The 108,756-nt window shown below is 42.1% G+C and overlaps 3 protein-coding genes across 12 annotated transcripts; 1 reads left to right on the top strand and 2 right to left on the bottom strand.

The window, feature by feature from the left end:
* Positions 1-7,369: 7,369 nt before the first annotated feature.
* Positions 7,370-10,806, bottom strand: SAT1 (spermidine/spermine N1-acetyltransferase 1). 2 transcript variants are annotated; one of them, XM_039520769.1, is made up of 6 exons: positions 10,548-10,806; positions 10,059-10,110; positions 9,885-9,968; positions 8,451-8,552; positions 8,323-8,363; positions 7,370-7,929 (listed from the first exon to the last, which is right to left on the bottom strand). In XM_039520769.1, the coding sequence occupies exons 1-6, from the start codon at positions 10,611-10,613 to the stop codon at positions 7,759-7,761; spliced, it is 516 nt and encodes a 171-aa protein (XP_039376703.1). In that variant the 5' UTR covers positions 10,614-10,806; the 3' UTR covers positions 7,370-7,758. The 2 variants fall into 2 exon arrangements, with proteins under 2 accessions (XP_039376703.1, XP_039376704.1); XM_039520770.1 differs by lacking the exon at positions 10,548-10,806 and adding an exon at positions 10,224-10,368.
* A 2,792-nt stretch (positions 10,807-13,598) lies between these two features.
* Positions 13,599-53,346, top strand: ACOT9 (acyl-CoA thioesterase 9). Of its 7 annotated transcripts, none has more exons than XM_039520471.1 (16): positions 15,971-16,081; positions 19,095-19,183; positions 24,449-24,475; positions 29,362-29,407; positions 32,386-32,556; positions 32,646-32,683; positions 38,768-38,851; positions 39,997-40,100; positions 42,551-42,624; positions 44,665-44,732; positions 46,525-46,636; positions 48,490-48,580; positions 50,010-50,095; positions 51,427-51,514; positions 51,691-51,841; positions 52,151-53,346. In XM_039520471.1, exons 1-16 carry the CDS (start codon positions 16,068-16,070, stop codon positions 52,237-52,239), a joined length of 1,332 nt encoding a protein of 443 aa, XP_039376405.1. In that variant the 5' UTR covers positions 15,971-16,067; the 3' UTR covers positions 52,240-53,346. The 7 variants fall into 7 exon arrangements, with proteins under 7 accessions (XP_039376409.1, XP_039376405.1, XP_039376403.1 ...); XM_039520469.1 differs by having other exon boundaries at positions 39,997-40,106; XM_039520475.1 differs by lacking the exons at positions 15,971-16,081; positions 24,449-24,475 and adding an exon at positions 13,599-13,629 and having other exon boundaries at positions 39,997-40,106.
* Positions 53,347-68,363: 15,017 nt separating this feature from the next.
* PRDX4 (peroxiredoxin 4) lies at positions 68,364-94,065 on the bottom strand. 3 transcript variants are annotated; one of them, XM_039519800.1, is made up of 8 exons: positions 87,047-87,286; positions 80,172-80,289; positions 78,916-79,032; positions 77,023-77,145; positions 72,847-72,977; positions 70,840-70,874; positions 68,815-68,861; positions 68,367-68,492 (listed from the first exon to the last, which is right to left on the bottom strand). In XM_039519800.1, the coding sequence occupies exons 1-8, from the start codon at positions 87,228-87,230 to the stop codon at positions 68,489-68,491; spliced, it is 759 nt and encodes a 252-aa protein (XP_039375734.1). In that variant the 5' UTR covers positions 87,231-87,286; the 3' UTR covers positions 68,367-68,488. The 3 variants fall into 3 exon arrangements, with proteins under 3 accessions (XP_039375735.1, XP_039375732.1, XP_039375734.1); XM_039519801.1 differs by lacking the exons at positions 68,815-68,861; positions 87,047-87,286 and adding an exon at positions 93,922-94,065 and having other exon boundaries at positions 68,364-68,492; XM_039519798.1 differs by lacking the exon at positions 68,815-68,861 and having other exon boundaries at positions 68,364-68,492; positions 87,047-87,284.
* Positions 94,066-108,756: the final 14,691 nt, after the last annotated feature.

Below are 108,756 nucleotides of genomic sequence, written 5' to 3'. Positions count from 1 at the left end.
AATGCAGGGATGGGGAATTGATTTAGTTGCTGCTGCATGTGAGAAGCAGGAGAAACACCACAGAAGCATACAAAGAAGGAAGCAAGAAATTTTGATGGACAGAGAAGCACTTTCAGCATGAAACTGAAAAAAAATCTAAGGAGGCAAGATTTTGGGTAGAGTACTGGATGGAAAAAGGCTTGGAATTGTGAGCAAAGACACTTACCTCCTGCTCTTTGATACCTGCTGTTTTCAGGGATACAGGACTTCATGTACAGTCCTTGTAAATAAACAGGATTGCATCATAGAGATACCTGACTCCATCATCTGTTACTCCTAACAGAAACAACTGGCCAGACCCTGAATATTGGCAGCTAGGGTCCAAAGGGGTAGCAATATTTAGACGGCAAAGGCTTCATGCTTTGCTTCTCCCTGTAGCTTAACTTCAACCCAACCAACTATTAATTTTACAAGATTTTTAATCCCTGTCAGTGGTGAGTCAGGAGCAGTGATAGCTAGAGCCTCTTATTTTGCAGTTGTCCTTACTTGGTGCCAATTCTTTGCCCCGATGATGTGGTTTTAGACCTTCCTAGTTGGTTGAGTATTGGACCTACACACCTAAAATCCATCTACTGAAGCTGTGCAAAGATCTGTAAGTACTGTTGGACATAATGCTCTTCTCTGTCCACTTTGAAATAGGACATACTAAATATATTATCTAGTGGAATTGGACAGTACTTGCACTCTGCGGTACATATGTGTACATAATTCTTTACAGGGAGTTGCAATGAGCTTTTATTTAAAGCTACAATAATAGGGTTACTTATTTAAACAGAAAAATATTGCGAATAAAATACTTAAATCCATGGCATCAACTGAAATGAATAGGGATTTCTGAGGAGCTGGTGGGGCATCCATGTATCTCAGTTGCCTCGCATGTGCCTGACTGTGAAACTGCAACACTTTTTGAAATCAGTAGGACTTTTGTTTGCCCAGCAACAGCAAAATCCTACCTCGTGCACACTTACCGGTTATGCATATATAACAAATTCAACATGCCATGGGGATATAAAAGTGATGGAAATGGGGAAGACCATAGATGCTGGGGTTCTGCCGCAGCCCCTGGCTTGAAGAGGTTTCCACCATACACAGGGTTTACAGTTTGTCAGGGACTCTCAGCACCCCCATTGTACAAATTGGTCCAGCATCTCTGGGGAAGACACAAACGAGCTAGGTATGTCAGCCCAAACACATGCCTTGACACCACATCATCCTAGGGTTGGTTGTTTTATGTCACATGTGTTATAGAAATTTTTTTTAGGAATCCTTTACAGAATGCTATTGAAACTGTTTTGATCTTTTTTATTCTTTTGTATTGTAGCCCTCCACTTGTAAAGTCATGTGTCTGGGTTACCAGGAATTCAACTGAAGCGGGAATCAATGGTCAAAAATAAAAATAAATAAATCTTCCAAACATGCTCCAAAATAACACTTGTATACATGATTTTTAAGTATGATGCCATGGGCCTTCCCTAGGCAAGAATCTGGGTCCCATTAGGAATCTGCCATCTCCAGTGGCATGAAGCTTCTGTTTCTAGCCCTTCAGCAATGGTTTGCAACCTTTCCCGGGACATCTTTTTCCATACAGGGGATTCCACCCCTTTATCATGACTCCCAACACTTGTTCATGAGCTCTTTGGGAGTTGAAACCCCCGAGACTGAGAATCAGTGTCAAATTCCACCCCTGGAAAGAAGCATTCAGAGAAAGCCAATGTTTCTCAGTGTGGTCAGTGCGTCTTACACCTGTGCTTGATCCAGTGACTCTATGACAGTCCCAGCTACAGACTCTGGCTGCAGAATCATGGACTACATGGGGTCCTGAAGACAATTACTGATAGCTAAGATCGCAAATCATCAGAATGATCCAACTTGAAAAAATGGGTTCTACTATTAAAATTAAATTATAATACTTACAAAAACTCAGTTGAAATGAATAGGAATTGGTGAAAGGGGAAATTTTACAAGGGTTACACTCTGTCCACATGCTAGGCTTGTGCTGATAATATTTGGATTTGGGAGGTCTCTTTTTCTGAACCTGGGCCTCACTTTGCTGTCACTTGGATCTACCCACTGTGTGACACTGTGGACTTCATTTCTATCAGCCTTGTTGATAGCCTGCCATCTTTCAAAGATATGCAGTTACATAAAAAGGGGGTTGTTTCTTGTAATGACAGAGGAGCAGCCTATGCTACAATCTTTCCTTACAGTTCATAGCTATTTTTGTTTAGAACTGGCTTACTGTCGATGTAATTTCTTTGAGTATGGAGCATATTGCTGCCTTTCTCTGCCAGTTCTTCCCATTAATTTTCAGCAACAAGTAACTTTTGTTCTTAAACAACTAAATCATTATCCGGTTTCATGCTGATCTACTAAGCTATAATTAAAGCAATCTCACAGAAGTAAAAATAATAAAATGAGGGCTAGCAAAGAATCTGGGATCTCTCTATTTTAGCTAAATTGTTCCTAATTTAATTTGCATTTTAAATGGACTGTTCTTCATACTAGTGCTTCTACATAGCTGGTCATGTGTGCCCAGCCAACCATTTCTCATTAGTAGCAGGAATTAGGGAATGTGCACGTGAAACTGAGGGCATATCTACAGTACAAACTTAAGTTGACTTAAGTCAACATCCAGCCACCGCAGTAATTACTGCAGGTTTTTGTGTCCACTGCCCTTCTTTTGTTGGTGGAGTGCATCCTCACTGGGAGTGCTAGGACTGACTTCAGAGGGGCAGTGTGAGGGCCAGCTGGGCTCAGAGCCGGGAGCCAGGAGCCCAGGCAGCAGCCAGGCTCCCTGCAGGGCGTGGGGAGCCTGGGTGGTAGCTAGGCTCAGAGCATGGAGCCAGCAGCCCAGGTGGCAGCAAGGCTCCCTGCAGGGAGCTGGACAGCAGCTGGGCTCCAGCTGGAGTCCCCCCAGCCCCAGGGTGACCAGAGCTGTGAAATTGACAAGAAGGGCAGCTAACAGCCAATGTAAGTAACTCAGTGTCTACATCACACTGCATCGCCCTAAATACACCAGCATAAGCCCTACGCCTCTTGTGAAGGTGGAATTATATGATGTCAGTGTCGTAGGGCACTTACATCGGCGGGAGCAAGGCTGTAGTGCAGACACTGACATAATTAGGTTGACATAAACTGCCTTACGTTGACCTAACTCTGGAGTGTAGATCAGGCCAGAGTCTTCCATTCCAGACTGAGGTCGTACATACTTTACCCACTCCAGTACTATAGTCTGTCAGTTCCTCTGTATCTGCTTCCCAGAGCTATAATAGAACTTGACGCTCCAGCCCAAGAGTAGCACTTAACATTTTGTAAATAGTTCAGACGGTTAACTAAAATAGATTCCATTCCTGCAGTGAGCTCTGCACGGCCAGTCCCTGAGCTCTCACAGAGACCAGCTGAGGGTATGGCTACACTTACAGCTGTACAGCACTGGGCGTTACAGCTGTCTTCATACAGCTGTGTAGGGAAAGCGCTGGTGTGTGGCCACACTCACAGCTACCAGCGCTGCAGTGTGGCCGCATTTGCAGCGCCGTTGAGACTGGTGCATTATGGGCAGCTATCCCAGCATTCAAGTGGCAGCAACCCGTGCTTTTCAAAAGAGGGGGGTGGGATGGAGTGTGACAGGGCACGGGGGAGAGAGAGAGAGAGAGAGTGGATTTTTGGAGCCGACGCTGTGTGTCAGATTTTTTCTTTTCATTTTAGCAGCAGATTTTGCAAGGCAGGGAGCTGAACATTTCCTCAACCCCTCATTCACTCTTAACTGCAAATAGCCTGCAGACCAGATAAGCAGCTGCTCCGACAGACTCCCTTTCTCCCCCCTCCCCCTGCTGTTTCTCTCCTCAAGCAAACACTAGGCTGTAGACAGTCATCCCCCTGCCTGCCTCATTCACAGCAAGGTAGTGGGTTATCTCAATTGATTGTTCACAGTCAGTTACAGATTGATCACAGCAAACAAGAGCTGTGTTTGTTTTTTAGATAAGCAGCTCCCGGAGCCCCGAGTTCACAACAAAACAAAGAGAGGCATCATAGCAAAACAAAGAGAGTAATTTAGTTAAAAGCATTCTGGGATATCTCCTAATACCCTGGAGGCCAATAACAGCGCTGGTGTGTGGCCACACCCGACGAGCAGCACTGCATCACCAGCGCTGCACTCGTTATACCCCAAGCAGACCAGGTGTTCGGCCAGCGCTGCAGCCAGGGAGTTGCATGCTGGATGTGCCTTGCCGGTGTGGACAGTTACTAAGTTGCAGCGCTGTAAAGCCTCCACCAGCGCTGCAACTCTCCAGTGGAGCTCTGTGTGGGTGCAGGGCTCCCCTGTGCAGAATTCACAGCAGCCTTAACTTTGGATCAGTATTTTTGTTAGTTTCCACTGCAGTACACTATACTACACACACAGCTGCTTTTGGAATCAGCTTTAGAAATAATATCAAGTTAGTGTGGAATTAAACTCTATAAGAAAATAAAGGAAATTGTATAGCAAAAGCAAGCTCTGGCTTTTTATTATAATAAAAATCATTGAGGTGAGATTTTCAAAGGCACTTAGAAAAGGCTGGGTTAGACACCTCCTAAGTTATTGCCTATGTATTTCCATAACACCTAGCACTGTCGTCTCTGACCTGTATAAAGGCTGAGTTATTTATGATGTATAAAGGTAGCATCAAGTTTTAAACAAAAGATTTTTTTCTGTTTTCCTCTTTGCTGGTGGCTCTTGGCGACATTTTTTTTGGAAGACCCAGATAACATCACATACAGCCTAAGTTCCTTCTAAGCTGTGCGGCCAGGCATCAGCCCAATGCCGCCCAGAGGGGGGGGGGGCAAGTGGGGCAATTTGACCCAGGCCTTGGGCCCCACAGGGGCCCCCATGAGAGTTTTTTGGGGCCCCTGGAGCGGGGTCCTTCACTCACTCCAGGGTCCCCAGAAAACTCTCGTGGGGCCCAGGTTTCTTCCGCTATGGGTCTTCGGCGGCAGGGGGGGTCCTTCTGCCACTGAATTATTGCCGAAGTGGGACCCACCGCCGAAGTGCCGGGTCTTCGGCGGCAGAGGGCCCCGCCGCAGGTCTTCGGGGCACTTCAGTGGCGGGTCCCAGAGTGGAAGAATCCCCGCCGCCGAATTGCCGCCGAAGCGGGGGACCCCCACTGTCGAAGACCCCAGGCCCCTGAATCCTCTGGGCAGCCCTGCATCAGCCTAGAAAACATTACGCAGGTGCCCAGGGCTGCAGTGGGGAGAGATGCCTCTTCTCCAGCCCCAGACCTGCCGTGGCCAGGGGGAGAGGTACCTCTCCCCTCCAGCCCCAGCCCAATACTACCCTTTGTTCCCTGGCTTTTAACCAGTTCTCAATCCATGAAAGGATCTTCCTTCTTATCCCATGACAACTTAATTTACATAAGAGCCTTTGGTGAGGGACCTTGTCAAAGGCTTTCTGGAAATCTAAGAACACTATGTCCACTGGAGTCCCCCTTGTCCACGTTTGTTGACCTCCTTCAAAGAACTCTAGTAAGACATGATTTTCCTTTACAGAAACCATGTTGACTTTTGCCCACCAAGTTATGTTCCTGTGTCTGACAATTTTATTCTTTTCTATTGTTTCAACTGACGTTAGACTTCTGTTATTGCCAGGATCACCTCTAGAGCCCTTTTTAAATATTGGCGTTACATTAGCTATCCTCCAGTCATTGGGTACCGAAGCTGATTTAAAGGACCGGTTACAAACTAGTTAATAGTTCTGCAATTTCACATTTGAGTTCTTTCAGAACTCTTGGGTAAATGCCACCTGGTCTTGGTGACTTAATACTGTTAAGTTTATCAATTAATTCAAAAACCTCTAGCAACACTTCAGTCTGTGACAATTCCTCAGATGTGTCACCTACAAAGGATGGCTCAGGTTTGGGAATCTCCCTAACATCCTCAGTCGTGAAGACTGAAGCAAAGAATTTAGTTTCTCCACGATGACTTTATCATCTTTAAGTATACAGATGCTTTTGTATCTTGATCATTCAGGGACCCCACTGGTTGTTTAGCAGACTTTCTGCTTCTGATATACTTAAACATTTTATTACCTTTTGAGTTTTTGGCTTGCTGGTCTTCAAACTCCTTTTTGGCATTTATTACATTTTTACACTTAATTTGGCAGTGTTTATGCTCCTATGTACCTAGCTGCAACTGAACAAGGTGGGTCTTTGTACTGCAGTAGAGTAAGATGATTCCCGTCCCAAAACCACTTACATAGAAAGTCTAATTCTATACTCAAAAGTTGTATTGGTAAAAATTTTGGTGAGTTTTTTTTTTTCTTCAAGTCAGTCTACCAGTGCAAACCTTAGTGGGGAGACAGTTCTACTGGTACAACATATTCCCATTCCTGTACAGGATTAAGCTGATCAGTATAACCATCTCTATATTTACTGTCTTAACTATGCTGGTACAACCCTTCTAAAGTAAATAAGGCTCCAGTAGTGAAGTTAGTAGTTTTTGTACTTCAGCCAGTCCAAGCATGATTCCGATATAATGAAAACAAGTGAAAGCGTTAACTGTAACCCTGGTGTGTTGCTTTCATTATCAACCTCACTTCCTTCTGCCTTCCTGTTCAGGTGTAGAGTCCAGCTAGTTTTATGAAAATGTCAAGTTCTCTCCCCACCTTAAAACTGTTTTACTACAGAACAGCTCCATTAGTAGGATAACCATCTTTAGGCATTTATAGCCCTGTGCACAGTGACAATTTTTTCATGTTTTGGTATCTTTCAGCTTCTTTAAAAAGGACAGCAGCTAGTTACAAGTAACCCCACCACCTGTTCTTGTGTTCAAATTGGTTTTAACAAAAATTTAGTTAGGGCTGGTGCAAAATGCTCACATAAATACTCTTCAATCAATTTAAACATGATTTATTGACTTAAGTTGGTATGAAATAAAAGTTAAAACAGTATAAATTAGATTTGAATTGATGTGTCCACAGAGGGGTTTTATACCATCTAATTACTTAAAAGCCAATTATAGTTAAACAAGTGAAATCTGTATTTTAGATAAGGCCTCTTTACCTACTGATATTAACAGCATTGCCTCTAATTACTTCCACTATCAGAGAAAAAGCTTCAGATTACATATTAGTTTTGTTTTTCATTTGGAGGGAGAAAAACTTTTTTTAAAAAGGAGCTACAAGATCCTAAATTGGAAGGGTGGACAGATACATAGTAACTGGTAGCTACATTAGTTTCAACAAAAGCACTGATTTCAAGTCCTTGTGATGCTGATTGGCAGTGGTGTTATTTATTGCTGTAGGAAATAGTGACCAAATGAAAGCTACTTTACTTGTAAGAATTCAACCACACTACACTAATGCCATTAAAGTGAAAATACTATACTTTATTTTATAAAAGGAAATTAAAACAAAAACCCTGCCAGTGTGTACATTGTACACATTTGAATGACACTCACAACAATGAAGTTTTATTCAATATACACTGAAAGATCACTAGCCCACACTGGTGAAGGATGATGTTTACAAGCAAATAAATTGGACTTCACAGATGTCATTTCCTGTAAAACTGATGTTTCAAGTCCAGATGACAGATGACAGCAACAATTATACTACAATAGCGCTGGTAATGGAGCTTTGGAATTAGTGTCCATGCTATTTATTCCACTACAAACTGTATAGAAAGCAAGGCAAGACTTTATTCAGAGTATGATTCAGGGATAAGATTTGTCATTTTCTAGAATAATTCCTCACTCTTCAGTTGCCATTTTCAACAGATGTTCTTTGTCAATTTTGAAGAGCCTCCATCCTTCCTCAGTGGACAGATCAGAAGCACCTCTTCTCTTGTAGAACCTGATCGAAGGTTCATTCCATTCTGCGACTACAAAGTGCATGCTGCTACAGCGGCATTTGAGAGCAACCTAGAAACAGATAACTAGTATATTAGGTATACAGCAATCTTATGTGTTATGTACACAAATCTATCCTTCCACTCACTATTGACAGACAATATGATTTATTTTGAAGTGGACACCACTACTAAAATGTTTGCAGTTTCCTCCTTTGTCCCTCATCTCTATTGTGCCTATCACAATTCTGCTTCTATGAAGAATCAGACAGATACTAAGCCACTAGACGTTTACAGAATCTGACAAGTCTGCCCTATATGTCCATTTATCCACTTTACTACAGCAACTAAATCGCTCACTTTCAAGTACTGTTAAAGGGTAATATTAATTCAGACAACTGACAGACTTGCTTCTCTGCTGTTGTCTTGTGCTAAAAATCTAATGGAGAAAGGAAAAACTACTTGCCTGACTCAGATTCTTCAGAATTTCTGAACCAATGCCAAGTCCTAAAAAGTCAAGAAATGTTAGTTGTAATTTTTTAAAAAAGCACATACAACAAACAAAGCTTTTAAAAGCTATTCCTTAAAACATACCTCTGAACTCAGGCATTACAAAGAAATCTTCAAGATACAGCAGTTTTCCAATCCATGGGTCATAAGTGAAGTAGTACATGGCAAAGCCCACAATAAGATGTCCTGTAACAAAGGATTTATATTACATCAGCAAAAAAAACCCTTATTTCTGAAAGGCAACAAGATTAGTACATTTCAGCTTACATGCATGTACAGAAAGAAAACCTAGGTATTTAAATTACATGCAACTATTAATTTATTAACTGTTATAAGCCTGATTTAAGAATGGAAGTTTGTAATAAGCATATTGAGGTGTAGGTAAAATAGGAATTCTGATAGCTTGAGTTCTGTGTTGTGGAATGAAGATTATCCTTCTGGTTCCTCAAAGGCAGTGTTTACAGTTATAGCGAACAATGAACAACTAAGGCTTTCTGCTACAGACACATTATTCATACCCTACTGGTTTATCAGTATGTCCACTTTGGATTATAAATTGGTTTACATTTTACACGGCAGTTCAGAATATGGTGGCAGTTAACTCAATTCTGCTTTCTTAAAAATCAGAACACAACAATAATAGTAGAATCTAAAAACACACCTTTAAAGTCTGTCTTCCAATTAATATTTCTCAAAAATTGCTCAGTGGGAAAACCAGGAGTGCTCACAGGCAGCCATTAGTTAACATAATGGCATCTCCAGCACTGCCTCAACTGTGTTCCCACTGATAAAGTAGTAGTCTGTCTCCTTTATCCTGGGCACCAGAAAGATATCTACTTTGGCCAACAGCTTTCCTTGTTTACTTGAAACAACTCTATGGCTCACCCTGTAAGAGGAGCCAACCAGTCAGTGCAAAACTGGTACCCTCTTCCAACATCATCCAACTCAGTCCTAAAACTTGAGAATTCAAATCATGTTAGCCATAATGCTTTGCACATACTCATACAAAGAGAGTGCATTCAGAATTTCTGATCTACCGTGTGTTTTTTGGTAAATGCTTGGGAATAGTACTTGTCCCTGTTAGACCTTACCTCATGTATCATGATCATCTACTTTATTGTGTAACGGATCTTTTAGTTACCTCCCCGCCCATCCATGTACACGGAAGGGCCATGTACATGGCGAAGCTAGAGACTGTAACCTGAAGATTGGGGACAAATTAAAGAAAAAATGTGATTCAACAGGATTACATTAAGGTAAATTAGGGTCAAACAAGAACAACCATTTAATGAAATGGAATTACAGTACATCATATATATTATACCTGGTCTCCAGTGTATTCAGGATGGCTGATCACTTTAGAAAAACATAATGGTTCTTCTATTTCAATAGTTGCATTTTAACTCTTTCGTCTTACCCAAATTCACAGCTTGAGCTTTATGTATAATCAGTAGCTTTAAATAAAGTTACATACATCCTGTGCATTTCTGATTTTTAAAAAGCAGCAGGATGTCTTACCTTCAGCTGTCCACTGTTCTTCTGGCACTTCTGCAACAAGACAGTGGTAGAAAGGATGTTCACCAAAGCCATCTTCAAGCAGATCTATAAGACGACAATAAACTGATATACATTCTATATTAACTGTAGTGGGACAAACAAAACAAAACAAACTCACAGCACCTAATTTGTTACCTTTTTCAGTTAGGACTACTTGGTCTTCCATATCCTCATATTTAGCTAGTTCCTGCAAAAAAAAAAAAAAAAGTATAGGTATACAAATATATTTCCCTGTGTAGAGAAGACATTTCTCACCCAAGTGCTGTTTACACAAAGCAGCACTGAGAGGAAGCCACTTGCCCGCGCAGAGAGTGAAGCGCAAGCAGCCCATTGCACACGAAGTGAACACAAACAACTTGCTTTTGCCACGTCAGGAGGGCAAAGGTGCCCGCCCCCCTCCAGCGGAGCAGGGCTGGGTGCTGGGCAGACAAAACCACGGGGGGGGGGGGGACGAGAATTTCTATCCCCTGTGGCACAACAGGTGCAAAGGTTCTGATGACAACAGCAGATTCTAACTCCGCCCCCCGCCTCCTCCCCTCCAGGCTCCCCCTCCTCCCCTCCTCCTTCCTCTCTCCCCCCCAGCCTTTCCCCTCCCCCCCCCCGCCGCCGCGCGCCGCCCGGTACCTTGATGAGGCGCAGCAGATCGGGGCAGTCCTCGGGCCGCGCGCTGCGGATGCGGAACGGGGCCATTTTCGGCGGCGCTTCCCCCTGCGGCCCCCCCGGCTGGCGAGTCCCCGGTACGTGAACAGGAGCAGCAGCAGCTTGTTCATTCGTGTCCCCGGCGCGGCGGCTCAGTCAGGCTCCGAGCATGGCGCGGCGGCGGCAGCAGCGACCCCAGCCCTCCTGCGCGCTCCCGGCTCTGCGCTGTCTGGAGGCGGCCGGCCGGGCGGCCCCTATTTATCGGCAACGGGCCCCGCCTCCTCCGGCCCCTCCGCCAATGGCCCCGCCCCGCTCAGGCCGTCAGCCAATCACAGCGCTCCTGACCCCAGCATTACCTCACTCTTCCGGAAACTGTGGGCGCGGCGCGTGCGTCTGCCCAGCGCGCGGCCGGAGCGCGCGGCCGGCAGCGCCCCCTGGCGGGCAGAGGCTGCGGCCTTGCTCCAGGGGCTGTGACTCCCTGACCTACAAAAACTTCAGCGCTGGGGTTGGGCCCCGTGGCCTTTGGGCTGCGAGCTCCGTGGGGCGGGGACGGCCACACTGGGCATGGGGACACTAACTGCTGCTCACCTGCGTGGCACACACCCTGCCAAGGGCTGGTGTAACCAGCAAACTAGGCGACTGCCTGGGGCGCCAAAAAGCGGTGTCCCCCCCATTTTTTTTTACACTATTGCTTCCGGCGGGGAGACGGGTTGCTCGCAGCCACATTAGCACCTATATCTGCGGGCTTCCTCTGCAACCAGGGGCTCCGCTGCCTTCCTCTGCTGCGCCCCAATCACTGCCCCTCTACGCCCCCCCTGCCAGCCCGGAGCTGCCTCCTCCCTGAGCCCCCAGGCTGCCGCATCGCTCTCTAGCCTGCTCCCTCTGGCTCTGGCAGTCCCCAACCCCCTGCCGCAGCAGCAGCTGCTGCCCAGGGGCTGCCAGCTGCAGATCAGAGCAGGTGACATCAGCCCACCTGCAGCTGGCCCTATTGACAGCAATGCAGTGGTGGGAGGCGGGGGTGGGGGAAAGGAAGAGGAGACCGTGGCCACCGGTCCACCTGCGGGGGTGGATCATAGCCCTACCAGAGGATACAGGGCTAAAGAGCTGCAAAAGTGTAACTGTCCTCAGCACCTGCCACCTTCCAAGGCTTCATCCCCATCCATCCTTGCAACCCTGTGGAGCAGGTAAATAGAGCCCCATTTTGGGGGAAACTGAGGCAGAGAACAGGGACGTGACTTGCTCAAGGTCGCCCGGGGAGTTATTGTCGGAGTCCTGTTTTGAACACAGGAGATCGAGGCTCCTAGTTCTGCACTGGCTTATCCATTAGACCAGAGGCCTTCAAGCCCTGAGCTCTGCACCTGCCCACACAAGGTATTAATCTGGGATTCAGAGGCAGCACACTGCAAGTTTTCAGTGAAGAAACATGGCTGTCTCAAGCCCTTAAGGCTACAAGGAAAATATTCCAAAGGTGATGGGCGTCTAGTTGACACAGTTCTGTCTGCCTGAGTCTGCAGCCAGCCTGGGACAACAGCTCTAGGAAATGCGGCAGTAACTGTTAAGTCTAATTACGACATTGTCAGAGCCAGATTTTCATGTAATATGGGTGGCCAGTTGCATGGTGCACAACCACTGCAAGTGTGTGAGCAACTTAGGTTAAGTGCAGCTGAACACTGGGCAGGCTGCAGCACCCTAGAGATTTTTGTATTCCCACTGAATGACAGCAGATGCACCAGTAACTTTACAGGTAGAAGTTTAGTGACCACATTAGGGCCATCTCCTCCCCACTCCCCACTCCCAGCACTGGGCCAACTGCCCCTCATCATTCTCCTGATTGCCTGTATGGTTATTGTTGGGAGAGCTGCTGTGGATTGAGGGGTGTATATGGAGCTGCCTTTGCAGGCTCAGTCCTGGCCCAGCATTCAAAATAAATTGCCCTGAGTTTCAGAAGTACTGAGAACCATGGAGTTCCCACAGGCATCAGGGGAACCTCAGGTGCTCAGCATCCGCCAGTCCCTCGGTTTCAGTGGCAATTTGGCGGCGGGTATGCCGAAGGTGCGGGACCGGCGGACCTCCCGCAGGCATGCCGCCGAAAGCCGCCTGACTGCTGTGCTTGGGGCTGCAAAATACATAGAGCTGCCCCTGCACATTTGAGCAGGTCTGACACCCCACCTCCCATCCAGCACAGAGCAGCACTACACAGACTATAGTGGCCAGTAAATTCTGCACAATGCTCTCAGTTTTATACAGCCTCATCCCACAGGACTACAAATCCCAGGACACAATCTATGGCCTGGGCCCTACTGACAGGGAGGGAAGGGACCCCAGGGCAGACTCATCTGTGCACAACACAACTTGTGAGGAGATTTTTATCTAAAAGCACCAGCCTCCAATGAAAGTGCCATGGAGGTCTGTAATGACAGCTATACAGCACATAGAGGACTTTGATTTGTAAAAGTCTCATTTAGAAGGTGTTCTTTAACATAAGTCTGTAAAACATCCATAAATATTCTGGCAGGGATCAGAAACATGACACAGACAATCCAATTTTATAAAAGACCTCTGGTGCTCATGAGACCTTTGTTGATTTTCCATTTGACACACACACAATTATATTATCAAGAAACCGGATGTTGGGTAATGTCGAAAAGTGTCTGTTTTTTTCTGGTCACAAGACAAAACAGTCACATGGCTTTACAAACGCTAAAGTTTCAACAATGTTTTACCATTTTTGGTTTCAATGCTTCCTGTTTTACCATTTTTGAGTGTTCAACTTTAATTCAACCCACTCCACTGAAATATGCTGACTGTGTGTTATTCCAGCTGTGATAAATGAGATGGGGGACACCCAGCCAGCCAGTTGTCTATGGAATCCCTCTTGGTGGTTGTTCTCTACTTGCTTTACCTGTAAAGAGTTAACAAGCCCACAGGTAAAAGGAAAGGAGTGGGCACCTGACCAAAAGAGCCAATGGAAGGGCTAGAACTTTTTAAACTTGCCTTTGTCTGTGTTGTTGTTCTCTGGGAAAGAGGGGAACAGAGAGCAGTTATGCTGTGAGAAGCTTTAAGCCAGGTATGAAAAACCATCAGATCATATTTAAAGATTGCTTATCTGAAACACCAGAAATGTAAGTAAATTAGGGAAGGTCTAGGAAGATGCAATTAGGGTTATTTCTTTTATTTTTTATTGGTTTGTGGACTCCTCTGTGCTAACCCCAGATGCTTTTGTTTGCTTGTAACCTTTAAAATGAACCCCTAAAAAAGCTAATTTGGTTGCTTACTTTTTGGAATTACTCTAGCAATAGCCTGAGTTTTCAGATGAATTTTTTTTTTTTTTTTTTTAAGAACAGGATTGGATTTTTGGTGTCCTAAGAGGTTTGTGCATATGCTGTTTGATTAGCTGGGGGCAACAGCTAATTTTCTTTGTTTTCTTTCTCAGCTCTTCCCTGGAGGGGTGGGGGGGTGAAAGGGCTTGAGGGTCCCCACAGGGGGGAATTCCCAAGTGCATCTGAGTTCAAAAAAGGTTTTTTTTGCATTTGGGTGGTGGCACCATCTACCCATCCAAGATCAGAGAGAAGCTGTAACCTTGGGAGTTTAACGCAAGCCTGGAGTGGCCAATATTAATTTTTAGAATCCTTGCAGGCCCCACCTTCTGCACTTGAAGTGCCAGAGTGGGAATCAGCCTTGAAACCAGCTAACATGGTTTGCTTTCAAATTTAAAAAGGTTAAAAAAACCTTTGAAATGGCAGAATAGTTTTATGAGCTAGTGTATGGTACAAAATATAGACAAGAGGAAACAAAAAGAAAATGATACACTACTGCTTACCACTCACAGCCTACATGCTACACTGATTAGTGGTATACAAACACATATGTAGCTGGCTTGCTAGATCAATCAATTACAGGTAAAAATTCATTTCAACAGAGGATCCAAGCAAGAAAATGTTGTCTAACTTAGCATGAAGGGCCTGTTTACTCTGGCCTTGCATAGGGGTGAGGGCAGTACTGACCCTGAATTTGGAGCTAGGAAGATGACCCAACAACAGCCATTATGGAATGGATGTTGAAGGAATGAAGGGGGAAAAGTGGGAAGGAAAAATGTCATTAGACCTCTGTAAATTGGGCCCTGGAAAGTTCAGATAGTGCCCTCAAAGACAGAATTCTTAATGGTTACTGCTGAAGGCAGAGGTCACATAATGGGAAATATAATAGCATGGAAAAACAATGGCTGTAATAGGGAGACAGGATTTCATTTTTAACAACTTATTAAAATAAACAGGCAAACCCAAAATTGAGAACTGGTGTAAGCAGGGAAGTGATACATCAGGTCTGAATGTTTTTGAAATATTTATCTGATTTTTACATTTATATCTTACACCTTACTATCTGAGCACCTTTGGTTGGTAAAAATACTTTTTTGAAGAGTTTTAGTTTTCTAAAAAGTTGTCATATTTTGGCATAATTTGGTTCTGCTGTAAGTCCTGAACCAAAGAGAGAGAGTGTGCATGTGTGCACTTCTGATCCAGTAATGCACTTATGCATATAATTAACTCTGAGCATGGAAGTAGTCCTGGTCAAATCTTAATCTTTGTAATCCTGTATCCTGGGGTACACGTGTAATTATAAAGAACACAGAGACTGCAATCACATTTTAAAATTATTTTGGAAAATGAATTTATTGTAAATTATCACATGACTAGAGTTGGCTGGATACCCATTCATGACTAAGATTTCTGTGATCCAGAGAGGTCATTTGAGAATCAAAGGAAAAGGTGTATCATTCTTGCAGTTAGAGTTTCTTATAAGCATTTCATAGCCCAAATGCTAATGAACAATTTCTTTTGCTGGATGGAAAAACTGATTCATCCAAACTCAACAGGTTTTACATGGAGTTGATTGCTACTTGATAACATAAGAACATGCATAAGTCTTTTGAAAAGGTCATTTCAATAACTGTTTATTTTAAGGCTGATAGGAACTTACCAAATTCACAGTCCATTTTATGATCCATGGGGCACCCATGGATGAAAGTTAACTTAAAGGATTTACCGATATGCCAGAGTCTTGAGCAGGGGGTGGAGCCTCAACCAGAAAGGGGTGGCCTTTAAATCCCCGGATCCCAGGGCAGCAGCTGCCTAGTTGGAGCCCCTCTGGTGGCGATTTAAAGGGTCTGGGGCTCCCAGCAGTGGCTGGACCCCTGAGCCTCCAGCCACCGCTACTGCAGCAAAGCCCCAGGCCCTTTAAATCACTGCTGGTGCCCCAGTGCCAGACCCCCCAGGGCAGTAATGGCAGCCCAGGGCTCCAGATGTTACAGAGAGATCCTGGCCCTTTAAATCAGCACTGGTGCCCTGGGCCCTTTTAAATCTTGATTTAAAGCCCCGCCCCTTCCGGTCAAGGCCCCGCCCCCTGTTCGGGGCGGAAGGAACCATAGATAGACGAAAGGATTGGGCGGCTCTCTGCGCTGCGGCGTCTCTATGGTGTTGGAGGACTAAGGTCCCGCCGCAGGGCAGGATGCTGGCGCTCAGGTGAGGGGCGGGGCCGGGCCGGGGCCGAGCTGCTCCAGGGCCGCGGGCCGCTCCCTCCGCCCCGGGGCGCGGCCGGGGCCCGAGCGCGGCCGGTGCCCCCGGGCTGCCATCTGCCGGGCGGGGCCGTTGTGCCGCCGCCGCCGCTCGCTGGCCCCGGGTTCCGCGCTCCTGTGCGGGCGGCGCCGGCGCCGGAGTCCCCCGAGGCGGGTAACGGGGCTGCGGCGGGAGCCGCCTTTGCCCGCGGAGGGGCGCGCTGCTGCGCCCGCCTGGCGGCGCCGTGTCCCGGCCCTGGGCGGGGGCGGCCCCTGGTCTCCGCTCCCCGGGGCGCCCCCGCCCCGAACTTGTAACTTCCAGACGCAGCGTTACCGTCGCTGACATGGGCTGCCGGGACAGGCTGTCAAATCCCGGCGGCGCGCTGAGGAGCGTTACTCCGTAGAGCCCGTGTAAACGGGCGCTGTCCGGGCGAAATGTAGAGACCTGAGTCTTGCATCGTGGTTCGGCAGCATTTGATAAATAACCACACAGTGTACAAGGAAGCGAAGAATCAGGCTACATAGATATTAAACTAGCCGCTTTACAAATAATTCATTAAATAATTCAACTTGAAAAATGCATTTTTTTGCCATTAATGCTAGTTGCCCTGTTTTTTCACTTATCTTAGATAATGAAAATTGAAGAGTTGTACTGTTGTTTTCAGTATTTAACTTAATTTTGCAATTACTTGAATTGAAAACACTGTAGAGGAATGTTTAAATCCAAGCAAGCTGTTTGAAATGAAATGCAAACAAATCAAACAGGCAGATTTTGAACCCTTTTCTACTAATGCTTGGGGCTAAATTCTGCCCTAATTTATACCCTGTGCAACTCTATTGATGCCAATGGGCTGAGCCTGTACAGTGTGTCAGTGAGGCCAGAATATGGTCTTAAATGTTAAAACATTGTTTTCCTCCTAAAGTACTTGCCATTGTATTTTAAAATCCTATAAGAATATGAACTGAGTTAGCAACAGATCACCCGGCGGCTCTGCTAATAAAAGTGAACCTTGGAGTCAAAGGCTGTGCCTGCAGTAGGGGATGTTAAAAGAAAGTTTCCACCATTACCACTGCAGCAATTCCTAGTGCAGATGAGATTTAGTGCAGTGGTCCCCAAACCTTTTACATCTTGCCCTCCCTTACCCATGTTCATGTCCCCCCATGGGAGCCTGGTTGGGAGCTGGGGCCACGGTTGTGGCCAGGGGCCGAGGCTAGGGTTGGAGCTGCAGCCTGGCTGAGAGCCAGGGGCTGAGGCTGGGGCATCAACTGGGGCCAGCAGCCAGGGCAGTGGCTGGATGCAGAGCTGCAGCCAGGATCTGGGGTCACAGCTGGAGGTTGGACCGGAAAAGAGCTGGGGACAGAGTGGAACTGGGTGGTGCTCCCTCCCTGCCCCCCATGGGGGCTGGCCCAGGCCCTGCTCCCTGAATGTTCATCTGTCCCCCACAGGAGGGCACGCCCCACAGTTTGGGGACCATTGTTCTAGTGTTTTTACTGTCATGTTAGTTAAATCAGCTAGAGAGGTGCAGGGTCCATAGTGGTGTAGCAATACATGATCTTTATGTAGATAGCCCTGCCCTGTTATACATGCTGAAGGCTTACCCAGTTTTGAGGTGAACCCTCTGACCATTTCTGCAGGAGGTTGAAGGACAGGCAAACCCTGTTCCTTGACACGACAATATAGGGGATTGCAGTGAGAATTTTACCAGACAGAATAAGGAGTAATGGTCTCAAGTGGCAGTGGGGGAGGTTTAGGCTGGATATTAGGAAAAACTGTTTCACTAGGAGGGTGGTGAAGCACTGGAATGGGTTACCTATGGAGGTGGTGGTATCTCCTTCCTTAGAGGTTTTTAAGGCCCATCTTGACAAAGTCGTGGCTGGGATGATTTAGTTGGGGATTAGTCCTGCTTTGAGCAGGGCATTGGACTTGATGACCTCCTGAGGTCCCTTCCAACCCTGATAGTCCCTAAAGAATCATAGAATATCTGGCCTATTGAGATTAATATGGGGAACATGCAAATACAAATCAATAACAATGTATCATGAGTTTATTAGAAAAAGCAATGTTGCTTTGTGATCAAAATATGAAACTTGAAGTTAAGACTCAAAAAATCTAGCAACTTTGGTGCTGACTGAGTATGTAACCTTAAGGAAGTCATTTAAACCCAGATCCTCAAAGGTATTTAGACTCCTAACTTCAGTTGATTTCAGTGCTAGGCATCCACCCTAATGTTAAGGAACTTGCACTCTGTGAGACAGTGACCTGAAATGACATAGCTTTTTCACTAATATCAATAAGCCTCCTTTGTTGTTTGTTTTACTTTTCCAAATTAAAACTAGCATCTTACTGCGATAAAACAAAACCTTTATTTCAGTAAATTTTACATTTTCCCAATTAATATTACCTTAAATGATTTAAACTCATGTTCACTTTAGTAAAAATATTAGGTATGTCCAAGAATCCCAAAATGATTTAGAAGTGTTGCTATACCTATTTTACAAATGGATAAATTGAGGCACAGAGACATTGAGGCACAGATCCACCAAGGTATGTAGGCTCCTAACTTCCAACCGCAGTCTCTGCTGACCAAGCCCCTTTTAAGGTGACTCAGATTGGGAACCTAAACTCATGAAGCACTTCTGAAAATCTTGGTCACTGTTTATATGCTTCATTGACAGCTTCTTCCAAATAATGTTATGAAAACATTGGGGAAACAACATATCTGATTTGGCTTTATTCTTCCTCTTCCCCCCCCCAAATATTTTTACCGTGCAAGTAATGCAAATTTGTCTCTTTTACTAATTCTCTCCATGTGTCAATTTGCAGTTTAGCCAACTCCGCCTATATGTCTAAACTATTGTGTTCCTTTTGAAAAAAACTTCTATGGAGATGATGAAATGAGTCTCTGAAGTAGTGTGTACCTTTCTCATTTGTTTTCACTGCAATAATTTTGAATGATGCTTAATTCCTTTCATATCTACAGATGTACTGTAAAGAAGGCTCCTTCTCTCCTGGCTAGGGCACTGACATCCATGACTAATGGCTTCCAGTCTCCTCCAGACATGTCTGAAGGTAATATAACTGATTGAATTTTGGAAGATCATGTCATTAAAGGGTTTTATTCTTTCCTTTATACTGTTGGGTGAAAAGCACTGTCCTTATCAGTTATTAAGCTTAACTAGTTTAATGCTTTAATAATAAAATGTTAGGACAATATATTACCACCTTAATCAAGCATAACGCATAAGTAAAGTAGATAGAGCAGGATAATGTAATGATAAGTTAGCCTACTAGGAGAATAGCTCCAGGACTAGGTATTTCTGGCATCTGGTCCAATCCGTGTAAGTCCTGCATTGCTCCACCTCCCCTTGTTAAACACGCATTTTTTATATTATGTCTTGTAATGTTGCATGGGCACAAATTATTTAAACTACCTAATCTGCAAACATTCCATTCTAAATATGTTTTCTAATAGAGTTTTAGCAGAATAAATAAAAAAGTAACAGGTACCTCCTTAGCTATCTTTTATTTAACCATTGCTTTCATATGTAACAGTACAACAACAGTTGAAAGAAATAATGAACACATCTGTTTGTTATGGCCTTGGAGTTGCTGACTAGTTCTGTCCAGTCAGTGTTTATCCTTCCTAATCTGTCTTGCTTGTATCTATCGAGAAAAATTACACATTGTCTGTTTCACTTTGCCCAGTTATCTACACAGACCAAGAATCCACTGTAAGTAGGATGCAAACCAGCTTTCTGATTTCTTTACAACCTTTGAAAGCTATGTCAACAACACACAGAGAAAGCATTTTTACATTTTCTTATAACAATATCTACTTCGCTAACATTAAATACAGTATATTGTACTTTTCGTTCTAATACTCACATGCTACTCCCATTAAGGAGTGACATGGATGTATTGTAAAGAGTATATCCCTTAGTGTAGTTCATATTATTTAAGATCTAGTTCCTGACAGTTTCTTTTATGTAAAATTCTTGCACGTGTTGAACTAATGGTAAATCTGGGTGAATGCAGCATACAAGTTCAGGGTATCAGCGTGGTCCTTTTTGCCTAGAAAAGCGGAAAGCTCATGTCTGTTTTTTGGGAAGGCACCTTTCCTTTTTCCCTGAGGATGTGTTCTGGATGGAGGGGAACTGTAGGATGGGGACATATGGATGGTGGGGGAGGATGGGCAAGAAGAGGACAGAGTGAGGAATAGAACTGAAATATCCTCCAGAAAAGCTGAGAGTTTTTATACATAAGAAATTATATATGAAAATCCTTTAATCTGATCAGAACCATGGATTATGAACACTTATATCAGTATTATTTTATATTAAAATACCGTTTTTAATCAGATTTATAATAATTAAATATGAAACATGAAGTGTTAATGTTTTAATTTTAAAATGAAAGTAAATGCAAATAATAATTACAGTTAGGCAGCCCAAAAAAGAATTTGAAAAGCAACTAGCAAAAAGACACACAAACTAACAGCAATTTTTTTTTTTAAGTACATCAGAAGCAGGAAGCCTGTCAAACAATCAGTGGGGTCACTGGATGATTGAGATGCTGAAGGAGCATTCAAGTAAGACAAGGCCATTGTGGAGAAGCTAAAGACTTCTTTGCATCTGCCTTCACTGCAAAGGATATGAGGGAGATTCCCACATCCCACCCATTCTTTTTAGATGATTTATCGGAGGAACTGTCCTAGATTGAAGTGTCAGTAGAGGTGGTTTAGGAACAAATTGATAAATTAAACTGTAATAAATTACCAGGACCAGATGGTATTCACCTAAGTTCTGAAGGAACTCTAATATGAAACTGCAGAGCTACTAACTGTGCAACGTAACCTATCTGTTAACAGCCTCTTTACCAAACAACTAGAGGATAGCTAACGTAATGCTCATAAAAAAAAAAAAAAGGCTCGAGGCAATCCTGGCAATTGCAGGCTAGTAGGCCTAACTTCAGTACCAGGAATACTGGTTGAAACAGTAGTAAATAACACAATTATCAGACACATAGATGAACACGATAAGTTGGCGAAGAGTCAACACAGTTTTTGTAAAGGGAAATCATGCCTCCCCAATCTATTAGAATTCTTTGAGGATGACAACAAGCATGTAGACAAAGGTGATCTGTGAATATAGTGTACTTGGACTTTTAGAAAGCCTTTGATAAGATCCCTCACCAAAGGCTCTTTAGCAAACTAGGCAGTCATGGGATAAGTGGGAAAGTCCTCTCATGGGTCAGTAACTGATTAAAAGGTAGGAAACAAAGGTTAGGAATAAATGGTCAGTTTTCATGGTGGAGGTCTGTAAACTATCTTTACTGAGACCAGTGCTGTTCAACATATTCCTAAATGATCTGGAAAAAGGAGTAAACAGTGAGGTGGAATCTCACAAAGCTGGGTGATTGGGCATGTGTGATTCAAAACCTTGTCTCTCTCACCAACAGAAGTTGTGCAATAAAAGATATTACCTTACCCACCTTGGGCAAAAAAAGGCAGATGAAATTCAATGTTGATAAATCCAAAGTAATTCACATTGGAAAACATAATTCCAACTATACATACAAAATCATAGAAGATTAAGGTTGGAAGGGACCTCAGGAAGTCATATAGTCCAACCCCCTGCTCAAAGCAGGACCAACCCCAACTACATCATTCAGGGCTTTGTCAAGCTGGGCCTTAAAAAACCTCTAAGGAAGGAGATTCCACCACCTCCCTAGGTAACCCATTCCAGTGCTTTACCACCCTCCTAGTGAAATAGTTTTTCCTAATATCCAACCTAGACTTCCCCCACTGCAACTTGAGACCACTGCTCCTTGTTCTGTCACCTGCCACCACTGGGAACAGCTGAGCTCCATCCTCTTTGGAACCCCCTTTCAGCTTGTTGAATGCTGCTATCAAATCCCCCCCTCACTCTTCTTTTCTGTAGACTAAATAAGCCCAGTTCCCTCAGCCTCTCCTCATAAGTCATGTGCCCCAGCCCTCTAATCATTTCCATTGCTCTCCTCTGGACTCTCTCCAATTTGTCCACATCCTTTTGGGGGGGTGGGGGGGAGGGAGGAGAGGGAACTGGATGCAATACTCCAGATGTGGCCTCACTAGTGCTGAATAGAGGGAAATAATCACTTACCTCGATCTGCTGGCAATGCTCCTACTAATGCAGCCAAATATGCCGTTAGCCTTCTTGGCAACAAGGGCACACTGTTAACTCATATCCAACTTCTCATCCACTGTAATCCCCAGGTCCTTTTCTGCAGAAGTGCCGCTTAGCCAGTCAGTCCCCAGCCTGTAGCGGTGAATGGGATTCTTCCTTCATAAGTGCAGGACTCTGCACTTGTCCTTGTTGAACCTGATTAGATTTCTTTTGGCTCAATCCTCCAATTAGTCTAGGAGTCTTCATTAACTGTTTGACTCCAAGATCTCTTGCTTGAGTGCTTGTGGCTAGTTCTCTGAAAGGATCTGCTCAATGTGCAGCGGCAGTGTGTATGTGTATATATATATATATATATATATAATTAGAAACCATTAGGAAAGAGAGAGGGGCATTAAAGATATTTTCTTATCACCTATATAAATCAATGGGATGCCCACACCTTGAACGCTGTGTGTAGTTCTGTTTGCTCCATCTAAAAAAGACATGTTGGAATTGGAAAAATACAGAGAAGGGCAACAAAAATGATTAAGGATTAAGCTTCCATATGAAGAGAGATTAAAAAGACTGGGACTGTTCAATTTAGAAAAGAGACAACTAAAGGGGGATATGATGGAGGTCTATAAAATCATAAACGATGTGGAGAAAGTGAATAAGGAAGTGTTATTACCCTTTCACATAACAAGAATCCAGGGTCACCCAATGAAATCAATAGCAGGTTTAAAACAAAAGGAAATACGTCTTTACGTAAAGCACAGTCAACTTGTGGGATTTGTTTCCAGTGGCTATGGTGAAGGCCAAAAGTATAACTGGATTAAAAAAAGAATTAGATATGCTCAAGGAGGATAGATCCATCAGTGGTTATTAGCCAAGATGGTTAGGGACACAACTCCATGCTTTGGTGTCCGTAAACTTCTGACTGCTAGAAGCTGAGAGTGGACAATGGGATGGATCACTTGATACATTGCCCAGTTCTCTTCATACCCTCTGAAGCATCTGGCACTGGCCATTGTTGGAAGACAGGATACTGGGCCAGATGGATCATTGGTCTGATCCAGTATGGCCATTCTTATTTTTTAACATGTACATTAAAATAGAACAAAGGGACTGAAATGGGACACAAATAATTCCTCTGAGATTCTGATACTGTCTAATCCCTCAGTCATTCTCTAAATAGAAACTCTCGTACTAATGACTGGGTTACTACTTGTGACTTACTGAATGTTGGAGATTTGTGTTAGTAAATGAGCAAACACATAACTGAAGGGTGGGGAGGAGGGGAAGAAAAGCAGGATACCACATGTTGTATTTAATGAAAATTGTACTTGGTTCATTTACTGTGATTGTAATTTTAGATTTAGCTATAACAGTACCAGCTAGTAATACAGTACAGTACATTTTTGTAAAAGCTTCTAGGGGCACTCTGTTATTGGTTATTTACTGAGAAATGGGGAGCAATTGATGGTTTGTATATTATAACACTTACTGCTTAGTGAGGTTCTACTCTAAACCGGTAACTTTATTTGCCTGTAAAAACACCATGCAGACTTCCATTGCTACATATAAATAACTTGTCCTTCTTTCATTCCCATTCATTGTATTAATCTATTTTTCCAAGCTGTCTCCTAAGTGCTGGATGCTCACCCCAACTTGTTTTTCCATATCACTGACCTCCATTCAAATCCCGTCTGTTTAAAAAAAACAAAAAAAGCTCACTTCTTCTGTATCCTCATAAGAGGTGAACCAAACAACACATTAAAGATCATCCTCCCCCCCCTGCAACTCTCCAAAAAAAATACTGTTATTCCTTCCTCTTACCTATTTATTGCATCTTTTCTTCCCCATTTACATCTGTTGAGGCCTTGATCCTTGAGGCTGCTCACATGTGTTAAGTTAAACATGTACATAAATGTTTGCAGGATCATGGTCATAGATTATAAGCTCTTCCGGGCAGGAAGGGACTATTGCCATTACTGGTACTTAACAAAAATTAATATTAAAATGAACCATGTAACTGAATGAAGACAAGTTGCCTACAATTAGATACTAATGTGCATGTGCAAAGTGGAATTTGAAGGGGAAAAATAACCAGACAACCCGTGACTAGAAGTGTACTCTTTTTCCTTGTTTTATGGTGGTATTGACTATCTAACTTGTTTTTTCCACTCCACAGGACACTTACCCATTCATGTGAATAATGGTGTGTGGTGGTAATCAGCATGCATTTTAATATTTACAGAACCGCTTCAAGCCTATCTTGCTACTATCTAACTTTACTTGAGGATTCATGAAAAACAAAAACTAATATTTTTCTCTGTCAGCTTTCACAAGTCATCCTTGTGGTCATTAAAACTGTTTACTGTGATATGTGAGTGGTTTCAATCTCACTGGTAGAAATATTGTCACAGGACATATATACAATGTGCTGATTGATATAAGGGCATGCTAGATCACTTGTGTTTTTAAAAAATCTGCAGGTAATAAAACCATTATATTTTAAGGCACAGATCCTGCAGTTCTTATACATGTAAATCTCCCATTGACATAAATAAGAATTTTACCTAAGTAGAGATTGCAGGATTTGACCCAAAAAGTATAAACAGAAATATACTCAGGAAAGCCCTGGAATAAGTTTTTCCAACTTAGGTGCCTGAATTCACGCTCCAATATCCATATTTAGGAATTTAAGCAGCCTGACTTTTGAAACGTTTTGAGTGCCTGTATCTTCCAATGAAATCAATAGGAATTGTAACCAATCAATACTCTTGAAAATTCAGGCTATTTATTTAGGGCCCTATATATGGATTTAGCAGCCTAACTTTAAGGACTCAAGTTTGAAAATCTTTGACTTGGTATTTGAAGCAATGTTGATAATTTAAAGAGATGCCACATACCAACTCTACTCTGCTTTTGTTGAAAGACCCAAGCCAACATTTTCCAAGTTGGCTGCCTAAAGTTAGACTCCTAAAGCCTCAGTTAGACATCTAAATAAAAACTTTGATTTTCAGATGTGCTGAGTACCTGCAACTCCCACTGAAATCAATAGCAAGGTCTGCTTAAAAAATGATGGCACAATATGGAGCTTTGTTTGGGGAATACTGCTGTGTAACTTACTTGAAACGAATGGCAAGCTTACTCTCACTCCTAATGGAAATTAGATTTCAGTGCATCCAATAAATACTTGTATCAGATGTGTAGCCGTGTTAGTCTGGATCTGTAAAAGCAGCAAAGAATCCTGTGGCACCTTATAGACTAACAGACGTTTTGGAGCATGAGCTTTTGTGGGTGAATACCCACTTCGTCGGATGCAACCGGATGTCTTGCATCTGACGAAGTGGGTATTCACCCACGAAAGCTCATGCTCCAAAACGTCTGTTAGTCTATAAGGTGCCACAGGATTCTTTGCCAGTAAATACTGTTAACAGTCTTAGCCTCTGATTACCTTCACATTCTCTAGGGCAGTGTTTCTTAACCTTTTTGATTCCAGGGATGGGCTTGCTGTCTTCATAAACTTTCTGACCTTGTCTACACTACAGGGTTACTTCAGTATAACTTGCGGTGTTCTGGGGTGTGACTAATCCACACACCTGAGCAGCGTAAGTTATACCGAACCAAGCACCGATGTAGACAGAACTATGTCGGCGGGAGAGTTCTCTGTGCTGATAGAAAACTATTTTCCGTACTCTGTTTTTCAAACAGCCTATTTCTTGTACATTGTGCAAAAGTCTCTACATGCACTGAAACATTAGGGTTTGTTTTCCTAGCTGCCAGCTGTCTCTGAGGCTACTTTAAATTTCCATCTGTTCAAATTAGAAGAAATCTGTATCTTGATACCATCCCTTGTAGAGCCAGCTCAGCTTTCACTTTCATTGCTGTTTACAATATTCTCTCTTGATCTGAGGAACTCATAGAATTTGTATTTATACTAAACAGCTTTAGTGTTGGGTTTTTTGTGGTTAGAAAACCTTTTCTGGTTTGAGTGAATACTGTTACAGTGGAGCTGCAACAAAGAGTTTGAAACTGATGCAGCATCACTTTATTAGTACACTATAGCAGGGATGCTCAAACTTTTGTATATTGTGGCCCACATGGTCATATGGATTGACTCATAGCAGTGGTTCCCAAACTTTAACAACCTGTGAACCCCTTTCACTAAAATGTTAGGTCTCACGAATCCCCTTCTAAAAATGAATATATCCAGGGATTTTCTCCTTTACCTGAGTATAAATTATAAAAAGCAGTGATCTTGGAAATATAAAATTTATTTTTATGATATGCTTATTACACACTATTTATTATTATTTATCATTACAGTATTTTTATTAAATTATGAAAACGGCAACACACTTCCAAGATCTCCCCTTCATAGCTTGCAAAGAGTTCTGTGGCACCTTATAGACTAAGGTGCCACAGAACTCTTTGCTGCTTTTACAGATCCAGACTAACACAGCTACCTCTCTCATCCTTCATAGTTTGTATCACTTTGAATAAGCCTGTTATAAGACAAGGCTCTTATGTTTCATCAAGGAGTATCAGGTGTGAAACAGCATAAAGGTATTTAAGAAGCCAACTCAAAGCACAAGCATTCAGATCTTGAGCAGTCCAGGCAAACAACTCATGTTACAACAAAGCTTAAACTTGTTCTTTGTAATAATTTTAAAAACCGTACTAGCTATTTATTTTAAAAACAGCAAAAAATATCCACCTCCTTTTCCATTTCTTATAAGGAGTTATGAAGTTTAAATCTCCTCAGTGTGGTAGATACGATTGCTTTGATCTGCTTAGCACTTGGAAGTCCAGGGGCTCCGGGCTGCCAGCCCCATGCTGCCCGGGGTCCCTATGGACAGTTCTGTCTGCCATTTGGGAATTTTTTCCCAAGAACCCACTGTAACATTTTGTGAGGCCCAGTTTGGGAACCACTGATTCATAGGAACCTCCCCTCCCATTCGTGATCTCATAACATTTCTGTCACAAATAAAGCAATTGATTTCATGGATGGCTTACTAATATTTTATACTGTTAAGCGATTAGAGTGTGTAATATAACAAAATAGTAAATCAGGTATGAAAGTTTAGGGAGCGTTATCTCTAATTGCTTGAAATCCTGTTAAATGAAGAAGGGAGTAGATGAATAATAGAATTTACTCACTAAACAAATTCTGAAAGTGTTTGTTTTTAAATCTGTAAATTGGATTTGGTTTTGGATTGTAAATTTGGATTTGGTTTGCTCACATTTTAATAATATTCATTATGCACATTTTCCTTTTACATTTTGCATAATCAAAATGAAAGTACTAAACCTTCTACCCTACAAACACTTGTGTGTTTTAAATCTGTGAATAGTTGCACAAAAGAGAATGGGACTACTTGCACATGTAAATCTGCAAAATTGGGGATTAAGTCATTAATAGTTTATTGCCTCGCTCTCTTTACAATTAGAAATGGCTACAACTTTCTCTTCAAATCAAGATACAGAAATTCTAGGCGAAAACATTTATTTTTCTTTCAGTTTGCACAGTAGTACAAAAATGGTTGTAGATGCTGTGATGTTGTTCATTCTAATGCTGCTTTACTCTAATGGATATTAGGGCAAGTTCACTGCTGGCTCCATGAGTGGAATTTAATTGAGTTCAGTGGAGTAGCTCTTATATAAAGAGGCCACTGATGAGGCTTAATTTAATTTAGTTAATTTTTAAGCATTTATTTTGGTTAAGGTTTATTGGTGTAAAATTAGTCATGGAATTTTCCTTAATCCGAAATATACTTTTGATAATTGTTAATACAAATAGCTTGAGTGTTCAGTCTGGAATGTGCAAAGCAAGACTATGTGTAATAATTTTAATTTGCCTTGTATAAAAAATGTGAAGGATCAGCTGCTGTGCTATCAGTGGCTGAATCTGTGTCTTGCTAGTGTTCTTTATGTAGCTGTTCCCTGATGTGTTCTTAATTCTGTCTTCATAATTTAAAATCCTCTCTCTCTTCCTTCTAATAATTTTGATAAGGAGGCAAGGTTGCCCTGCTTGTGTAAACTGCTTCATGTCATTGTCTGTCTGAAATTTATGAACTGTTGCTGGATGAGTTCAGGCACTGACCACATCGTGCATATACCAAACTAAAACTCACAGCGTAGAGTCTGTAGATTTGAGTAGACCTAGCATTAACTTGGCAGTCCCAAATGAGAAAAGAACAGAACCATTAATCTGCCTTTTCACCCAAAATTTAAAGAAATCTCACATCCTCACACAGATGCTAGAGCTGTTTCACTGGTGCAGGCAATGGTAGAAGTACTATTGGCTGACTGTGTGTAAGCCAGGAATAGGCAACCTTTGGCACTTTGGCTTGGCCGGTTTGTTTACCTGCCTCGTCCGCAGGTTCGGCCGATCGCGGCTCCCACTGGCGCGGTCCGCAGTCCCAGGCCAATGGAGGCTGCAGGAAGCGGCAGCCAGCACATCCCTCAGACGCACTGCGGCCCTGGTGTAAGCCCAGCTAAGAGCTGCATTTCTACATAAAGGGAGACGAGTCCCTGCTTGCGAAAGCCAGTATACTTGACCCTGCCTGTCCTTGTTTGGAAATTATTGATTAAAAAAGAGAAATTTTCCTTTTTTCCTCAGTTGCACTGTTCCCTTTTGGGTTTGTCTTACCTCTTGTCAGTCTGTGAATTAGCCAGGATTTATTTGTGTTTAGGCTGAAATGGCCCCATATTCTGATTCCTCAGGTTGATATTGATCTGCCACATTTTTTCAGTTATTCAGCATTCTAACAACTTTTGCATTTGCATTAGTAAATTTTCTGAAGGCATTTTCTCTTGGTTCTTGCTGTACACAACTGGTTACAAAATCATGTTACTAAGATAAAAAGTATCCAGGTTAATTACGTTATTAAACTGTGGAGAGTCTTGTTAACTCATCTCAAGATCATGATATACCTACTAAAACCAGCAGTGAATTTGGCCAACAATATCTAGTTTTCAAGCCACTGTTTGAATGACTTTGCTTGATCTTCCTGTTCTTGGGATGAAGATTGCACCTTTTAGCACCAGGCAACTTCACATTTGTCACTTAACTGATTTGCTTTGATTTTGTTTCAGTGCGAAGCAGATTGAGGGCTATAGTGGGAGCTTCTACCAACTGGAGGTACAGTGTACATGAATGTATTTGTCTTTCATTTCTGATACCCTTGAGAGAGCTCCCTTTCACAGCAATGGAGGTTAACAGCATTATACAGCTAACCTGTGGGAAAACACCTGGCTAAGGCTGGAGGAAACAATGAAAACTGACAGCTTTTGAATTCTGAATTAGTGGCTAAAGTTGCTGGCTTGCTGTGTAAATAATTACCCAGCGTTCTGGGCAGGCTTGTACAGCCCACTCTGAAGCACATGCCATCTCATCTTCACTGCTCTGGTACCATACTAGCCAGATTAAGCTAGCTAAAGTATGGTTACGTGAGCTGCAATTATACCCATTGATTGCAGTGTAGATATACCCTAAGTTTGTTGTAATTTAATGGTGATTCATGGTTCCTGAATCTCTTGTGGAAATCAATGCCATTTTACATTATGAGATCCGTCTATCTTGTTTGTACATGTAGGGTTTATAGTATTTTTGAGATTATGAACACACTCTTCTTACCCAATGAACTGCAAAAATTGATAGACCGTTTACATCAACTCTATTGTGCTGTTGTATGTGTATATATAACTAAATATATTTATATAATCCAGATTACAGATGTGATTCAACATGTGGAAGTCAATAGAAACACGTTGACTTCAATGGGAGTTGGATTGGGTTTTAAGATTCTTGTATGTCTAACCGTAGGGCTGCATGTACTGGACCACAGAACACATGCAAGATTCTTCTCTACTTAATGGCTGTTTGTATCAATTTTGCTGATGTGAAAAGTCTACACATGGCTTTTATAATGAGTGATACAGGGGTTGGACCATTTTGGAGGAAACTTGTTATAGTATTAGATGATTGTGCTTGATCCTATGTTTAGCTAATTCAGAAATACAAGATTTCCTTTCTGCGAATGTTTGTCACCTAGCAGTTGATACATGGATGGAGTATTTGTATAATATTTTAAGAATAGTACTGCAGCATTTAAAAATATTGATGGTTTTGAGGAATAGTATTTCCTTATCATATATTATAGACAGCATAACCCCTAATATTTTCATCTATGTAAATGAAAGTGAATTTTTCTAAAACTTTTAGGGGTGAAAGCCTGGCTTCCTTGAAGGCAATAGGAGTTTTGCCATTGACTTCAAAGGAGATTTTAATATGTCTATTAAAAGTTCAATGTAGGAGTAGGGTGGAGAACAGAATATAATTGGATCTCTTGTTCAATTCCTACAGGTTTATGGACTGTTGAATTTGCACCTGTAACTATCAATTTCATTTAGACCTCTCCTTTAAAACTTTGCCTCTTCCCTGGAACGTTTCACTAATAGTCCAACCTAGAGAGAAATCCACAGAAACTAAAGAATAGAGCATCTTCACTTAGCAATTTGGTGTATTCCATGTCTGTACAGCTGTGTAACTTAGAATGTAGACCCTTTGGGGTAGGAACTGTAACTTCTTCTCTGCTCTGTGAACTCTGATATGCACTAGAGCTGGTCGAAAAATAAATAACATTTCACAGTATTTTTAAAGCAGTGAAAGTTTTTATTTCCCTCAAAATATTCTGTGAAATTTTTGGTTGATTAATATGTTCTATCAAAGAAATCTTTTAATATTTTTTGAAAACATTTTAAAATGGGTTTTGGTGAGGGGGAAAAAGATCTCTTGTGCGCACGCTCTCTCTCTCCCCCCCCTCCCCCCACCGGAAAACAGGGGTTTTGCATTTGAAACGGCATTTTTCAGTCAAAAAAAACCCATCCCCAAACTTTTGTGAGATAACTTGGGACCAACTCCGCTATGCACAATGGTGCATAGTACTGTATTATAACATGCACAAAGGATCATGCTGCACATATGTGAGTGGTATAGATCCATTGTGATAATTAAAAAAAAAAAAAGTTTTGCTGTGCCTGGTCCAAGAAACAGGTTAGTGTTTTAGAGAATATCTTCAGCATTATATTTGAACTCTCTTAGGTTTAACGGATTTAATACCCATTTGTTATATAGATTTAGTATTGACTTTAGAAATCATATATATTATAACTCTTCTAAAGTTAGGTTACACTTTTAAGAGGAGGGAACGTCTGAGCTCATGTAAGGAGTGATGTTTAGAGCAAGAGTTTTACTTGCCATCTGCATCTCTGCAGGGAAGTAAGGTGGGATGAGGTGTCTCCTTATTCCCCTGTACAGGCTACTTGCCTCATGGATGACCACGTTGTGGAGAGAGCACCCTCTGCAGGAGCAGTGTGCCTTTTTCTGCATAGATGGCTTGGGGAATGGATAGATTTGGTTTTCACCTTCCATCAATGTGCTGGCCAGCACAGGTGAGCTGGTATGGCGGGAAAGTAAACTGCTGTTGGTGTAGAACACTGGCAGGTTACTTTTCTCCTGGAACAAAGTGCTGGTGGGGAGTAGGGAGAAGAACTGAGAAGGGAATAGCAACTGAGACATAGTTCCCTCTCTGGTCTACTTACTCCAAGGCAGATTGTAAAGTGATAATTGGAACCTAGTAAGTTTAATAGATTTTTTTTTTATGTTGGAAGAGTTGGGCTATAGTAAATGTGAGCCATAAGAATCTGTACAAAAATCATTAGGTTAAATTATGTTTCCTTAAAATAAAGTATTTGAAATCAAGTGTTCTTTAAAGCAGTGCAGGTTTTTTTTTTTAAACAGCTTTGCATCATTCAGGATTGGACATATATTTTTATTTAACTCTCTTGTACAAAGTATGCTATTTTATTTGATAAAACCATCGCATCCTGTTCCTTAAGAGTTTGCACATAGTTTACTCTTAACATTTCTGATTGCGATGTGTTGTACGTCTCTATTCCTCTCATGACATGTGATCCCTGGTATAATATATACTTTTTTCTGACTGCTGCTGTTTTGTTTGTTTTTGTATTTTTTAAACATTGATCTACAGCATGGCGTATTTTGGGGAGAGTTGCATCCTGTATTCTGCTGCTGATCTCAATTTCTTTTCTTCCCAGTGACCATGTGCAAGCAATGCATGAAAGAAAAGACCTACATAGTCTATTGGCCAAACAGCAGGAAGACTTGCCACCTAGGAAAATGAATGATAGCTACATAGAGGTTATTTTACCTCTAGGAAGTCAACCTGAATTAAGAGAAAAATATCTGAATGTACATAATAGTGTGAGGTAACAAGGCAATCATTTTATGGATATGGAAAAATAAAAATTGCTTATCTACTGTTAATGTAGTTGAATTCTCATTATTTATGTCCTAGGTTTGGAAGAATTCTTGAAGATCTTGACAGCTTAGGAGGTATGTAACTATATCTATGTTTAATGCAAATCTACTGTTACTGTGTTAGAACAAGAGATAACAAATGTCTGTCTGAAGATGTAGCTATTGTATTGTTTGGAATGAATTACTTCAGAACAATATACAGTAAAAGCTTTGTTATCCGGTATGTTGGGGGGGGGGTGCTGGTAATTAAAAAATTCTGGTTAAATAAGAGGGAGGCAGGCTCTCAGAGGGAGTTTGGGTGCGGGAGGGGACTCGGGGCAGGGGGTTGGGGCATGGGAGAGGTTGCGGAGTGCCGGATCCGGGCAGCGCTCACCTCAGGCGGCTCCCCACAAGCGGTGACATGTCCCTGCTGCTCCTAGGCGTAGGCATGGCTAGGCGGCTCTGCGCAGTGCCTCCGCCTGTTGGTGCTGCCCCTGCAGCTCCCATTGGCTGGCCCGTGTTCAGGGCGGGGTGAAAGCAGCGCAAAGAGCTGCCTAGCTGCGCCTTTGCCTAGGAGCAGCAGGGACATGTTACCCCCCTCCTCCCTCCTGTGCCCCTGCCCTGAGCCCCCTCCCTCATCCAAACTCCCTCTCAGAGCCCACGCCCCACACCCCCTCCCGCACTCCAAACCCCTTGTGGCCATTCCTCCACCTAGGAGCAGCAGGGACATAGCGCCACTTCTGGGGTTCCACCTGGAGCCAGGTAGGGAGCCTGCCGACCTTGTGCCAACCGGACTATAAACCGCACTTTCAATGAAGATCAGAAATGCCGGCTTATAGAGCTTTCTGGTTGGTAAAGTGCCGGATAACCCAGCTTTTACTGTAGTATACTGATGTGTTCTGTCTGTGAGGATGTGCTACAACCTCCAGAAGAACAAAGAAGGGAAATCTAATACAGTTGGAAGAGAGGAAAATGGGGTAAGGAGTAGCCAGAGGCAGAATGGCTCAGCTGCTTGCCTATGCCAAATTTTAAGGAGTAGCATGCAGGTAAATGTTCCTAAAAGAGGTTTGTTTTAGATGGAATAGGAAGCTATGAAGAAAAATGCTCTTGGGAAAGGGCTGTCTATGTTCCTCCTCCCCCCTCAGTGTCAGGAGTTGGTTGGAAGTCATCCCACGGGTTACACAGTTTAGCCTGGTGTGGTTGAAATAACAGGAGCCACTGATGGGAATACCAGAGGGGATGAGAATCAGGAAAACATGAAATCACAGACAAAGGGCTTGGCTACGCTTGCAGCTGTACAGCGCTTTAAGTTAAACCAGCCTTCGGAGAGCACACTAAGGAAAGCGCTTCAGTCTGTCCACACTGAGAGCTGAAAGCGCACTGGCATGGCCACATTTGCAGCACTTGCAGCTGCATTGGGAGCAGTACATTATGGGCAGCTATCCCAGCGTTCAAGTGGCTGCAACGTGCTTTTTAAATGGGGGTGGGGTGGAGTGTGACAGGGAGTGTGGGGAGAGAGAGAGTGGGTTTTTGGGGTGCTGAGAGTGTGTCAGCATGCTGTCTTGTAAGTTCAGACCCCCCCCCATCCTGCCTCTCCCTCTTCACTCAAAGTAAACATTAGCTGTTTGTTTTTTTTCTCAGACCAGATAAGCAGCCAGCGCTTCAAAACGGAGTTTTGAAAGGGCACTTCCGCATCCCGAGTTCACAACAAAGACAAGAGAGGCCACTTCAGTTAAGGGGATTATGAGACGTTTCTGGTGGTCAAATAGAGTGTTGTACTCTTACTTCTTGTTTACACTGGCAATGAAGTGTCTCACCCAATAGGCAACAGCTGTTAATCCTTTTGGGGATGTGGAGTACCAGGAGCGCTCCTGCCAGAGAGTAAGAGCACTCTACGTGTCTTGCCAGTGTGGACGGGGAATAAGGTAGAGAGCTCTGAGAGGCTTTATTGCAGTATAACGCACAAGTGTAGCCAAGGCCTAAGGAGTCATCAGCCATGTCAACTGGAACAGGGACTTCTTATTGGATTTGGAGCTTGCCAAGAGAATGTGCAGCAGCTTCATCAGCAAAGCACAGAGCCTTCAGACCACCATCAAATCTGGTCAGAGAGCAGTTGTCTGTGATTTGTGATGCTGTCTGTCTTTGGCTGTGACCCCAAGTTGGATCCTGTTGGCCCCCGGTGTGCAGGCTGGTTTCATATTGACCCTGGCCTATTCAAAATTGGTTGAAAAAGGCCCATGAGTGGTGTGGCAAATCAAAGCCAGGGACATGTGTAAGGTCAGTTACACGAGCCTGGGTTCTGATGTCCACTTTTCATGCCACTTCAACATCAGAGAAATCTAGGCAGGGCAAGTGGCCTCACAATGGGTTCCTTGACAGCAAACATGCTCTTGGGTGGTCGAAGCGGTGTGTGTATACTAGTCCCGGGTTTGTTCTGATCTTGTCAACCATTCTGTCTGTAGCAGCCTGATGATGTATGTGTGGAGGAGTCATGTTGCTTCATGTGGGGAGCTGGTGTTGTCGAATCTTCCAAGTTACGATGTGCATGGTTGAGTGTAGTTATGTGTCGGCTGACTTGATGTGAGACAAATGGAGCCAGAGTGGAGCACTATATTCTGCTGCAGAATAATAGAGGGCTAAACCGAATATCGGAGAGTTTGAGCATTTGCTCCTCAGGAAGTGCTGGGCTGCTCAGGCATTGTAAAGATGGGAGCAGCAGGGAGATCTGAGATGATGAGTATGATGGGGTCGGTCACAGAGACTCCCTTTGGACGGTCACCTGATGTGCTGAGATTACCTCTGAACCCGTTTTCCCTGCCATCTTGGGACTCCAGAACCCTGTCTTGTTGAGCCAGATATGCTAACTTGCTGCAACACAGACCCAGGGTCTGAACCATGCCTCCAAAGCTTCAGACTTAGCTGAAAACAGCTCAGCCAAGTACTCCTGTCTCCAGCACGCAGACGCCTGGCTCCCAATGGAATCCAAACCCCAGATAAATCCGTTTTACTCTGTATAAAGCTTATACAGGGTAAACTCATAAATTGTCTGCCTTCTCTAACACTGATAGAGAGGTATGCACAGTTGTTTGCTCCCCCAGGTATTAATCACTTACTCTGGGTTAATTAAACAAAAGTGATTTTATTAAGTATAAAAAATAGGATTTAAGTGGTTTCAAGTAATAACAGACAGAACAAAGTAAGTTACCAAGCAAAATAAAACAAAACGCATAAGTCTAAGCCCAATACATCAAGTACCTGTTTACAAGTAAAATCTCACCTTCAGGTTGTTCCAATAAGCTTTTTTCACAGACTGGACTCCTTCCTAGTCTGGGCCCATTCCTTTCCCCTGGTACAGCCCTTGTCAGTCCCAGCTCAGGTGGTAACCAGGGGATTTCTCATGACTGGCAGCCCCCTTTTTTCTGTTACACCCCCTTTTATAGCTTTCGCACAAGGCGGGAATCCTTTGTGTCTCCCTCTGGGTTCCCACCCTTCCTTCTAAATGGAAAAGCACCAGGTTTAAGATGGACTCCAGTTCAGGTGACATGATCACTGTAAGACCTCCTTCATTACCTAGTAGCTGGAAGACACATACATAGGAAGGCTTGCAGGTAAACAAACCCATTCACAGTCATTGATTCTGAAGCACCCTTAATGGCTTCCACTTAACATGTTTACATCAGTAATACAAGTTTATATCTTATTCTCCTAACTTCAGACATAGAAATAATACAGGCAAACAAATGGGATGAACACATTCAGTAGATTATAAGCTTTGTAATGATACCTTACAAGAGACCTTTTGCATGAAGTATATTCCAGTTACATTACATTCACACTCATTAGCATATTTCCTAAAATATATGGAGTGCAACATCACAATGAGAATTAAGTTTTTTACCTTTTCTGTTAATACAAGAACAAGAGAATACCCAATAAAACTGAATTGCAATACATTTAAAATTGGTAAAAGGAAATACTTCTTACACAATACATAACTAATCAGTGGAACTCTCTGCCACTAGATGTCATTGAATACAAGAGCTTAGTAGGATTAAATACATAAATAGACTTTTATAGGAAGAAAATCTACAGTTACATTGAGCAGGAAATAAAATCAGAAGAGAGAGTCCCTCACGTTTCAAGGCATAAACGAACCACCAACTGCCTGGAAGTAGGAAAAAAATTCTCCCAGGGGCAGGTAATGAAGGTCCCTTTATAGGTGTTTTACATTTTCCATTGAAGTATCCTGTCCTCAAGAATGGCCAGTACCAGGATTGGATGGCTCACTGGTCTGATTTGATATGGCAGTTCCTAGGTTTTGGAGAGATTAGTGAAAGAGAATAAGAGGCGTGTTTCTGAGTCGGATGCTTGAGTTATGGCGGACAGTGTGCAGGGTGGAAAAGGAAGGAGGCAGGGTATAGAAATTCGTATTAAACTGGATGTTTTTCTCTCGTAAAAACAGCAGGATGTGAGTGGAAAAGTGGGAAGAGGGGTGTCAGTAGAAATTGTCTAGTGCGGAGAAGCAAGAGTTGTTTAGTATGGGAGTGAGACCACATATATAGCAGTCCCTGAACTTTCTCTAGAGGCATTAGGTGGTGCTGAGATGCAGGAGAGGAAGTCTTTCAATCAGACTTTCCTTTTACAAATCAGCATTGAAGCAGTAGCAAGGGACCTGGCTCTGTAACTCAGGGGCTAGACCATTGGTCTTGTAAACAAGTGGCTGCAAGTTCAATTCTTGCTGGGGCCTGCATAGAAGTTTCTGCCTTGGATTGTCATCTCATTGCTTGTCAGCCAGAACTAACCACCACCCTGTGCTGAGGGTACTTGGGATGTAGCTCAGGGTTTAGAGCATTGCCACTGGAATAAATGGCCCAGGGATGCTGTGGAATCTCAGTCATTGGAAATTAAGAGCAGGTTAGACAAACACCTGTCAGGGATGGTCTAGGTAATACTTAGTCCTGCTATGAGTGCAGGGGACTGGACTAGATGATCTCCTGAGGTCCCTTCCAGTCCTTCGATTCTATGATTCTAAGGTTCTCTTACTGCTTTTTGTGCAGGATCATTCACATCCAGCCTTTAAAGACACTGAGATTCTAATCTTTTGTTTTGCTGCTAAAAGAGGTGGTTTGTTGCTGAGAGACGTGTGGGAACATATTTGGACTCAAAATGATACCAGACAACTGTGGGATTTGTATCTGTTCTGCCCACTGTGTAAAGGTTCTGGTTCATGAAGGTCATATACCCAATTATGAAATATTCATAGCTGTGGGACCCAATTTTCATGTGAAGGTGTAAAGTTTTGAAACCATGCCATTCGTCATCAGATGAATGAGCATCACTAATGTTTTGATGGCCTTGAGCAGTTCAGAAGAGAAAGCTGTCTGAAAGCTTAGTTCTAGTGAGAGTCTTAAGTTGAATTAGACTAATTTCAGTACGTTAATTTGCTGTTATTGAGGTTGGATGGGTTGCGGGTTCTGAGGGGGGCAGTCAGGGGGCAGGAAGTGGGAGGGGAAGGATGGGGGGTGGGGGCCAGGCTGTTTGGGGAGGCACAGCCTTCCCTCCCTGGCTCTCCATACAGTTGCACAACCCCGATGTGGCCCTCTGGCCAAAAAGTTTGCCCAATCCTGCTATACAGCAAAAAAGGGTGTGTTCTTAACTTGTGTTAGCTATCTCAGGTTACAGTAGCAATGAAGACATGGCAACTTGGCATTTAACTTGGATTAGGTGCTTGAATTAAAGCCTGTAAGGGGAGCCTGGGGATGAACTCAAGCTGTTAACCTGAGTTACTGCTATTCTAACTAACCTGTGTTAAGAACAAACATTTTTATTTGCAGTGTATGCATACTGTCAGTTACAAAAATCTCCATCAAGTCAAAACAGTACAAAAGCTTAAAATGATCCAGTGCAATGTGAAATTGATCTAAGGAGTGAGTATACTTGAATGATCAGACCAAATTAACTTGCTCTGAGTGAATAAAGTTTTTTGTAAGCAGATTAAATTACTTTAGTCATTAACCCTCCAGGATGCAGTCTTCTTTGTCTTTGGTTTTGTTTGAACTGTACATGTGCCCTACATTTTGTATCACAATGGCTACATTGTGAAGCTTGTTCCACTCTTTAAAATCCCTTTTAAAATATATGGAGAACAGATAACTGACCACCTCTTTGATCTCTCCACAGTTCTCATTTGTTACACTCACACGAAACATGAAGCTTCTCAGAGATCTCCTTTGTCAATAGTTACTGCCTTGGTGGATAAAATTGGTAAGTGGTCATTTGATCAACTGAAAAATGATGGTCATTTCTATGAACACTTAGTAATTAACTGCTTATCTCCAGCAGAAACTGACATCTTTCTCCTTTGTTTACATGAAATTGTTTGGTGCTAATTCTGATATATTGCATTTCTTTTTAGATACTATTCTGCCTTTTTCTGGTGCCTTTCCTTCCAAAAAAGTGAATATTTCATGTTTCATGCGTTTCTGTATTCAATTTTGCATCAATCAAGTCAGTCTCTTAGATATTGACAGGCCAGTGTTGCTTGTCTTCCACGAAAGAGGCTTATAGCAGTGAGACTCAGCTTTGATTTTTGTACAGTACGTAACCAAGCACGCTAATGGTACTTAAAAAATAACAACTTAGCTCTTATATAGCACTTTTCATCTGTAGATCTCAAAGTGTTTTACAAAGGGTGTCCATATCATTATCCTCATTGTACAGATGGGGAAACTGAGGGACAGAGAGGTGAAGTTGACTGTCCCAGGGTCACTCAGCAGCCTAATAGCAGAGCCGGAAATAGAGCGGAGTTCTTCCCTTTTCACTGTATATATAATCTATTAAATGATTTTAAAAAAAGATCAATTGATTAATTGTAATTGGCAATTATGATGACCTGCTGCCATCTTGCTGAAAAGTGACACCAACAGTGTGTGTCTGAGTCCATTGCTGATGATTATAAACTAGAACTAATCTTGATTTAATACCAGAATAAATTTGCTGTGTGAACAGGAAACACTGTGGCCCTCATTCTTTACCACATCAGAGCTGCATTTTGGGTTTATCTGCAGGGAGACAGTTTATAGCCATACAGGGAAAGACACTTACACCAGTGGAGGATGGTGTGTAGTGGAACTTCACTGTAGCCTGTCCTGCTGTTTCCTTCTCTGTGCTGCTTCTTCCCCTTATGCTGATGTTAGGAGGGGTGGCTGGTATAGAAGCTGGTTGAGCTTCTTCCACCAGCAGAGAGTTGCCCTGCACTGGGTGCAATACTGACTGGCCATCTCTAGCTATTTTAAGGCCACTTTGTGCTGGATACTCAGTGTGAAGTGGCCTAGGAGAATCCATACCCTTGCTTTTTAAATACTAAACTTCAGTTATCTTGCTCTAACACATTGTCACGTATATTTTAGATTTGTGCAAGAAGGTCATATACCCAGATTGTGATATCAAATTCACTGGAAATGTTTCTTGGGTTGGGAAGACCTCAATGGAAGTGAAGATGCACATGCTTCAGGTTGGGGTCAGTGACTTCTATTTCTTCTTTTCATTTCTCCCAAGATACCTTGGACACCTCAGAAGGAATTATGAGTGATAACGTTAGAAACCTAAATTACACTGAGGGTATCATCTGTTTTAGAAGGGCTACCAACCCCTGTGCTTCAGGACTTAAATGACTACCAGCAGTCTAAGATTAAGAATATACTTCCCTGTTTTCTCCTTTCCAAAGCATAGTTGTTTATGGTAGGTGTTTTATGTCTTCCACTGAAGTATCTGGTACTGTTGGAGATAGGATGGACCATTGGTCTAATGCAATGTGGCAGTCCATAAGCCCTCCTCTTCTCCTCCAACAAAAGTGTCCTCCCTGCTTTTTGGAAATTTTTTCTTCTTTATTTTAACATCAAAAGATACCCAGATTAGAATGCAAGAGTTTAGAATTGATATTGAAATGGGATATCATAGAAATTTAAGGCTGAAAGGGACTTCATGAGGTCATCTAGTCCAGTCCCCTGCATTGGGGCAGGACCAAGTAAACCTAGACCATCCCAGACAGGTGTTTGTCTAACCTGTTCTTAAAAGCCTCCAATGATGGGAATTCCACAACCTCCCTTAGAAGCCTATTCCAGAGCTTAACTATCCTTATAGTTAGAAAGTTATCCCTGAGCTCTAACCTAAATCTCTCTTGCTTCAGATTATGTCTTGTCCTACCTTCAATGGACATGGAGAACAATTGATCACCATCCTCTTTGTAACAGCCCAGAAAGGGAGAGTAGTTATTTGAGTTAAGAGCCACTGCTGGCACAAGAACAAAGGGATATAAATCAGCCATCAGTTAGTTTAGTCTTGAAATTAGATGGTTTCTAACTATGAGAGGAGTGATGTTCTGGAACAGCTTTCCAAGGGAAATAGTGGGGGAAAAAATCCTAACTTGTTTTAAGACTAAGACTGGTAGGTTTATGGAGGGGATGGTATGATGAGATTGCCTACAATGGCCTATGGCCCGTCTGCTACTGCTGTTAGCAAATATCTCCAGTGTCTGGAGATGGGACTCTGGAGGGGGAGAGCTCTGAGTTACTACAGAGAATTCTTTTCCAGGTGTCTGGCCAGTGGATCTTGCCCACGTGCTCAAGGTTTAACAGCTCACTATATTTAGGGTCAGAAGGAAATTTTTCCCCAGGTCAGAGACTGTTTTTTTGGTCTCCTCTGCAGTGTTGGGCAGGGATCAGTTGCTGGTTTGAACTAGCAGAAATGGTGGATTCTATGTAACTTGAAGTCTTTAAATCAAGATTTAAGGATTTCAGTAACTCAGCCAGAGGTTATGGGCCTACCTCAGTAATGGGTGGGTGTGGTTGTGGCCTGCAGTGTGCAGGAGGAGAACTGGATGATTCTGATGGTCCCCTCTGGCCTTGAAGCTTCTGAGTCTGTGGGTGACAACCCTTAGCATATTTGAAAACCATTATCAGGTCCCACCCCCTGTCTTCTTTTCTGAAGACTAAACATGCCCAGTTTTCTAATGGTTCCTCAGAGGTCAGGTTTTGTAAACCTTATCATTTTTATTGCTCTCCTAGTCTCTCCACATCTTTCTTAAAGTGTGGTGCCCAAAACTGGATACAGTAGTCCAGCTGAAGTCCCTTCTTCCTAACTGTAGTACTTTGCACTTGCCTTTACTGAATGCCATCTTGTTGATTTCAGACTAATATTCCAAGGTACTGTGTTGATATGTTCTAGTGTGTAAAATAACTTGACGTTTTAGCATTGTAAGACAGATAATTCATGAATATCACTGGAAACAGTGTTGAAATAAGATACTTTAATTGGAGTACAATTGATCTACAAAAAATATACCTGGCTAAATAATGGAAAAATTATTTATTAGTAACTGTTCAATGAAAAGCTGCCAATGAATATGATGTATTAGTCACAATTAATTATTTTTCCAGCTCCATTACAAAATGCTAATGTGGCAATTGAATTGTTCAAAATACATTCTACACTTCAGAAAAACAAATACAAAAACCCAGTTTTGATCCAGTTTACCTCTTAAAAAAGAATGTATGTACTGTTGAACTGTTAGTGGATAAGGGATTATCTGTTGCTAAATGTGTCATTCCTCTGTGCTGGCATTAGGTAGGCCAGTCTGCAGTGATAATGGCTTGTTGTCGTGGTATTTTTCCATGGGGTTGTTTAGGAATGGAAGTGGGAACTAAATGGTAACTGGAGTTGTTGCCATTTTTTATACTAATTGTATAACCTGTATCATTGCTAAATAGTTGCATGGCAGTTCTGCTGAAATAGAATATTATGCTGAGCCCTTCTCTTGTCTTAGGTCCATTGCAAGAGAACTGGAAAGGGGTGAAATGTGAAAGCAAACAACATCTTAATTGCATTATTAGTATGAACTACGTGGCCTGTTAAACAATGTCACTTTTGTAGAGATTAAAACTAGATTTCTTTGTTCTGTTTTAGTTACATGATGATACTTACAGCCCTGTGTTAGATGCAACCTTTGTCATGGTGGCCCGCGATCCAGAAAACAAGAGGTAATTTATCAGCGTGGGACACTGGGAATACCAGATTGTTGTTGTTGGAAAGTGGCAAATGCTCTAACTTCTATATGTGCTTTAGTTATAAGTAAATCATATACTTGCCCTTTTTTTTTTTTTTCGTTAGGAAATAGGCAGTATATTTTCAGGTTTTTTTGGGGAGAGCTTGAGGAAGAGAAGGTCTACAGTTAGCTTCTCAGAACTGGATAGAGTATTGTTGGTAGTTTTCAAACTATAATTGGTATTTGACCCATTTCTAGAAATGGTGTTTCTCTGAATTTAAACAATAGACCTGATTAAAACATGCCAGAAGGAAAAGTCATCTGGAACCCACCAGGAATCTATTGTAACCATGAGAATTAATTGGTCCCTATATCAAGGGAGGGAAAGGCTGATACTCAACTTGTAAATGGTCACTCACAAATATAATTTTAATACCATACTGAAAATGCTGTGAGTTCCTTAGAGGACTGTGTCAACCCAAAACATGTGTAACTAATAACTAGGACTATTAATGATTTTGAAGGAATTTTAAAATTCTAATTTATATTTCCCCATCTTGCTGGTTTTACTTCCCACATATTGTTTTGCTTGGTCATTTAAAACAAACAAACAAACTGATCATTTTCTCTTTTGGCCGATAGGTCACTAACATTGCTGTGGGAGGTTTAACTAAAACTTCTACCTCTTCCCTGTTCAATTTGCAATTTTCAAAAATCTTAAGTCTTTCTATTCATAATAGGTCTAACAACTTCTTGTGTGCATAATAGAAAAATATTTTTGTGATTAAAATAATTCAGTGTCCTTGACATAGTAATATGGTCACATGTTTATTTTTTTCAAGTTTATAGTGTATCTATCCTAGGTACTTAAATGGGTCCTGTGGCTGTAGTATCTGAGCACCTTAGTCTTTACTGTATTTATCCTCACAACACCTGTGTGTGGTAGGAAGTGCTATTATTCCCATTTTACAGACAGGAAAGTGATGTACAGAGAGTAAGTGACTTTACTGAGATCAAAGAGGTTGGCTGTGGCAGAGTAGGTATTGGCCATGGGCAACCCAGGTTCTAGGCTAGTTCTCCAGTCAGTGTACCATCCTGGGTAACTATTCCAAAAAATAAAACATACAAAATAATATAAAAAGACCAGCTCAGCTCAGCTCCATCCTCTGTAGTCAGAGAACAGAAAGAGAAAACCTGGACTTTGCAGCATGCTTGGAAAGTTAGCAAATCTGGGGAACAGAGAGAAGCTGCCTCAGTGGTGTAGCATGATGCAAACATAGCATATATGTATCTTTTTCTATCCAGTCTGAACATAATGCAACAATTTAAGAACAGAAGTAACTTCTCCAAATTATGGAGAGGGAGGACTCCTTCGAGCAAACAGTCATCATGCTTTGTGAAAGATTTGTATGTTAATTTGACAATATAATTAGGCATTGTAGATTTGTGCAGCACAATAAACAAATGAATTGGACTGTAGGCAGCTTCTTATGTTCTTATTTGGTAAGCTGTATGTGTGGTAAACAGCTTTTGGTTGCTGATAAGGCCACTGCTGAAATGAATAGATTATGGCAGAAGAGTTGCTACAGGTTTTTTTCAAGTTCTTTCATTTCATTATTTTAGACAACTATTTAGACAATTATTAGACATTATTTTAGACAATCCTAGATCACAGCTTGAATTTATTGTGCTTCTGAATGGTTTCAGTCTTCAGTAATCTGTTATATGAAAATTTTGGTCATCATTTAACTTTTTAAGAAGTATAAATGCTATGAGGACTCATTTTTAATTATACTAGAGAACTGTTAACAGTCTGAGATCTGCTGAGCAATAAAGCCAATGGGTGACCTTTCGGTGTCACCAGCCATCCTATGAAATGTATTTATTTCTTTAGATAGCTTTATCTCAGATAAGATGACATGTCTTTCTCTCTTAGATTGTATGGACAAAGGAATGTCTATTGATCTTTCCCCTATGCATTTACATGACAATTTTTTCTAAAGCATATCACTTTAAAAATAATTCATATCCATAGGTCAGCATTTGTTAATCCACTAATTCCTGAGGGCCCAGAGGAGGAAGAAGTCTTCAGGAAAGGAGAATGTATGTAATACTTCATGTATACTTTATGGTAGTGGAAAACTCTGTATAGATTCATTGCAGTGACTGAGAGAGAGCGAAGTTCAGAAATTCTACAAGCAAGAGTTGCTCTTAATTTATTTAAGATCAAATTTACTTCCGCCTCACACACCTGCTAGTACCTCGAGATTAGTCCAAACCAAGAATTTTGAATCTGGATTTTGAAACATTTCCCCCCTCACCTTACCTCAGATACAGGGTTTTGAGTTAGAGCATATCTAGTTATATCAATTTTAATATGCTATTGTAGTACATCAGAAGTACTGATAACTAAACTGAGAGTAAGGAAACTGCAGATATGTTAATTAAATAAATCATACTTCCTGAACTGCTGCATCTTGTCTTGTGTTCATATTTGGGCTGTGGCACACTGAGGGCTATACTAACTAAATTGAATCACATAATATTTTACCCATTAAAGCCTCTAATCAGGACAGCATTTAAGCACATGCTTAACGTTAAGTTTGCACATAAATCCCATTGATTTCAATTTTCAGTGCTTTAATCTTTGGATGACCAATTTGACACTTTAGAAGGTGCCTGATTTTCAATAACTGGGTGCTCATCACCTTCTGAAAATAGAGCTCTTTCAGGTATCTCAACTTGGGCACCCAAAACCGTAGGCAACCAAAATGACTAGTTGTTGGACTGTTCCTTCATATCCTAAGTATATTTCACTGCACAAGACATAAAAGAGATAAAGTCATTGTTAGCTTTCTGTATGTGCATTGTAAATCTTTCAGGTTTGTGGCAGCATGTACTGTGTGTGACTGAGTTTTCTTTTTCTTACTCACTCTTGGTGACTTTTTTTTTTCATTTAAAATTTGCTTTAAAAATACCTCGTTTTAGTTCAAAACTGCTCTGAGTTAAAATAGTCAACTAAGTTAAAATCTGAAGATTGTGGGCTGCCATACCTGGTTTCATCATAACTCATGTCCTCATAAATTTGGTTCTTTGTACCATATACACAGTAACCACACAAGTTTGTGGGGAAATCCAAATGCATGAGCAGCTAATTAACTGAACCACAGAAATGCTATTGAAGGAGATATGAGGGATGGGTTGCAGTATCAGCACCCTTGGAAGTGGTCACGATAAAGCCAACTTTAAAAAAAATATATATATAAGGCATAGATCCTTGCGAAAGCCTTGTTACATTGTTTTTTAAAGTCCCCTGCTTTGCTTATTTTTGAAGGTGTACAAAAATAAAATACCAGAAGACTCTTAAAAGCTCCTTTTCCCCAAAAGTTCTACACTATCTTCAGTAAATATTTAAAGTATATACTGCCAATGATACAAAAAGTAGAAATGTGTCACACACTATTCAGTTCCTTTGCATTTTAGTATGAGTCAATCTGTAGTGGTTAAATGAATATCCTAGTATGTGAATAATGGGTCTGCAGTACATTGCTGTGTTTATAAGACCAACAAATTCTATTGGCACACCAGCTAAGTGACCATTTCAAAACAAAGCACTTAAATAAAATGTATGGGTGAAATCCTAGCCCCAGCAAAATCAATTGCAAAACTTCCATTGACTTCAGTGGGGCAGATTACACCCTATATTTTTTTCTTTAATGCAGACAAATACGGTATTAAGAGCAAATTTCTTATAAGTCTGACTGTGAATCCAAAAATCACTTACTCTGGTGATGAATTTTAAAATGGAGAGAGGAGTTGACCCCTTTGTAAAGCAATTTAAAACCAAGTGATGTTCTGCAATCTTTGTGCTCAATTATTATTTTTTTTAATTTAGTGAACAAGATGAGGAGGGTTGATTTCAGTACTGCATCCTTACTGAAAATGGCTCCCACTGCAGAAGAAAGAACCATTGTTCATAACATATTCCTTAATACACTGGACACAAGGCAAGTAGGGGAAGAACTAATAACTTGCAAGAAGGGACGGTAATGTGGCAGTTGGATGCTCAGTTGTAAGGGTAGAAGGAATGCAGATACTTTTTGCTTCCCTATCCCATCACTTAAACACTTGGATGCTGTCTTCTGTACCTGGAATACAGGCACAAAGCACCATCAATGTGCTGATATACCACGTATGTTCCTGAACGGAATTTTGTGCCATCCAAGAAAGCTAATACTATGCAGCAGCTGCAATCGAGAATAAAACAACAAGGTTATGGTAGATGACTTCTGAGAAAGCAGCATAGAATAATCTTAAGAAAAGGGTTAGTCATGCTTAACCACAAGAAGGAATTTCACCCCCTATGGGGCTCTTGGAGCTATTGCACTGGCATTGCAGTCTTGTGCCTTAATAACTGGCTAGACTTCTAAAGGGAAGAGGTGTTCCTTGGCTATAATAATATTTTTTCACCTGCTGATCCAAGAGTCTCACAGTGTGTTGTAAACATAAGTTCTGACACCCTGTGAGACTTACTGCTTAATTTTACAGATTATGAGGGGGCTGGGAAATAGAGACACAGAGAGGTTATGATGTCTAGACAAGAAAACCAGAGTGAAAAATTAAAAAAAATGCGATGGGGGCAAATAATCTGAAAAGTGGCAGAATCAGAAAAGATTAAGAAGTGAAGGGATGATAATAGAAGGAAAAGAAAGCTGAAAATATAATTCTTGTACAATTAGTAATATTTTTAAGCTGAAGTGAAACGAGAATCTGGAAAGACAGCAGGAAACTCAAAGTAAGATACAGAAAGTGAAGTGACAGAAAGGAGGAAAGGGAAGGACAAAAAAGGGTAAGGGAAACATTTTATTACCATCTGTATTTTTAGGTTTTTTTGTTTTTGTTTTTTAAATCCCTCTATCTGCATATCGTTAATCTTTCTGAAGGAACAGCTGCAGAGTTAGACACGTGCACTCTCACAGAGCCAGTCTTGAACTAACTTTATTAATACAAAGCAGGAATAACAGTACACAAGAAAATTCTGTAATGTCTATAAAAATAACATTAGAGGAGCTCTTATTTATTCCAATATCTTAAAATTAGTTGTAACATGGTTGAAATTTTCAAGGTTACTTAGTGGATTTAGACATATCTTCCATTTAAAATTAGCAGATGTATGTGTAAATCCCCTAGACAAATTTGCAAATCTTAAATTATGTGTCTGTGATTAATTCATCTGGCATTTTGCATCTTCTTATATTCTAATACAGTGGTTTTAAACCTTTTTTTCATTTGCAGCCCCCTAAAAATGTTGAATGTAGGTGCAGACCCTTTTGGAAATCTTATAGTCTGCAGATCCCCAGGGGTCCATGGACCACAGGTTGAAAACCGCTGCCCTAATAAAAAGGTGAAGGAGTTGCTTAGGGAGTGTAGAATGAATTTTTTTTGGTTGGCTGGGATTTTTTGCTAGTTAAACTTTTCGGGTCAGGACACTTGAGAGGTTTTTGTGGTCTTATGAGCAATGGTTCCCCCATAAGCAGATGCATAAACATTTTGAGCATCAGCACCTAACTTTACTCATGTGAACAGTCCCACTGAAATGATCCACTTAAAGTTAAATATGAGCATACATGTTTGAAGGACCATGGCCTTAGACTAGACACTTGCATTAATCAAGTTCTGGTTTTCGAGGTCTGTCAGAAACAGCATATATTACTAGCACTTCCATTTTTTCCATTTGAATCCTGGCTTGCTTGGTGTGCGTGCAGACACAAGTGGTTTTTCTGTTTTTGTGGTTGTAGCTTGTTGAGCACTGTTACACTCAGTATCCAGCTTTATTGCCCCAAACCCCTTGTTTCTACAGGACTGTAAGTTTTCGGAGTCGTGTGCTACCACCCAATTCAGTATGGATGGAAGATGCAAAACTTAAGGGCTTGGAGATCTGCCATCCTCAGGTATTTGAAGGAGTACTAATGTGTTACAAAAGTCATAATGAATGAGTTATGAATCATCTTTAAGGTTGGCAGATCTAAGACATTTAACTTGGGCTTTTTTGTTTTTTACTCTGACGTTTAAATATAGTTCTAAATGTAAGACTTGTAGCATTTCTTTTTATTTATCAGAAGGGATATCTTATGTAAAGAAATTCCTCCACAGACACCTGAGAGCAATGGGTGTTGATCAAGAGACAGTATCCATCAGTGTTAGTCTTAGGGTTTCAGAGTAGCAGCCGTGTTAGTCTGTATCCGCAAAAAAAAAAAAAACAGGAGTACTTGTGGCACCTTAAAGACTAACAAATTTATTTAAGCATGAGCTTTCGTGAGCTACAGCTCACTTCTTCGGATGCATAGAATGGAACACACAGACGGGATATTTATACATACAGAGAACATGAAAAGGTGGAAGTATGCATACACACAGACAGGGGATATTTATACATACAGAGAACATGAAAAGGTGGAAGTATGCATACACACAGACAGGGGATATTTATACATACAGAGAACATGAAAAGGTGGAAGTATGCATACTTCCACCTTTTCATGTTCTCTGTATGTATAAATATCCCCTGTCTGTGTGTTCCATTCTATGCATCCGAAGAAGTGAGCTGTAGCTCACGAAAGCTCATGCTTAAATAAATTTGTTAGTCTTTAAGGTGCCACAAGTACTCCTGGGTTTGTTTGTTTGGTTTTTTTTTTTTTTTTTTTTTTTTTTTAGTCTTAGGGTTGCCACCCAACCAGTTTTCACCCAGACAGTCTGGGTTTCGGCTTGTGTATCTGGGTGCTATTTAACAAGCCCTGATGTCTGGGTTTTTTTAATCCTGGCGGGAAGAGGCAGAGCAGGGGGTGGGGCCTCATTACCAGCCATTAGAAAGGTGGGAACCCTAGTTAGTCTAATTTGAGAGCACAAGATTTTAAGTGAACAGTTCATATTGTTTTAACAGCTTTTGTCTGCCAAGAATAAGATTCTTTTTAAATTAGCATTTGAATATATCAGCTAGGCTCACAGATTTGTGCAGTGCAAACCTAAATTTACAAAGGCTTACCTGTAGGGCTAAGCAAATGTACAATTCCAGTAGTACAAATACAAAAGTGAAAACACCTGACAGATTCTGCAGAGTGTGTATAAGATGGGCTGTTCACTATTTTTTTTTTAATTGTGTTTTGGATAAGGTGAGCTCTTAAGAAGTAAGCACGCTGAATCATTTAGACTTCTGTATATGTTTTAATTGTGCTGTACAGCTGCCAAATATTCATTATAGGAGCTATGTATAATCCCCCCCCACCCCCCAAAAAACTACAAATGAACCTGACAGGCTTTACCATTGTGTTGTGTGAGTACATGCATATTGTTGCCACTTTGCTGTTTGTGTTTCTAATGCAGGAACGAAACATTTTCAATAGAATCTTTGGGGGGTTTCTCATGAGGAAAGCATTTGAGCTGGGTTGGGCTACTGCCTGCAGCTATGGGTGAGTTTCAGGTTTTCGGTATTTGTGTAATCCAGAACATTTTGTGTGTTTTATTAATGGGTAGAGGGAACCTGAACTACAAAATAAGCAGTCAGTGGAAAATATGTATAGTTGGGATAGAAAAGGGTTTGATGTTTGAGTGGCTATTCTAACAGTCACTTACTTTTAGAAACCTGACTAGGTCCCTGATCCTGCAAACACTTACAAACCTGTCCAACTTTAAGCACATGAGTAGCCCCCCTGTAGTCTGTGGGCAACACATATACTGAAAGTTAAGCACGTGTGTAAGCTTTTGCAGGAGTGAGGCCTGAATGAAGAGGACTAGACAAACCAAAAGTGGCAGAAAATTGTGCTTTGACTCTAGTACAGTGGTTCTCAAACTTTTTTTTTTTCCCCACGGACCACTTGAAAATTGCTGAGGGTGTCGGCGGACCACTTAGATCTTTCCAAATGTTGTTTGTACCATTAGCTAACTATTGTAAAGCCCTTTGGAGAAAAGTACTATAAAAAAAAACTTTAATAATTAACGTTTTTTTGTTCTATAAATAAAAGCACACAACTCACATTTTAATATCAGTAGTCTTACCTTTCTCATGCGATGGCTGTGCCCTCTCTCCCCCGCTGCAGCAGCCCCCAAGCTAGGGCTGGGAAGAAGGGGGGGGGGTCTCTCCCTCTCCCCCCCGCCGTGGCAGTCCCTGAGCTGAGGCTGGGAAGGACGGGTGTATCTCCTCCTCCCGCCCCCAGCAACCAGAGAGCTGAGGCTGGGAAGGAGGGCTCTCTCTCCCTGGCAGCCACAGCCCTGGAGCTGGGGAAAGTCGCCTCTTTCTCTGTCTGCCACAGCTCTGCACATCCCAAATTCCCCCCACCCCTTCTTCTCACCCCACTGCCCCCTCCCACCTACCCCCTGCATGGCTCCACTAATTAGGTGAGTGGCCCTTCATTCTCTTGTGTGTGGCTGCCCAGGCACGCACCTTAGAGGGAACTATCTGCGAATCACCTGAATGGAGCTCACGGACCCCTGGTGGTCCACAGACCACAGTTTGAGAACCTCCGCTCTAGTACATAATGTTGCTATAGTATGTGGTGTAGTAGAAGAGGATGGGAGCCAGTACTGTGGCAGGAGTACATGTATCACCTCTATGCTGGCATTCCCTCAAGATATTTGTTTTCTTGGCATCCTGGCTGTATTCTTCAGCAGTTCTTATTGTTTTCTATATTTATGTGGCTCAGTTTCAGATACATTTTGCATTAGTTAATTGAAATTGGTTTCAACTTGTGCAGAGACATGTAGCTGCTCTTGAATACTAAGTGCTTTTTTTTTTCCTCTGCAGAGGTTCCAGACCTTATGTAGTAGCTGTAGATGATATCATGTTTCAAAGACCAGTTGAGATTGGATCTCTATTACTGCTTTCTGCACAGGTAGGAGTTGGTCTCTTTTCAAACAGCCATAAAGCTTATTCAGCTTGATGTCTTCATTATCAATCATTGGCAATGAACAATGAGTTACGAAAGTGGTGGAATTAACTCTTCTTCCGTCTTGCCCCTTTCTTTGGTGTAAATGATAAAATAATAACTGTGTCCACTGTTCTGTCTAGGTTTGTTATACAGAAGAAAACTATATCCAGCTTAGAGTACACAGTGAGGTTTATGATTCGGATACCAGAGAGCACAAGACAACCAACGTCTTCCATTTCACTTTTATGTCAGAAAGAGAGGTACCACAGATTGTCCCAAAAACATATGGTGGTAAGTGGCAATTTTAATGCATCTCATTAAAACTTTGTTCTTGGAAGGGAAAGACCTATTCTCTGTCTGCTGTTGGAGCGTACTTAAATTTTAATAGACTACTACTACTACTACTAGTAGAGTAACACAAAATGCCCCTTCATGCTAAACTGTATTTATTCTATACCCTGCCATAATGCAAATGTGTTTCATATTGCTTCTCAATCTTGGTCTTCTGTGTAGTGCCCAGTACACTCCAGAGGCTGTGTTTTTAAAGTGACTGTTTTTTTTAAATACTCTTATCTCTTTTCTTTCTTCCTGTCATTTCAGAGTCCATGTTGTATTTAGATGGGAAACGGCACTTCAGTGCCACCACGAAAGAAACCAGAGAAGTGGAGACAACTACTGCAGCGCCATAGCAGATTGTTAGCTTTGGAGAAACCTCTGCCAAAGATTGCTAGCTTCCTATGCACAGTGTATCAATAATGGTATTCCTGCTCTTTAACGCAGTGAGGTCATCAGTGTAGGCATATTGGAAAGTGGTCTGTTTTTGTACAAAAAGTCAATCATTTAGCACTATTTATACAACTAGCTGTAGGCTGACTGTGATGTTGTACAGCTTTCTCCTCTACTCTTGCTTTAGAGCTTCCACAGTTAAGATGCATAGCTTCTTAAAATTCTGCTCTGACAGGCTGTTCATGTTAGCATAGAGAGATGAAAACCATAGTCCAGAAAACGTTAAAGGGATACTACCATAGAGAAGTCTCAATTTTGTCACCATTCCCATCTCTTCTCTCCTACACACACTCATGCTTCTCCTTATGGTCCCTGATACAGGAAAGCTATCATCTCTCTAAAATGAGGGCTGCTGCTGTTGATAACCTGTTTGATCATTTGTGTGCAAATCTGACCCAGGGTCCTGTGTAAGTTAGTCAGCCTCCTGTTGGTTCTCAGGAACAGATGAATCTGGGCAGCAGAAGGACAGTGTGATGTGCACATCTGTGTTATGTGAACATAATCCTTGCAATCACGTGTGTATTTGTCTGCTGATGGGATCTCACAAGGTTGCTGCAGCCCTTGTTTTGAAGAATTGATGATGTGTGTTTTCTCCTACTTTTGAGGACACACTTATTTTTACAATGAATGAATTGGCCAAATGTGAAGTTTACAGATATCTGTATGTGGGAGATACCACCAATACTGTATACTCCTTTTTGAATTCTTCTATATAAGTGATTCAGTGAACAAAAGATGACATGGGCAAATTCCTGAGAGAATTATTCCCGAAAGCTTTTAGGCTAAATATAGTACAGATGCTATTGGCAGGGTGCTGTGTACGTGTGGAGGGGAAGGCAGGCTTTTTAGAACAGAGCACTAGATTCCAGTTTTGTGTGGAAGCTGCTAGAACTGCAATGGATTGAGCTGATCCATAGAATCATAGAATATCAGAGTTAGAGGGGACCTCCATAGGTCATCTAGTCTAACCCCCTGCTCAAAGCAGGACCAATCCCCAACTAAATCATCCAAGCCAGGGCTTTGTCAAGCCTGAACTTAAAAACCTCTAAGGAAGGAGATTCCAGCACCTCCCTAGGTAACCCATTCCAGTGCTTCACCATCCTCTTAGTGAAAAGTTTTTCCTAATATCCAACCTAAACCTCCCCCACTGCAACTTGAGACCATTACTCCTTGTTCTGTCATCAGGTACCACTGGGAACAGTCTAGAGCCATCCTCTTTGGAACCCTCTTTCAGGTAGTTGAAAGCAGCTATCAAATCCCCCCTCATTCTTCTCTTCTGCAGACTAAACAATCCCAGTTCCCTCAGCTGCTCCTCATAAGTCATGTGCTCCAGCCCTCTAATCATTTTTGTTGCCCTCTGCTGGACTCTTTCCAATTTTTCCACATCCTTCTTGTAGTGTGGGGCCCAAAACTGGACACAGTACTCCAGATGAGGCCTCACCAATGTCGAATAGAGAGGAATGATCACGTCCCTTGATCTGCTGGCAATGCTCCTACTTACACAGCCCAAAATGCCATTAGCCTTCTTGGCAACAAGGGCACACTGTTGGCTCATATCCAGCTTCTCATCCACTGTAACCCCTAGGTCCTTTTCTGCAGAACTGCTGCCGAGCCATTCGATCGCTAGTCTGTGGCAGTGCATGGGATTCTTCTGTTCTAAGTGCAGGCCTCTGCACTTGTCCTTGTTGAACCTCATCAGATTTCTTTTGGCCCAATTCTCTAACTTATCTAGGTCCCTCTGTATCGTATCCCTACCCTCCAGCATATCTACCACTCCTCCCAGTTTAGTGTCATCTGCAAACTTGCTGAGGGTGCAGTCCATGCCATCCTCCAGTTCATTAATGAAGATATTGAACAAAAGTGGTCCCAGGACCGACCCTTGGGGCACTCCGCTTGATACCGGCTGCCAACTAGATGTGGAGCCATTGATCACTACCCGTTGAGCCCGATGATCTAGCCAGCTTTCTATGCACCTTATAGTCCATTCATCCAGCCCATACTTCTTTAACTTGCTGGCAAGAATACTGTGGGAGACCGTATCAAAAGCTTTGATAAAGTCAAGGAATAACACGTCCACTGCTTTCCCCTCATCCACAGAGCTAGTTATCTCATCATAGAAGGCAATTAGGTTAGTCAGGCATGATTTGCCCTTGGTGAATCCATGCTGACTGTTCCTGATCACTTTCCTCGCCTCTAAGTGCTTCAGAATGGATTCCTTGAGGACCTGCTCCATGATTTTTCCAGGGACTGAGTTAAGACTGGCTGGCCTGTAGTTCCCCGGATCCTCCTTCACTTTTTAAAAGATGGGCACTACATTAGCCTTGCAGAAGTCAGGGCCCAGTGACCCTGTTGAGCAGCTTACAGGCCAGGTCCTGAGGTGGAAAGATAGCAGTGTTCTCAGACTCAGAAAGATTCCAACCAGATGAGAGAGTGTTGCTTGAAGAAAGAATCCTCAACTGGACTATAGACTGTTTTTTTTTTTTGTTGGTTCTAAGGTGGGCAATAATGAAGAACTACACCAAAGAGTTATTTTGTATGTATGACGTGCAAAGCAGTGTTCCATTGTAGAGGGACCAACTGAAGTCTCAGAGAAATAATAGAAACACTCTAAAATGGATTACAAAGGGAAGACCTAGATCTGGTTGAGAACAACGATGGGATAGCTGTGGAGGAAGATGGAACAATCTCCACTTAAGTACCTTAAAAAACCTCCTGAATGGGAGCAAAAGAAGAAAAGAAAAAGAATTCATGTGGAAGCATGCAGCCTAGAAACTGGCATATAAATTACACCCTTGACAAGACAGAGTGAGGAAGATCAGAAGGAAGTGAGGCAAAACACAGACAGCCCATCCAGTCAGTAAAAGGCAGTTACTGAAAGGGAGCCACCAAAGATAGTAGATGTACTATTAGACTTTTTATTAGTACTATGCAACATTGATTTAAAAACTACCACTATGCAATACCAATAAAGCACATATTAAATGGATTAAGAACTGTCTATCTGATGGGTCTCAAAAAGAAGTGGTCAGTGGTGAATCATCATCAGGTGTGGGGTTTTCTGGTGGGATTCTGCAGGGCTCAGTTCTAGGCCTGATGCTTTTCAGTGTTTTCGTCAATGATACAGAAGTAAATATAAAATCACTACTGATAAAATGTGCGGATGCCACAAAGGTTGGTGGTGAGGTAATTAATGAGGATAGGGCAGTCATACAAAGCAATCTGGTTCACTTTGTAAGCTGGACAAACAAATGCATTTTAACACAGCCAAATGCAAGGTCATACCTGCAGAATGGGGGCCTGTATCCTGGAAAGTAGTGACTGAAAAGTAGTTAGGGCTCATAGTGGACAAGCAATTCAACGTGAAATCCCAATGTGATGTAGCAAAAAGGGCTAAAAGGATCCAGGGGTGTATAAACAGGGAAGTAGTGAGTAGAGTAGGGAGGTGATTTTACCTCTGTATGGCAGTAGTGAGACCAATTCTGAAATACTATGACCAGTTTTGAAAAATTGGAAAGGTGCAGAGAAGAGCCACAAAAATTTATTTTGAAAACAGAAAAGCATTCCTTTCAGAGAGAGACTTAAATAGCTCAATTTGTTTAGCTTATCAAAAAGATTGAGATGACTTGATTACAGCGTATGAGGGAGAAAATACTGGGTACTAAAGAGCTTTTTAATCTAGTGGAGAAATGCACAACAAGAACCAATCGCTGAAAGTTATACACAAAAATTCAAATTAGAAAAAAGGCACTGATTTTTAAGAGTGAGAGTTATTAACCATTGGAACAAACTACCAAGGGAGGTGGTGGATTCTTCATCTCTTGATGTCTTCAAATCCATAGTGGATGCCTTTCTGAAAGATGTTTTAGCCAAACAAGTTATTGTGCTCAATATAGGGTTAACTGGACGAAATTCTTTGGCATGTGTTATCCAGGAGGTCAGACTAGATGATCTAACCCGCTGGCCTTAAAAATCAACGAGTCTAAAGTTTATTCACAGAGCGATGTTAGTACGCAGCAAGCTGGAGTATAAATTTACATCACCATGTGAAGAAGCCATTAGAAGAAGCAAGTAATCTTGGTCTCTGACTCAGCAATCAAAAAGGGAATACATTGATAGAACTAAGCACTATAGTAGGATCTTATTTGAGGATAAAAACATTTGAGAAATTCAGAATCCTGGCATGGACTCTTCTGCTTGTAGCAAAGTCAGGCCATTGTTTTTAAAAGGAATTTAATATAGCTCATTTCCATTAATATTAAAAGGAAACAAAATTCAACTGTACAGTGTGTTACTGTGACATTCCCTAGGGTAGGTCTATACTTACCGCCTGGGTCGACGCGGAGAGTTCGACTTCTTGGAGTTCAAACTATCGCGTCTAATCAAGACGCGATAGTTGGAACTCCCCACGTGCTCCGGTCGACTCCGGAACTCCACCACCGCGAACGGCGGTGGCGGAGTCGACCTTGGAGCCGCGGACTTCGATCCCGTGGCGTCAGGACGGGTAAGTCAGTCGAACTAAGGTAGTTCGACTTCAGCTATGCTATTCGCGTAGCTGAAGTCGCGTACCTTAGTTCGACCCCCCCGCCCCCTCCCCGTAGTGTAGACCAGGCCCTAGTTCTCCAACCTGGGATGCCTTTCACATTGCTTTGCTGTGGAAACAACCACTCCTGGTTTGTTCACACACAGCTCCTAGCATGCAAAATCACTTGCAGCTGAATGATATGAATGCTGTAGCCAGTCGCTCCTGAATTATATTGGAGTGACACCAGCAAATTCTCAGTTTTAGACTTGTCCCCAGAAATGTGCATCTTGCACTGCCCAGCTCTTTCCTTCTGTGCAGTACAAGCTCATAGAAAATCTGTCATTTTATTAATAGAAAATGATATGCACAAACCCTGTCATCTCTAATGAAGTTCCCAAATACTTCAACCCAAGCACCCTGCTTTATATAAAACAACAAAACAAGTTTATTAACTACAGAGAGATAGCTCAAGCGATTACAAGTAATGAGGCATAAAAGTCAGAATTGGGTACAAAGAATTAAAGGGTAAGACACAAACTAATACCTAACTTTATAAGCTAAATTAATTCAAAGCAAAGGTTTTTCTCACCACATGCTTTTACTGGCTGAACTCTTTCAATCAGGACCGCTCCCCCAGTTCAGTGTTCCTTCATGTGTCGTTGATGCCGTGAGCAGAGAGAGAGGAGATTTGTGTCCTCTGTTCTCCCTTATAGCATTTCTCTTCTTTGAGAATCATCTCCAGCTGGGGTTCAGGTGGCAGCAAGTCTGTTTGCTAAGATGTACATTTCTTGCTCTCACACCTCTTTCTGACAAAGAATGGCCACTTAACCAGGTGATCATCTGAGGCATCCATATGCCTTTATCTCTGAGGAACTGGTTTGGACTGCCTCCCCAGAATTGGAATATGTCTTAGTAGAATACAGTGTTTTACAGTAGAAAATCATACCTTTAATACAGTGTTGCCACACCTATTTTCCCAGGTGACAATAATAATCAGCAAATTATGAGTTTTCAAATGATACCTCACAAGGCATACTTTGTATAAAATTTATCATAGTTACGTAAAAGTGGTAAACAAAGGGGTACAGTCTGTCACCGTTACCTCTTGGTCATTCCCTTCCAAGCTGTTCTTTTTCATGTAAAGATAGGGTTGGACAATTTTTCCAGAAATGTTATGGGGGGACTGATGCCATCTGACACTATCTAGAATGAGTTGGGGGTAGAGTTAGCTACCTGTTGCATATATAGAACTTCTAACTTTTCAACCAAACTTTGTTGAAACTTTATGACAATATGGTGATATTTAATACTTTATCAGTTGTGATACTGTACCTATTTCCTATTGTCTTCCTGTTTGCACTCCAGACAGGAGTGCAATAAGATATACATGGACCCTTTTGAAGTTAAATATGTTTGATCTATCCAGAAGTCTATCTGAAATTCTCTCCCAGTTTTTCCCTCCCTCATACGAGGCAGCATGGGTGGCTGTCCAAAAATAAGTAGTACAGCTGAGAACTCAGGTCAGATACAGACCGCTCTATCAGTAGCCCCCTACTTCTTACACTTTAACATTTGGCACAGTAATCCTATTTGTTACTTGCATAATAGTGATGAGTTAGAGTGGATACCCAATCCTGTCCCCATTTTTTTTTTAAGCAGCAACTCTATCTACATAAAGCACTATATTTTCCAAATTCACCTCTAGCGTAATTTTTTAAAACAAAAAATGGAAAACTGCCCTTAGTAGCTGTGGCCAAAGTCCAGAAAGCCATCCCAGCAAATGCAGAATAGAATGGAATGCATAAGTGTGGAAGCTCTGTGTGTGTATAAAATTCCTGGTGACTTGGACTTAGAGATGTACCCCAATCAGAGTAATGATAGACACGTATGAATAACCATGTGTATACTGTTATTAACAAATAAACCAATGGAAATACATTATTTGTGTGTCTGGTTATTTCAGTTTTGTCAATTAGGAAGTGAAGGTGTCTCCAGACTTGCTCATGTTCAACATATTAGTGGGGTAGTTTGTATCCAGAATTCATCTGTGAGATGTATTTCTGTCTGACTCTAGGCCAGCTGAAACTTACCCGCTTAGAAGAAATTTGTTACAATTTGCATATCATGTTAATGTACGTGTTAATATACAAGCACACCTGAGATCAAATTATATGGAGTTAAATAAATCCGGTGTATAATGTTGTAAAAGATATATTTGATGTTGCAGGAATGGAATTTCGCATTAGTTAAAAATGTTACATTATTTTGTATAATGAAATATTTATCCCAATTAAATGACCAAAATATATTCCTACTTTAAAATGACTACCACTAACAGACATGCCTAATGATAGTAATAGCAAATATACTGCTAATAGTTCTGGGGGAACAACTTACTGTAATCATTAGTGTATTGTTTAATAAAATGAATTCATATTGACAGGAACTTTTGTTTTTTAAACGCTATTGTGTACTCCCTGCTATCATTCTTCTCTTTATTGCAGCATTACAATCCTTCATTTTTGTCTGTATTTCATTGCCTTTGGTAGAACCTATGTTCAGTAAGAGCTACAGTATAATACAGCTTAGTGAGGCAGAGTGGCCTCCCTCTGGACTGGATAGTGAGGGACCACTCCCCTCCCTCTGATGGGCAGAGCCAAATGTGCCCCATCCCCTGGCTGGAAGTACCGGGATGGACAGGAAACAAGAGGAGTGCTCTGGAGCTCAGTTGGTGCTGGACCACTAGAAGGAGCAGATATCTCTTTCTGGGAGCTGCAATCCCTGCAGGATCCCAGACTGACAGCTGAGCTGACCAGCACCCTGTGAACGAAGAGGCAGAGGACACCGAGGAATGACTGAAGCGGCCACTTCCCGACTGCGAGGTGGCAAGACATAGCCCCTGCTTGATGGAGCGTCACAAACTAAGCAGGGTAGGAAATAGCCCAGGGGAACCAGACTTCAGTCCAGTTGCGCTGCCGGGAAGCGAGGTAGTGTGTTTCGGTGATTTTCCTGCTGACCCCGGGGTGTGACCATATTCCACTAATAGGGCCCTGGGCTGGGACCCGGTGGAGTAGCGTGGGCCAGGGTCCCCATGCTGCCAGCCCTACTCACCTGAGGCCAGGCCTTGCTATAGACTTATATTGCTGCCTGCCCTAGCCAGGAAGCTTGGGCTAAAGACTGATCATTGCTCTGTCCCACCCAGAGGGCCAGAGCCATAGACTGTTGTTTGCTGTCACTCCTAGTCAGGAGGCTCAGGATTAATGATCACTTATTGCTCTGCCCTACCCAGGGGTCAGAGCCCAGACTGTTAACTGTTGTGTTCCCCGGCAGCAGGCTGAGAGCCATAGGCTGCTAACTACTTGGCCCCAATCAGTGGGGCGTGAGCTCGACTACTGTTGCCTGACACAGTGCGGTGGAGGGGCCTCCCTCCCACACTGGATAGCAAGGGACCACTACATGCAAACTTTTTTTTTTTTTTTTTATGGCTTTGCTTTAAGGTAGCTGACTTTCTAAAGGCTCTTGTAATGGATATTAAGGTAGCTAGTCACAGGTGAGAGATAGGTGGTGTGATGTCACACCCCATATTCGTAATAGAAATATGGTTATGATATGCATATGGCATAACTAAGATATATTTTATGCAAGATGGCCCATGTAAGGTATCATTGGAAAGATTATGATATACTGAATGTGATTATCCTATTTGTATGCATATATCATTTCTGTATTTAAAGTTAGGAATATTGACTATGTAACAATTAAAACTGGGTCTGTATTTGCAAGATACCCACCAGATAACCGGCCATCAGATAGGCCATTAAGAAGAAACAATAAGACTGTGAAGACACTAATCTCTCTCCTTCCTGAGAGGCATCTTGAGACCTAGCTCTGATACTACCAAGTCAGGTGGTAAGATCACCTGATACAAAATACCATCTTGGATACTGCTGGTACTTTTCCTCTGTAGGGAGATGGGGATCAAACAAAGGTTTCCTGCCTTAGGTAACGCCTTTTTAAGGCTGGGGAGGGGGTTAATCTTGAGTCTTCTCCATTGCCTACCCAAGAAGGAGGACTGCTGAAAGTACCTGAAGAGACAAAGGAACTAACCTGAGAGGAAAGGCAGGGGTGAGTCCAGACTGAGATGGGTTGTCTGTGAGAAGAAATAACTGGAACTCTAAGCTACAGAAATTCTGCAACTTGCCTAAAATAACATTTAATGTGAGAAATTACTTCTTGAAACCAGTCTCTTTAAGATCTTAAGCTTAGTAGGTGTGTTTTGTTTTGGTTGCTCAGTAATCTGCTTTGTTCTGTTTGCTATCCCTTATATTCACTTAAAATCTGCCTTTTATAGTTAATAAATTTGTTTTGTTTTATTATTAAACCCAGTTTGTGCAATTTCTAATGGGGTGTGGCAAGAACTTGTCCATATCTCTCTTCACATTGAGGGAGAGGGTGAATTTTATGAGCTTGCGCGGTGCAGATTTTTCTGTACAGTGCAAGACAATATACCTTTGGGTCTGCTCTCCAAGGGAGGTGGGCACCTGACTGCTGGCACAAGTCCCTTAACCTGAGTTTTCCTAGAGCTGATCTTAGTGTCTGTGTCTTTCTGCAACTGGGTCTGGCCCTACCTGTGTGTGTGCCAGAGGAGGCTGAAGAGCCTGGCTCAGCAAGACAGGGTAAAAGAGGCCCAGGCGGGCTCAGTGACATCCCAGTATGTGGGGTAACCCATCACAGGTAGCATTTGTCATGGATTAAAAATTAGTTGAGAGAACAAAACTAAGAATAAATATTAAGTTTTCATGATGGGAGTTTACTAATGAGGTGTCTTAAGGCTCTGCACCAGGAGGAGCTATTTAATGATTCGATGAAGTTGCAAAATTTGTGGATAACACGTTTGTTTTAGTTAGCTCAAAATCGAGCAAATAACTTAATATTTACCCAGCACCAGGGAAATGGGCAACACAATTATAGATGCAGCAAAGAATCCTGTGGCACCTTATAGACAGACGTTTTGGAGCATGAGTTTTCGTGGGTGAATACCCACTTTGTCGGATGCAAGTGATGGCAAGGTAATGCTTCTGGGGAGAGAAAATTTGAACTACTTGTACACATTGGTGGAATGCATAGTAGTGGAAGTGCTGTGTGTGTCTGTCAAATTTATGGTGCTTTTGACTTAGAGATGAACTCCAATCAGATGTTACCTCAAAGTAACTATAAAGGCTGGGCCAGCAGTGAGAACATTAAGCCAGGTCTTCCAAGTCGCAAGCCGAAGTCCCTGCTGTGCCACAGTCCTCCATGCACTGCCCCCACTCCGAGAACCAGCTCTGCACTCTCATAGGCCGGGAACCATGGCCAATGGAAGCTGGGGTGGGGGTGGTGCCTGTGGGCAAGAGCTACACGGAGCTGCTTGCGTGCCCCCACCAAGGAGCTGGACCTGCGCTGGCCGCTTCCGGGGCACAGCACGGTGTCAGCAGAGGTAGCCACTAGCCTGCTTTAGCTAGGCAGCACTGCCGACAGTACTTTTAACAGCCTGGTCGGCGGTGCTGACCAGAGCTGCTGCGACCCAGTGCCTTCCATTCCGTGACCCAGTGCTGGGTTGTGAACCTGCAGTTTGAAAACCACTGCTGTAGAGCTACTATGTCCCTCTGTGGGTGGGGGCACCCTCCTAACCTCCTGCTCCAGCTCTGAGCCCCCCCCCCAAACCCAGAGCCCCCTCCTGTACCCCAAACACCTCATCCCCAGCGCCGTTGGGCTGCGGGCATCAACAGTTTTCTTCAACTGGGTTGCTAGAAAAAAAGTTTGAAAACCACTGCGCTACAGAGCCAGCTCCCCCATGGTGCACTGGAAGCAGAGGTATGACACATTGGCGAAAGAGGACTAAAGGGGCACTGGGTCTCTTCCAGCACTGCACTGTGTGTAATCTCAAATATTAAATCCACCCAGTGTGGCTTTGTTCTAACAAGCAGCCTAGAAACTAAGTTTGTTCTATTTAATTTTAAAATCTTAGGAAAGTGGAGCTCAAGTCCCAGTACAACTGATTGGCAATGAGCTGAAGATTGAACTGTTTCTGAGACCACCAGTCCAGAACAGATAATATGCATGAGCAGCACTATCTGCTGGTGTGCTGGACTCAGCTTTATCAGACTTAAACTCAAAAGACCCATTGGTTGTGTTCCACCACCCCATAGTTAGTTTGTGTCCAACTCCTGACTTTCATCTAAGGGTGTAGCTGCTTCATGAAGTTAGGTATAATTTCTTTTACAGATGGGGAAAATTGAGGTAAAAGGAGGTAAAAGTACTTTGACCCAGATCATAACAAGAGTCAGAGGTATAGTGAGGAATCTACTTGTCCTGCTTCAGGTCCCATACTCTGACCACTAGCAATATTATCTGCTTTCTTAGGATTTGTAACATGCACACACACACTTTTTCTCTCTCGCTCTTTTTGAAACCATATTTTAAATGACACCCATTTAGGCTAATGCATTTTTCAGCGTTGGCCTCCAGACTACCTCAGTACCTACAATTCCTTTCTTGAAGCGGGACACAGCGGTTTGAGTACACACTATGAAGTGCATAGGCTATCCCACTGGATGCAGTCTGGGTGGAATAGAGAAGTACTGCAACAAAAAGATGGGTCACACCATATGGAGGGGCAACATGAGCCTTGATCCTGCTTTTGCATACCAGATCTGATAAACTTTGAACGTGAAGAGGTAGAAAGTGAAGATAAAATTAAGACTAGTCACCTTACCACAGTGTGGAACAGAAGGCAGAGAATCCCCTTGCTTGTGGGATTTTGAAGTGAAAGAGATGCTTCCTCTGGCTAATATCTCATTAAAGAAGTCTGAGACTATGTTAATAGTAAATATGCTGAAAAATGCATTTTGGGGCATTGACGTTATTTGAAAATGTGAAATGAAGTGGCCAATTTCATCTAAAAAAATAGTTTTGGGGACTGAGGTACTATTCACAAAAGCGAGAGGCCGCCCTTGCAACATTTAGAGTACACACTTGGGCCACTCTGGTTCAATTCCCCCGCTGTGTGGGGAGAGAGAGTTTTGAACCATGTCTTCTCATAGGGTAGGAGCACACCCTCACAACTCACCTATAGCATCATTTTCTCTGTTTGCTTTGCTACTAGTTAGTCAGTTATATGAAGTGGAACAGCTTCAAAGGGAGAGACTGAGACAGCCCTACCCAAGCCTCTCCTGTAGTCTATGGGTTAGGGTAGTCCTATGGGAGGTAGGAGACTGAGATTCAAATCCCTGTGCCAAAGGCTATTTTACTATGGATACACAATGAAACAGCATCAACAGGTGAGGCTAAAAGTGCCTTATATTCAAATAGGCCAGTGGCTGGGGTACTTTCTTGCGAGGGATCCAAGTTCAAATCTCTCCTCCACAGTAGGAAAGATAGAGAGTGAAACTGGGTCTCCCACTTGGCTCGTGAGACCCCATAAGCACTGCACTAAAGGTCCGAAAGGAGGTTGCTCCTCCCACTTTGTGAATCTTTAAAAATACTTGGCAACAAAATGTTTTAGGTCAAATGAAATGTTTTGTTCAACCTGAAACGGACTCTTTTGATTTGCCAAAAATGTTTGATCATTTTAAAATTTAGTTCAACTGGTACCACATTTTATTTTCAAAATTTTAAAAAGGCCAGTGAACCAGAAAAAATCAATTATTTGCTCAGTTCTAGAAGGAAGAGGTTACAACTGTGTATTTACCAAAAGTACATAGGCACGGCCCAACACAAAACACTCTCTAAACAGCTTTTGTCTGCTGCGTGATTCTGCCTAAGACAAATACTACTGCTAGATTCTGTATGAGGGGATTCTGTATTATTCCACTAATTAATTCTGCTGCAAGAGCTCATAAAATTGCTAAGCACCGTGCAGTGTCACATGAAGGACACAACTATCTCAAACATCTTCTGACTGCCACCAAATCTAAGATTTCTTTCATAGATACCTGGTCACCCTACATTTCAGTTGCAAATCAGTATTTTACTGGGATGCTGAGGTATTAATGGGTCAGGAAGACAACACTTCAGAGGTAGAAGCATTAGCTCAGGTTGGGGTATCACATTTATTTTCTGCATTCAGTTATCAGTTTCTGTTCTTGTGTGCTCAACCTAGTCTCCACCATTCCCCAGACAATCCTTCCTAGGAGAAGGCAGGGAAACTGCCCTTTATTGCTTGCACCCACTTGTAAGGCTATTAAAGTGTACCAAGGGTTACCAGTCCACTTCTCACCCCATTAGTTAGCCACCAGTGCACACCATCCTAAGGTGCTTTGAAAACAGCTATGTGATGAGAGGAGTGGTTTCACTGATAAAGCCCAGCTATTGCCTGTGGGCTGTAAATGATGCATCAGGTGGGTTGGGTTAAGGTCATTCTAATTTTTGCTGGTTCATCCAAGCTACAATTGGCACAGCTGAGGAAGGGCTGGTGCATAGATCACTTTCCGTTCCCTCAACCCTAATCCTGTGAGCAGCCCCATAGCTTCAAGGCTCTTTCAACCCTAATGATGCACCCAATGCTTGTTTCAGCCTCTTCCAGTCTTTGCAGCAATCTTTAGCTACTCTCTCTGCCTAGCTGTCTGAGCACTGAATCATTTCTTCATGTAGCATTGTTTTTCTATAAGCACTTCTGTCCCATTTTTCAAACATGCCTTTGTGGGGCTGGCCCTTTAAATTTGTCAGAACCAACCATCTCCAGGCCTAAAACTGTCATTTTCCAAGTGACTTCTCCTTGCTGTATCTACTTCTCCTCTGTCCAGTAAGTACTTAATTTGTAATGGAAGAGATGCTGGGGCTTAACCAATTTGTTTCACATTGATAACATATGCAGTTAGCCCAGGGGCTATGAATTGCCAAACCTCGGGGTGCTGGGTCTCAGCCCTAGCACAAATTAAGCTTTGAGTATTTTCTGTTTTGGTCTCCCTTCTTGTTCCTGACATGAAATGCTTTCACGGCCTGGCCTCTTATGTTGCCATCATTTTATTATTTCTTCAGTGTCTTCTACACCCTGACCTTCTGGTGCATGACAGGGGTTTGTCAATTGACTTTGTCTGAAGCTGCTTGGGTTAGTGAGTGGCTGGAAGCTGAAATGCCTTCAGTATGTCGATGACAACCAACTCTGCATCTCTGTCGTGATTCATTTGGCTGGGGCAGTGGAACAACTATCCCAGTGTCAGGAGAGCTTTGGGGTCTGACTGTGTTCTGAGTTAGATGTAACAGAGTGTTGAGAGTTGCAGAACTTATACTGGTATAAATATATCTTCTGAGTGAAGGAGGGAAGCCACTATTTTGTAATACATGATCACAAGTTAGATCCATTTTGAATTCTGGGCTGCTGGTGAATGCCAGGAGCTGCCATGGTTAACTGCCCATTTTTTCATTTTGGGCTGATGAAAAGTGTGACCTTTTCTCTCTGATGTAACCCTTATCAGTGTCAGGCATGCCTTTGTTGTTTAGTTTGTTTTGTTATAATGCACTCTACAGGGGACTGCCCACACACAGCATATGGAAGTTAGACACATACAAAATGTTGTGGTCTCTTTATAAAGAGAGGCTTCAGACTGGAAATACATCACATGGTGCTCCAGCATTTGCAATGGCTAACTAATAAATAATGGATACTGGCAGATAAAACAAATCCTCTGCAAACAAAACCTTACCAGTCCTCAACCCAATTTCTCCCCAGACATCTGGGAGATGAGCCTTGTGCCATAGGCAAAGGCTAATAGATCTGAGACATCGTGTGTGCGAGTTTCTCCCTCGCTGCAATTCAGCCGCATTTGATGTCAGCAATATGCTGGAGCTCCCTTGTTATAAATGAGCAAGACATTCTCAGCTTTTGAATTCCCTCACGTCTTGTAAGCCACATCTCAGCGCTGTTAGCCTTTAGCCATGGCACAAGGCTCCTCTTCCCTCCCAGACATCTGGGGAGAAACTGAGTTGAGAATTGGAGAAGTTTTGTTTGCTGCGGGGTTGTTTTATCTGCCAGTGTGTATTTATTTATATTGCAACAGCACCCAGAGGCCTTGCACAGGATGGAGTCCCTATTGTACTAGGTGCTGCACGAATACCTGTTCACTGCCCAGAAAAGTTCACCCAATCTAAGAAATTCTCACTGGCGAGAGCGATCTATTGTATAGTTTGGTGAAATTAAATTCCATCCAGATGTCCAGGGCCTGGGATGCTGCCTCATCATCGTTCTGTATATATGAAAAAATCAAATTCTAACATAACACTATATAAGAATAATAAATTTTAGTGGCAATGTAGAAAGTCACTTTTTACTCTTTCAAGGATCACACTACGATTTTCAGGAAGAGAGGTGGACACTATTCATAATATCAGACGCTTTTTGGTGACTGCCCACAATGCTGTGTGGGTTTTTTTTGGTTCATGCATGCTAAAGAGATCAAAGTTGGGGGAAGAGCACCCATGCATAGGATGTGCATTTAGGAGGAATTTCAAGTTCTGGTGGTGATCAAGCATGTTTTAGAAGTGATGTTTTTGTCTCTTGTGGGAAGAAATGTGTGCACATGAACCCAAAGACTCTACAATTCCCCTGCTCTAAATTAAGAGCTATGAAAACAGTTGGAGAGGAATAGGAAAAAGTTTCAGGTCATAGTATGAAAGTAGGATCATCCCCAGACTATGGGAATTTTAAATACACTAGAATCTTCCTTTTATATTAGCATGTATCCCAGAAGTTTTAAGTGTTAAAAAGGATAAACAGATAAAACTAGATCCTTTGTTAATACAAAGTGGTGTAGCTCCATTTATTCCAATAGAACTATGCTGACTTACACTTGCTGAGAATCTGGTTCTTAATGTTCGACTGAAGAAAAACTAAAATGTTTTCCAACTTCAGACAAAGAGAGATTTTAGTTTAACTCCTTTAAACTGTATTCCTGGCTTCAGACTTCATTACAGATCACTGTATTAATTTGTGGAATATGGTCTCAGACTCATAGTGAACAATTGGCAGGTGGCAATTTTTCAGCTGCAGCTTCTAATGTGTCATCAAAATAGAGAGTTAGGGCTTTACAGAAAACCACTGGGAGGGAAATTCTGGTATCTTTTTGAAAAAGAAGCAAAGGCATAAAGGATTTTATGCATTAAGCTTTTGTGGAAATTAAGTGATCTATCCAAAATGAGATTCTTAAAGCTAAGTCCATATAGCTAAAGGAAATGATATACATTATCTATATAGATATATGTATTTTTAAGAGGATGCAAGTAACTAAAGATTAAAGTGCAATTTCCCTGCCTACACAGTATGATAGCTGAGCATTATGCATTCAACATATGAACTCTTGACAAGATGGAATGGAATAAACTCAAGCTCAAATTCTTAGCCTCCTTTCAGGAGGCCCTAGAAGATTAATTGTGTCAACTCCTTCTGCTAGTGGTAGTCTCTGCACAGTGAATACCTGTATTTTGAGAAAGCAACTACAGTTGGTAGCCACTATAAATCAGCCAAATGCATGGAAATAACAAAATGACTGGAATTTTATTGACAACTTGAAGTTGCATGTGACTTGTGTAGCTCAGTAGAAGCAAGTTTCAGTTTAGTTTATCAAAATACTTCAGTTTTCCAGCTGGATCTGGGATTATCTGTGTGAGAAAGAAAGTGAAAGTGTTGGTCTAAAAACAAAAGGAACAAATATTATCTGCCTCATATTCTGGCATTAATGGTCACACACTACATTTAGAAATTACCTTTCATCTGTTCAGATCTAAGGTTACTGCTTATCTCTAATGAACACTAAACAGTGGAGTTCAGTAGGGGTGATGGAGGAGGAAGTGGAGTTCAAGAAGGAAACAGAATCTGCCTTGTTGACAGAATGTACTCTCCAGTCTGATTTTCCCCATAAGTGAACTTGGAATTATTTCCATAAATTAACGTCTGTACTCAAGTGCCTCAGAGTTTACTTACAGCTCTTGTCTTGGCCACCACGCTCTCATGGCATCTTCAGGTTTGATCTAATTAAATCAAATACATTTAGAAGGCCTGGCTACAGATGTTAATGTGTTCTGAAGAGTGTTTTGCAGAACTATTCTGCTGTTTAAGTGCGCTACAGCTTTTGCACAGAAAGTAAAGAGAACATCTTACTTGTATTTACGTCAGTGCTATACATTTATTGCGGCCTGATATTCTCGGCAATGAGTCAGTGGTCAGCAACAGGTGTACAGAAACAGCAGATGCTATAAAGTAGTAATCTATTACTGCTATCAACCGGTCTCCCTTTTATTAAGTGTATTCATAGGCTTGACCCTTCTAAGAATGGGAAATCGCTTGCTTGTCAGCTGCTAATGGACAGATTATTCAGTTTAGGCAAGGTAGTGGAATGCATGATTTCCAATGCCATACATATGCCATCCTATAACCCACTTTCACCATAAAATCTAAAGAGCCAGTTTTCCCCACTAAGACAAATCTTAACTAGCCCATGAATATAATTCCCAGCATCTGCTTGTTTCACACTGTAATGCAGAGGTCTGCGCTAGCCACTTAAATGTTGCCAGTTGCAACGTTTACTAGAGACTATACAGACACTCTGGCTCTTTGCAGCACTGTTTGAGATCTTGTATGTAGATACGATTTAGGGACTGTCTTTTACTGTGTGTCAGTATAGTGACTAGCACAATGGGACCTTGATCTTGGCTGGAAACTCCAGAAGCTACTACAATACAGTTTATTAATAATGCTGTATCGGTTTATATCATTAGCATCCTATTGACATTATGAAAATGTTATTGTTTATAGATAAGCCCACTGTCTATATGAACGAACACATTTCATGGCCCTGCCAAAATGTGGTATTTGATGCTGTCATGTATTACCAACTCAAGGACAGGTGCAGAGACCACTTCAATTTTTTGCTGCTACTGAAACCTTATAGAATTTCTTTCAAGGCACCTTTTATTTATTTTCATTTTAATTTTTTTTACATAATGCTGTTTGTGCCAACAGCTGAAACAAGCAGCAGAAGAAAAAAGAGCAGCTTCCAATAAATGCCAATGTACACCGTTGTAGCGGCACTGCTGTACCGGCACATCTGGTGAAGATGCTCTATGCCGACGGGAAAGAGCTCTCCCATTGGAATAATAAAACCACCCCGTGAACGGCATAACCTCTCCTGCCGACTAAGTGCTGTGCAGACAAGCGCTTATGTCACTCAAGGGGCTGGCTGATTCACACCCCTGAGTGATGCGTGTTATGCCAACATAAGATGTGTGTGTAGACATAGCCTTAGAAAATATATTTTCGTTGTTCTACTGGGGCCTGATTCAATACCCACTGAATTCAGTTCCTTCAGTGGGCATTGAACTGGGCCCTTCCTCTTTGGCTCATAATCATGTTAGTGTGAAGAAACAAAAGAAGAGATACTGTGCCGCAAAATGTATTCCATTTTACAGTTCTAACAGTGGTAGTATGCTTTGCCAGATTGTGGGCAATTATACAATGGCCTGAGCAGTGAGATGATTTATACTGAGGAACTGTTTAGGAACCCCAATCAAGGATCAAGTCTCTATTATGCTAGGCACTGTACAGATAAGAAAGAGAAGATAGCCCCTTCCTCAGAGAACTTCCCATCCTGCAACACAGGTCAAAAGAGAGTTGGAAGGAAATTCTCCCTCAAGTTAACTTTCTGGTGCTTGAGGTTTTGATCACATATTGTAAAGTTGAGGGAGAAGGAAACTCCTGATGTGAAGAGATTAACTTTTTTCCTGCATGAAATACTGCCAACATGATATACTGTAATAAATCAGTCAATAAAATTCCAATGATAACAGATTAAGAACTTAAAAATATCACAATGCACAGGGCCTGATATTGTGCTTCCATTCAAGTTAATGAGAATTTTGCTTTTGCCTTCAATGGAGATAGGATTGGGTCCCTAATTTTATTTAATCATGCAAAATAATGAACGTATGCTGAATATAAATATGGACTTACTGTCTCACTGCCAGGTTTCCAACCAGCAGGGCAAACTGGAGGGAAAAAAAAAGGAGAAAAAATGGAAGTTGAGTTAATAGAAAAGAAATTATTTTTCTAATTTATTTGGTTTTCTAACCATTCTCATAAAAAACTAATCTTTGAATTTTAAGTACTATAGCAAGAAGGTGCCACATGTAAACATCTGCAAATATGTAACATGCTTATTCATCAGACAGTATCCCTAAAACATTAATATTGATACTATTTGTAGGGCAGGTTGGATTATTCCATTCACCAAAACCAGGAAATCTTTGCTTGGTTGAGTATATGTTGGTTTTGATTTTCACTGTTTTCAGTCTATTAGTCAACTTACTGGCAAAGTAATAGTACCTCCCGTTCTGAAGATGAATCCCCATTCCAAGAGGACATATGGTGCCAAGATATGGTGCCAGCAATTCCATCAGGTGGAAATGGAGACAGGTATAACTTTCTTTAAAACTAATGCCAGAAGGCAAGTATTACAGTAGCAACGAAGAAAAATTAAAGCTCTCTCTCTAGAATGTGACTGTTTTGTTTGATATCCTGCTTAGGATGTAAAAGGATTAGGATGATAAAAATAAATATTTGCCATTCTTGCAATTGCTCAGTTGTTCATGTACAACCTAGGTGAGACCAGGGAGCTGATCCTGCAACTGCATATGGGTAGGCAGACCTTGTGCCCAGTCAGAGTTTCATTGGCTTCGATGAGACTTTGCAAAGGCTCAAGGATCTGCCTGCACAGCTGGGATTACACAACTGGAGCACAGGCATTTTATCCCCTGCAGACAGTGCTGCCAGCTGAAATGTGGTGAACATAGTAAAAAACCTTGGAGGATTCTTCTTCCTAGCCTCTGCACTGAGTCCAATGAAATAGATATGCATTGCCACAGAAAATCAGCAAAACCCAACAGGATTCCACGTGCCTCACAGGGAGACTCCAGTACTGCGTAAGCTGAGACACAGCTTTATTTGAAGTTGAACAAAAAGGACTTTCTCTCCTTAATCAAAACGCCCATTGCCTTTAAGTATCAGAATTTGTTCTTTTCAATTCTGAATTACAAAATAGAGCGGTTTATACAGATAATGTTACATTACACATTAACATGTTTCAAACTGCACTACATTAAAGCATGCTAGGGAACCTGGTGCGCGTACCATCAGGATCTATGCAGACCAGTTGATGTGCCACCCATTAGTGTGCTTCAGAAAACACACCCCTATAGTGTGCATCACTGCACTGTGTAGACAACCTGAGAATGAATTGCAGCTGTGTCACTTTCCATAGGTTTGCTTTTAAACACCAACACTTTAAATTGAGAGCAGGAAGATCAGCCAGCTGAACATATACATGTGTTAATAATTAAAGTTGAATAGCTTGGGCCAAATCCTAAACTGGTGTAACTTGGCACAGCCCCCTGAAGTCAAGTCAATGGAGCTATGCCAGTTTACACCATCTAAGAATCATTCTCTTTAAGAGAAGAGATAGGAATAACATTGGGCACCGAACCCAATCTCATTTTGGGAGATGCTTTTCACCGACTCAAAGTACTGTATCTATTTTGTCTTGGGACACCAGCTCTATTCCCGCCCCCCCCACCCCCCCACATTAAGATTACACTGGTAGTGCCTCTTGGATCAGCTGCAGCTTGTCTAAATTTATTAAAATACTGAGCCTGATTCTTCGCTGCCTCATACCTTGCGCAGTCATTTATGCTTATGAGTGGAAAATGTGTGTAAATGCTACTGTTTTGATTTGGTAGTGTTATAACCACTTTGCATTCACTTTGGACACTACACTAGAGCAAGGCAGGGGAGGATCAGGTCCACTGAATCTTGAATGAGGGGAACAGAAAACTTTGCTCAGTAACAACCATGAAGCTATCAAATGTTGCAGTGTGCCTTGCTTCCTAATAGCTAAAAATACACCTTCCAAACTAAATAAGACCTCAATATAATTTCCATTGCCCAAATATTGAAAACAGGCACCTTCTCCATGTTTGTCAGTGTACTGGAATGCTTGTACTAGACGAAGTGTTTCATCCACTGATCTGCCGACGGGAAGGTCATTCATTGTTATCTGTCGAAGGACCCTCTTATCATCAATAATGAAAAGGCCTCTGCAAAAACATGGAATTTTTCTTTTAGATATAAACCTAATAATATTGATCTCTATTACGCACATTGTAGTGTCCAGATATTGCAGCATACCTACACTACATCAGCAGTGGCGGGATCTCTCCAAGCACTACACAATCAAGTTAAGTACAGGTTATGTGTTAACTTTTAATTTCCTTTGTAACTCCCTTCACATTACTTTCTCATTTATAATGCACCCAGAATTGAAGGATCTAACCTCTCCCACCTCTGGAGTCCTTCAATATAAGCCTCATTTAGAGGAGGTGCTTTTCATTGACACAAAGAACTCCATCTCTCACTGAAAGTGCCCTCTGATCTTGCTGTGATCTAGGCAAGGTCAAGTCAGAATTAAGAAAGCAGTAAGAACATAACAATGGCCATACTGGGTCAGACCAAGGGTCCATCTAGCCCAGTAGCCTGTCTTCTGACAGCAGCCAATGCCAAGTGCTTCAGAAAGAATGAACAGAACAGGCACTCATTGACAGATCCATCCTGTTGTCCATTCCTAGCTTGTGGCAATCAGAGCACTGGATTGCATCCCTGAGAATTTTGGCTAATCTCCATGAACTTTTCTAGGTTTTTTTTGTTTGTTTGTTTTTGTTTTTTAACACAGTTATAGTTTTGGTCTTTACAACATCCACCGGCAATGAGTTCCACAAGTTGACTGTGCGTTGTATGAAGAAGTACTTCCTTTTGTTTGTTTTAAACCAGCTGCCTATTAATTTAATTGATTGACCCCTGGTTCTTGTATTATGAGAAGGAGTAAATAACACTTCCTTATTCACTTTCTCCAACTAGTCACGATTTTAGACCTACATCATATCCCCTCTTAGTTGTCTCTTTTCCAAGCTGAAAAGTCCCAGACTTTTTAATATCTCCTCATGTGGAAACTGTTCCATACCCCTCATAATCTGGGTTACCCTTTTCTGTACCTTTTCCAGTTCCAATATATCTCTTTTGAGATGGGGTGACTAGAACTGTATGCAGTATTCAAGGTGTGGGTGTACCTTGGATTTATATAGTAGCATTATAATATTTTCTGTCATCTTATCTGTCCCTTTCTTAATGGTTCCGAACACCATTGGCTATTTTTGACTGCCGCTGTACATTGAGTGGATGTTTTCAGAGAACTATCTACAATAACTCCAAGATCTCTTTCTTGAGTGGTAACAGCTAATTTAGACCCCGTCATTTTGTATGTATAGTTGGGATTATGCTTTCCAATGTGTGTTACCTTGAATTTACCAACACTGAAATTCATCTGCCATTTTGTTGCCCTGTTTTGTCAGATCCCTTTGAAACTCTTCGCAGTCTGTTTTTTGGGCTTAACTATCTTGAGTCATTTTGAATCGTCTGCAAATTCTGCCACCTCACTGTTTACCTCTTTTTCCAGATCATTTATGAATATGTTGAACAGCACTGGTCCCAGTATATATCCTTGGGGGACCCCACTATTTACCTCTCTCTCCTTTCTGAAAACTGATCATTTATTCCTACTCTTTGTTTTTTTATTTTTTAACCATGAGATGACCTCCTTCCCTCTTATCCCATAGCTACTTATTTTGTTTAAGAGCCTTTGAGGGATCTTGTCAAAGGCTTTCTGAAAGTCCAAGTACATAAGGTTGCATCTTTCTTTGGTGATATGATGATGCTTAAGAATTTTTTATATGCACTTTGAGATTTTAGACTTCATATGGAAGTCTTGAACACTAGTTTCCCTTAACTATACTGCTTGATAAGTAGATCACTGATATTGTAAAACGCTCAACTGTGTAAATGAGAACCTAAGAGCTTTTAGAATCTATGTGATAGGAGCTATTTACACAGTCCTTAGTTAAAAAAAAATAAATTACAATGATAAACCAAAAGCACTTGTTACACTTAAATATCTAGACCTGGTGAGATAATGCCCGCTCAGGGTTGACAGGCATGATATTATAGGAATGTACAGTCTCGGTCCATCTAGTCCAGTTTCCTGTCTCTGACAATGGTCAGAAGCAGAGGCTTCAGCGGGAGGTTTGTCTCACAGCAGGCAGATGTGGGATAATTTGCCCCCTACATTAATTCCTATAATATTTAAAGACTGATTTTAAACCCTGAAGCATGAGATACAGCATCCCTCCAAATTTTTTAGTACTAACTATAACAATGCTGGATATTCTTGACATTCATAGAAGTATCAAATCCCCTTTTTTAATGTTGCAAATGACTTCCTCTGGGAACAAGTTCCAGATAGGTGTGGTGTGAAAAAGTATTGCCTTATGTCAATTTTTGAATTTGCTACCTTCTAATTTCACTGAATGTTCCCTTGGTCTTTTTATGAGGCAAGGAGAAAGTTCCTGACTTACCCTCTCTCTACCATTAATTATTTTATATACTTTGAATGTATCCCCTCTTATTCTTCTCCTATCTGAAGTAAATAATGCCAATCTTTTCAGTCTCTCTTCAAAGCAGATGTTTCCTGTGCTGTTTCTCATTCCTATCTCCCTTTGCTGAAGCCCCTCTAATTCAGCAATTTCCTCTTTGAGACGGGGTGATCAGTTCTGTACACAGTACTCCAGCTGAGCCTGCACCATTTATTTATATAATGGCATATTATTCTCCTTCCTATCCCTTATGAATCCTAATATCTTGTTTACTTTTTTGAATGCAGTTGTAAAGTGAACAGAGGTCACAATGATGCCCAGGGCTCTTTCCTGAGTTGTTACAGTTGATTTAGAGCCTTAGTAAGGTGTATGAATAGTTACTTAGCATTTATTGACACTGAATTTCACTTGCCATTGTGTTGGCCATTCACCTAGCTTGGTTAGGACTCTCAATCTCCTCACAGCCTTCTCTGATTCTGACAAACCTAAATAACTATCACTTGAAAATTCTGCTACCTTTACAGAGCATTTAAAAAATGGCGGACCAAATATAAAACCTTAAAGAACCGCACAGCTAATCTGTTTGCTATAATGAAAACTGGCTATTTAATCCTAGTTTCTGCAGCTATAGTAAGAGCACTTCAAAGTTAGACTTTCAAAATGTGAACATAAGTCCACTTAAGTTTCACTTTCTTCTACGCCAGGGATCGGCAACCTTTGGCACGTGGCCTGTCAGGGTAATCCATTGGCAGGCCACAAGACATTTTGTGTACTTTGTCCGTCCACAGGCACCGCCCCCCGGAGCTCCCTGTGGCCATGGTTTGCCGTTTACAGCCAATGGGAGCTGTGGGAAGCGGCAGCCAGCACGTCCATGTTCTACGCATTAGCTAATCAGATATAAATATTTAAGTAGGACCTTGTTCCTTCCAAGTCCACCTTCTTTACTTTTTTACTGCAGCAAAGATGCAATTCTGAATTTGCAACATTGTCCAGACAGGAGATCTAATGTCACAAAACATGTTTTCACTACAGGATCAGGTAACTGCAGTGTAAGGGAGACAGATCTGTTTCAAGCATGAGTATCTATAGTATTAACAAAGAACACTGAAAATGAATGAGCAAGAAATACTACTCTATCAAACAATGCCACAACTACCACTAGACAAGATTTACACCTAGCAGCAATATGGTCAATACAAAACATCTTACAGTTCTTTGCCAGATCTTGAGTTCATGGTTCAGTTTCTCCTAATAAAACACTGTAAGTAATGAAGGAAAAGGCCAGAACTGGGAATTCAGATTCTGGCAGGATAAAGCATTTCATTCACCTTTAAACCTCTGAGTTTTGCATGTACAATAGATCACTGTGAGTTCATTTCTGATTTATTTATTTATTTATTTAAATTAAGAAACATTTCCTTGTGGACTAAGAGCTTTAATATACAATTTCAGCTAAGTTATCAACAGTTGGTGGAAAAAATGCCTGTATTTATCCACGTAAATAGACCCAGTATATGTTCCGATATTAACTACTGAGATGAACATAGTATATAACTAAATGGTATAAGAGAAAAGTGCCAATACCGAGTGTCCCTTTAAATGGAACTGGTAGAATGCACTGCTATAACAAGATAGAATGCACCATAATGGTTTGTAGTACCTAAGTGTGTGCCCTTGGTCCTCTAGATATACTCCATAATCCTTTGAAATCTGGTGTGTCAAATCTGAAAGAAGTGGGATCTTCATTGGTCCAAGTCCTCCTTGTTTTCGTGGAGTATTAATCCTTTGACAAACAAAAGAGATGCACGTTTATTCTTCCGAGAGATTTTTATTCCACATACAAGTTAACTTTTGCATGCAGCTTTTTTGCAGAAGGAATATCTATATTTGTTTTTCTTTTTCCTACTCATTTGCTCCAATCCGCTTCCTACACTCTTGCAATGTGTCCATTCATAGTTGCCTTAATCTCCTCTTCATGCCTCCTTCCATGCTTAATTTACACTTGAAACACCCCCCCTTCTCTCTGTGTGGCCAAATTATCTGGATTTGCTTTAAATAAATCACTAGTCAGGAAGACTCAGTTTAATCATGGGTTTTCTACATAAAAATGCCTTCTTGTTGGTTGTTATAACCTTAATACATATACATTACAACTCAGAGATAGATGTAGGTTTCAGTTTTAGAAGGTACACACTATACATTTTTAAATAGTGATTAATTTTGAAAACTTTTCAGATTAGTTTTACAGCTATATCAGAAAATGAATGACTGGTTATTTCATTTACCAAAGGTAATTGAAGCAGATATTTATGAAGTCATTGGGAGGTGAACTGTCTCCAATTCAACAGGTTAATCATTAATATTTGGAGGATTTTCTTGCCATGCTGTATTAGAAGAACACCACGAGACAGACATTTAAATTGTTTTATTTAACTAAAACAACAACGTTATGTATTCTGGATTTTTTTCTTCAAGAGCAAACATACAATATTTTAATAGAACAAGCATATGTCCCTTGTTTCTCACATTTATCTCCAAACTACTTCTCCTTGTCTAGATCTAGTCCGCCCCCAATAATCTTCTATTCATTGAACTTTTTGAAACTTTGCACTTTTAGAGAGAGGTAAGGGATTGACTCTGTGTATATAAATTTGCAGAGGGACAATAGAGTTGAGGTCTGTTATTTCTCACCTCTCTATATTATTGATTTTAAAAATATTTTTGCTGTTAACAAGCACATTGCCTCTGGGGACACACATCCACAGTTTGAGAACAGCAAAACTAAGCATCTCTGATGGTATCTTCTAGACTGAGCACTGCGTCCCATTGGGTAGATAGAAAGATTAACCTAAATAATCTATACAGAAGCCTGTGGAACCCCATAAAATTGGGTCTCTAATCCATGAACTATTGGAACTTATTTACAAAACTTTTCTTAAACATTACATGAATATATTGTCTCACCCTATAGAATTAGAATTTATAATCCCTATTTCATGATGAGATATCTTTGAGCTATAATGTATCTTAATTGAAACTATCTTTAGGTTTTTTTTTTCCTCAAAGCATTTTATCAAAAAAATCTGATTTAAATTTTTTTTATCATTGATTTTTATCCACCCTGCAAACTACCGTCTTTCTTTCAAACTCCACAATTAAAAACAACAAAACCCCAGTGAAGATTTTTTTGATATTAATCCACCTTAGAAAGTTTGATGAATAATTTGTAATGAACAATTTATTCTAATGGTAACACCAAAGTCATCACTTTTACTTTGACACCTTCAACAATAAACTTAATTTTTGAATCTTACCGTTAGTTTTATTACTTACCAATTTTTATGCAACATAGCAACACACCTCATACCTTATTATTCAATATTTAATTGACTATATTAGTGCATCAGATGGAGTATGTGAATTTGGAGAAGCAACCCATATTTAATTGACTATATTAGTGCATCAGATGGAGTATGTGAATTTGGAGAAGCAACCCATAATCTCATATGTATCCAATAATTTCCTATAAAAGACACATGGGTAGGCTACATACCATGCTAAGTGAGTGAACTGTGAGTCAACAGAACATGCTACCACTTCCGTGTTTATTGCTCTGAATTCTTCAATTCTGTCGCTGAAGGCGATAATTTCAGTTGGACACACAAATGTGCTAAAAATTTGAAAACAAAATAAATTCAGAATTCTCAGAATATCCAGGAGTGATTTCTCAGTCAGCTCAATACATAGCTAAATTAGTTTCTACAGAGAAGCTAGATATTGTTTGCAGTAAATAAAATAGATAAATTGTGAATTACTTAGCACAACTATTGGTTTTTATTTAGATGGAATCCAATATATACAATTTAAAATAATTTACATTTTACAAGTAACTGTGTTCCTAACAGCATTCATAAATACATTCACAGATGGATTACCTATCGTCAAACCCTTTGCAAGTGGTTTGTGAATAAGATTGAAAATGCAATCTGTGTTGACTTAGTAATATTACAACTTACAGTTTAGCTACATGTACAATTATTCACTGATTTTAAAACTGTACAGGAATTATTGGATTAAAGTATGATACTTTAATCCAGTAATTGCAGAGAAATAGATGTCATGATTTCCTGGAAAACAGTGATGCAAGTTGTAGCTATTTTGCATTTGACCTCTTCTTGCTTCTTCTAGGCACAAAATTAAACTTTAGATCACAATTGTTCAAGCTTTGAGGCTAGGAGGAAAATAAGCCATGATTCCAGTTATTTTCACTATCAGAGCAGCTGTCTCTAATACTTACCCTTTGTTTGTAAAGTGCTTTGAGTTGACTGATGAAAAGTGCTACATGAGTATTATTAACATTACTAGTTTACTGTATGTTTTGTTCATTTCAAGAAAACACGGGGCTTGATTCTCCTCTCATTACACTGGTATATATCAGGAGTAACTCCATTGACTGCAGTGGAGTTACAATAGTGTAATGAAACGAAAGTCCATCCAATAATTTAAGTTAAATGTATCCCATAACATCCTTGAAATGCTGTAAGAGGAAATCAGTCTCCCTAAAAATGTCTTCCAGAGCGTATGAAGTGAAGAGATACTCTTTCCTGTATGCATTTTCCATTTGCAGCAATGAGTTGTACGGTAGCAAGGAATGTAAACATTCCCCAGTAAGATGCTACAGAATTACAAAATGTCAAGTGCAGTTGCAATCAACATCTTAACATTCCTTGACTCTAAACACGCTTCCAAAATTCGGAAGGTGGAGGGGGGGAGGATATATTTTGATATGTCTGCATCAGTTTTACTTACAAGTCAAGAGGATAGAAGAAGAAGACAAGATATTTTCCTTGATAATCTGTTAATTTCAGCTCTTTAAATTCTCCATTGATTACTGCTGTTCCTTCCCAATAAGGTGCCGGCTTGGAAACTAGAAACACAAAATATAGATACAAACTGAAGCATGTGTACATAAACGAGGCTGTTCAGCAGGTAACATATGTCCAAGGACTGTTTTCCTCTCTGGATGGATGTCTGTGGTTCCTTACAGTAAAAAACACTTTGTAGGACCCATGACTTACACAATCAAACTTTATTAATTTCAGCCTTTCACAGGAGGAAAGGACACCACACGTTGGGGTCATGCTGTGCTTAAAAAAATGTACATTTCAAGATGCATACATAACTTAATAGATTTGTGTTCACAAATTTCTGAACCATTTGAAATATTGCCAAGGATACGGCCGCATGAGAGAAAATGCTGCACATACTTACCTGGACCCCCTTAACACATTACAAGATTACTACTGGCTGATGACAGCTCATAAATTAGGATGCTGATTTGCACTGAATGATGTATGGCTACTGAGTTATAGATTTCAGCAAATTATATTTTGCTATAAATAATTTACGTGCCATGAGTAAAGAGTGGTTCAATTTCACATTATGTTTACTCCTTAGCAAAAAAGGTTTTCTAAAATTTAATTCTGCAGGAAACACCTGACAGAAGATGTGTTCAGGGCACAAATGCTTAAAATCTGTAGGTTGTCTGTTACTGCAACCCATTTATAAACTAACTCAGTGGTTAATGCACAAAAATATTCGGACTACGCAGCAGAAAAAGATTAAGGATCTGTCTACAGAAGCACTTTTGTCAGTATAACTTATGTTGCTCAGGGGTGTGAAAAAACACCCCTCTGAGAAATGCCAGTGTGGACAGCGCTATGTCGGGGGAGAGACTCTCCTGATGGCATAGCTACCACGGCTCATTTGAGGTGATTTAGTTATGTTGATGGGAGAACTCTCTCCCATCAGCATAGAGCAGCTACACAAGCGATCTTACAGCGGCACAGCTGCATTGGTACAGCTGTGCTGATGTAAACTTGATAGTCTAAACAGGGCCTAAAACAACATTAGTGAAATTGCACTATGGACATGCTTACAGGAGATATAACACTTACTACTCTACCACAGACTAATTCGGAATGCTGGAGGTTTTCAAATTGTAAGTACAGTGAGGTAGCATTTCTCAATATCAAAGCACACAACGCTGAGCATTTCATGCCTGAGGGCAGTGTGTTGGAGATCCAGTATCAAACTGAAGGGATTTAAACATGACTGAAATGTCAAGCATTATATTGCTGGGTAAGTTACTATGCTGCTCAAAGCAATGTTTGGAATTGATTTAAAGGAGAATGATAGCATGCTGATTAATATTAGACAATTATTGTCAATAGCACAGTATCTGTTATAAGTAGGCTTATATGCAGTGTTGTAGCCATGTTGTGGTCCCAAGATATTAGAGAGACAAATACCTTTTGAGGTAAGGTAAGGTGAGGTAATACCTTTTACTGGACAAACTTCTGTTGGAAGACAAGCTTTAGATCTTCTTCAGGTCTGGGAAACTAACTCAGGGCAGTTAGTTTCTCTACACTACAGTGTAGTTAACTCTACACTACAAATTTACATTAGTGTAGCTGCACCAATGTGCACATCTCTGAAAGATGCTCTAAGACAGGGGTCTCAAACACGCAGGCCGCATGGCCCCCCCCACCCCGGCCCTCTCCCATTGTTTACGTAGAGCGGCTCCGGCCCGGCGCACACCGGGAGCAGGGCAGGCTCCCTGCCTGCCTGCCCTGCCCCTGCGCCACTCGGGAAGCGGTGCGGGGGCAGGACAGACAGGCAGAGAGCCCGCCCCCGAGCCCCTCCTGCAGTCGAACCCCCTGCCCTGAGCCCCTTGCCACACCCTGACCCCCTGCCACACCCCTCACACACCCCAACCCACTGCCCTGAGCCCCCTGGCACACCCTAACCCTCTGCCATACCCTGCACCCTGACCCCCTGCCCTGAGCCCCCTGCCGCACCCAACCCCCTGCCACACCCCTCCTGCACCCCCTGGGGGGAGGGGGAGGCAGAGTTGTGGGGGATATCGGGGAAGGGGTTGGAATAGGGGAGAGGAAGGGGTGGAGCAGGGGGCAGGTGTCAGTAATGCAGCCCTCGGGCCAATGTACTAGTCCTCATGTGGCCCTCATGGTCATTTGAGTTTGAAACCCCTGCTCTAAGAGGATGGGAGAGAGCTCTCCTGCCGACATAATGCTGTCTACATGGCAGTGGTGGGCAACCTGCGGCCCATCAAAGTAATCCACTGGCAAGCCACCAGTTCGTTTTTGCATGCTGGCTGCTGCCCCTCCCAGTGCGCAGTTTTTTGTTTCCTGGCCAATGGGGAGGGAGCAGAGAGGCAGCCAGCATGTCCCCCTGTGCTTTGCTTCTCCCAGCAGCTCCATTGGCTGGGAATGTCGGACTGCAGACACTGGGAGCTGCGGGCAGCCCAAAAAAAAAACAACTCTGGCGGCCCGCCCCGGGGATTACCCTGATATGCCGATAGGCCTTACCCACACCACTGCTACGTAGGGGTCAGTATAACATTACATTTTTCAGGGTGTGGATTTTCACACCCCCCAGTAAGTATGTAGTTATATATAATGATGTAGTGTGGGCCAAGAGCCTCCCGTGTCCTGCTGCTAAAATGGAAGGTGAAATTGATGTGGTGACTACTTATTCTAAACAAGGGTCCACTCAAGATGAAGTGGCCCGTTAACACCCTTCCAATCACAGCGAGGAAAAGGTGGGGAGGGAGAGAATGTTGTAATGAGCCATAAATCCAAATCCAGTAGTCCAGTTATTCAGTTTATGCAGTTTTAGGCATGTTCACAACCACTACAATAGTTGACCTAATATAGAACCACTTTAATAATTGTGCAATGTTGGTACCCTCCTAATGTTGGTCCTTCCCTCCTTCTGGTGGGTGGTCACAGGGAGGAACTTGGCCAGGGGGAGGGGGCCAAAGAGGGGAGTCGTGAGAGCAGGAACAAGAATGGCCAATGTGAAGTGAAATGCAAGTAACCCAAGGTCATTGCATCACCCTAAATACACCAACATAAGCCCTACGCCCAGTGTAGTGGAGTGAAGTGGAGTTAGTAGAGCAGGTACGTACAGGTGGGAGCAACTTACATTGTAGGGACAAAGTTGTAAGTAGTTTGATGTTGTGTAACTATCTAGTACTAACTTGCCTTATCTCACTAACTCTGCAGAGCAAAGTTAAGAGTTAAGAGTTTTTATTTTTTTAAATTGTGAGTTTTTTCTTTTTGCTTGAGAGTGATTTCTGAGAGACAGGACTGATAGAGTGACCGCTGACCTATCTCATCAACCTGCACAAACAACCTTAAACTTCAGACTTTTCAAAGACAATTCATAACTAACTTAAATAGACTGAATATAGACAACAATACAATAGCTGCTTTTTTTAATCATCTATAAGCCCTATCCCCATATAACCCCTCTCCTCTCCCTCCTTCTCTCACCCCCTCTGAGGTCCTTATCTTAAGTAGTTATAAATATAAGTCCTCCTTCCACCAGTGTGTTACCTGCAAGCTCAAGAAGAAGTCCCAGACTCAGAAGAGCTCTGTGCAAGCTCAAAGTTCACCAAATCCAAAGAAGTTAAAAAATCCAGATATTACCTAATTGGTTTTAAACTTTCACAGTTACAGGAAATTATGAGTGAGGATGTCACAGAACTATTTGACAGCAGATGTTGAAATTCAAAAAGTTAAAGCTTTTGTCAACATCACATCAAAATATACTAAGTTAATATCCTTAGAGTTTGATTTAAGTTCTCAAGCCGCATTTTTCTTACTCTGCCTATCTGTAAATTTTGATTATTATTGACAGAAATTTTTGTTAGTTTGTATGTATGGTGAAATTGACTTTTACCGACATTTACCAATTAAAGATCAAATCCTTACTAGCCTAGTTATAAGATACCTACATTAGAACATGAATAATGGCATTAAAAACTTGCAGTCTTTTTTTTTATTTTTATTAGCACAGCCCACAAATTCTGATATACATACCAAAGTCTTTCTCTAGTAACTTATACTGTACAAATTTTTATAAATTACCCATACACACCAACCATTACAAGATGTTTCATTTGACAAGTCTAGTTTATTTTATTTATGGTAGCACTTCGCTGTCAGTATTTTGTAAAATTCTTCACTATGAAACCTTGAGACTTCTCAGTAATATTCTTCTACTGAATCTCTGGAGATAAGAGGGAAGACACTATTTCCAAGTGTGGGCAAGCTCTACGTTTCTATTTACAGCTGGTTGGGAATTTTCTGACAAAACATTTTTTGTCAAAATGCTGATTTGTGGAAAGCAAAACTGTCTGTGGGAAAGGGTTGGTTTCAATCAATCTCCTGATTCATTTTTTTTCTGAAAACTTGGAAATTTTTTATGCTTCTCAAAAGAAATTTCAGTTTGAAATGACTATGAATTTTTGGTTAACTTATTCCAAAAGTTAAAGACTGAACTCTAAACGCAATGTTTTGATTGATCAAATTAAAAAATTTTTGATTCCTTATTGGTGAATGCCATTTTTTCCATGCTAAATCTGGATAAAAAAATAATCACAAACTTTTGTGGAACAGAAAAACCTTTCCTGCCTAATGTTCTACTGTAGATTACTGTAACTGGGAATCTCACTTGACTACAAAACTGTTGAAAATTTCACCAGGTGACCATTTTAAACAGGGTCAGAAAAACCCTTAACTGTAACAATTAAAATTATCTGCCCCTGAATCGCCAATGTAATCAATTCACATGAGAGCTCTCTGAACATAGCTAACAAAAAAGGAAAAAAAACCCCAGAATCACAAACAAGACTGTTAAGTCTAATTTCAGGAGACTTTTGCTGCAGTTAACTTTTTGGTCCTATCCTACCATTCTTTTGTACACAGAACACTTACAGAAGCCAAAGTAGTACATGTAGCTCACTAGTCAGTGTGACCTTTTAGTTCATAAAATATTTTAAATCTTAATCAGAACCCCAAAGTATTCTGTATATTATTTACATTACTTCTCTTCCCTCATTCTTTACTACTACCCCTTCAATGAAAACAGCACCTTTTGTTAAAGAGTTCATCTGTTACTCTGCTACTGATTCCCTGCCTAAGCTCTCCATGGTAGTACAAATGCCAGCCATGACAAATGATTGTCACCACAAATTGAAGAGACTTTCATTGGGGAAGGAGGGGGAGAAATGCAAGAACAGATGAAGATTTTCATTTAATATTCACAATTATCTAATAAAACTATACAAAGTTCAAAATTGAATCTTGAAAAACAGTGTGTCTGACCCAGTTTAAAACCCTATTAAGTTTTGTTCTGCAGAGGCCCTCCATTTGGCAGAAATCTGTCTATGTTCATCCATCGTATTGCTTGATAACTGAAGTACCCCCTCTGAACAAAGCTGAGTCTGTAACAAAATAAGTAACTGAGTAAATATACTTTTCTATTTATTCAGTGATAAACAGAAAAGTGATCTAGAGTTGCGCTCCAATTATGCCACTGGCTTTGGATAGGGTGGCTGCTGTGGAGCTTCAGTGAGTTCATTTAGGCTGTGTGTGACTATAGGAGTGTAGCTGCACATAGCAAGCTACAGAAGCAGAGGTTTAGAACTTCCATAACACAACCGGGGGTAGGCACAAATTCCAATAGTCTAATGTGCATCACAAGCAACCAAAATATCCAAAAGGATTCCAACATATTGGAATCTAGGACTAAAACTGTAATTTACTCCTATTTAGAGAATCTCCCTTTATTTAAAAAAAGAGTTTAATGGGGTGTACACTATCTAGTTCTATAGAGGGGGGTTAATGAATGGCATATTCCTCATTGCTAGTAGCTGTCCATTGGCATGGTTTTTGAGTCCCTAAACAGGCTCCCTTTGCTTTTGACAACATTTTTTCCAAAATATAGTTTAACTTATGACTGTTATCTATTTACAACGAGGGGAAAAAGCAGAAACTTGGGCCATGGTACTAAATACCTCCCCCAACCCTGTGAAAATCCTCAAGCAGGGTAAATTCTGATTTTCAGATTATTTAAACTTGGCAGTGAGGGAGCTGCTTAGGGCTCTCTGCACACTTTAATCCAATAGGATTTGTCTGACGTGGCCTTCTCCCCTAGCAGCAGTGAACTGTGCATCTGGCTCAGAACAGCAAACAGTGGTAGCAAAGTGAAGTGACCACAGTTTAAGACTGCAATAATCCCCCCTCCCCCTCTGCATACACAGGCTGCCACTAAACCAAACAAGGTGCACTACAAGCAATAGCTGTGGGTTAGGCCGCCTGGGCCACTTTTATCCTCATCGCAAAAAGGGCTCCCCGGAAGGCCGCTTTGCTGAGATGCTGCGCAAAGGCCTGTGCTGGGGGGCGGGCAGACAACCCCCTTTACAAGCGTTCATGCAGCTGGATGCTACCTGCCCTGCAATGGAGGGATCGCTGCCTCCACTGCACAAGTGGGGGGAAACTGAGTCCGGGGGGAAGCAGCAGACACACCCGGCCCCACAGCTGGGATCTCTGCTCCTGACGGGCCCACACGGGAACCCCTCTCTCTGGACCCTTTTGCTGGGGGGGGGGGCGGCGGTGTCAGCCCTTCTCCTTCCCTCAGCCTGTCACACTGCACCCGGGAGGACGGCGGAGTAAGAGGGGACAGGGCAGGAGGGGCGGGCACTGAGCGCCACTGATTGCAGCCCTGCAGCGGGAGGGGACGGGGCTGCGGTGGGGAGACGGGAAATTGTTCAGCAACATCCCTAACCCGCCCGCAGCGCCCGCGCCGCTACCTACTCTTGGCCTTGCTGAGGTGCAGGGAGTGGTCGGAGACGGGCACGCGCGCCGCCTCCCCGGGGTAGACCTGGCCCCCCGCGTAGTAATGGCACTTCTCCTCCGCGCGCGCCTGCTCCTGGGCCGCCGCGGGCCCCGCCAGCGCCAGCGCCCAGCACAGCGCCAGCCACCGCCGCGCCGCCTCCATGGCCGCCCGAGCAACTGCACGTCCCCCGGCCCGCGCCCGGGAACAGCCAGCGCCGGGGCCCACAAGGGGCGGGGCTCTGCCCACACACACACCCCGCCCCTTCACATTGTTCCCCCACTGCCCTGCGCCCTTCCACATACACCCCCTCCCCTGCTACACGTACACACACGGCCCCCTTCCCTCATGCTGCTCGGCCCGCCCTTCTCCTTCTCTCTGCTTCCCTCACACTGCCCGGCCCACCTTTCTCCTTCCAGCCCAGACACACACAGCCCCTTCCCTCTGCTTCCCTCACACTGCCCGGCCCGCCCTTCTCCTTCCCTCCCATGTACACACAGCCCCTTCCCTCTGCTTCCCTCACACTGCCCGGCCCGCCCTTCTCCTTCCAGCCCATATGGACACTGCCTCCTTCCCACTGCTTCCTTCACATTGTCCTCCTCTCCTCACACATCCTGTACCCCTTGCCATTGCTGCCCCCACTGCCCTGCCCTCCACACCCCATCAGCCTCAGCTCCCAACAGACACACAACAGCCCCTCCCACTACTTCCCCCTGCCTTGCCTTCCTCTCCTCTCCCTTCCCATACACACACTGCCTTTGTCCACTCCTTTCCCCACATTGCCCCTCTTCTTCTGCCACACACACACACAGAGCCCCTTCCCACTCCCCCCCTACACACTCCTCTCCCCTCCACCACACATGCACTGCCCCCCTCTCCCCTCCCACCATACACACAGGCACATGCTGCTCCCTCTCTTCCTTTGCCTCCAGCTCCTTCCTTTCCACCTATCCAGTCTCAAACATCAAATGTACTGGCCAACTATCCTGAAAAACAGCTATTTCTAGATCCTTGTGCCATCATTGACAACAGTCAATGATTCATTTCAATGAGACTTTGTTGGCATGACAAGCTATACAAGTGTTGTGAAAGTGTATGTTTATTTCTTTTGAAGCCCGAACCCTCAAGCGTTTGTCAGAGTGGCAGTGCATCTATGCTCAGGCTACACACTGGCTGGGGTTTCTTCTTCCAACATCCATTTGTAAGCAGTGTGCATTCCTGATATGGTGGCACCTCACAAAGTTACAGTGAGTGCACAGTGCACAGATCAGGGACTCCCCATGTAACATAAGGGATGCTAAAACACACACATAAAAAGGCACAGAGATAGATCCAAATCTTGCTGCACAGACCTATGTGGTGTATTGTAAAGCAATGATTCTCAACGAAGGATCTGAGGCCCGCTGGGGAGCCATGAGCAGGTTTCAGGGGGGCCACCAAGCAGGGCTAGCATTAGACTCACTGGGGCCCAGGGCAGAAAGCCAAAGCCCTGTCGCATGGAGGCGGAGGAGTGGGGATGTGGTGTGCTTGGGAGTGGGGGGGAGGACATGGGGTAGGGGGTGAGGGGAGCTTGGCTGCCAGTGGGTTCAGAGCACCCACTAATTTTTCCCCATGGGTGCTCCAGCCCTGGAGCCATACCATGCCACCATTCCTTCTGCACTGCCTTCAGAGCTGGGTGCCTGGATGACACAAAGGGTGCAGAGGAGCCAATGACACAAGAAGCAAGGAGAGAAAATAGGAGGATAGCCAGTGAAATATGGCTATCTAATGGACTTTTCTGGAGATGTAAACCACAGTGCTGTATCCAGTACAATGTCTCCCAATCACTGCAGGATTAGGGTAGAGGAAAAATCTTTTTCTTTAAAATTTTCGTACATTTGTTCATTTCATACTAAAATATAATTTGTTGATTTCTATTAACAGGGTTCCTTTAATAATACAGAAGACAAAGTAGACATAGTTAATGACTTTTGTTGATTTATTTAAAAGTTGTTATTGCAATGTGGCATACCTGGTTGCTAAGTATTGGTACAATATAATACCACATTTATTGTTATTTTGACTGAAACTAAGAATGGTTGTAGAGAATGTGTGTGTGTTGGGGGAAGGGTGTTACAGGAGGGCGGGAATGAGGGAGGTGTGAGAATAGTATTCTGTAATAACACTTGGTAGAAAGCCAGAGCAAAGGTGGATAGGTCTGTAGCTAGAGAATATATTCAGACATGTATTTTAAAAATTTTTGCTGCAGTTGCTCTAAAATTATTTTTCTACACAAACTACTACTATATAAATGCTGTAGAATATGTGGTTGTAAATATCACTGGTACGTACATTAGGTACGTACAACTGGTACGTACAATAGGCTACTCTTTTTAATTAAACTTGTTAGGACTGAATGTGCAGCGGTATTATGGTAATTGGTAATGACTAAGGATACGATTCTGTCACGGTGGTCACAGGTTCCTTGACTTTTTTAGTAAAAGTCAGGGACAGGTGGTGGGCTTGCCTGAATTTTTGTTTATTGCCTGTGACCTGTCCCTGACTTTTACTAAAAATACCTGTGACAGAATCTTAACTTGAGTAATGACAATAATACTGCTGCACATTCAAAGTCAAAACAAGTTTAACATTTAAAATTAAATCATTGCTTGAACCCTGGCACCTCTTTCATTACAAGTTAAACACTGCCTCTAGCTCCCACAAATGCCCCTTTTCTCTGCTTCCACAACTCCTCAGTCAGCTATCAGATGTTGATTGGTAGATGAATTCCCATCAAGGTCTGACTCTCCAAGTTCTCAGCAGCTGAACCTCTGTTTGTTTTTTGTTTTGTTTTTGGCTAGTATTAACACTCTGACAGACTAACTGAGAAGGAGCAGAATTGAAGGTGGTGGAGCATATGTGTATTGTCAGATAATTTATGTTAGAGAAATATCACAAATTCAATATCTGATAATTAAAGATAATATATAATAAATTACGTGGGCCACAGGAAAAGCAACATTTTATTCACTCAAATAATTTCATTCCTTGACCTGCCAGCCCCTTAATAATAATAAAAATAAAAAATTCTGGGGAAAATAATTCTTTATAGGATCACCTATCCAGGAAGCATCTAGCTTCTCCTCCAGGTTTTGTTAAAGTACCCACTTAAAACCAAGATAGACACACTTATCCCAGTTAAAATGATGGAATTTTGCCAGAAGGAGGGGAAAAAATCTACATCACCACTATGAAAACTGTTAGCTTTCAGAAAATTTAATTTTCTGTCTCCTGATTTGGCAAGCCAAAATTGGACGGATATAACAAAAAAGAGAGAGAGAGAGAGAGAGCTTCACTAATATAATACACATCTTTTACTTTACATCAGTATTAACACATGATCACAGTTAAAAGGATCAGGGCCTATGGATGTTCAGATCTCAATGTGTGTGTGTGTGTGTGCGCATGCATGTAAATCAGAGTTCTCAGGCAATCTGCACAGTAGTGGTGAGGACTAGCAGGAACACTCCTTGTTAAAACAATGAGGAGTCCTTGTGGCACTTTAGGGACTAACAAATTTATTTGGGCATAAGCTTTCGTGGGCTAAAACAGAAGCATTTAATCAGAAGCATCTGATGAAGTGGGTTCTAGCCCGCGAAAGCTTATGCCCAAATAAATTTGTTAGCCTCTAAGGTGCCACAAGAACTCCTTGTTGTTTTTGTTGATACAGACTAACACGGCTACCACTCTGAAACCTGACTCCTTGTTAAGTTTCCTGGTACCCATCTTTCACAGAAAGTGATGCCACACGATAGCAGAAAGCAGCAGCAACCAAATTTAAGAAGGAATCACCCAACTGTGTTTTCCCCGCTGCATAATCTCTGTAGGGTAGCTTCTACAGTCCAGAACTCTGTGTAGCCAAAGTCGGCATACACCAGCCATTTATAAACTTGGACATAGAATTGAAAGATTTTAAAAGGTGTCCCTTAGCTGGCAGTATTAATAGGTCCCTTCTCATATCTATGCCACTCTCTCTAGTGCAGGGGTCTCAAACTCAAATGACCACAAGTGCCAGCAGTGGAGTAGCCACGTTCTAACATCAGGGGGAGCATAAAAAAAGGTGCCACCCATTTTGGAAGGATAAAAATGCCCCGGATGTGATTAATTAAAAAAACTGTCCACACAGCAGCCAGGTCATTTTGAAAACAAAATTCAAAATGTCAGAATTTCTGGAAATTCAGAAATTCTTCACTGAAAAATAAATTCCCCCAAAAATCTCTATTCAGAAACATCCCAATATTTTGCTTGGGCCTCTTTTCATTGAACAGAAATATTTAATTTTGGTTTGTGTAGTCAAAATGAAACATTTCATTTTCAGTCAACATTAATCTGTGTGTCCAACTGAGCAGCCATCGCACCTCAAGGAAGTTATAATTCCAGTTCCCTCATGCTGCCTTTCTCCTTTATGTGCCTTACTCTCTAGCTACACTTTGTCTACCATCATGTACCACAGTCTCTCCCTGTGACTGAGCCACCAGTGCATCCTAAGACTCCCATCAGGCATGGATCATGGCAAGATATGTAACTGGCAAAAAAGTTAACAACCTTCTTCCTAAACAAAGATTAACATTATTTTTGGCCAGTGCTGCTATCTAAATATCCAGATCAAGATCCCCAGGTTGTAAACATGAGTAACAAAAGATAGGCATAGTCCTTCAGGTAAAAGAACTTAAATAAATTTGTTAGTCTTTAAGGTGCCACAAGTACTCCTGTTCTTTTTGCTGTAAATCTCGCCACTTCTTCTGGCTGATTTCCCCCAGACTACCACTATTATTTCTTATTCAAATTAAGAGTAAGACAGCTAAATCAAATCTAAGTACCCATCTCTGTTAGAGACTGAGAAGGCTCACCTCATGTACTGTATAAGTCACATAAAATGGAGATGCAGAACAGTGTATCCTCTGCATACTGAAGGCTCAACAGCCCACTAATGGTGATATATACACTGAACTAGAGGGGTGAGAGAATAGAACCACCTCGTACCCAGCATGAGAATTCCCTCAGTGTAGATGAACGTTTTCCCCAAAGCTGTCTCTTTGACAGGCTAGAATGGAGCTACTCAAGAGACACTCCTTATGTCCCTGCTCCGGTCCTCAACTGTCAGCAAATGGTGTCTAAAGCTGGTAACATAGATAAAAGAATTAGAATGGGCATCTGAGGCCAGATCCTCAGAGGATGTGAATTGGTGTAGCTCTATTGACTTCAGTGAAGCTACACTGATTATTTGGCCCATTATTTTAAGCCATTCTTAGAAGGACATCAAACATTCACACCAGTGTAGCCTGTGTGTCACATCCAAGCCTAAAAACAGATTGACAGTGACCACGGAAATCTTTGGACTCTGGGTTTGTCAGAGTTGTCCTTTCCACATAACCTTTCCAATTATATTCCCAAGAAAAGGGAGATTAGAGACAGAAGATAATGGTCTGAATTATGAGAATCAAGGTTTCTTCAGCAAGGGCCAACCAAAGGAAGGGATTGACAATCTCCTCAAAAAACAGACTCAGTACTTCCCTACTTGATCTTACCAGCCTGGCAGGACACGGATCAAGTCTGCAAGTCATAGCTCAGAGCTCCCCAAGCACCTCTAGCTCCTCTATGAATAACAGAGGCTTATGGTCAAACAGGCAAGATTCACATTTGTCTGTACCAGGCATGACTTTGCCTCCACAGAGATCATAAGTCTGGTCAGATTCCAATTACTCTTTTTCAATAAAGAAAATAGACAACTCCTCACAACAAGAAACATTCAACTGTTTCTGAACAAAGACAACCCCAAGTTCCCTAAGGCTATTCACCAACCTTCACAGTACAGGGGCTCAGCAACGCCCTGGGCAGGTTTGAGCCTGCAACGGCCCATAGAGCCACTGTCTCCCTCCCTCAGGGAGCAGGAGTGGGATGGACCCAGCCAAGCGCTCACAGAGTCAGGGCTCAGCCTCTCACTCGCCCACACACAGGGCCGGTGCAAGGAAGTTTCGCGTCCTAGGTGAAACTTCCACCTTGCCCTACCTCCCCACCCAGATAACCCCGCCCACTGCCCCCCCCATGGCAGCTAACCATGGCCACCTGCCCCTCCCACCCGAGGACCGCCCCCGCGGCAGCTAACCCCACCTTCCGTGGCAGTTAACCCACCCCCACCCGGGGAGCCCCCCCTCGCAGCAGCTACCCCCCCGTGCAAGCCTCCCCTCTATCGCAGCTAACCCGACCTGGGGAGCCCCCCCCATGGCAGCTAACACCGCCACCCTCCGCGGCAGCTAACCCCACCCGGGGAGCCTGCCCCAGGTCTCCTCCGCTGAGCACGCCGGTGCTGCTCTAATTCTCCTCCCCTCCCAGGCTTGCGGCGCCGATTGGAGGAGACTTAGAGCGGGGGCTGTGTGCTCAGCGGAGGAGGCAGAGTGGAGGTGATCTGGGGCGGGGAGCAGTTCCCCTGTGGGCCCCCCCTTTACTGCGGGCGGCCCTCTCCACACCCCCTTCCCCGCCCCAGCTCACCTCCACTCCACCTCCTCGCCTGAGCGGCCTTTAGTCGCCCTCAACCACTAGGCGCCCTAGGCGGCCGCCTAGTTTGCCTAAGTGGCTGCACCGGCCCTGCCCGCACATGTAGCTCTGGCGGGTGCGGGGATCCACCAGCACCTTCGGGGTCTCCTTGGCTGCCGCCCCAGCACCGGCCTTGGCCCCGGCCACCTTCCCGGGCTCCGCCGCGCCCAGCGGCTTCACCCCCCTTCCCAGCCACCGCGCTCATGATCCTGCCCCTGCCGGTGGCTCCCGACCCCGGCCCTGCTCCCCGCACGGCTCCTGCCCGGCCCTGCGCTGACCTTACCCTGCACGGCTCCCTGCTGGCTCCAGGCCCCGCTCTCGCCGCCGGCCGCTCTGAGATTCAGACCTCGAGCCAGAGCGTTACGAGCCCCCAGCACGCTCCCCATCGTTTGCTAGGATTTAAAATCCAAGCCGCTTGCTGCTAGGCACCATGGGAATGCCCCCTCCCACCCGGTTTAAAGGGACAGGCGCACCCTCTGTGCCGCGAGCTGACAGCGGTGAGCAAAGAGGCGCTTCCAAAGTCTCACCCTGCAACGTCGTCCCTGCGTGAGTGTAAAAATTAAAAAGGCACCACTTTTGGGGAATGTGCTCAGTGGGGGAGCGACTGCTCCCCCCGCTCCCCCTTAGCTACGCTCCTGAGGACGTCTAGTGCATTGGCCGGAGGGCCGCATCACTGACACCCCCACCCTCACTGTCCCCGCCCCCACTCTGCCCCTGCCCCGCCTGTTCCCACCCCTTCCCTGCCCCTTTCCAGCCCCTTCCCCAAAGTCCCCACCCCAACGCTGCCCCTTCCCTGTCACCAGGGGGTGCAGGAGGGGTGCAGAGTATGGCAGGGGCTCAGAGCAGGGAGTGCAAGAGGTGTGTGGGGTGCAAGAGGGATGAGAGGTACGGCAGGGGGTCGGGGTGGAGGGTGCAGCAGGTGGCTCAGGGCAGGGAGTGCAGGAGAAGTGTGGGGTGTGGCAGGGGGCTCAGGGCAGGGAGTTGGGGGGCAGGAGGGGTGCGGGGTGTGAGCTCCGGCCCGGCACCGCTTACCTAGAGCGGCTCCGGGGTGGCAGCAGCGCTCATTGGGGCCAGGGCAGGCTCCTGGCCACGTGTTTGAGACCCCTGCTCTAGTGGCTGATCCAGTTTCACTCTCACCCACACCCACAGTACATTACACAGAGACAAAGCTTTCCTCATGACTGAGGCTGTATCTACGGGAGAAAATTGTAGTGCTGTAATTAAATGAGTTTAGAAACTCATTTAGTTAAACCAGTTAAGGTAAACTGAGGCAAGGTATTCTGAAACCAAAATAAGAGTGTCACACAAGGGGACTTCAGCAATCTAACTAAAACTGACGTAGTCAAAGCGGTACAATTGACTACTGTAAATAAGAAAAAAAAAACCCATAAAACTCTTCAGTACAGAGGAATCTTGCATAGTTTTCTCTCTCCCCTTACCCTCACTCCCGCCTACCTACCAGTCACATGGAGTGAGGTGAGGATTAACGTTTGAAGCACTTAAGACCCTCTGATGGAAGGCTCATATAAGCGCACACAGTTATTAATATTTCACAATTACCTCTGGAGCCTAACTTCCAAAGTCTGGCCTTTTAAATAATTACTTCCATTTGTTTTTTTCTGCTGTTATCTTTTCCCCCATACTTCTTTACTTCCCATTAGCTAGGGCTGTTGATTTAATCGCAGTTAACTCACGTGATTAACTAAAAAAAATTAAGTGTGATTAAAAAAATTAATCGTGATTAATTGCATTGTTAAACAATAGAATACCAATTGAAATTTATTAATTTTTTGGATGTTTTTCTACATTTTCAAACATATTGATTTCTATTACAACACAGAATACAAAGTGTACAGTGCTCACTTTATATTATTTTTTATTACAAATATTTGCACTGTAAAAATGATAAAAGAAATCGTATTTTTCAATTCACTCATACAAATACTGTAGTGCAATCTCTATCATGAAAGTGTAATTTACAAATGTAGATTTTTTTTGTTACATAACTGCACTCAAAAACAAAATATTGTAAAACTTTGGCTCCTACAAGTCCGCTCAGTCCTTCTTCTCATTCAGCCAATCGCTAAGACAAACAAGTTTGTTTATGTTTACCAGAGATATTGCTGCATACTTCTTATTTACAATGTCATCTGAAAGTGAGAACAGGCGTTCCCATGGCACGTTTGTAGACGGTGTTGCAAGGTACTTACATGCCAGATATTCTAAACATTTGTGTGCCCCTTCATGCTTCAGCCACCATTCTGGAGGACATACTTCCATACTAATGATGTTGGTTAAAAAAATAGTCTGTTAATTAAAGTTGTGACTGAACTCCTTGGGGGAGAATTGTATGTTCCCTGCTCTATTTTACACGCATTCTGCCATATATTTCATGTTATAGCAGTCTCGGATGATGACCCAGCACATCTTGTTTGATTTATGAACACGGTCACTGCAGATTTGACAAAACACAAAGAAGGTACTAATGTGAGATTTCTAAAAATAGCTACAGCACTCGACCCAAGGTTTAAGAATATGAAGTGCCATCCAAAATCTGAGAGGGACGAGGTGTGGAGCATGCTTTCAGAAGTCTTAAAAGAGCAAGACTCTGATGCGGAAATTACAGAACCTGAACCACCAAACAAAAAAAAAAAAAAAGCAACCTTCTGCTGGTGGCATCTGACTCAGATGATGAAAATGAACATGCATTGGTCCGTTCTGCTTTGGATTGTTATCGAGCAGAACCCATCATCAGCATGGTTGCATATCCTCTGGAAGGGTGGTTGAAGCATGAAGGGACTTATGAATCTTTAGCACATCAGGCACGTAAATATCTTTACCAGTTACAACAGTGCCACGCAAACGCCTGTTCTCACTTTCAGGTGACGTAAACAAGAAACAGGCACCATTATCTCCTGCAAATATAACCAAACTTGTTTGTCTGAGCGACTGGCTGAAGTAGGTTTCAGAGTTTTAGTCTTTAAGGTGCCACAAGTACTCCTCGTTCTTTTGGCTGAAGTAGGACTCAGTGGACTTGTAGGCTCCAAAGTTTTACATTGTTTTATTTTTGAATGCAGCTATTTTTTGTACATAATTTGACATTCGTAAGTTCAACTTTCATGATAAAGAGATTGCACTACAGTACTTGTATTAGGTGAATTGAAAAATACTGTTTCTTTTGTTTCTTACAGTGCAAATATTTGTATTGAAAATAAATAGAAACTGAGCACTGTACACTTTGTATTCTGTGTTGTAACTGAAATCAATATATTTGAAAATGTAGAAAATATCCAAAAATATTTAAATAAATGGTATTCCATTATTGTTTAACAGTGTGATTAATCATGATTAATTTTTTTACTCACTTGACAGCCCTACGATTAACATATTTGCTCCTTCTCTCTTTATCAAACCCTCTTCAATTGCATTCCAGTTTTTTCTCTTGTACCGCTGTCCTAACTGCCACTCTCTCCACTTCCAGCCATGTGCTGGCAGCTCTAGTGTTCATTTACCAAGTAGCAGCCCTTCTCATCTAAGACTCCCTGTCTTGCACCACTGATAGCTGTAACACAATGGATTAGCTCCCTAAATTCAGAAGGCAGTGAACCATAGCCCTAACTAATGGATTTCTAACCTCATGCACTGTCTGTCTTAGTCTTCATATGCAATGGCAAATGATGTACTTTTACTCCAAAAATAACCAGTGCCTAAGGGTATAAGTGTAGAGAAAAATGGCTTAAGGCAGGCCCTTTATCTATCTTTTGTTTGAGATTGTAAATTCTTTAGGTCTGGAGCTGTCTCTTACTATGTGCCTGTACAGTGGCTACCACAATGGGACCTGTATTGACACCTCTGGATGCTGACATATTACAAATATTAAACAACAGTATTTGATATGTGGTTAGGGGATCCAAACTCTTGGCTATGCATATGACAGCCCACAGTGGAATTCCACCCAATGCAGGCAGCAGAAAAAGAAAAAGGTGGCTAAACGGAATTGAGGCTAACAGGTACGTTACCTTTTTATTCTGGATATCCTGGTTCAAGTTTGGCTTAAGTCACACATGAAAATGATTTTGTCTGATGCTGAGCAGACTTTGGTTCCCATCATGAGAAAACTATATCATAATTCATCATGGCTGTCAGACTACCCAGTAAAGGCAGAAGCAAGGATGTTGTAAGTCAAGATTTACTGGAAAGATTTTGAGGCAGCTGATTGCATAAGGATCACTAACATATAGGGCCTTATTACATAATGGTTGGCTATAGCTGCTGTTATTAGATAGACAAGGTGGATAATATCTTTTATTGGACGAAATTCTGTTGGGGAGAGACAAGCTTTTGAGCTTACACAGAGCTCTTCTTCAGGTCAGGGAAACTAACTCAGACCTTGTCTATAGTACAACTTACTTATGTGGCTCAGGGGATGTGAATAATTCACACCCCCTGAGTGACATAAGTTATACTGACCTAAGCACCAGTGTGGACAGCACTATGTTGGCGGGAGAGCTTCTCCTGCTGACATACAGTAGCTACTGCCCAACATGGGAGGTGGAGTAATTAAACTGACAGGAGAGCTTTCCTGTTGGCTTAGAGCATCTCCACCACAAGCCCTACAGCAGTGAAGCTGCATCAGTGCAGCTGTGCTGCTGCAAGTGCTGTAGTAGATATAGATGTAGCCTCGGCATCACTGCTAAATACAAGCTGGAACAGATTGGTTAACATAAGTAGTTAACACATATTTCAAGGGACCATTCAAGATGGAGTGGCTCGTTAACACTTTCCTTTGCTAAAAATCCAAAAAAAAAGAAGAAATCCTTTATATATCTAAGCTAGAAGAGTGCATTTAGATAAGAAACTAAAGAAAAATAAAGATTGACTGGGCAAATGAATTTAGCTCATAAAGAAGTACTTAAACAGCCATATGGGTTGCTTTTTCCATCACAAGGTCACAGATGCTCACAGTGGCTGTCTGAAAACATGAAATGAATTATTCATGGTTTAAATGAAGGAAATATGTTCTACCTGTACTATTAGTATAATTTACCTCTTGTACTAAATTATAAAGAACAAAAGTATCTGTAAAAACTAAACAGACCCAAAAGAAATTGCACAGGGTGGTAGAGGAAGAAGGGTAGCATACAAAAGCACCCATCATTATGCACCATGACTTGGTCAGATTCCTACTACTTTCTTACCCCTTCTGCTTCAGAATTGTCCTGCACACAGACTTTTTAAAAAAGACGGGGTTTTAAAAAATTACACGGTGGCGGGGAGGGGAAGGAATCACAAGCCCCTCAGGACAAGCATATTACTCATCTAATCTACTATATGATGTTGTTGTCCCCTACTTTGCATTCCCTTACACTTCTCACAACACAAAGTTTTATTCCCTCCTCTTGCCATTTTTGTTTTAAGTTCCACGTAAGCTCTTCAGGACAGGGACAAGTGTTTTTTGCCTGTATAGCGTCATTCACACTAACACTAGCATAATCATAATAATAATGTATCCCAAACAGACCATGTATGCCAATATCAGGGGTTTGCACGGTGGGCTGACAATGGCCAAATCTCTGAATAAATCCCTTTTAAAAAGCCCTTTGTTAGCAAGTAGGGAGAAGCTGATCTTCTTAGTCTTGCTACTTAAGCTTGAGTGCCCTCATTTCTCAAGGACAGGTGGTTTAAGTTGCAGCTAGCCATGATGGGCTTGATCCTGCAAGGTGTCCAGCACTCTGGTGTGCAGAGTCTCATTGACATCAAATGGACTACTGAGCTCTTTAAAGTTAAGCATGTGCTAAAGTACTTTGCTAGAATGGGACCCAGAGTGTTGAGTACCTTGCAAGACTGAGCCCTATAGTGAAATTGACCACTAGGACTCCCCCTCCTCCGCAATCTATGTCTACACTATGGACAGGATGTGGCTGCAGCTGTTTCGCTGTAAGGTTTCCTATTTAGCCTCTCTATCCTGATGGGAGAGTTCTCCTGTCAGCATAATTAAACCACCCCCAATGAGTGGCAGTAGCTATGTCAGTGGGAGATGCTCTCCCCCCGACATAGCGCTGTCCACACTGGTACTTTTGTCGGTGTGGGGTGAGTTTTTCCCACCCCTGACCAACCAAAGTTTTATCGACAAAAGTGCTAGTGTAGAAATCTCTCTCTGCTTGCAGGGAACATCAGAGCTGTGCTCTCTCTTTCCGTTCTTCACCCCCGTGAAGTAGCATTTAGCGAGATGTCTAGTATATAAATCATCGCTGCTTCCCTCCCCTTCGCCTGATGCTTTGAAGGGCCATGGACTTGTGCTATTCTAAGTAGAAAAAATGGATGGGATTATGATGTATGTACTTTGCACAATATTGACATCAGCAACTAAAAGATGAATTTTGGAACATAAACACATTGGTGATATGGAGTCCATTGAGCTTTTCTCCTTTCACTTAGATCAGTGGTGTTAAATTGCTGTAAAACTGGTGTAGAAAGAGGAGAATCAGGCCTCTTGTAGGTAGCGAGAGAGCTGAAGGTCAATGGGCGAAAGCTGTTCATGCCTACAGAATTTTGTGTAAATTACACAGCATTCCTTTAAGGTTCATGTGCTTCTATGTAATGTAGTGTGTGTGTGTGTGTGTGTGTGTGTATATATATATATATATATATATATAGATAGATAATGGAGATGTGGGAAAGGGTATTGAGACAAAGCTACTAGCTGGTTAGGCTACTGTAGAGCTATTAAATTTTTCTTTCTAAAAGTGATACATAAATGTTAACCATTTTGTAAATAAAATCCAAGATCTTGATGTGTGATTTCCCCCTCATTCCCCAATGAACAAAAGGGCATATACACCATCTTTCCCTAGGGGATGAAGTCCTTGAATTACAGACTGATGTTTAAACTATTCTAATTAACTTATGGTGGGAAAATGTAATGGTAGAAACAATGGACTAAATTCACCTTGGGACAAATATTGCTCTCCTTCCATTACATTCAGCCAACCCTGCTAACATCAGTACAAGTAACTCTTGTACTGATGTTAGCAGGGTTGGCTGAATGTAATGGAAGGAGAGCAATATTTGTCCCAATATACTTATCTGTTCTAAGAAAGTATTTGCTTTTGTAACACCATATCTCAGCCATTCAAGTTTGACTTGCCCTTGCTTTCTCAGTTCCAGGTTGGTGTCCTTGAAACAGACAGAGATGTAGGATATTATAGTGGTTTGAATATGGTTATAGAATTTATGGCCACTTTCATGTACTAGTAAAGTACTTTTTAATTTTAGTTTACCTAATGTGAAAATATTGTGAACAAAATTAGCATAGTGTATTGTAGCAAGGTGCTTGTCACCATTTCTTGGAACAGATCCCTGGTATTCAATAATACTTTGTTGCAACCGGCAGCTGGTTTTGTCCTTGTAAATAAGTCTACAAGGGCATTTTAACAAATATCTGACATTGCTTGTCATGCATGAGAGAAAACCTTTGCTGGAGAGAGGATGATAGAAAACCTTTGCTGGAGAGAGGATGATAGAAAACAGCTGTTTCATAAGTGTTATTGGACTGAATAGAATGACTATAATTAAAATTACCAATTAGAAGGGTGATATCCTTTTTGGCTCTTAATAAGGCTAGACTGATGGGAACAGTCGTGTGTGTGCTGACTGCAAAGTGCTTCTGAAGGGGGGCAGATAGAGACAGGAAAAAATACGTAAAGGTAAGTATTACTAGGCAGGTTTCAGAGTAGCAGCCGTGTTAGTCTGTATCCGCAAAAAGAACAGGAGTACTTGTGGCACCTTAGAGACTAACAAATTTATCTGAGCATAAGCTTTTGTGGGCTACAGCCCACTTCATCGGCTGCATAGAATGGAACATATAGTGAGGAGATATATATACACATGCAGGGAACATGAAAAGGTAGGAGTTGCCCTACCAACTCTAAGAGGCTAATTAATTAAGATGAGCTATTGTCAGCAGGAGAAAAAAAACATTTGTAGTGATAATCAAGGTGGCCCATTTCAGATAGTTTGACAAGAAGGTGTGAGGATACTTAACATGGGGAAATAGATTCAATGTGTGTAATGGCTCAGCCATTTCCAGTCTCTGTTCAAGCCTAAATTGATGGCATTTAGTTTGCATATTAATTCTAGTTCAGCTGATAATAAGCTAAAACAATGTAAACTGGCTGATTAAATATAACAGGATTGTTCTTAAATCTGTCATCTTTGGTAGTATAGAAGTGTAACAAGAATGTTTGTTCTTATTCCCTAGTTTAAAATACCCCCTGTTGTGGGGGCTGCTCCAGTGCTTGGAAGTAAATAAAACAGACCTCCTCTTTTTGAAGAGAAGTTCCATTTAATCTTTCTTCCTTTTCCTCTTGTTCTTTCTTCTGTATGCAAGTGGGACTTAGCCAGCTCTGACCTCATGTGTTGTAGTTCATCGGAAGCACAGAGAGGCCCATGTGGTTGTTACAGAGATAAGTGTTTTATTAACGTTGACTTGGCACACACAGAAGAGTAATCAATACTTCTAGCTCTTGAGAGTCCTAGGTTAACTCATAAAGTGCTTTCCAACACTCACATGACAGTGAAAGCTTCCCTCTACATTTGACATTCCACTTCTGAGAGCTCTCTGCTTGCATAAGGGAGACCTGCAAGATATATAAATGTCATCTGCTTGCCCCAATAAATTCGGTTGGTCTAGTGTCAACCATCACTTGAATTTTAGCCGAGGGGTAAAAGTGTATTTATTTTGTATCCTAAGTTACATGGCATTAAAACAAAACCAAACAAAACCTACATTAAAGAACTCAGGTTTCTCTGGGCATATGAACAATTTTTGAGAACCCTTCATCATACTGACACGGAAAAAAACTCCCTCTCCTTGTCATGCCCCTTCTGGTCAAATGTAGCATTGCAGGTACTCCCAGCCTTAGTGTATAGGTCTGGAGCAAGGCAGCCAATATTGTAAGGTCAGGATCAGTCTTTAAACAGTTAAACAATATCACACCCAGAATTTGGCTGTCTGCACCTTTAAACTAACGAACAAACATTGAAGGCAACTGCTTGGTTGCAGCACTTTAAGCCAAGCCCGTCTTATTGGTAGCTTGCCTGAAAGGGTTTTCCTTCAGCTGGGTGTGTCAGAGTACTGACGCATTCAACAGAAGGCCGAGAAGGCCTGATAGACTCTGAAAATACTCCCATAAACACTCTCCGCTGCAACAAAAGCCTGAGTGAAGCGATGGATTATATTACATCACGCCCTGAAGGTCAACAGACCATGGCTCCATTGGGTTAGTGGGCAGGGGAAATAGAATGCTAGCAACTTGGTCTCTCCTCCGACAACACACTGACTCTAGCTCTGAGCTGCTCAAATCTAGAGACTTGTTAGCACAAGCACTTTCAATAACCTCAGCTGCTGAGGCAGCCTATGGGGAAATAGATGATCTCTCACATAGTCAGAACAGGAGACATATAGAGCTTTCAAGATCATTGTCAGTATCATGAGTAGTACCCAAGCCTACCTTTGACACTTCCCTCAACTGCCCAACATCACTTCTGCCTTATCTGGCTTGAACTTCAACCAAGTCCCTATCTGAGCCAGTTAATGGGAAAATAGAGATACTACGTCAACTGGCTTCAATCAAAAACAAGAGATGCATTTCATCCAGATGCCAATGACATCCCAGATGAAATATCTCATGATCTTTCCCTAGTAGCCTCATAGACACAGAATATAAATGGAGTCCTATAGAAACCCACACCTGTAATCTCTCAGGCTAGAATAGTGTTGTACTGGAGGGTGTTAATGGCTGTCAGCAAGTTTATTTTTGATCTGTGAACAATCACAGCTCTGACTTGAAGCTGATGGATGTGCTAGCCACCTTTCATTCAGATGAGGAAGCAATTAAATGCCTCTTTCTTTCATGATAACTGAAAAGAAGCTACCACCCAAAGAACAGACCCACATGGCAAGTTCTGAGTAGAAGCTGAGATGTGTGGCCTGGGTTGTTCATTTTGGGGGGGGGGGGAGTTTGCAGGGGTGGAGGAAACTGGTTACAAATGGGAGGTTCTGGGATATGAATTTGGTTACAGCTGTCTGTCTGAGTGTTAGTAAAAGGAACCAGAAAGCCATGGAAGCAGTGTGAACATTGCCCTGGAAGGATGCCAGGAGAGAGCGAGCTTTTTTTGGACACATTTCTGTCTGGAAAGGCAGGCTTGGAACTGTGAGCAAGGACACTGTCTCCTGTTGTTTGTTCCCCCTGTGTTAATGGAAAAAGAACTTTGTGTACATTCTTTCTAAATAAAAAGGATTGCACCAAAGAAACACCTGTCTCATATAATCAATTTCTCCTCCTCATGGAAGCAACCCAGCAAGGCCCTAAATATTGGCTAATTTATAACTACTTGGGCCAAGAGGCAACAATAACAATTGTCTAACAACATCCTCTGCAAATGTTAATGCTAGTATCCTGGCATTGGCAAGCAATTATTGTACCTCATGAGAGGCTGTAATTTGTCAACTCAGATTAAAAACATCTGAGTCAAAGATACATATTAGAATCCCATTGGAATGGCTAAGCCTTTTCTGATATGACCATTTTTCTACATACAGCATTATATAACTGAATTATTCTTTATCTAAATGTCTGTGTTTTGGACATGTGTGAATAGATGAAACGGTTTTGGTCAAAACTATGTAGACTCCTCAGTGCAGCTCTTGTTTGCATTGCTCACTAGATGGCAGCATCCTGTTATTTTTACACTTTAAAATGGCAGATGAGAGAATGTCCTACAATCAGGTGTAAAAAAAGTGATTATTTAATATCAGAAAGTATTTTTTCTAAGATATATGCTGGAAGAAAAGCAGCTATACTAAATACTCATTAACACGAACTATTCTGATTCCTCAGAATTCTCCCTAACAGTAAATGAAATCAACCCCATAAAATCTTTCATTAACAAGTCTTCTCCATTATGTTTCTGACTGAGCAGACTATTTTAATAGCACAAATATTCCCTCAATAAGAAGGATATAATAAAATGGAGATAGCTATACAATTCTGGGTGAAGGAGAAGGAAATTTACAACAAAAGATACCTCTTAAAATGATCCATCTGGAGAATTGAAATTAATATTGGCTTCTAATTTCTGCTTTAACAATGCAAAATTTAATCCATTCTTCTGGGGACTTAAACAAAAGGCCATCATCTCTAGTCTGGAAATAGCTTGGTTGTGTATCGCACAATGGCCTTCATTCTTATGTCTTAAAATAGCTTTTTTTTTTTTTACTGTTGTAGAAATCACCGTGCTGTATTTAAAAAGTAGGGTGTGTGTTCCAATATGAGTAATTGCTGATCTTGTCATTGTGGAATGTTAATATCCTCATCTTCTCCAGACGTCTCTATACGTTGCTATAAAATTGTAGAAAGCCACAAATTTCAAGTTCAACCTGTGCTGTTGCTACAGTTTTAGAACTTTCTTTTTGTGGTAATTTTTGCAAGTATTGTTGGCCAGGGGGATTACCCCAGATATTGTAAACCAAATCAATCTGGCACCATTGCCCAAGAAACATAGGCACATCTCTTGACTCAGACCCTAGCGGGTTAATTTATCCTTAAGTGTCTATTGGTCAACTGCTTATTATCCCTTATCAGTGCTGAGATAACCTCTGCATGGTTCAAAGCTGAAATTTTTACACTAGAAACTCAACATTCAGTGCTTTGATTGTTAGTATGACAGATTCCAGAGATCCCTTAGGATCACCTAAAAGTTTGTGAATTAAATCTCATGCTTACAGAAATTGCCAAGCACTTGATAGCCAACCACTAACGTTACTCTGGGAGGCAAAAAGGAATCCATCATTACTTCCCCTCATCTAAGTTTGAAAAAGAGGCCAGTTTATATTTCTCTCCATAAAGAACAAAACACACCCTTCCTATATGAGGGTACGTCTACACTACGGGACTATTCCGAATTTACATAAACTGGTTTTGTAAAACAGATTGTATAAAATCGAGTGCGCGCGGCCACACTAAGCACATTAATTCGGTGGTGTGCGTCCGCGGTCCGAGGCTAGCATCGATTTCTGGAGCGTTGCACTGTGGGTAGCTATTCTACAGCTATCCCATAGTTCCCGGAGTCTCCCCCGCCCCTTGGAATTCTGGGTTGAGATCCCAGTGCCTGATGGGGCAAAAAACATTGCCGCGGGTGGTTCTGGGTAAATGTCGTCAGTTACTCTTTCCTCCGGGAAAGCAACGGCAGACAATCATTTAGCGCCCTTTTTCCCTGGATTTCCCTGGCAGACGCCATAGCATGGCAACCGTGCAGCTTGTTTTGCCATTTGTCACTGTCACCGTATGTGTACTAGATGCCGCTGACAGAGGCGATTCAGCAGCGCTACACAGCAGCATTCACTTGGTTTTGCATGACAGCAGAGATGGTTACCAGCCATTCTGTACCGTCTACCTTGCCATTGTAAACTGGCAATGATGACAATTACCAGTCCTTCTGTGCTGTACCCTCTGCTGCTGTCATAGGTGTCCCTGGCTGAGATCGGCTGGGGGCGCAAAAGCCAAAATTGGGAATGACTCCCTGAGTCAATCCCTCCTTTATGGTATCAAAAAATAGAATCAGTCCTGCCTAGAATATGGGGCAAGTGTACTAGATATCCAGTGTATCAGAGAACCAGAGAGCACAGCCGCTCTGTGTCAGATCCCCCAGGAATGACGAGCTGCATGCCATTCACAGGGGGGGCCCCTGCAACAACTCCACCTGTTGATTCCCTCCTCCCCCAGCCTTCCTGGGCTACCGTTGCAGTGTCCCCCCACTTGTGTGATGAAGTAATAAAGAATGCAGGAATAAGAAACAGTGACTTGTTAGTGAGATAAAATAAGGGGAAGAAGGCAGCCTCCAGCTGCTATGATAGTCCAGACAGGACATTAAGCAGTGTGGGGGTCAGGAGCCCAGCATCCTGCTATGATAGTCCAGGCAGTACAGAATCTTTTCTTTACACATGAAGGGCGGGGGCTGATGGAGCTCAGCCCCCTGTTGCTATGATGAAGACGGTTACCAGACCGTCCACTTATGGGCTGATGATGAGGACAGATAACAGTCCTTCTGTACTATACAATCTGCCACAAGGCTGATGATGAGGATGGGAGCGCAGTCCTACTGCACTGCACCCTCTGCCACAAGGCTGATGATGACAATGGATATCAGCCATATTGCACCATCAGCCACCAAGGCCGGGGGGAGAGGATACAGCAGCTCGCTACTGCAGAATCGCGTCTATCAGCAGCATTCAGTAGACATAGGGTGACATTTAAAAGAGTCAAGAGAGGATTTTTTTCCCTTTTACTTCTGGGGGTAGGGGGTGGGTTAAATTGATGAGCTATGCCCTGAACCACCGCGGACAATGTGTTTGACACTACAGGCATTTGGAGCTCAGCCAAGAATGCAAATGCTTTTCGGGGACTGCAGGAACTGTGGGATAGCTTGAGTCCGTCCCCGCTCCCTCCCTCCATGAGCGTCCATTTGATTCTTTGGCTTTCCGTTATGCTTATCACGCAGCAGTGCGCTGAGTCCCTGCTATGGCATCTGTCTGGAGATTTTTTAAAAATGCTTTGGCATTTCGTCTTCTGTATCGGAGCTCGGATAGAACAGATTTGCCTGCCCTTACAGCGATCACATCCGTACGGTCCATGCTGGAGTTCTTTTTGGATTTTGATTTCGGACTGCATCGCCACCCATGCTGATCGGAGCTCCACGCTGGGCAAACAGGAAATATTCAAAAGTTTGCGGGGCTTTTCCTGTCTACCTGGCCACTGCATCCGAGTTCAGATTGCTGTCCAGAGCGGTCAGTGGTGCACTGTGGGATACCACCCGGAGGCCAATACTGTGGATTTGCGGCCACACTAACCCTAATCCGATATGGCAATTCCGATACTAGCGCTACTCCTCTCGTTAGGGAGGAGTACAGAAATCGATTTAAAGAGCCCTTTATATCGATATAAAGGGCCTCTTAGTGTGGACGGGTGTGGCATTAAATCGGTTTAATGCTCCTAAAACCGGTTTAAACGCGTAGTGTAGACCAGGCCCGAGAGACTTATTTCAGGTTCAAGTAAATCAGCAGAAATAAAGTCTTTGAGAGCTTTGTGCACATCTCCTCTATAACAAGGTGTTAGAGCAGTTGTAAGAACAGCAATGGTTGCTATCTCTACAGACGGGTAGACTTCTTTAAAAAGGTACAGGTGTAGCACACAAAACAAAAGCATAACAGTTTCAAGATACAACATGTTACGCTTAAACTGTGCCATCCTGCCCTAGTTACAATCTAAGGGGTTCACATTCTTATCCTATAATTTTATCTATCTGTAAGGAATGAAAAAAATAAAGAAGTTTACATTTTTCAAATATTTATTGGAATGGAGTGGAGCTGACTTCCCTACAACTGCTGCTCTGTTCTTTAATGTATATAATAAAATTAAATACATCACATTAGCCCTTTAAAAAAATGCTATGGCTATTTTCTTCAGCACAGCAGTCTAAAAGTTCATGTAGTAAAAAACATTTATTGGCTGGTACCAACTGTGCAATTGATTTCAAAATAAAATGTTATCTGTATATTCTTTCCTTGATGTATGCACACAACTCTCATTAATGCTGCAAGGCATTCTCTGAGTTTAAGTGACACTATAATCCTAATATTGAAATTGATAGTTCAGAGTCTTTTCATGGCTGCAGCCATTTTACCAAAATGTATATAATTTGTGATAAGTACTGGGTGAGAGCCAGTGTTAGATCTATCCTGCTTTTATATTGGTTTAATAGAAGAAAAGCACTGTTTAACTTCAAAGATTTTAAGACAGCAGGTAAGAAAAGTAAGTGTTGGGTAAGCCAGCCCTGCAACTAACTTTATTAAATGAACCAGTTACATAGGATCTGTGCTGTATCACAGGAAGAAGAAATGTCTTAGATGAAAAAATACTGGACACCCAATCTGCAACAATAAACTAGGGGGGGAAAAAAGCTTGCTTCTAGTTTTTTTAGTACTATTTTTCCATGTCTATTTGGCTGTTGGCTCCAGAGCTGTGACACTGAGAAATCTTTAGATTAAAGGCAGATTTTT

This window comes from Mauremys reevesii, linkage group 1 (assembly GCF_016161935.1).
Source record: "Mauremys reevesii isolate NIE-2019 linkage group 1, ASM1616193v1, whole genome shotgun sequence".
NCBI lineage: Eukaryota > Metazoa > Chordata > Testudines > Geoemydidae > Mauremys > Mauremys reevesii.
The sequence above is the reverse complement of the archived record's forward strand: the minus strand, read 5'-3'. Positions and strand labels throughout refer to the sequence as shown.

Coding starts and splice junctions, on each gene's coding strand:
- PRDX4 (XM_039519800.1), bottom strand. CDS start 87,230: ATGGAGGCGGCGCGGCGGTGGCTGGCGCTGTGCTGGGCGCTGGCGCTG. Junction 80,290..87,046: donor GCACCTCAGCAAGGCCAAGA/GTAGGTAGCGGC, acceptor TTGTGTTTCTAG/TTTCCAAGCCGGCACCTTAT. Junction 70,875..72,846: donor CACTGACAAACATGGAGAAG/GTGCCTGTTTTC, acceptor TTTTCCCTCCAG/TTTGCCCTGCTGGTTGGAAA.
- ACOT9 (XM_039520469.1), top strand. Junction 32,557..32,645: donor AATGTACATAATAGTGTGAG/GTAACAAGGCAA, acceptor TTTATGTCCTAG/GTTTGGAAGAATTCTTGAAG. Junction 40,107..42,550: donor TGCACATGCTTCAGGTTGGG/GTCAGTGACTTC, acceptor GTTCTGTTTTAG/TTACATGATGATACTTACAG.
- SAT1 (XM_039520769.1), bottom strand. CDS start 10,613: ATGGCCCCGTTCCGCATCCGCAGCGCGCGGCCCGAGGACTGCCCCGAT. Junction 10,111..10,547: donor ATCTGCTGCGCCTCATCAAG/GTACCGGGCGGC, acceptor TTTTTTTTGCAG/GAACTAGCTAAATATGAGGA. Junction 7,930..8,322: donor TTCTGAAGAATCTGAGTCAG/GCAAGTAGTTTT, acceptor ATCTGTTTCTAG/GTTGCTCTCAAATGCCGCTG.